Source organism: Arvicanthis niloticus, chromosome 1 (assembly GCF_011762505.2).
Source record: "Arvicanthis niloticus isolate mArvNil1 chromosome 1, mArvNil1.pat.X, whole genome shotgun sequence".
NCBI lineage: Eukaryota > Metazoa > Chordata > Mammalia > Rodentia > Muridae > Arvicanthis > Arvicanthis niloticus.
In genome coordinates this window covers 104,127,402-104,255,949 of record NC_047658.1, presented here as the reverse complement: position 1 = coordinate 104,255,949, position 128,548 = coordinate 104,127,402, and the positions used below count along the sequence as shown (strand labels likewise).

The 128,548-nt window shown below is 46.0% G+C and overlaps 2 protein-coding genes and 2 pseudogenes across 16 annotated transcripts in view; 2 read left to right on the top strand and 2 right to left on the bottom strand.

Moving 5' to 3' along the window:
• The first annotated feature begins 16,310 nt into the window (after positions 1-16,310).
• On the top strand, positions 16,311-51,285 carry C1H10orf143 (chromosome 1 C10orf143 homolog). Of its 2 annotated transcripts, XM_076912343.1 has the most exons (5): positions 16,311-16,682; positions 39,181-39,243; positions 42,056-42,217; positions 42,322-42,384; positions 50,729-51,285. In XM_076912343.1, exons 1-5 carry the CDS (start codon positions 16,614-16,616, stop codon positions 50,756-50,758), a joined length of 387 nt encoding a protein of 128 aa, XP_076768458.1. In that variant the 5' UTR covers positions 16,311-16,613; the 3' UTR covers positions 50,759-51,285. The 2 variants fall into 2 exon arrangements, with proteins under 2 accessions (XP_076768458.1, XP_034374364.1); XM_034518473.2 differs by lacking the exon at positions 39,181-39,243 and having other exon boundaries at positions 16,326-16,682.
• Positions 51,286-53,613: 2,328 nt separating this feature from the next.
• Positions 53,614-55,205, bottom strand: LOC117719280 (nucleolin pseudogene; annotated as a pseudogene).
• Positions 55,206-56,365: 1,160 nt separating this feature from the next.
• LOC143433722 (uncharacterized) lies at positions 56,366-85,627 on the bottom strand (annotated as a pseudogene).
• A 36,245-nt stretch (positions 85,628-121,872) lies between these two features.
• Ebf3 (EBF transcription factor 3) overlaps positions 121,873-128,548 on the top strand; it is a 118,741-nt gene continuing 112,065 nt past the window's right edge. For 5 of the 14 annotated variants that reach the window (XM_076912331.1, XM_076912320.1, XM_076912317.1 and 2 more), the window contains exons 1-6: positions 121,877-122,113; positions 122,219-122,375; positions 122,737-122,800; positions 123,485-123,540; positions 126,489-126,562; positions 128,217-128,285. In XM_076912331.1, the coding sequence (XP_076768446.1) occupies positions 121,980-122,113; positions 122,219-122,375; positions 122,737-122,800; positions 123,485-123,540; positions 126,489-126,562; positions 128,217-128,285 (554 nt within the window). In that variant the 5' untranslated portion in view covers positions 121,877-121,979. Of the gene's footprint in view, positions 122,114-122,218; positions 122,376-122,736; positions 122,801-123,484; positions 123,541-126,488; positions 126,563-128,216; positions 128,286-128,548 lie in introns of all 14 variants that reach the window. The other 9 variants (XM_076912323.1, XM_076912319.1, XM_034522203.2 and 6 more) reach the window with 5 other exon arrangements.

Genomic DNA, 128,548 nt, shown 5'->3' with positions numbered 1-128,548 from the left:
AACAAAAAAAAGAGTTGCCTTGGTCATGGTGTCTGTTCACAGCAGTAAAACCCTAACTGAGACACAAGGTTTTATCACTGGGAGACAGTACACACATTATCTTTGTATCTTGATACACACACCCCTCTATATTTTGAAACAAGTTTTCATGTAGCTCATGATGGCCTAGAGTTGACTATGAAGCCAAGGCTGGCCTTGAACTCATGACCTGCTTGCTTCTACCTCCCAAACGTTGGAATTATATGTATGTACCACCTAGTTGATAATAAACTTACTTACTACGTGTGCCTAGTTGATAATAAATTTATTATTGTTTCTATTGAAATACATTCTTAAGGGGCACAGGCTGGCCTCCAATTTGCTGTGTAGCTGAAGTTTGTTGTGCTATGCTGTTCCTCCTGCCACCTTAGTACTGGGGTTACAGATATGTGCCCTGAGACCCAGCAGTTTACTTTTCATATTAAGTATATATGAACCTACACTTTTGAATATAGAGTAGGTTGACTGAAAACAAAAGCTGTAGAACTCTTTGGAGGTAAAATGCATGAGAAAGGAGAAAACCATGTTGCAAAATTAGGATGGGGGGTGGGGCAGGACAGGAATCCCAGCTCCCAGAAGGCTAAGGCAAGAGAATCAAGAGTCTGAGCTTCCCTTGTGCTACATGGTAAGTCCCAGCGGCTCTGGGCTTCAATATGAAACCTTGCCCTAATAAAAGAATAAGAAATAAAATAAAGACAGGACACCACTCTGATTACTATATTTAAGCAAATAAACCATATAGCTGAATGTGGCATAGAGAAAGGTCTCCAGAAAGTTCCCCAGAGTTCCAGAGCTTGCTATCCAAGAACAAGAGCTGGGGTGCAATGGGAGGCCCTTCATTCTCCAACCCAGCAGTTCCCGACCTGTGAGTTTCGACTCCTTTGGGATCACATATTGAAGAATGAAAAATTATAAAAATCATTTTTATAGAATATATACATATATAGATGCCTTTCAAGTTCTTTTAGGGACATGGAAAATTTTCTCTGAAACAAGCCAGGCCAGTTCCAGGAACTGGCTGTAAGGAGTGAAAGTCATTCAGGTGGTAAAAACACAATGACAGGACTGTGGCTTTACAGCTGGAGCTAGTGAGAATAAATAGTTGATAAATGACAAGGTAGGGCAGTGACTTGGTGAAATCACATTTTTGAGAAAATGATTGTACTGGGTAATTTCCATGGCCATTAACCTTTTAGGGTGGGTTTCTTTGGAATGTATTACTATTCTCATGTTATGTATCCTTGGCAACCTCTTACCCCCTCCCCACTCCCCTGGTTTGTGGTTTTGCTCTTTAAAAGACCCTGGTACCCATCACTCAGGGCCAAAAACCCTGCTCTTGGAGCTAAAGAGCTTGTCGTTTTTGACCGCCGGCTCCTCCCCTAATAAACCTCTGCTGATTGCATCCAGGTATGGTTTCTTGTGATTTTTGGGTGGTCGCGATTCTGGAGGCTTGAGGAAGGGTCTCCCGAGTATGGGGGTCTTCAATATCAAATATCCTACATATCAGATACTCACACTATAATTTACAACAGTAGCAGATTTACAGTTATGATGTAGCAATGAAATCATTTTATGGTTGGGGGTCACCACAACATGAGGAACTGTAAAAGAGGGTCACAGCGTTAGGAAGTTTGAGGAGCACTGCTCTGTACCTGCTTCTGCCTATCTTCAAAGATCTCAGACTGCCTCTGTCACATGAAATTAGTAAAATTGTAATTTAGCAAGATGTGTTATAGAATTCTTTCTTTAAAGGGGTGTCACCCCGCTTCTCATCTGGCAGATACTAGCTGCAGAGGAGCTCCCACTTTGGGAAAACTGCAGGAAATTATAGCCACCTGTGGCCACGGACCAACTGGGTTTACCTGAAAGTGGAGTTGGAAATGAAGAAAGGGACGGAGGGTGAGAAAAGATGGAGCCAAGACAACTTATTTTGATCAAGGCTCGAAGTTTAATGTTCAGCTCTCAATTAAAAGGGAAAGCCCCACCACTGAACCCCTTCTTGCTTCAGCCAAAGATGGGTGAGGGCACCCATGCTTGGTCACTGCTGGAGATGGGCAAGGGAACCCATCCTTTGTCACAGCAGGAGGTGTCTCAAGGCAAACTCAGCGGGCAGTTATTCTTCTAAGCTGCAGGTACAGCCAAGGGTAACTTCACCTAGATCCTATAATTTTTGGTCTATTATGGTAAATGAGGTCTTTCGGGCCTGCTCAAGGCTGGGGGGAGGACACAGGAAATCTCCTGGGGAACTCTCCAACCACCCTTTCTGCAGTGACCTCTGCTAATATTGATAACCCAGAAGGCCAAAGGTGACTTCATGCCTAGAAAATTCTCTGACTTCAGCGTCTAAGACTAACAAGCTCCAAGCTGCGTTTTAGAAAGCTGTTACAGCTCTCTATAGATCCATGCTGGGGAAGGAGGTAGAGGTTTTCTACCTCTCAAAGCGGTTAGACGGAGTGCATATTCAGACTCCCACAAGCTGCTAGACCACTGCTCTCACCCCATTTATAGCCAAGGAAACTGACCACCCACAGCAGCAAGGACAGTATCAGGATCTCCCCTCTAACCACTGCAAACTCTCCTCATCTCACCGATCTGAGAAGTCAAGCCCTTCTGACATTGGGGAAACACCAGCCACTTTTAGGTTCAGTGGTTTGGGCCTGTTCAGAACAACCCACATTTATAGTGTGCTGGCTAATTTTATGTCAGATTGACACAGGCTAAAATTATTTGAGAGGTGGAAATACCAATTTTTAAAATGCTCCCATAAAATCAGGCTCTGTCTGGGCAGTGGTGATACATGCCTTTAATCCCAGCACTTGGGAGGCAGAGGCAGGCAGATTTCTGAGTTTGAGGCCAAACTGGTCTACAGAGTGAGTTTCAGGACAGCCAGGGCTACACAGAGAAAAAAGAAAGAAAGAAAGAAAGAAAGAAAGAAAGAAAGAAAGAAAGAAAGACAAAGAAACAAAGAAAAGAAAAAGGAAACCCCCAAAAATAAAATAAAAAATAAATAAATAAAATAAAATCCGGCTCTGGGCAAGCCTGTAGAGCATTTTCTTAGTGATTAATGGGGGAACGCTCAGTCCATTGTGGGTGGTGCCATCCCTAGGCTGGGGGTTCAAGGTTCTATAGGAAAACACACTGAACAAGTCATGTTGAGCAAGCCAATAGTAGCATCCTTCCATGGTCTCTGCATTAGATCCTACCTCCAGGATCCTGTCCTCTTTGAGTTCCTGTTCTGGCTTCCTTCAGGGATGAGCAGTGACATAGAGCTGAGTTAAACAAACCCTTTCTTCCTAACTTGCTTTGGTCATGGTGTTTTATCACAGCAATAGTAACCCTAACTAGTTGTTACTATTGTAAAGGACACTTGGCTTTTCTCTATGCAGGTGGAAAAAAAAAATAGGAAAGCAAGAGATTGGAGCTGATCTGGGCCTGTGTCCCTGGAGAGTCATTCTGGGTACAACACTCACTGGTGTCTGATGCTTTTTTAGGAGCTGGGATTCCTACCTGAACCTCCAACTTCCTCTGGTAAGATGTTATCCTGTGCTATTGGATTGGTCTGGCCAGAAACAGCCCTCCCAGCACAGCAGCTGGTTCTAACCTTGCAGATTAAGACAATGAAGCTGCCCCAGGAGCACTCTGAGATACTTCTGGAGCTTGGAAACAAGACCTGGGATTCTGGCCAGGGAGCTAAAGTCCTTACCTAGGAGGGAGAATGCATCAATGAGGAGGCAGCCAAGGAGCTCCATCTTGTGTTTGCAGTCAACTGTGGGACATATGCGTGTGTGTGTGTGTGTGTGTGTGTGTGTGTGTGTGTGTGTGTGTCTGTGTGTGTGTCTGTGTATGCACATGCACATGCAAATGTTCTCGTGGAGACTAGGGGACAACCTTGTCTGTAGGTCCTCAGGAGCTGTCCACCTTAGTTTCTGAGACAAAGCCTCACTGACCTGAATGAAACTCTCCAAGTAGGCTAGGCTGGCAAGACAGCGAGCCCCAAGAATCTAGATGTCTATTTCCTCATCTCTAGCCCCAGCACTGGGATTACAAGCGGGCCCCCACAGCCAGCATTTTTCAAGTGGGTTCTTGGCATAGAATGTAGGCCCTCAAGCTTACAAGGCAAGCTCTGAGCACCTGACCACTGAGCTGTCACCCAGCCTTCAACTGTGTTGGAAACTTGCAGGGGGGCAGTGAGTCGCTGGGCTGGACAATGACAGCTGATATTACTGCTCCTAAACAGTCAAGCGTCTTTATAATTACTGTCGTTAGTACAGTGTTTTAACCAGCAGCTGTTAATGGTTTGTCATGCATTCCTATGGCCAAATCTTACCCAGCATGCACAGTGCCAGGACTGTGAGGCCACAAACAAACCGTTCTGCCGAGGACCATACCTGGTCAGCCGAAATGAAGCCTCAAAGTCCAGCTCCCTTCAGTGGGTAGAAATCTGTAAACCCTACCTAGAGAATGGAGAATCATAAAGGGATATTGGGGGAATTGAGGGAGGAGAAACTGTGGCACTGAAAAGGGCTGCCACTCAAGTAAAATGGCCAAGGTTTCCCTTCTTTTAAGAGAGACTCTTAAATTCCAATTACTCCGCCCCCAAAGACCAGTTGAGAATAACCCCAACTGGAGGGAATTAATTTCCTTAGGAATTTCACTGGTGCGAGATTAATGGAGCCCCCCGCTGAGCAGCGGTAAAGCTGTTAGTGCAGGATTTGCACCTGAAGGATACATATTTTAATTTCAGTTCTCAAGCTGCGATAACATCTTGTGAGCTACCATAAAAGCATAAATGAGCCCCAATGAGCCCTGCAAGTCTGCTGGGGACTTGCAACACACAGCTCCCCAGGAGGAGCCTGGAGCCCACTTGGCCCAGCAGGGTTTTGTCTCACCCACTCCCCGCTTCAAACCCCATGCTGCCCACCAATTTGGGCACAGGGAGAGGCAGCCTGAGCTCTTAGGTGGGAAAGACCTGAACGAATCTCCCTCTTCCAGAGTCACTGGAAAGGTGAAGATCAGGTTGACCCAGCCAGCCATGAACAGAATCCTGAGGTGGGAGTCTCCTGGAGAGGCTATTCTTGTTCCATGCACAGGTATAGCTGTCCACACAGTGTGTGACATCTGGCCTGAACTAGCAGTGAGGGTGGCCAAAGGCTGAGGTCCTCACATGGCCCCTCCAGAGTCCTATGGGGAATTTTACCCCACAATGGACCTGGGAAGGCAGGTTTTTACCAAACCATGTAGATACACTGTACATTGGCCCAACCATGAGGCCAGACTCCTTCTCCTTAACCCACAGCTATTCTGACAATCGGACAGACTGCCTGCCTGCCGCTCCAATAGACATTTCTGTAGCACAGAAGTGGAAAGTACCTATGAGCAGTCTCTGGATCCTCAGGAGGAGGAGCCCCGTCTGGGGACAAGACAGCCAATTTTGTGGCTCCCTTCTTAGCATAGGTGCTTTTATTGGAGCGCTCGATGTATGGGCTTGCTATAAAGGTTGTTTATGCTGTCATAGCTAGATGTTTATTGGTTATATTTCTGCTGCACTTGCTTGAAAAATAATTATTTCCAAAGAAAAGAAGAATTACATATCCAGTAAACTAAATAAGAATCCGTGTTTATTAGGGACCTCTGACAGCTCCTCAAATGTGAACAGCAACAACAACAAAAAAGCAGGTTTCCAAGCCGAGAATGGACAATTTATGTGCGAGTTTATTTGTAAAACAGATTTCAAGACATACTTCATCTTGGCTGCGCCAATAAAATGTGTTCCATTTCTTTTCAGGAGCAGGTGCTGTCTGATGGCCCCACAATAATCTGGTTTCCCCGAAGAAGGGAAGATGTGCTGGATGAGCGGGCGTATCCTCCACTAGGAGCCTGTGTTGAACACTGGGGCTGTTATGGGCAGGGTTGAATGCTCAGATCCCGAAAGGCCAACTCAGAAAGAATCTTATTAGTGAGAATGCAGCTCAGCAAACTTAACCCAGCTGCTTCAGTTTCCCCTCCCCCAAAGTCTTCAGTTAAACCCATTTCATGGGCCTACAAGCCTTCCATCCCCAGCATGAAACCCCCACCCCCCATATCCTCTCTCTACCCTGGCCCAGAAGGAGCTATGTGGTGTAGAGCCGGTTTCCAAGCTGCAGGTGACATCAGCCTCCACCCTAGACTGGAGAGTGTCTTTGTTGAGCAGATTCTCCAGTCAACCTAGGAAGCTCAGCAAGAGTTGACTTGAACAGCTCCAAGTCTCTGTTGATGCTTGTGGTACTTACCGCTTTTTCTTGACCTATGAAGTTTTAATATCTTCATCAACCCTTCTCATTCTAATCAGCTAAGTACTTGAGATCTTACGAAGCCACCACATCTGGACTGTATATTTGAAAGCATTGCCAGCACAGCGATGGGAGAGATGAGAAAAGGAAGAACTCGCACAGTCGCTGACACACGCATTTCCACACACATAGCTACTTTCCAGGGGTCCATGCCCAAGAGACCACTCCAGACATAACACTGCATTGGCCTGAGCATACAGATGTGCATCCTGTCTTTTCTGAGTCAAAATGTTTTACAGTGTACACAGATGTATTTATTCTCCAAGTCTGTTGAGAGTTAATGTTCTCTTCTTATTTGTAAGTAAGGCTTCTTTCTTTGATTGTTTGTTTTGTTTTTGACAGGATCTCACTGTCTAGCCCTGACTGTCTTAGAACTCACTATGTAGACTGGGCTGGCCTCGAACTCACAGAGATCTGCTCACCTCTGCCTGCCTCATCCTCCCAAGTTCTGGAATTAAAGGTGTGTGTGGCAGCTGAAATTTTTGTTCCTTATCTAAGAAACAAGGACACAGGTAAACTAAACCCACCCTTGTCACAGGCAATATAGCATCTGTAGTAGCTTGAATCAGGAGTTTCCCAAAAGCTCCATTGTTGGAGACTTGCTGCCCACTGATGGGCTTTAAAAATTGGCTAAAATAACCCTGTCATGGATTCCAAATATGATGCATGGAGAGGTAGGTCCCAGAAGTGGAAGTGTTCAATGGGGATGTGCCCTGAAAAGACATCCCCTATTCCTAGTCCTTCTTTGCCTCTCTCTGCTTCCTGGCTGCTACAAAGTGAGCTGCTATGCTCTGCCATGACCCCAGCCCCACCATGACGCACTCTACCTCACCAAAGGCCTCATAGCCATGGCCCCAGTGGACCACAAACTCCAACCTCTGAAACCAAGAAAAAATAATAAATCTTTCCTGTTTGGATTTTTCCCCACTCAGGTATTTATCATAACAACAAAAGACAAACTAACACCGCCTGTGGAGCTAGAAGTAATTCCTTACAAAGCTGAGAAGCTCGAGCCAGCCAGACTCAGGCTAGTAGCTCAAAGAGTTCATGTTTTTGCCAGAACCTTCCAGATGTAGGGTCCTTGCCAGCTACTTGAATACACAAGTGTGATGGTTTGTATATGCTCACCCAGGGACTGGCACTATTAGAAGGTGTGGCCTTGTTGGAGGAGTAGGCGTGTCACTGTGGGTGTGGGCTTTAAGACTGGAAGCCAGTCTTTTCCTAGGGACCTTCAGATGAAGATGTAGAACTCTCAGCTCCTCCTGCACCATATCTTCCTGGATGCTATCATGTTCCCACCTTGGTGATAATGGACTGAACCTCTGAACCTGTAAGGCAGCTCCAATTCAATGTTGTCCTTTATAAGACTTGCCTTGGTCATGGTGTCTGTTCACAGCAGTAAAACCCTAACTAAGGGGCGGGAGAGATGGCTCTGTGGTTAAGAGCACTGACTGTTCTTCCAGAAGTCCTGAATTCAATTCCCAGCAACCACATGGTGGCTCACAACTGTCAGTAATAGGATCTGACACCTTCTTCTGGTATGTCTGAAGACAGCAACAGTGTACCCACATGCATTAAATAGATTTTAAACAAAACAAAACAAAACAAAACAAAAACCCTAAGATAACAGGCTCCTTGTCCAAAACTCTCACTTGCTGTGTGTGTGCTCAGAGATGCCATCTCCCTCAGTAGATCTCCGAAGCAGCCAGAGGAGACCCAACTTCTGCCCCCCTCCTGATAGCAGAAGTATTCAAAGTAGATATTTATGCTCGCTCGCACACACACACAAGCATGAGCATGCACAGACCTTTACAGTACGGGAATCATGTAGACAGAGGCCAACCAATCAGTCATTGATGCAGACACCGTCCTAGCGTGGAAATCAGATCACTGAGACTGAACTAAGTCCATGACCTCAGTCATCATTGTCATATTCCTCAAACACCCACTACACTCACAAGAGCTTCCTCCGTAATAAACAAGAGATATTTCTCCTGGGTGCAAGAAAAGAAACAATGACTTCTTGGTTTTCGTTGTTTATTTGTTTTCTCCCCCAATCCTCGGGCTGGAATCAGGGCTTCAGCATCCTAGGTAAACACGCCATCACAGAGCTAAACTCCAGCTATTTTACCCTGTGAGAGAGGCCTTCCCAAATAACCCAGGATGTCACTGGACCCTCAATCCTTCTGCCTCTGCCTCCTAGGTACCTAGTATTTCAGGTTTGTACCAGGCCCAAGGAATGCTGATCATTTGCTACTATTAATTACTGTCATCTGAATTTTTGTCCATCCTGAGCTCCCTAGGAGTCCGGTGGGCAGAGCAGGCAGGAATGTGTGGTCCTTAGCCCTCATGCGACATCATGGCCTCTGCAGCAGGGCAGCATTGACTGAAGAAAGTTTGGAAACTCAGGGAGGGAGGCAGTGTCATCAGATGACCTGGGCAAGCAGGAGGTGTTTGGACTTGCTTTACCCACAAGGCATTCCCATGGGAAGCTCTCCAGACTGGAGCCCCACCCTGGACTTAAAAAACAGCTAGGATGTTTTCTGTGGTTTTGTTTTATAAAACCACACTGACAGAATTTCTTACTCAAAGACACAAAAAACAAGCCTCAGGCAAGAAAACCCAAGCCCGTGATGGCCACTGTCGGGTTGGGGGCCTGAGGATCAGCAGTTTGAGGCCAGAGTGGGTAGCATGAGGTCATTTCTCAAAACAAACAAACAAACAAACAAACCAGGCTCCAGGCTGGTTAAGACCTCCTGCTGCTCTTTTAGAGGCTCTGCATTCATTTCCCAGCATTTACAAGGCCCCTTACAACTGTCTATAAGCCCAGTTCCAGGATATTTGGTGCCTTCTGGCCTCATCAGGTGCCAGTCTCTCACACACTGCCTGTATATACTTCCATGCTGGCAAAACACTCATACACGTGAAAATACAGATCAGTTTTCTTTTTAATGAGAAGAAAAAGTTGTGTGTGGTGTCAAACCCTTATAATCCCACTCATGAGGAAGAGGCAGGAGGATCAGAAGTTCAAGGGCAACCTCCATTACTTAGTGAATTTGAAACCAGCCTAGACTACCAAAAAAAAAAAGGGGGGGGGGGAACTCACAGAGCTTAGCAAGAGAGGAAGGAAGGAGATTGGAGTTTTAAGAAGGCAGAGTCCCTAGAGAGATGACTCAGCAGTTAAAGAGCACTGGCTGCTTTTCCAAAGGATCTGGGTTCAATTCTCAATACCCACCTGACAGCTCACAACTGTCTATAGCTCCAATTCCAGGAGGTCTGGCATGTTCATAGATATACATGAAGGCAAACAAGCAATGGGGCTGGGGAGATGGTTCAGTGGTTAAGAGCGCATAGTGTTCCTCCTGAGGACCTGGGTTCAATTCCTAGAACCCACAGCAGGAGACTTAGGACAACCTGTAACTCCAGCTCCAGGGGAATTTAACACATCTGGCCTCTGGACACTTGCATTCATGTGCATACACCTCCCCCCCCCCCCCAACACACACATAATTAAGATAATAAAAATAAATCTTTTGAAAAAAGAATGTACAGCCTCCAATAGCCTGCAGTATGTCTAAATAAATAAATTGCTATGTCATTTTCTCACACTCTCAAGGTGAAGTTGTTACTTCCTAATAATTACACTCTCAGAGGGGCTCTGAGAGGCATCTGAGTGGGAGACAGGGCCCATTACTTGCTTGGGAACAGGTTTTTGTTTAGCCAAAGAAATGTTTCAATCAAACAAGGCACCATCACTATTTACCTTTCTAGGCTTAGAGACAGATGGGGAGGGTCCCCAGATGGGTAGTCTTTTCCTTCATGAAACTGAGGGAAAGAGCAGTGCCCAGCCCACTCTGCTAGGTCTGGTTGACTGTACAGAGCCAGGACAGTGAGTATTCCTCTGGTTATCAAGTTCGCCAGAAGTCTGGCTTTGAACAAGCAGCAGTTGTCTTAGTAGTGAATAACAAGGTCCAGAGTTGCCCTAAAGCCTTGAGGGGTTTCAGGAGCCGGCTACTCAACTCCTCTCTTCCACACCAAAGCAGTACCTGGCCCCATATTCTAAGCTAATTTTTGTTTGGTTTTATTTTTTAATGTTTATGTTGGGGGTTGAACCCAGGGCCTTGTGTGTGCAAAAGCAAGCATTCTACCACCAAGCTATACCCTCAGTCTTGCAACTTTGTATCTAAATTTGAATAGTAACTAGTTTGGGGGGGGGGAGTGTAATTTTATTTTGTATATGGGTGTTTTTCTTGTATGTACTCCCTGTGCTTCATATGTCTGCCTGGTGCCCTCAGAAGAGTCAAATCATCTGGGATTGGAGTTACAGAGGAGTGTGAGCCTCTATGTGGATGCTGGGAATCAAAACTAGATCCCCTGGAAGAGTAGCCTGTGCTCTTAACCACTGAGCCAACTCTCTAGCACAATTTTTTAAAAAATTATGTGTATGTGTGTGGGTGCACATATGTGTGGGTATGTGCACATGTGTGCCGTGCCCTCAGAGGCCAGATTTCCCTGGAGCTGGAGTTATAGTTGTAACCCATTTGAAGTAGATGCTAGAGACTGAACTCAGGTCCTCTGCCAGAGCAGTATAGGTTCTTAGCACTGAGCCAGCTCTCCAGCCCCCAGTTTTATTCCTATTGTCCCAGATTCTTTGACCATCTTCTTAGACAAGTGGAGATCAAAAGAAGTCCTCTCATCAATTTGACGGAAGTCTTTATTTTCTGAATTCTCCATCTTGTAAATCATTGTACAAGTGATATTACAAATGACCAGACCCCTCCCCCCCTTGGGGTAATGAGTCGCAGATGTGTCCCTCGTCACCCAGTTTTCTCTCCTTGAGAATTGGGTTATTATACCATCACTCCTTATCCAGAGCCATTATTATTGGGTATAACTGTATTTACCCTACAGAAATATGTTCTTTTATGATGGGATATAAATATTAACTAACAATGTCTGGCATACCTGGTCACCAGCACAGCTGGGAGAGGTGGGAGTCCCAGACAATCTTGAGGCCCAGCCTTCTACTAAAATGAATGCTCTGTTTTGAAAGATGTGTGTGATCTTTAACATTATTTAACAATCTCTCCAGGAAAGGTTGATCTCTTAGTTACCAGAGATGTGGAATGTGGCCTTGCATGTCTTTGATTTTGTTTTATAATTTTAAACAGTCAGGAAATATTGCATTCTCCAGCAATCAATTTATTTTGATTGATAAAAAGGGGTTAATAAAAACTCCCTTAGAAATAAAAGGAAGGTGAATAGCAATATATCTTTCATGGTGCCTTCTCTCAGCTGTGCATAAAGAGAGCAAGCTCTTTACTTCTCCTCAATAAGTCTTCCCCCCTTATTTTCTATACCTAGTGAGTCATTTATAATCCTTATTATTTCCAACCCACATGCGAACACAGCATCAGTCATATTCCCACATGCTGGAGATTTTCCTTTCCTATGTTGAGAGAGCCGAAAGGCAAAAATACCCCATAATTTACATGAAAATGCATGCCCAAAATGTATTATCCGACATAACTAATGTGACTGCGTATCCTTGCAAGTGAAAAAAAATTTAGGACAAAATATAAAACTCTGCGGTAAGGTTCCCATCTATTCCCGAAACAAAGTGTAACCCAGAAAGTGCAGGGACATGCAGCATTTGACAAATGTCACCCAGTGATTAAAGGAAAGGTTAGGTCAAAGTGGAATATAATTAATGCATTCCACTCAAATATGAAGCAATTGTTTTGGAAGGCACATCTGTGACTGATTAATATTCTTATGTATTGACAGCACCTGTGAAGATGACAGGCTGTGGAAGGCTTGCCTTCTGTGTGCAGTCGGTGTCTACTGTGATGCTGTGGAATGACACAGGAACACACCTAACACATCTTGTACACTCTTATACATCTCCAGTCCACCTCCGTCTTGCATCTTCTCAAATGTTAAATCTGATCTGTTTGGGGTCGCTTTGCCAAGCATGTTTACAAAGACAGAGAATGTTTTAGGAAGTAGCTAAACTCACAAAGGTCTTCAGGAAAGCAGAAACACCACAGGCTGTTGGTTATCCTGAGGTTTGCCATAATGACGTGTTCCTGGGCATAAGGAGTGCGTTTAGAATTTGTAGGAAGTCTCACCAGAAGTGAGACAATGGCATAGGAAGAAAGCCATGTCTTTCCTCAGCACAAGTTTAGGAAGAAGGGCAGCTTCAGATCTAACACTCTTGGATGGAATGACTATCCTGTTTGAGGAGAGAGAACAGAGCCAAAGATTAAGGTAGAAGTGAGCACAAAGTGTGAGGTGACCAGTGTGCATCCCAGCCATTTAAGATGTAGTGATGAAGACCAGCTCAGGTATGCCAGGTCTTCTCATTTAATACTCTAGCAGTATCTGTGCCACGTGGATGCTTATGGCACAAACAGCAGGCCACATTGATAGGACCAATAGAGTAAAGTGGAGCCTGACACACAAAGGGCTCCTGGTCACTGAAGCAATGGCCAGCTCCAGGCTTGTGAGCGAGGGACAGGGAGCAGAGCAGCAAGGACCCACCAGAGAGGAAAGCTCTCAGTAAATTAGCCACTCCTACCCTGGGATCCCAGCTGTACTTCAGGGACAAAGGATGAAAGTGAAGTTGTTTTAAGTTTTCTCCGATCCACTTGTTTTCAGAAAGACCTGCAGCTCAGTAAAAAAGTTTCACATCAGACCAGGAGTCCACAGAAAAGCAGAGAGTAAAAAGGGTATAGTTTACAATCAGGTGTTGTTGCAGCCCAAGTTGCCCCACATTTGGGGGCCAAAATGTCTCAGGCCGCTCTATCAATGTTGGAACCCGCACTGCCAAAAGCTTTGGGGGCTAAATTGTTAGAGCCCGCACTGCCCCAAGCTGCTCTGGTTTGCGTCAGGGTTCAGCAAGAGAGAGAGTGAGGACGTACACGAGGAATGGAGACCAGACAGAGTGTGATTCAATCCTGTTTATTCTTCAGTCTCTCTTCCTAGTCCAAGTCCCAAGTTTTGAGTTCCTAGTCCCTAGTGCCTCCAAGTTCCAAGTTCTTTCTTCCAAGTGCTAAGTGCCTAATGTCTAATTCCTACTTGTTTCTTCTGTCTGCCTCTCACCTTTCATATGTCTCACTTCTAAGCCACGCCTCTAAGTCACACCTTTAAGTCATGCCCTTAGGCCTTGTCTCTAAATCTGATCTCTAAGTCACGCCCTTAAGTCACACACCTTTAAGTCTCACACACCCAAGGGAAAATCCTGGGTATCTAAAACAAGATGTTAACAGAGTGTGCTCAGCTGTTGTAGGCTAATGTAATCAAATCTCTTGTCAGGGTATATGGCTCAAGATGGCTGCAAGGATGATAGCTGCCTTCTGTCGGCTCCCCACAAGGTGTGTTCCTTGATCCTTTTGCAGGCTTGCCTCAATCTCTTGTTTTTCTTCCTACTCCTTCTTTCTTCGTTAGCAAAGAATCCTTCATCACATGTCCTTTCATGTGCTTGCTTTAGCAGAACATCCTCTCTCCTATATCTGCTTCAGCTAAACATTCCTTTGAATTTGCCCCAGCAAAACAGCACCCAGCCAACTTTCCACAGAACCCTTAAATTTCCACTTCAGGGTACTGGTCAGCAAGAGTACCAAGCATCAGATGATAAATGAAGAAATGAAACTTTTGTGCTTTGTTGGTGGGAACGTTACAGTCACAACTGACTTGTGTCTCCAACAGACAGACAGACAGACAGACAGACAGACAGACAGAGCGAGCAGTTACCTGCTAGCCAGCAATTCTTTTTCTAGAAACATACATCAGGTACCTGAAAGCAGAGCTCATCTATGTTTCTAGCAGCACTTTCCCACAATACGGAAAAAAAAATGGAAGCAAGCCAGGTACTAGTGCAGATGAATGCATCCACATCATGTGATTGACCCATAGAATGAATGTGATTCTGCCTCAGGAAGGAGGAAACGTTGATAGGTGCTACAGTGCTGATGAACTTGAAGGCACTTGTACTCAGCACAGCCACTACAAAAATCCAGGTACTCTAACTTAACTCATATTGGGTGTAAACGCTGGTCAGCTTTACAGTTTGGCACGGTGTGGTACACAACTAATTTCTATACTCAATGAGGTAGAGGCAAGAGAATCACTCTGAGTTTGAGGCTAGCCAGGGCTACATAGTCAGGCTTCTCTCTCTCTCTCTCTCTCTCTCTCTTTCTCTCTCTCTCTCTCTCTGTCTCTCTCTCTCTCTCTTTCACTTACAGACTACAAGAAAGGGATCTTGATCAATTTGGTACTTTCTCATTGCTGCTTTTCTTATTTTTTATAGAAAAATTTATTTTTAGCTCTAAATTTTTTGAGAGGCATGTATGTGAGTGCCAGCCCAAGATGTTGGATCCCCAGGAGCTGGAGTTATAGGCAATTGTGAGTCAGGTGGCGTAAGTGTGGGAAACTGAGCACATGCACTCTGCAAGAGCAATAGAGGCTCTTAACTAATAAGCCATCTCTCCAGGCCATGGTTTTTCTCTTATGATTTTTGTTTGTTTGTTTGAAATAGTGTCTCTCTATGTAAACCTGATTGGCTAGAACTCTTTATGCAGATCAAACTGGCCCAGAGCTCACAGAGATCTACTTGTCTCTGCCTCTCAAATGCTGGGATTAAAGGTGTACACCAACAAGCCCAGCCCTGTTTTTTTTTTTAAAGACAGTTTCTAGTAGCCCAGACTAACCTCCACCTCACTATGATGATGACCTTTGATGACCTGATCCTCCTTCTTCCATCTGCCTTCCTGTTTTTAAAATCCCTTCGGTTTCATTCCTCTAGGCAACGCTGATTAATACACTAGGCAAGTACTCCAACACCAAGATACACTGCCCAGCCTTTTTAGAAAATTCAATAGATTCATAAATCCAAAGACTATACCATACCAGGTAGGGAGGGTGTGTAACACAAGATTGTGACAATTCGTCTAGTGAGTACTTGGCTTAAAATAGAGTACTTTACTTTTTTTTTTTTTTTTTTTTTTTTAATTTTTGAGGCAGAGATGCAGACCTGGAACTCTCTACATAGACCATACTGGCCTCAAACTCAAGAGATCCTCCTGCCTCTGCCTCTCAAATTCTGAGATTAAGGTATATGCCACTACTTCCAGCCTGAGAAGTTCTTTAAAATAGGTAAATATCTCCTGGTCTTCTATCAGTAGCCAAAGTTATTTCTTATAGGAACTGAGGTAGAATAGCCACTTGGAGATCCAAGCAACCTAAGGACAGCTTCAAGAACTTCACCACAATGGTTTCCTGTGGTAAGCTCAGAGCATCTCAAAAGAGAACTGTGGAGTGTAGCCAGCTGCCACGTGGTTTAGAACTAGCTGTCCTCTTGATGTGAAGGCTGCCATCGTCTCAGGAAGCTAACACTGCACTAGAACTGGGAAAGGGGATCTTATGGTCTCTGCTCCAAGCAACCTTCTCCACTTCCCACTGGTTCAAACCAGTTCACATGCCCACTGCTAAACAATCACTGCCAAAGAACTGGTTTTATTTTAATTGGTCAGTAAAGCATGGGGGTCTGGGAGCTTTGGCACAGAACAGTTCAGAGATTTGCGGTGGGCCCTGGAGGGAGGGAGGACCTGCACAAGCCCCCGCAGGAACCCTGGCATGCCTTTGGAGAAGTCAAGTGTGTAGTTTCCCTCAAAGCCAGGCCGAGATCACCAATCCCCGACGCCTGTGGCTGTCCCTGCCCCAGGTGGTGTTCCTGTGACCCTCCAGCAAAACCGCGGCAGGGCTTTGCCCATTAGGCCAGATTGAGTATCTGAGTCCTCTTGTACCACAGAGCAAAACTAATAGCTGTCAGACTGGGACGCCCAAAGACAACGCCCAGCGCAGCTTCAGGCGTACCGATTGGTCCGTGAACCCATCTATCAAGAATCAGTAACCAATCACAAGGAAGGAGAGGAGGGCGCGCCTCTCGCGGACCAAGGGTTGCAGAAGCGTGGCAAATCCTAAACAAACGACCTTTGGGACTGACTTTGTGAACCGAGAAGCGACAAGCCAGTCACGGCTTGCGAGGCGTCGACCTGTGGGGGGTGGAAGAATTCTCCCACTTCAGGTCGTAGGAGACTCGGGTTTCGGCTACTCCTGCCTGCAGCCCCTCTGTGAGGCGCAGTGGAGTTCAGGCTACGCCCCACGCCCTCTCATTGGCTTCTCCAGACACGTGGTCGTGTGTTCCCGCCTTCGGGTGGCCTGAGAGGCGGTACGCGAAGCCGCATGGACAGCCTGGCGCCGGGCCGATGGAGACGGCGGAGGATGGAGGAGCTGCCAGCGGCAGGGGACGCGGTAAGCTCCGGGTAGGGCGTGGGCAGAGGGAGGCGGCGCCCTAGCTGGCGCGCGGACGCCTGAGGCGTGGCCCTTCCGGATGACCGGCAGGCTGGGCAGCGGAAGCCTGCTGCCGAGGCGGGGCCGGGGGCGGGGTCTGGGCGGGGCCAGCAGAGGACAGTCCGGACCCTCCCGTTGCGCTTGCGCAAAGATGAGCAGCCTTGTGCTCCCTTGATTTGAATTGTGGTATCCTGAGTGTTATGGAATCTGGTCACCTCTTCTCATAAACAAACTGAAATTCAGAGCCAGGCTAAAAGTGGAAAGCAGAAAAAAATTTAATGCTGAGGAAATCACTCCAAGTCTGACTTAGGAGTCCTGACGTGAGACTAAAGTTGAAATAGTCAAGATTAGCTTAAGCAGTCCGTGTCAAAAGTGTGGTCTGACCAACACTGGCTCAGCATTGTCTAGGCTTCAGTGTTATCTTGTAAAGTGGTCTGGCAGGTTAGAACTGTGTAAAATCTCTGTCCCTGAGACAAGTTTCCCCTTCTGCTGGGATGGTTTCTTTCTTCCAGCGTGATATTCCTAGGGGAAATTACCATTTCTTTGGAATTACCATTGTTTGAATAGCCTGATAGTGGATTAAGGGACTGGTCTCTGTAGAATATCTTCATTTCTGCCAAGCCTATAAATGGAGGAACACTATAAAAGCCCAAGTACTCAGTCTGCCCCACACCTTTGGAGAAGGCAAGGGCAAGTTAAGCATTCCTTGAAGTGGAGGTGGATCTTTGGGTAGGCTAAGCTGGCTGTGCCAGGTGCTGCCCAGGAACTGAGCCTGTAAAGTATCTGACATTGCAACAACCTTTAGAGTTAAAACTAGGTACTTGCACAGTTGAGTTACAAAAAAATATTACCAACAAAACAAAACAAAACACAAGAACACTCAATTGTTGCAGGATATTTGATCACACTCTAAGCTCCCAGGCTGTGTTATTTCCTAGAAAAACAGCCCTAGCACACACCTTTAATCCAAGAGCTTTCAGCTTGAATATTGTAAACAGGATTAAATAAAGTCGGCCATGTTCAATAGGTGGAGCAAGCCACCAGCTGACAGGAAGTGAACATAAAAGTATTAAAACGTCATAGAGAGTAAGAGGAAGTCAGGAAGATGGACAGAGATACACAGGAAGTAGTCGAGAAGGGCACACAGTTTGAGGGGGTCTTTGATGAAGGTGTGGGAAAAAGGGCATGGCCTCTGGGACATCCACTGAGGAGAAAGGTCAGCTGAGTGTTTTCTCTGCTTCTCTGAACAAGGAGACTTTTTTTTGTTCCAGCATCTGGCTCCCCAGTCTTCATTGGTAAAATCTAAGGATTGATTTCCTTACTTAAACTTTCTTAAACTAGAAATTTATTTCAAACAACACTCACTATTTTAAGTAAGTTTATGGTTTTGTGTTGACACTTGTCTTAACAGAATGGTGCTACTCTTCTCAGTGCACATTCCTATTCGGTTTTCACTTTCATTTACTACCTCTTAGTTATAGTTGAGGCTGTCCTCAGATTCTGTTGCATAGATCAGAATGACCTTTCCTGAACCTGCTGCCTTCTCCCAGAGCTGGGACTACAGGTATGCAGCATTTAATTTTCCTTGCTGCTACAAGGCTGTAGACATAATGCATACTGATGTGTCTTTCCAGTCAGCACAACAATGTTACTTTTACTCTTTTAGCTAGGACCTGTCTACCTATATGCCACAGTGGCCTGGAACTTCCTTTGTAGCCCGGGCTGGTTTTGAACTCTCTCTCTCTCTCTCTCTTTTTTTTGTTTTGTTTTGTTTTGTTTTTTCGAGACAGGGTTTCTCTGTGTAGTCCTGGCTGTCATCGAACTCACTCTGTAGACCAGGCTAGCCTCGAACTCAGAAATCCACCTGCCTCTGCCTCCCGAGTGCTGGGATTATAGGCGTGCGCCACCACTGCCCAGCGGTTTTGAACTCTCAATGTTTCTATCTTAGTCTCCCCAGTGCTGGGATTACAGACATTGCCACCTTTCCACCAGCTGGCAATTTTGAGGTTTTGGTTTTGTTTCCTTTTGTTTTGTTTTTACCATAAGAAAGACTAGGGTAGGTGTGGCTCAGTGGTAAAGCTGGTACTTAGTATGCACTAGGCCTTGGGTTCAACCTCCAGCAGCACACAAAAGAGAAAAGGTGGGGCTGGGGAGATTAGCCAATGAAATTCTTGTGGTGCAAGTGTGAGGACCCAAGTTCAATCCCCAGAGGTCAAATGAAAACCACATTTATAACCACAAATGCCTCTGGTCGAGACAGGTAGATCCCTGGGGCTAGTTGATGAGCCAGTCTAGTTCATGGTTAGCTACAGGCCATGAGAGACTTTGTCTCAAAAAACAAGATGGATGGTGCCTGAGAAATGATACTCAAGGTCATGCCCTGGCTGCTTCTTAGCCTTTGATCTAGTAATCCAGAGTGACTTTGGTCAAGTAGCTTCTTGTGCAAAGGCTTTCTGTCCTCTCCCTCACTCACCCCTGATGCCTGCATGCAAATACGTTTGTTTGGTTCCTGTAGAGCTGAGAATAGTTTCCAGCTTCTGCCCACAGCCCAGTGGCTCTGTATACTTAGTACCTCTGCATTTTGTGTACAGCTGTACTGGCTAGTATTATGTCAACTTGACACAAGCTAAAGTCATTAGAAAGGAGGGAATCTCAACTGAGAAAATGCCTCCATAAGACTAGGCTGTAGGCAAGCCTGTAGGGTGTTTTCTTAATTAGTCATTGATGGAGAAGGTCCTGGCCCATTGTAGGTAGTACCATTCCTGTGCTGGTGGTCCTAGAATTTATAAGAAAGTAGACTGAGCAAGTCATGGGGAGCAAGTCAGTAGGCAGCACTCCTTCATGGCCTCTGCATCAGCTCCCGCCTCTAGTTTCCTGCCCTGAGTTCTTATCCTGACATCCTTTGATGATGAACTGTGATGTAGAAATGTAAGCTGAATAAATCCATTTCTTCCCAACTTGCTTTGGTTGTGGTATTTTATCATAGCAATGGTAACCCTAAGATGATAGCCACCAGCAGAACTGAGAAAACACTTTGGGCAGAATCAGCATGTGACAAGTGGTTCTTAGACAGAGCCAGTTAGATACCAACTTCTCGTAGTGCTCAGTATCCTGGCCTAGATAACAGAAGTTTCTAGCACTGAGAATAGCTACTGTGGTGGCAAGTGTGATAAATAGATATCTACAGTGTCCCTCTTGGGCACCTACTGTATTCCACACACTGCTGTGGGCATTGGTGATGGGACAGCTTTAGTTAGGTGCACCCTAGGTTAAGTTAGGTTTTCTCTACGGAAACCCTGTGCCTACCATTTGCACAGGATCATAGTTAACTTTTCTATTGCTGTGAAGAGACACCATGACCAACGCAACTTATAAAAGAAAGCATTTAATTGGAGGCTTGCTTACCGCTTTAAAGCCCCCATGACTGTCGTAGTAGGGAGCACAGCAGCAGATAGGCATGGCACTGGAGCAGTAGCTGAGAACATACATTGATGAGATGACAACCATCAGGCAGAGAGAGACAGATACTGTAAAGTGGTATGGGCTTTTAAAACCTCAAAGCCTGCCCCCAGTGACACACCTCCTCCTCCAAGAAGGCCACACCTCCTAATCCTTCTCAAGCAGTTATAAAAAGTCATTAAAATCTATGAGTTTATGGGGGCCATTCTCATTTAAACCACCACACACAGTCCCAGGAATTAAACTGATCTGGCTGTTCACCTGTTGAGGTAGGAAAGACAAATTTCAGGGAGAGACTGGCCCTATGGGGAGGAAGGAGTCACAGAGGTCCTTACTTGGGCCAGAGATGTGCAGGATTTCCATAGAGAGTAAATGGAGCAGTAGGGCAGGGAGGCACCAGGGGTGTCTCCTCTTTCTCTGGACTGAAGTTTTCTAAGGAGTGGTGTTGCAAAGGCCATGTTAAGTTCTGTGTGTGCGACTCTGAAAAGATTTAACAGTTCACACTAGACCATTTGGGGTTGAGTGCAGAGGAAGAGTTACAGGAATGACAGCAACTTTGCAGAGTTCTGTTAAAGACAACTCCCTTGAAGAGCTGCTGTGTGACAGACATCACGACACGGGTTTACGAGTCACATTGCTTGCCCACAGCATTTGAATGTGCTTGCCACCCAGTCTTCCATCCCTGACTCCTCTTAAGACAGTTCCGTTCCAGGCAAGACAGTGGGACAGAGCCAAACTTGTGATGCCCTGATGAGCCAACACATGGTTTCTAGTTCATGAGTTCTAGGGAGAAATGACTGCTTCCTCTTGTAATTTTTCCATTTGTTCTTTAGAAACAGCACTCTAAGAATGTGTTGACTTCATGGTCTTCTGCTTCTCACTTTTACTCTTTGTTAAATTTAGTTTTAAATATCATGATTGAAGTAGTTATCAGCATATAACCAACCACTCACATAAGGAGGGCACAGTTGGGTTTTGTGGCCTCCACAAATGTTATGTACAAGTATGTATGCACTTGTTTTCCTTCCTTCTGGGTGCTATGGTAAATATTTGCTTAGTCATCTAAAGAGCGTCTAGATTCCAATACCAAACGGTTGTACCACTGTACATCCCTCCCCTGGGAACTAGCTCACACATCCTCCTTGCCCTAATCTTTTTGAGGAGATACTCCTAACTTGGTATGAAGTGTGATCTCATTGCTTTTAATATGCATTTCCTGGGCAGTGACAAGCTGTCTTCATGTACTTCCTGGTCATTTGTCTTTTCTTTCTTTCTTTCTTTCTCTCTCTTTCTCTCTTTCTTTTTTTAAAAGATTTATTTATTATATTTCCATGAGTACACTGTAGCTGTTTTCAGACACACCAGAAGATGGCATCAGATTCCATTACAGATGGTTGTGAGCCACCATGTGGTTGTTGGGAATTGAACTCAGGACCTCTGGAAGAGCAGTCAGTGCTCTTAACTGCTGAGCCATCTCTCCAGCCTACTTGTCTGTCTTTTTAAGGACATCCTCTGCCCAAACCTGGGTCCTCTGCAAGAGCAGCAGATGCTCTTAACCACTGGTCCATCTCTTCACCACCATTCCCCTTTTTATATATGCTTACAGAAGTTCTTTACCAGATTCATGGTTTGCAGAAATCCTTTTCCACTTTGAACGTTTGTGTTTTCTTATAAGAAAGCTAGTTGTAACTCCTTCATTTAGATCTAAATTCTATATCCATTAGCATGGCACAGAGCAGGTTCAAAACAACTGGGTTGTTTTGCACTCAGTACTAAGTTCTCAGCACCCTTTGTAGAACAGCTTATTTTCCTCCCAGGAATCACCTTTGCAGCCCTGTTGGAAATCAGTTCTTTGTAAATGGGAGAGTTTTTCTTGGACTTTGAATTGATGAGTATATTCATCTTTATGTTAGGTTTATGTACAGGTTTAAATAGTGTGGTCTGTCATAGCCATTTATCTCCTACCTCTATATCTGATGTAACACTCTTTGGCTATTAGATTAAAGCCTTTGAAATTCATTAATTTAGGAGACCATTAGCTTCCATGAGCCCTCAAAACTCTAGAGCCTTATAAGATAGACTTATTTACCTGACTGTAACATGTCTACCTGATACACTAGCGTGTTCGGTAAATGCCTTGAGTTATAACTGTCTCTGCTTCCAGGATGGACATATCATTCAGAGTCCACGAAGTCACTCAGAATAAACCATTTTTTTTCTTTTAAAGTTGTGTTTTGAAGATCCTTTGCTTGAAGTCAGTGTTGAGATCTGTAAATTGCAATTTTCTTTTCAGTTCGTTCTTTTTGTAGGTTTTGTCTGCTATTCTGGGCCCCTTGAATTCCCATATGAATTTTAGGATCAGCCCTTTAATTCCTGCAGACAAGGCAGCCAGAGCTCTGCCGTGCTGAGGATTGCACTCAGGGCCTTGGTATGCTAGGCAGGTGTTCTACAAGTGAGTGACACCCCTAGGTCATTCTCCCCTTTATAAAATTTTAGTTTGACACAGGTTGGCCTTGAATCTGTGGTTCCAATTTAATTCCACTGGGGTCTGAGAGCGTAGTATGACTTGAATCCTTTCAAATTTATGAAAATGGCCTTTTCCGTGGCCTCAAATGTGGTTGGCTTTTGGGAATGTGTGCTCTGCTGGTTTCGGCTTTTTGTTTATGGTTGTTTTATTTTTGAGACAGGGTCTATAGCCCTAGCTGTCCTAGAACTCATTACATAGGCCACTTTGGCCTTGAATTCACAGAGATCCACCTGCCTCCGCCTCCAGAGTGCTGGGATTACAGGTGTGTGTTGCCACAATTGGTTAGAGTGAGCTTCTTGCATATTATAATTGTTTTTTTTTTCTAATTGAATCTGACTGTGGATGTCTTGTCCCATAACTGTTGATACAGTTAAAATCTTATTTATTTATTTATTTATTTATTTAATAGTCATGGTCTTACCATGTAGCCTGGTTTGCTTGGAATTCACTATGGAGAACAGGTTGGCCTCTAACCTCTAACAGGTTTTTCTTCCTGGCTTTGCCTCCCAAGGGATTTTTGTTGTGGTGGTTTGCTTTTTGAGGCAGGATCTCATATAGCTTAGGCTGACCTTGAATTCAAGGTATCCTGATGTAGTCAAGGAGGACCTTGGTTTTCTAATGCCACCTCTCTGCTTCTGCTGAGCTGGGATTACAGACATGTGTTCTACAAATTGTTTTCTATTTAACCATTCTTTGATCATTTTTTCTGTTTTCCTCCCTGTCTTTGTTTACTGGGCCATTTTTGTTTGATTGTGTGCTATTTCCCTCACTGGTTAGTTAGTTGTGGTTTTCCTGGTTGCTTGTGATCTAGTGTGTATCTTCAGTTTACACAACCATTGTAGGCTTCAGTGAATCACTTCATGGTTGAAGAAGTTTCCTTATCTTTGCTCTTCCATCTGTTCTCCTCTGTTGCAGTACTACATTTTACACTGACCTACACTCTCTGTGCTGTTCCTATTTTACACACCCTGGTTTTAATCTGACGGGACCCTGTTTAGCCATCTGGATTAAAAGAGATCTGCTTGTTGAAGGTGTCAGTTCATAGACTTCTGTTTAAGCAACTATACTTTAAAGAGGTTCCCATGGCAAGAACCAAGACACCATAGATTTACTCACAAAGTTCCATCATAGATGGATTTTTTTTTTTTTAGTCCGTATTTCCTTTTGGAATGTTGAGGGTCAGGGATTTGTTTGCATGTGTGTGTTGGTGATTGGACCCTCGCATCCTTGCTGATTGCATACTTGGTACTCTGATATTGAGCAGAAATATCCTTTGTCTATAATCTACTTTAATATTTCCTCCTGATTTTTTTTTTTTTTGTCAGTGTTAGGAAGTCAAACACAAGGTCTTGTACATGTTAGACAAGAACTCTGAGTTGCATTCCTAGATTACATTGAAAACCTTTAGAGGACAGTTGCTGGAGATAATTATATTCAACTCTTGTTTGTCAAAATATTTCACTCTGTGTGTGTGTGTGTGTATGTGTGTGTGTGCAAGAGAGAAAGAGAGAGAGAGAGAGAGAGAGAGAGAGAGAGAGAGAGAGAGAGAGAGAGAGAGAGAATTCATGCCATGGTACTAGGGACCATATATAGGACCTCACATGGATAGACAAAAGTTCTATTGCTAAACTATATCACCAGCTTCCTTTTTGAGACAGGGTCTCACTACTTTGCCCAGACTGACTTTTAATCTGTTCTGTAACCAAAGCAGGCTTTGAACTTGTGATGTTCCTGCATTAGTCTTCCAAGTAGCTAGGATTACAGTTCCATACCACCAGGTATAGTAGGTCAAATTTGATGGCATCTATAATCCTAGGGGTCAGTGAATCTCAATAGTTCCAAGCATGATATCATGAAGAAAATGTTGACAGAGACAGTTAGTGGGAAAATTGCTCAAAAGTCCTAATAGAAAAATGTAAAAGTAGCCAGAGAAAAAAAAGACACACTGTGTCCTGAGACACAAACATAGGGGCTGTAATTTCACACTGGAAATGGTCCTGCAGAACAGTAGAGTTTTGTCAATGGCAGAAAAAAATCCTATTTGGAATTCTATAGCCAGTGAAAGTTATCTGAACTTCTATTGCTTTTTTTTTTTTTAAGCTCACCAGCCTTTTCTTTAAAAGTGTTTAATTTGCAACTAATTGCATCTAGTGCATTTTTTCATCTCAGGAATCATAACCTTTGATTTGGATCGTGCACACACACATAACTCATGTCTAATATTTTGAGCATATGCAGCTATAGGAACCCTTTGAGTGTTCTCTATGGATAGAGGGGAGGCAGCTGAGGACAAGATGTAGGCTTTAAAGGCACACCCCATGACTTACTGTCAGGCCATGCCTCCTATTAACTCATGAGACTGTAATTCCATTAATGAGGTTAATACCCTCACTGACAATCTCTTGGCACATAGTCCAGGAACATAGTTGTGTGAGGAGAATTCTTAGTGCTTGTGAGAAAATTCTAAGAAAAGAAGACAAGAGTCTTGTGACTTTAGTTTCTTCAAAATGTGGACTTATTCTTGGAATGTATTTTTGGGCTCCTCCCGTGTATAGCAAATAGGAGTGAGTTTACTTCAGATTACTCATTAATGCTTACTGCTATTAATCCTTTTATGCCTTTATGGAGAAACATGTTTTTGCCATGTGTAGATCGTCTTTGTGATTATATACCCCTGGAACTCATGAGAACTTATGTTATTTTTAACCTCCAGAGTATAAATTGTCTGGTGCTCTGGATAAAGTTGGTTATTGCATGAGACTTTAGTTTGCCTCATTTATAGGCTCTGTTCTTCCAGGTCCCACCACTGCTACAATGGTAAATACCTATCACTCCTGTTCCTATCACAACACTGCTGCACTGGGATCAAGCCTCCAGTTCATGAGACTCCGGGGGACATTTAATATCCAAACCATTACAAATCATTATACCTAGCAATTTTTTATTAGTCATATATTGCCAATTAGAGATGTGGTGGTTTGAATAAGAGTAGTCCCTTTTAGGCTCATATGAGCCTAAGTTACCTGGAAGTGGCACTATTTGAAAGGATTAGAAGGTTTAGGAGGTGGTGTGGCCTTGTTGAAGGAAGTTTGTTACTGGGGGAGGGGAAGTTTGATATTTTAAAAGCCCATGCTAAGCCCAGTGTCTTTTGCTCTCTCAGCTGTGGATTAGGATATAGCTTTCAGGTACTGGACTAACCCTCTGAAACTGGAAATAAGCCCCCAATTAATGCTTTTTTAAAATGAGTTGTCTTGGTCCTGGTGTCTCTTTATGGCAATATAACAGTGACTAGGACAAGAAGCATGGATGACATCTACATTAGAAAAAGCTCACCCCAGCCTGGTAGTGACTCCTGAAAGCTGCATTCCTGGAGCTCCCTGAACAGCAAGCAGGGGGTCTACAACAGAGTCTTCTGTTCCCAGCAATTGTTTACTGCTTATATAAACTTGGGGAGGGGCCTTGTATGTCTTGTAACTTTCTGAGCTTTCCAAGTCTTATAAAATTAAGCCTATTTTCTTAGGTTTCTAAAAAGAGCTTCTCTCCAGGAGATATATTTCAATTCATAGGAAATGGCTACACAACATAGGTATACCCAATAAAGTTTAGTCTGAAGGACTTTTTAAAAGTTCGAGCTGGGCTGGAGAGAGATGGCACACAGTGGTTAGGTTAGCATTGGCTGGTCTTCCAGAAGATTCCCAGCACCCACGTGTCAGTTCATGACTGTAACTTCAGTTCTGGCCTCAGTGGCCAGCAGGGGCAACCAAGTGGCACATAGATATGTATGTGAAAAATAAATAAATAAGTAAATAAATAAATAAATAAAATTTAAGAGCTCTTAGTTCTAGAGCTTGCTTCTTCAGAACCCTTGAGCCATGGGGTCCAGGTGGATGAAGAAGTCAATGAAATGCAAAGATGAAAGATAACGTGTAGGTCTGAGTCTGCTATATGTATCCATGGAGGCTGAGGGAGCAGATATAAGGGATGCTGGGGCCAGGGACTGTGTTGTGAGTTGTTGGGTTACATGCTGCTGTCAACAGCTAGTCATCAGTAAATCTGGAACTTCTGTCACCATTTGGTCACCAAGACCACCAGTGAAACACCTGCCTTGTTCATGACCAGAGCAGCCCCTGGCCACCTTTGCTCAGAATCTGTAGCATTCTGACTGACTCTGTTCTCAGGTGTGCTCAAATGTAATGTCGATATAAGAAATCGCCTCTTCTGCCAAAAGCACAAAAGGTTGGAGACTGCCAATTTTAGATGTTTTCTACCTTTTTTGACTAGAATATTTTAAAGATTATCTTAGAAAGAAGTTCAGCTGCAAATACTTCACAGCTAGCTGAAAGCACCGCCTGACTTGCTCCCCAATCTGGCCAGGTCAGCCTTAGTGACCCTTTACCCTTGTTGCAGTCTCCTTAATTCTGTGGGCAAGGGCAGCAGTGTGGAGAGCAGACTAGCCTCTCCTTTCATCTACATCCCTAGGCAGGCCAGGCTCTTGGTCCAGAAATACTAGACTTTAGGATCTTGAGAGGACAGATAATTTTCAGTTCCAACCTGGAGTATTTTTAATGCAGGTTCACAGACTTTGATGTGAATGAACTGGGAGGCTTCAGTGTGCCACATTTACCAATTCTTACTATTATGAACTGGTTTAAAAAGTGTGTGTGTGTGGGGGGGGGAGTAGGTGGGTGAGAAGATGGGACTGGTTTTTGTATCCATTCATTCAATCTGTCGGTAACTTCAGGACCTACCTTTGCTAACACTTGGGAAATTATCCAATAAAGCCAGTAGTCCTTGTCAGCAAAACCACTTAAATGTATTGATGGCTTTAGCACCATCCGAGAAACCCTAAGGGGTCTAACTTAAAAGTGCGAAGATGGAGAGCTGAATCTGCCTGTTTCCCTCCGTAGGATGCAGATTTGATAGCTTATCTGCTGAGTGCCATCCCCAGTGAAAGCCTAATGAGCACTCGCTGATGAGGCAGAGCCCCTCCGACAAAGCCCTTTGCTTTGCCCTTCGGTGGTTATTAAGATTTTCTTTCTCAGTCATTATAGCCCACTCCTCAATAAACAAGCTACTGAGCCATCACCCTGCTCTTTTCTCCTAGAAAGAATCTGCTGAGCTGAGTACCATGCCTTACTTGGATTCGTTTTGTTTGACCATGCTCCTTTTTGGTACAAGAAAATGGTCAGTGGTTCATCTTTGGTTGTGACCTAAGTTAACACTTAACTGACCTAAGTTACACATTTTCCTACAGAGAACAGAGTTCTCTACAGTTACAGAATGCCAGTCCTTTCCAGCTGGGGTCAGATCTATTTTATTATAGATTTGCAGAAAAGCGGAGGGGAGCCAAGGGCCCACAGGAAGACAGCTTTCGCCTGCTGGGGGACCTCCTGCATGGGCGCTGTGTTCAGCAGCCACCCTGGAAGGAGTGTGGGTTGGCTTCTTTATCAGGTACTCAGCACCAAGAGACGTATGTAGTAGGTGTTCAGGGAACACCACTTGTCTGCATGACTTGGGACATGTATTTGACAGAAAAGAAGCAGAGGAGGTCTAGGTGTATGTGTCAAGTTGCTGATATTTTCAAAATGTCGTCTATTTAGGGAAAAACTAGAATTCTGTTGTGTTGTAATGGAATGCAGTATCTTGTACAATTAATACACACTAGAGAAAAGAGGAAAAAAAAAAAAGCAGCCTGGGATTCCAGTAGACCAAGGCAGAAGGATCACAATGAGTTCAAGGCTAGCCTGTGCTACATAGGGAGTTCAGGTAAGTCTGGGCTATGTCTCAAAAAATGAAACCAAATACAAACAAAAAACTATCATCATTAAGTATGTGTTTTCCTATCTGGACTGTAGATTGCTTTTTAGAGTTCTGCTCTTCCTGGACCTTTGACTTTTACAATGGATCTGCCTTTTCCCACAGTGACACTTAAGCCTTGGTGAGAGGGTGTGTCCTGTCTTTGGCTGAGCTTTGACCAGATGTGAGTTAACCAGAATCCACTGCATAAAGACCTTTCTCTGCTGAAGTTTGAGAGTATACAGATGTAGGAGTGTTAGGAATAAGAATTTAGAGAGATTGGATATTATGTCCTTGGGTCTTTTTTTTTCCCCCTGTAACAGCCTATTTAAGTCTTTTGCCAATTAAAAAAAATAACTTCACAATTTTTTCAAAAATTTTATATTCATGATTGTTTACCCACATGTATGTCTGTGTATCATGTATATGCCTGGTATCTGCTGAGGTCGGAAGAAGGCATTGGGTCCCCTGAAACTGGAGTTAACAGGTAGTTGTGAGCCTCTCTGTAGGTGCTGGGAATCAAACCTGGTGTCTTAGTCAGTGTTCTGTTGCTGTGAAGAGACACCATGACCTCGGCAGTACCTTTTTTTTTTTTCCCATTTTGTTTGAGATAGGGTTTCTCTGTGTAGCTCTATTCATCCTGGTACTTGTATTGTAGACCAGGGTAGACTCTGAACTCACAGAGATTCACCTGCCCCTGCCTCCTGAGTGCTGAGATTAAGGTTACATGCCTACCTCACAGCAACTCTTATAAAAGAAAGCATCAACTGGGGCTGGCTTACAGCTTCAGAGGTTTAGTTCACTATCGCCAAGGTGGGTAGCATGGTGGCACGCAGACAGATCAGCCACAAGGCCTGGATTGGGCCCTTGAAACCTCAAAGCTCATCCCCAATGAACAGTGACATACTTTCTATAACAAGGCTACACCTACTCCGACAAGATAGTACTCCCTGATGATTCATCATTCATTGAGTCAATGAGAGCCATTCTTATTTAAACCACCACACCCAGATACTCTAGAGCATTCTAGAAGAGTCTTTTGAGTAATGCTCATGACAAGTGCTTTTAACTCCTGATATATAGTCAATGTAGTTCAGGCTGGCCTTGAACTCAGTATCTTCCTCCTCAGCCTTCTGGTTGCTGGGGTTACCAGGGCATGCCACACATACCTGGCTTTACTATTAACTCTTATATGTAGGGTCTGATCTATATTGGGTTGGTTTCTGTGTGTAACAGGTGCCCAATCCCCAGTCTGTCTTTTCACATTTGAGAGTGAATCCTCTTAGAACCCTTTTCTCCTAAAGACTGTCACACCCATGAATTTTCCTGACTCCATTGTCAAACATCACTTGACTGTAATGGTTTTAATGTAATGTGATAAATGGGAAAGCTTATTTTCCAGCTGTCAGTACCCTTCCATCGATTGTATGTTTGCCCTTAGACCAGTAGTGTACTCTCTTGACAGGGATAATTGTATATTAAGGTTCTCTTAGGCTTTGCCGTCTCCTCCATACAATGTTTTGTATTTTAGGGCTCTGTATTTTCCAGTTCTGTCTCCAGCTAGTTTAAAAAGCACAGGAACAGCCTAGGTCTGTCTGTTCAGACCTTCAGGCTTCAGGCAAGTCAGCCAAGGCCTTTGTGCTTCATTTTCCTCATTCCGAGTTACAGGTGAACTCCTTACCCTCTTCATTGGTGTGAGGATGAAGTGAAGTCTCTCTCTCTCTCTCTCTCTCTCTCTCTCTCTCTCTCTCTCTGTCTCTCTGTCTCTCTAAATACAGGGGCATTTATTAGGTTCTGCTTGCTGTCAGGAGTCGTGTATTATTGCTTTCTCTAAGATCTTCAGAGTTGGGCTGGAGATGTACTCAGTGGTAGAGTGTTCTAGCCCTAACACTGGGAAATGATCTTTAATGTCTTAATCCAAAGTGACTTAGGCTTCTTGTGTGCTGGGTAAACTCATAAAAGCCTAAATCCAATCATCAGCAAGTCCATGGGGTACACCTGTCCTTCCTGCTCCTACCCCCAACTTCAGTTTTTTACACACGTGTGACAAAAGAGGGCTGAGCTGTGCCTGAGTCATCCTGACTTCAGGCCCTTCATTTGTTTCTGATGTCCTTTCAGCCTGGGGCAGCAGTGACAGGGTTGCAGGATCTCCCTCCAGTGGTGCACAGCTGTTGGGCCAGGCCACTAGTCCTTGACTGAAGGCCAAGCTCTGTGTCTGCAGTGGCCCAGGTCTTTGCCAACAAGCCAGATCTCAAAGATCCAAATTTATAAGAGCACCTTAATGAGACTCCAATGTTGCTCTTGGTGATAGTCCCCTCATTACCCATGCAGCTAAAGGCAGAATAATTTAGGCAAGCTCAGAGATGCCTGCCAAGCATGGGAATAGTCATTGCAAGAAAGAAGGGCCTCTTCTGAGTATATTCTTAGTCCCTGCAAGGATGGAGCACCTTGGCAGCTGAGGGAAGGCCTGTGTCCTTCCTTTCCATGAAAGGCCATAAACTTACAGTGATCCTCCTGTCTCTGTCTATCCTCTTTTTGAAAAACAATATTTATATTTATTATTTTTAATTATGTGTAGGTGTGTGTGTCTACATGTGGGTATGTGCATGTGTGTGTAGGTGCCTGAGGAGGTCAGAGGCTTTGGATCTCTTGGACTGAAGTTGTGAGTAGCTGACATGGGTCCTCTGAAGAGCAGCACGTGCTCTTAATTGCTGGGCCATCTCTCCAGTCCCCTCTCCACACCTTTTTATTAGAAACGAAGGAATGAATTTTTCTCTTACTCTTCTCCATTACTTCCTCAAGGTAACCATGTATCCTAGTGTTAGTTGGTCTGCTATTTTGACCATGGTTTGCTAATGCTGTAACTCACCTTCTCTTTGGCAAGCTGGTTGGGAAGTACTGGAAGATCTTACCTATTCAGCTGAGAATCTTTCGAATAATGCTCATGGCTGAATGGGGCTGCAGCGTTAAGATGTCACAGTCTATTTGGCAAGAGCCCTTAAGTTCTTGTAAGGCCAAGAGTGAGAGTTTGAGGCCTAACCTCCAGCCCCTTTCTGCTTGACATTCAGCCAGATTCAATGTGCTGGAGGAAGCAAACCTCTCAAGAGTGCAAGGTCATTTTCCAAATGAAAATGTCATCATGAAGGAGTCTTTGCTTGATGGAAGCCATGCTTTTGCTCTAAATGGCAATCTGTGGGGCCTTATTAATCTCCATTCCCCAGCAGTCCCTGCTCCCTGTGCAGACTGATGGCCATCCAACTGCAGCACAAAGAAACTTCTTTCTTGTAGCAGATAGAACGGAGTGAAGCTGGGGAAATCTTCAGCTACGTTTCCTGTAGCAGAACGTGAGCAGTGGTGTATGTGCAGAGTGTGTACCGACTTCAGGATAAGGCCTTTAGTAAAGCTTCTCACAATACCTTCATAATGAAGAATTAGATCAGCATTACTGCTGTTTTTATGATCATTATTATTTTGGTGACACGTCACTGTGTAGCTCAGGTTGGTCTCAGACTTGCAATCTTCCCGCCTTCTCTTCCCAAGTGCTGGGATCATATGTGTACACCCCTGTGCCTGGAAAATTAGTTTATTTCTTTTATGTTCATTTTTATATAAAATATGTTTTCTTGTGGACTTGGCATCTGTGCATTACTGATCTCTAATGACTCTTCCTGGTTTTTTAATTTTCTAATTTTAATTTTAATTATTTTTTTGAGACTGCTTCGCTTATGTAGACCAAGCTGGTCTTGATCAAACTCATAGAGGCCCACCTGCCTCTCTCTGTCTCTGTCTCTGAGGTGCCAGGATTAAAGGTGTGTACTACCATGCCTGGCTTGGTTTTCTGATTTCTTATGCCCACTGAGCCACATTAACACATGCACTATAAGGGCTTCACTTGGGGCAGGGTTGATACTCCATCTCCTTGCTCTGCTGACTGTGGAGACTGCGCAGTGCTTTCCTGTTGGAGAATTCGAAGGTCAGTTCTCAGTTTTTATTTACTCCAATCTTATAAGCCATGGTTCTCAACAGTGCTGTGACCCTTTAGTACGGTTCCTCATGTTGTGGTGACCCCAACCATACAATTATTTTCATTGCTACTTCATAACTGTAATTTTGCTACTGTTGTGAATCATAATGTCACTATCTGACATGCAGGATGGTCTTGGTGACCCCTGTGAAAGGGGTCATGACCCACCAATTGAGAACCTCTGCTCTAGAGTTTAGAGTAGTAGGAAGGTGGACTTTAGAAGGTGTCTTGGAATCCAGAGCCATCCCCACAGCGGAGCTGCTGTTTGGTCTCCTGGATCCCCAGTCCCTTGTGTATTTCCAGGAGCGCCAGGGTCATGCATGTCCTTTCTGGTTTCTGAAAGGGTTCATCTTGTCAGCCAAGAAGCTATGTCTTTGAATCTCATTTCTGGCAAATTGCTGAGTCTTAACCCCCTCCTCCCTCTGGACTCTTCATTCATTAAGGTCATTTGGGTCCATCACTTTCAATAAAGATAGCATCCACATCAACCAAGTGGTGACCTTCTTCCTCCTCAGGGAGGGCAGCCAGACATTGTGAAGCTCTTCCCAACTCTGGCCCATCACTGCCGAAGTGATCGCCTGCTCAGCTCGCCCCCCCCCCCCCCCCCATCCAGCTGTGCTGCCATGAGGCTGCTGCTTACCTGGTCTGCTTCAATTACTGTTAAGTAATGGGCTCTTTGTGTCTACTTGGGATTTTAATTTTGTTTATATAGCGAAGTGTCTTTTTAGTTTGATGGTAAATATCCATTGGCCTTCATGAAGGCCAGTGGATCCTCCCTGGAAGGGAGCAGAGAGAAGGAAGCTTTCAGCACGGGCAGTCCCAGCACCTGTGCTCCATCAGTTCCCTAAGGCCCAGGGCAGGCCTTCATAACTGCACTACTGGCCACACGAACATGTGTATCAATGTCACTTGTGATCAGCTGTCCATAAACAGCAGAAACGAGAGTCATCTGATCTGCCCTGATGCCTGAGGGCAGAGACTACCTGCCTACCGTGATATCACGGTAAGCTTTTCCTTTTCCTTTACATCAAGGATTAAGGACCCAGACCACCACCTAAGCCACCTAAAGAGTGTTGGATCATCACCATGAGGGAATCCCAAGCCTGCTGGCCTTCCTGTGACAGATGCTTCCCTGCATACAAACTGTTGTGAATAGTTCTAGAAGCATCTTGAATTTTACTGGTAAAACATAAATTCTAGTTTGTGCATGCTTCTGCTTCCCTTTCTAGTGAATCCAGTTATTGAGAGAACAAGGGACTTGCTGTTGCCACTGACTATGTTTCTAATGGGGAAATGAAAACGTGTCAAATGGTGTGGGGAACAGTAATGTTAGCCCAGACTCCTGAGAATTGACAGCAGCCCTTGCTGTGATAAAATACCATGACTGAGGAAACTTAAGGAAGAGAGAGTTTTTTTTTTTTTTTTTTTTTTTAAACTCATAGTTCCAGCTAGGCCTTGTGGCACATACATGCACTCCCAATACTCTAAGAGATGAGGCAGGAGGATCACTGTTTGAGCCAGTCTAACTGGGCTACTTGCTGAGATCTGCCCCACCCCCCATAATACAGGTTTTAGCATCTATTGACAAATCTTGTCTAATTGTCGCTGTGGTGTTCACTTATTGTTAATTTTGTGTTTCCATTTATTAAGTTTGTTCCCTCTTTGCATTTATCAGATTATTTTCAATATGGGCAGGTGCATAGGTGTTTAGTACTCTGAATTGTAACGCAGTGCTGTCCTTAACTTTATTGCTTAAATTGCTCCCACCATGAGGAGTCCTTCATGGGCACATGTGCCCTGTTGACGTGCCCACATCCTTTCACAAGGACTTCCTATGTATTTTGGTTCACAGAATGTGTCAGGATCAGGCTGATGGGACAACTCAGTGTGCCAAGTGTCTTGTCACTAAAGCTTGATTCCTGGAACCTACATGGAGAAAGTTCAGAAGCCTTCTTCCTACAGTTGTCCTCTGACAGCTCATTGTCCTGAGACTGGAAACAGTCTGTAAACAACTACAGGTGCATCCACATGCACACTCATCTGTGTGTCTGTTCCCTCCACTGGCATACCATGTACATGCATGCATGCACACCTGTGTGTCTCATTACCTCCACTGTCATACTGTATGAATACTCATCTGTGTGTCTGCTACCTCTGCTGTCATACCCAGGAGAAGTAGGTAGCAGTAGTTAGTTCCAGTGCCTCCCTTCTCTTTGGTAGCTACTAGTTTACCATGATAATGTTAGCTTTGGTCATTTCAATGTATTTCCTTACCAATTCACCACCAGTGACATAATTTGCATCCCCCCTCCCACTGCCTCCAGTGCTGTCACTATGAATCAGTTGATTTTAGATCAGGATCCAGTTAGCCCTTCAAGTCCTTTAGCTGGAAACCTGTGTAGATCCTGTTGTAGGCATTTCCTATTTAAACTGTAACTGTGCTTCTTTTTTAAAAGAATTATTTATTTATTTTATGTATATGAGTACACTGTCACTGTCTTCAGGCACACCAGAAGAGGGCATCAGATCCCATCATCAGATCCCATTACAGGTGGTTGTGAACCACCATGTGGTTGCTGAGAATTGAACTCAGGACCTCTGGAAGAGCAGTCAGTGCTCTTAACTGCTGAGCCATCTCTCCAGCCCAACTTTGCTTCTTTTTACACAAATGGGCAAGTGCATGTTTTCCTTTTTTTTTTTCTTTTCAAAATGTTTAGAGTCCAGCTAGGACCTCACACATAGCAAGCTCTCTATAAAAGCGTTATCCCAATCTAAGGTATTTATTTTACTTGTGATCTCTTTACAGGAGAGACAGCTGAGTGTATTCTTTTCTCTTGCATTTAGCAGTATATTCTAGAAATCACTATAGATTCCTCTGTAGAAATAGTCCTCCTTTTTTTTTCTTGATTATTGTTGTGGTTTGGGGTTTTGCTGTTGTTTGTTTTGAGATAGCATCTAGCCCAGGCTAGTCCCTAATCAATGATTCCCATTTTCTCAGCTTCTCACTGCTGTGATTACAGGGCCATAAGTTCAGCACCTCTCCTGTCTGCTCAGCATAGGGCCCCAGACCTGTCCACACCCAGGTTATCCAGTGGCTCTTCCCTGTTGCAGGACTGTGCAGACTGTTGCAGGTGTTCTGCAGTTTAAGCAGAGCAGCAGTGAGTAGCTGCTTGCAGGTGTCACTTCCATTGTGGGTGGCATGCCCTTGTATAGATTGCTAGAGGGAAAGGTACTGGGTTCTCCTGCCTTCACCATAGGGACCTCTTCCCTGACAGCTCTGTAGATGTTTGTTTTCTATAGGCTGTGTCACATTTGCTTTGCCACGCTGATGGCACAGATGACATTTTGATATTAGCTTTATTTGCATTTTTCTAAATATGAATGTATTAGTAGCTGTTCTTGCTATGTTCACAGGAACAGAGAGATTAATCCTGGTGTTCAGCCACTTTTTTCTGTTCTTTTTTCTTTAGTCCAGGACCCCAGCCTTAGAATGGTGCCACCCACCTTCTGGGCCCAGCTCACCCCCTCAACCAGTCTTCTCTGGGAGCACCATCACATATACCTCCAAAGACAGGCCCACTAATACCCAGGACTTTTGTCATCTAATCAGCCTGACAAAGAAATCAGTGAAAGGATGTGTTTATTTGAGCATGCTGTCATTGACGGCTTCTTAATAGCTTGCTTGTAAATTGTTTGTTTATGGAGGTGGTGCCACTAATTTTTGTTTTGTTTTGTATTTTTGAGACTGTCCAGGTTGGCCTTGACACCTGATCCTCTTGTCTCTCCTCCCAATATCTGGGACTACAAGTATGCACCACTACACACACACACACACACACACACACACACACACACCTTGATTCTCAGCCTTTGAGTTTGCCAAGTGAAGTCATCAGCCTTCTGTAGCATATGCTTCAAATAGTTTCTTCTTTTTTTTTTAAATATCTTTAACTTATTGAAATATTTTAGTTTTTCTCTTAGTTTTATTAATTTTTATCTTATGCATATGGGTGTTTTGCCTGTGTGTATGTCTGTATACCACATGTATGCAGTACCCGCAGAAGTCAGAAAGGGGCATTGGATCCACTGGAATGGAAGTTATGGATCTGAACCCAGGTTCTCTGGCAGAGCAGACAGTACCCTTAACTGCTGAGCCGTCTCTCCAGCAGTTGTTTTAATTTTTTGAAACAGAGTCTTGCTGTGTACTCTAAGTTGAACTTCCTTTGGTTCTCCTGCCTCAGTCTCCTACTGCTGGCATTACTGGGCTTTGTGACCTAACTGCTCGTTTTCTTTGTTCTAAAGAGCTTGTTGTTTATATCTAGTTAGATGAATCAGTATTGTGTTTGTTTCCTTCTGGTTTTGAATCAGTTAGAAAATCTTTGCCTATACTGTGGTTAAGGAGTAAGCCACTCTGACTTTTTTTTTCTTTTTTCCTAGCTACTGTACAATTCTGTATTTAAAAGTCAACCAGATATGATGGCATGTATCTCTCTAGTCCAGCACTTGAGAGGCTAAGGCAGAAAGATTGCTATGAGTTAAGGCTAGCCTAGGATGCATAGCAAAACTTTGTCCGTAAGAAGAAGGAGTGGCTGGAGAGGTAGCACAGTGGTTGAGGCATTTGTTTTTGCAGAGGACCCAGATTCAGTTCTCATCATCTACACGGCTGCTCAAAAGTACTGTAAGTCTAGTTCCAGGGGTCTGAAGATCCTTCTGAACTTTACAGGCACTAAGGACACAGATAGTGCATATATAGACATGTAGGCAAGACGCTCATTTTCATAAAATAAATGAATTTTTAAAAAGCCCCCCCCCTTTTTGCCACAAGTCCCCATCTGATATAATTATGCAGTCATGACGTGTTTTAGTGTCCAGAGTGGTTTTCTCCCGGTGCTTCTAGCTTTGCTCTTCTTCCCTTCTGGCTGTGTGCTTCTTCCCGTGCCCTTTACTGTCTATTTGTGTTACTCATGAAATATTTATAGCTTGTTGGTACTTTGGCTGGGATTATGCAGAATTTTCGAGTTAACTTAGGGAGAATTTTCATTTTTGTAGTCGCAGGTCATTCTAAGAATAGGAGACTTTCAACATTAGTTCTTATGTGCTCTGTGCCTTGAAGAGTGTTTTAAGCTGGGATGGGGCACTGCTGAGGCAGGAGCAGGAAGATGAGTTCAAAGGGATCCTTGGCCACATAGCAAGTTCAAGGCTAACCATGTAAGACTTTATTTGAAAAAAACAAACAAACAACTTCTCCCCTCCTCCCACCCCCTCACCTCTCAAGAATGTTAAATTTTCTAAGCCAGGTTTGATACTGGATGCCTATAACCACACCCCTCAGGAGCTTCAGCTCCCTGTGACTCTAGCTTCAGGGGATCTCCTGGCACCCGCGTGCTTGTGGTGGACATAAACTCACATAGGCACACATATACAGACACATAAGTAAGAAATAAATTAAGATTGACAGAAGACCTCAAAGCATTTATATCCTTGCTTCCTGTTTTAGCTTAGGTTTTTCTTTGCTTCTTTATTTTAATTTTTTTATTTATTCATCTCTCATATATTACATCCTGACTGCAGTTTCCCCTCCTTCCTCTCCTCCCATCCTTCCCTCTCCCCACCAACCATTTCTCTTCCCTTTCTCTTCAGAAAAGGGCAGGCCTCCATGGATATCAACAAAACATGGCATATTCAAGTGTCAGTAAAGCTAGGCACCTCCCTTTGTATTAAGGCTGGAGGAGGCAACCCAATAGGAGGAAAAGGATCTCAAAAGCAGACAAAAGAGTCAGACAGCTCTGGCTCCTACTTTTAAGATTCCCAGAAGGCCAAGCTACACAACTCTTAACCATATGGGTTGTCATCTGCTGACCCACCTGCTTCCCTCAGGTGTCAGAAGTCTCAGTGCCAAACCAGACCAAGGAGAGCAAGATGGAGCCAGAGACAAATAAGTTTCACGGGGCACTGCTCTGGCTGGGAATGCTGGGAGTGTTACAGCTCTTAGAAGAGAAAAGAGGAGGTTTGGGTGGCCTGCATGGGCCAGGCAGCCAATGTACTAGGTCTCTTGTCAGTTACCACAGACATGGCAGCCAGGTGGGTCCAAGATCCAGCAATGAATGTTTTGGAGAGAGAACTCTTTCCCAAGTGTTACAGCGCAGTAACAATTGCCACTTGTAGACGGTCTTTGGTGAAATGACTTGTGTGCTTTTTATTCAGTGTGGACAGGGACTATATAACCCTTGAGGAGTAGGGTGGGATTTAGGGGTAGATATTTCTCATTGGCCGAGTTTGAGATGTTACTGTTGCTCTATTTGCATTGGGAAGGACTCTAGGTGCTACTTTACAGTGACTGTCTGCCCATGGACCTCTCAGTGGGATATTGTGGTTACATGTTCCAGAGCAGGTACAGGGCCAGGTAGGGAGCAACTCCACTCCTGCCAGTCTCAGATCTCTGAGATTCCTGGGATCTGCGATCACTCAACCTTGCCAGTTCTTACGTCTGTCTGGTGGCATGACCCACTTGCCTTACAGAGGGCAGTCCCATATAGATTCCCTGGTTGTTGGTTCAGTTTCTGAACCCCCATGAGCCCAGGTTATTGATTCTGTGGGTTTTCTTATGGTGTCCTTTATATCTCTGGCTCCACAAGCCTTCCTCTCTTCCACAGGATTCCCTGGCTCTGCCTCATGTTTGGCTATGGTTCTCTGCATCTGTTTCTATCAGTTGCTGGGTAAGTCTCTCTGATGACAGCTGGGCTAGGCACCAATCCATGAACATAGCAAAATATCATTAGGAATCATTTCATTGACTTTTTTTTTTGCCAGTTGTGTTTGGTTCTATCCTAGGTCTCTGGGCTATCTTGCCTCTGAATCCTGGCCCTCCAGGCAGTGTCAAGAGTGGGATCCCTCTCGTGGCATGGGTCTCAAGCTGGACCTGTCATTGGTTGAGCACCCCCACAGTTTCTATGCCACCTTTACCCTAGCAGGCAGGACAAATTGTGGGTTGAAGGTTTTGTGGCTGGGTTGGTGTATGATCCAGGGTTTCAACAAGAATGTGTTGTTGTTTTGTCATAAATGGGCTTAGTTTCAAATGATGTTTAGAATCTCTGGAGATAATTGTGCCATTGTTTTTTTGCACAAGGATTAACATATGAATGGTGTTCATGGATCTCCTAGTATTGAGCCTATCTTTTCATTTCTAGAAGTCCTTCCTGGTCATAGTGTGTGTCTCTCTTAATGTGATGGTAGAGGTCCTGTCTCTTCAGACTTTACTTTTTGTCTTAGTATTTGTGATGGTTAGTGTTGATTGTCAACTTGACAGGGTCTGGAATCAGACACACCTTTAGGTACACCCATAAGGGATTATTTAGATTAGGTTAGCTTCTGGGTATGCCTGTGGTAAATCAAGTAGTCAATCCCATGCACCCATGGTGAAATGTTTCCTCCAACTCTGATAGGACGATTGGCAGTTGATGGTGGCTGTTGGGGTAGAGGGAGAAGTGCTACTTTCGTTGGTGGTGTGCCCACTGACAAGGCGCAGGAAGGACCTCTAGAAACGAAAGGCAGGCTCATTATTAGGAGATCCATGAGCACCATTCATATGTTAGTACTGTGCACCAGTAATAACTTCCTTCTCATTCTCATGCACACAACTGTAATTAAACCCAATCAAAATGTGCACAATACGCACCCTCAAAGACATGGAAGTTGGAAGGGAACTTCTTCCCAAAGAACAGTGATATCAATGGAAGAAGTGGTGTGGGGTGAGAGATGGAGCTGCACACAGCAAAGCTGGAGGGGCCAAGCCATCTAAGCCCTATGACATCATACACAAAACTGCAGCCTTTGGAGTTTACTCTGCTGGATTTCCATCCTGCTTTCATCCAGGAGTTCTTCACTGTGCCCATAGCCCTCATTTTTGGAATGGTAATGTATATTCTGCATCATTGTATGTTAGAAGTATGTAATTTGCTTTTTACTTTTACAGGGAGTTGTGGTTAAGAGATTGCTTTGAGTCTCAGAAGAAACACTGGACGTTTAAACAGTGTTTGAACTGAAAGGCTATGGGGCTTTTGACGTTGCATTAAATGAGTTTTACATTATCATGTGGCCACAGCCCATGGTGGCCATGAATTGGAATGGGGTGGTTTGAATGAGAACTGTTCCCCATAGGCTTATAAGTTTGAATACCTGGTCCCCAGCTGGTGGAACTCTCTGGGAAGGATTGGAAGTTGTGGCCTTGGAGGAGGAGGTGTGGCACTGGGCTCAGGCTTTGAGAGTTTAAAGACTTACACCATTCCAAGTTTCATGCTTGTGGTAAAGATTATGAAAGCTGGGTGTGGTAGCACACACCTTTAATTCCAGTATTTGAGAGCCAGAGGCAGGTGGATCACTGTGAGTTTGATCCACCTAGACCCTGTCTTGAAAAAACAAACCAAAAAGGAATTTACCCTCTCAGCTTTCTGCTCCCACCACCATCCATTTGCTGCGCTGTTATGACCTCTAAACCTCTGGAACTTTCTTCTCTGAGTTGCCTTAGCCATGGCATTTTATCATAGCAAAAATAGAAATATAGAAAATATATTATTTTATTATTTTATGATAGCAAAAATAACTAATATATAGATGGTCACAACTAAAACTCAGTATATATTTGAAACTTTCAATGAATAAATAAAATTCAAAAGCCACTAGGAATTATTAAATAAATAATACCATAGATTATAAACACAGTTGAGGAAACTCATTCTTGGCAAGGACAGTGGTTTACAACTGAGTATAGATGTTGGAGAGCAGCAGACCATAGTAGGAAATGTTTTCTGACTTGGGAGGTGTCCAGAAATAGGCCTTTCTGGGTGGCTACAAGAGGGGCATGCTGACCCTGGGCTGAGATTGGTGAGTGTTTCCAGGGGTCCTCCTGACTGTCGCCCAGAGCATGATGGCTCTAGGAATGTGTCTTGGGGTGTTAGGACATGATACTTTCTTCTGGAGTGTTGAAGGACTGACTACCCTTGTAATTAACCTTCTTTATTTCATGTGGATGCAAATCCAAATGTTACCTTTCCCCCAGATTACCTGGTTACAGGCTGCGTGTGCAGTCTCTGAGATCAATAAAAGTAATTTGTTCTTCCCTGCCAGTAAGAGAATTATTCACAAGTGAGCCATGTGTACTGCGTTAAGAGTGAACGCAGCTCGATGCTAAGCAAGATGTGCTGAAGCATATAAGTAGTCTCTTGGACAAAATTTATAGGTTTGGTACATTTTCAATAAACTAGTGACAATAGTTTATTACCAGAATTTCAGCCAAAATTGTTTAAAATGACTATTTTAAATCTATCAAGGCAAGTAACTACAGACAGTGCTTGAACTAACAAGGTTAAATGTAAGTGATGGCTGTTAGTCCTGAAAAGCATCTCCATTCATGGTCTATAAAGTTTTCCACCTTCACAGGGCTCTGGTTTTGGAGCTGAAGTTTTCCAAAAATAAATTCAGTCAGTGCTATATGTAGCCTGAGGTCATCTGAAGTGAAATTTTGTTTTTCAGAAACGGGCATGCAGGAGGTCAGAAGCAGGTGGACATGAGTGCAGTGGCCACATGCTAACCACCTGTGCCCTGCTGTCTTGGAGCACAGAGGACCAGGAGCCAAGGCCACGAGGACTGCCTGCACCACAACCAGAGTGTAGCCAGGAGAGGCTGAGCTCAATGGTATGTCCCTCTTGCCAGCAAACCTACTGTGAGCCCATAGAATTTATTTAATAAAACTGACTCTCCTTGGGCTGATGCACGTATGCCTGTGATTCCTTTAATAGATTCTGCAGAACGGTGGAAGGAGTTCAGCCCAGCCTTGCCTGAGATGTATCGCGGGGGAATCTGTAAGTGTGACCTCACTGAGACATAAGCCATAGAGTTCTTAAACATCAGATCTGTAAAGCAGTCAATAAAATCTGTAATTACATACATAAGGAATGAGAGATGTAAATAAAACTAAAGGTTGCTTTGAGCTAATCTTAGCTATTCTTACTCTGTTGAGGTTAAAAAACTGTTCCGGCTTCATATTCAGAAATAGAAATTATAAATATTTTTAAAATTCCTACTATAAAGCAACATTCATGTAGTGTACATGTGTACGGGTACTAGATGACTAGAAAGCAACCTTGAGGAAAAGAAGTTGATCCTCTGCTAGGCTAAAATACAGACCCTGAAGGTCATCTTGGAGAAGAGATATGACCTTATTTAAATTACCAATTAACTCAATGGCAATCAGCATTGAGTTTTCCCTCTTCTGCTTAAACTTTTCTAGTGTGTCTCCATAAACTTTGCATAAGCTGTAGATTTCTGAAGGAAGCATAGTGTTCACACCATCAGTTCAAAGTAAAGGGAGGTCAAAGACCGCCAGTCAGTTCTCAGCCTCTGCTGTAGGGCGGAATATCATAAAGTATATATTAGCATAATAATGCCTTTGTTATTAATATTGAACTCACTCTAAGAACAAGTTAATATGTTTTTGATAACCTCTGTAATTCTTGGGTTTTTTATTTTAAATTTGAAATCTCAATATTGCAATAAAATAGAACTGTATTTAAATTCCACATAGAAACCAGGAGAGTGAGCTTGTGTCTGAGTCTGAGTTTCAGAGATTGCCCCCTAAAGATCTTCAGAGAAGTGAATTGCTGTTCCTGATGAGCAAAAGATTGTGTCCGTAACTTACAAGCATCTTCAGCTGACTGGCTGCTGGGTTTTACAATGACAGGCACTGATTTTTGCACTAGACAGACCTGGCACCCTGGTAGCTGCCATTCACGGGAATCTGAGTAGCTGAAGTCATCAGAACAATGCAGAACTTCAGTGCTGTGCTTCCTCCGTGGAGGTGCTTTGCTGCTGTCTGTGGTCTGTCGGTAGAGCACCGTGTTGCACGTGTGCTGCAGTGATGATCGAGATGCAGTCATTTGAATTCATTTTATTTAGGTTGGTTCCCGTGGCTGCCAGATATACCCTAGGATGCAAATAGGTCATACTTTTCTTGAGAATTGCCCCCACCCTCCAACCCACTGTGGTTAAATCACCTCTCTAGTTCTCTTTCTTGCCCCCAACCTCATTTACATGAGATATAGCTTTCAACTCCTCCTGTCTGTCAGAAGCACATTTGGAATTCGTGTGAATTCCTCGCACTCGTAGAGCTTGTGTTCTGGAATGAATGGCTTAAAGGAGAAAAAAAATTAGCTCGAGCACCTGATTGGATCATTTTGGCTATTCTGTTTGAACAACAGTACCTGTTTGCTTAGGGTTTTCTGTTCCTTTCTAATTCCCCAAGCTTGCCTCCTTTAGTTTCGTAGGAAATGAATCTATGAGCAGAAAACCTACATTGATATGTAAATATCATTTTTTTTTTGGTTAATGCTCAATATTCTTTTCATCTAAATTTCAGAAACTGACTTTAAAAAATCAGTTTCCTTTTATTTGTAGTTACTCTCAATAAAATTTGACTCAGGCTCAGGCGGTTTAATATTTACACCCACTGTTTCTAAAAGTCTTATGTAAATAAAGACTGAAATGTGAATTTGGAAAGTCACACCTCCTGCTATTTGAACAGACTGCTCTGCCTATATCTTCTTTCTCTCATAATACGGCTAGTTGCTCTCCTAAGCTTTTAAAATAATAAGACACTTACTATTCTTATATTCTAAAACACCAAAAGGTTCAGTGTTAAATAAAAAGCAAATAGTATTTTTAGAGATGCAGGGTCCCAGGGAGCGGTACTTAGGAGCAAATCACTGGTGGGCAGCAACTGCAAACTTCAGAGGACTTCATTAAACTCAGGCTCATTCATAGCCACTTGCCATTCCTGTGCTTCCCTGCCAGCTCACCATTCCCAGCCTGACTCAGGATGGCTCCCCTGTCTCTGGTGGAAGCAGAGGCTATACCAGTTTAATTCATGTGGAATCCCTAACAGCAGTCTCATATGTACCTCTCATCTTGTTTGGTGACTTTCCCCTAAAGCCACTGTGTGACCTGAGCCTCTTTATGTGTTTCTGTAGTGTGCCGATCCAAGTGATTCTTCCTGCCCTGAATCCTAGGCAAAGCAGAGCTGTCTCCATAGGACATGAGCTCCTTGTTCCTCAGCTGCCTTTTATCTGTTTATTTGCATATATATATATGATATATATATATATGATATATATATATATATATATATATATATATATATGAGATTTATGTTTGTGCTTTCATAAGTATGGACATAAATATGTGTTTGAACATGTGTGGAAGCTCAACCTTGACATTGAGTGTTTTCTATGATCACTTTCCACTTATTTATTGAGGCCAGGCCTCCCACTGAAACTGGAGCTCACTAACTCTGGCTAGTCCTGCTGGCCAGTTTGCCCCAGGGATCCCCTATCTCTGCTTCCATGTACTAGGATCATCGGTAGGCTTCCATGACTGCTTGTCTTTTTTATGGATTCCTGGGATTAGAATTGAAGTCCTCATGCATGCTGACCTGGCAAGTGTTTTTTTATGTCAGGTCATCCATCTTTTAGTCATCTGTCATGGTTTTTTGTTTTCTGGGACAGGGTTTTTTGGTATACCCTTGGCTGTTCTGGAACTAACTCTATAGACCAAGCTGGCCTCAAACTCACGGAGATCCACCAGCCTCTGCCTCCCGAGCACTGGGATCAAAGGTGTGCGCCACCACTGGCCAGCCCTCTGTCAGGTTTTAATCACTGAGTTGTTTCTCATGAAGGCGTGGACCTTTTCTCAATGTATCTTCAGTCTCACTCTCTATGTTTGCACTTAATCTTTTCATCTATCCTAATGAATTTGTGGAATGATGAATGATCAAGGAGACAGGTTTAACTGATCTTGGTAAGAGCAGTGTCCAGGCCCTAAATATCTGGCTGGGGAGAAACCTATGGTGAACATTTTCTGCACACACTATCAACATCCATACATGGACCAAAAGGGAAGGCTTTGCCATCTTCCCTCTGAGCCTCACTCCCTGGGAGATTTTGCCGTTTTTTCCATGGGTCTAAGGTTCAAGGATCCTTGACATTCCTGTGCCTGTGTCAATAATACTTATTCGCTCAGGACTTCGCTCCCTTCAGACTCTCTTGAACACACAGGTGCTTACTGTTAACTCTCCTTTGTGGATTTCAGGATTTCTGGAGGCCCACCGCTGGGCTACTATGTTTGTTTGTCTAAGAATGTCTTAATTTCTAAATCACTTCTGAAAGATAGTTTTGTTGGAAATAGAATTCTTGATTGATAGGTTTGGTCCTGAGGAAGCAATAGGAAGCAGTGAGCACAGCTGGAAACCACTGGACATGAGTCCATTTCCATCCCAATAGTAGAAGCAAATAAGAAACTGAGGCCCATGAGATGGTTCTGTAGAGAAAGGTGTTTGCTGTTGGTCCTGAGGACCTGAATTCCACTCCCAAGATTCCTAAAGGTTGTCCTCTGATTTCCACATATATGTTGTGGCTTGCACATACATACATACAAAGTAACTAAATATCATCTTGCTTAGTGAGAAAAGACTGGACTTTTGCCATATTTTCTACCATTGCTTTATCTTCCCTATGTAAGTTTTACCAACAGAAGCAGGCTTTCTATTTGTCTGTAGTGAGATATACTGACAAGACACAGCAAGCCTTGATCTTCGCCCTTAACTTCATCAAAGCGTAGCTCTGGTGAGCAGACCATCCCTATCAGACATGCTTCTGGTGTTGAGTGTATGTTATCTTTGAGTCCCAGCACCCTAGACTGTCCTGTGTAGATCAGGGTTCTCTGTGTATCACTGTGGGCTTAGTGACCTGAAAGGCACTGACAAACTGGGACAAGTGTGGAAGACTCAGGAGCCAAAACTGGACATGGTAACACATACCTGTAATTGTAGCCTGTAGAATATGGAGGCAGAAGGACAGGAGTTTAATACTAGCTTCGGCTACATGTGGAGTTGGATCCCCAGACTGGTTTACATGAAACCCTATTTCAAAAAACAAAAAATTTAAAAGAGGGAAAAGGAAATCAGGAGTAAGTTGGTGGTGAGTGGGGATTTATGGAAGGCGTGAGGGAAGTCTAAATGGTCAGCTTCTGAGGACTGTAGGTCACTGTGTTCATGTTGATGTGACCTATCGTGGAGCTTGAGTACGTATGTTCTGCTTTCCATCTATCTTCTAAGTCTAAGTAGGTGCAGAAGTGAAATGTCTCAGTGAATACCTTTTTAATAAAAGAAAAACAAGCTTTGTGGAAGTGTGGCATGATTAGAATGGAATTGATTAAGAAGTGTTCGCCCAATCTCACTCCCAGATCCTGGACTTTCCTGTAGGGGAGGCCCCCACACTCTCCAATAACTTCCCAAACTTTCCTGACCTAGTCCCATAGCACACAGAGCCCCAAGGAAGAAGAGTTCTCAGGAGAAATTGTGGACATACCTCATTTTTTTTCTGGAGAACTGTTGTCCTGGACCCTGAAAGACCGTAAGAACTACAGTAGGGACTTTATTTCTAAAGGAATACCTGCCTGTATGTCATTCTTCCAGCATGTGGGCACATGGCCTGTGTGTTCTTTATAATGTTTTATGTTCTTATATAATAATCTTCTATGATCCTATAAGTTCTTATAGGATATTCTTTTATGATCTTGTATGCGTTTATATGTTCTTAGATATTCTTCCATGATCTTGTATGTTTTTATATGACATCCTTAGATTCTATGATTTCATGTTTTGTGTATGTTCTTAAATGTTTATCTGTGATTTTGTATGTGCTTATACGATCATGTACGTTCTTATATGATGTTCTTTTATGATCTTATATTCTGTGCTTTTCTAGACTTTTATATGATCCTTATATTGTGTGATGTTCTGAGATGTTTTTCTGTGATCTTGTGTGTTCTTGTGTGTGCTTATATGGATATTTTCTATGATGATGTATGTTCTTATATAATATTCTTAGATAGATATTCTTGTGTGCTTTTTGGATTTATTTATGATCTATGTATGTTCTTATATGATATTCTTAGATATTCTTCTATGATCCTTTATGTTGTATGTCCTTAAATGATGATCTTCTGTGATCTTGTATGTTATATGTTTATATATATTCTTTGTTTGTTTGTTTGTTTGTTTGGTTTTTGTTGTGGTTGTTGCTTTTTGAGACAAGGATTCTCTGTGTAGCCATGGCTGTCCCAGAACTTGCTTTGTAGACCAGGCTGGCCTTGAACTCAGAGAACCACCTGCCTCTGCCTTCCAAGTACTGGGATTAAAGGCATATAGCACTCTGCCTGGCTGTATATGTTCTTTAGATCATGTGCATAAGTTTTCACATGTCCTCAACACATGCTCTCACATGTTCTTGAGAAACACCCCACCATTCTCTATTATGATATGTAGTGTCCTTTTGACCTCAATGAGCTTGAGCTTCCAGACAGATACTCTAATCCTGCCTGTGTGCCACATGCATTCTATTGTCCCTGGTTCTAGAACATTCTGACCTTAACATCATCGTTCTCATTTCCCAAAATGCTCCTGCCTTATAAGGTAGACACACATGTGCCTATCCTGGCTTTTATAGCATTTTTTCCCTCATGTTCCAGGTATGAAATGGGTTTGGCCTAATGTTGTTTGTGTTATAAATAATGTTAATTTTAGTCTCTAAAACTGTTCACATGAGTGCATTGGTACAGAATTTATAGATTGATACAGATTTAAGTTTTTCTTTGGCATAAATTTCTATATTGATACAAAATTTAAAATTAATATTGTTACTCTTAAATAGATATTGTGCCTATACAACTCATTTAAAAATACAAGGCTTAGACCCAGTCTTTCTAATAGATACCTAACATTGATAGTCTTCAAAAACATCAAAAATCCACAAAATCTGACATTTAATTATTTAATTATTATATGAAATGTTGACTAGAGACATATCTGTTCCTGACAATACTGCCTTCATGGTTCAGAGAAGAAATTAAACATCAACACCTCCACATAGAGTTACTCCAATAATGGCAAGGTAGCCACTAAACAAAAATTGCCCTATTCATCTATAGACAAAATACTGTCCAAAGAGGACAAACAGATGTGGGGTAGTCAAATACTGAGCTCTGCTAAGGCAAGGTAAGCTAGTCCTTCATAGTCCTGCTTCACTTAAGGTCTGTCAGATGGTTCTGGGACAGAAGGCTGACGATAGATGCTCCAACACTGTAAGAAATTAGGGGCTGTCCAGGTAGTCAGCTGTCTCTGATGTTTTTAAGTTTTAGAAGCTGTGTTTTTGTGCTTCCTATATATTCAGGTTATAATTTGTTTCATTTTCAGATTTCTGACTGGATTGAAAACTAGTTATAGTCTCATAATCAAACTCAAGTTGTTTAGCATTGAGAGAGATGATATAGATTTAAAAGAATGGTTTTCGGATGATAATGCAAGCTAAAATCAAAACATAATTCAAATATAAAATTATAAGCTCTTTAAGTTAAAACAGGTAATAAAATACTTTATCTAATTGATAAATATAATAAACTAGATGTTAATTATATATCATTCTTTATAATTTACATAATCATTACAGTTGTACTCAATTTATGTCTGAGAGAAAAAACCATTTTTAATTGGACAAAAAGGGGGAAATGAAGTGGGTTGGGCCTAATGCTGCTTGTGTTATAATGTTAATTGTGGTCCCCAAACTGCTTACACGAGTGTCTGCATGTAAGACACTGAGGAACCCTGCCCTCAGTTGTCTCTAATTGGTAAATAAAGATGCCAACAGCTATTGGCTAGGCAGGCAGACAGAGGTAGGACTTTTAGGATTCTCAGGCTTGGGAGAGAGAAGAGAGGAAGAAGGGAATGGCCATGAGAGGGGTGTAGGACAGACCAGCCATATAAAAGTTTAGGTAAACAGCTCTAATGGCCACTTCCCCTATTGGGTCTGGGGTAACATAGATGAAATATAGATTTTTCAAGATGATAACTCTGGAATACGAGAGGGGAGAGTTTACTAGCCACAGGAAGAATTACAAGTGCCCAGCGTTTGAGCTAGCCAAGACATATCTAAACTGACTGCTGACTGACATATATGTATGTCTTTCATTCACAAATCCAAATAACTCTTGGGCGGGTGTGTGCATGTGACCTGTCAGGAACAGAGTGGGCTACCCAAATACCACTAAACAGGTGAGCCACAGAGCCATTTGTACAAAATGGGTATATGGCTACCTGCCAGTCTTCTCCAGGCAAGGCATGAGTCTCCCCCCTTGGCAGCACCTGCTTTCTGGAGAATGGACGAGACCCTTGGTTGGATGGTCATCTTCTTATTTTCTGGCCACCCAAACATTTCTGGATCTTAGCCCCTTCAGGGGATCTATTAGTGTCTTAAGGTAAGCCTCGTAGGCAGGGATGCCAATTGTCTTTTGCCTGAAGCCAAAAGTTCCTTTGATGGGACCTCTTGTTTCATAGTGGTGCAGTGCCTGGCCAGCTGTCATCCTCCATCATCTAGTTTTCCCATTTACTTCTGTGGGGCCATGAGAGGCTTGCTTCAGGAGAATGGTGAAGTGCCCTGGTGGGGACCATTATGATCCTGGGGCACATCCAGATATCCACATGAGTATCAAGCCACCACACTGCCATTGTTTTGAATCCTGATTCAGTATTCTGACAGCATGTTTTAAATTTTTATTTTATGACTAGCTGAATGATATTTTCATTCTTCTTCTTCAAGTAATAGAGGATGTAGCATTTGTTTAGACTGTTCTATGTGGTATGAGGAATACTTTAAGGATCTTAGTTACAGTGTAGTGAGCATTAATACACAAATAAGTTATGATTAGAAGCCATTATTTACAAATGCAAGCCAGGTCTGGTATCACTTCTGTAATCCCAGTACTCTAGAGATGGTACACAACAGCTAGCCTGTACATTCTGTGTGTGTGTGTATGTGTTTCTCTCTGTCTCTCCCTCCTCTGTTAATATATTATTACTATTATTTTATTTTTGAGACAGAGTCTCACTGTGAGGGCCAGGGTGGCCTATAACTTATTCTGTAGCACAGGCTGGCCATGCTCTTGTCATAGCTTCACATGTACTAAAATTATAAGCATATGTCATCACACCCAGGCTAGCCCAGTTATTATAGTGTTCTCTGTGTTGGTGAATATCTAACTGAAACCTGTTAATGAAATACAGTGAATTAATGCTCACAATGTGTTTTTTCACCATTGCAGGGCCATTTTAACCATACCGGCAATCATTAGAAGATGCAAACAGGACGGAGGAAGATTCCAGTTGAGTTTGAATTCTCATACGATGGCCAGTACACATCGCTTACAGCTTGCCTGGGTGCCCACCTGTTCAAATGACAGCCAGGGCTCTCTGCAGAGGTTGTCTGCCTCTTAGGTAATCCCACTGTCCTCTGCAGAAGGCCAGGAATATCCTGAGTGGGATGGTTGGTCACAGCCTCTTTTCTAATGTCTTCGGCTGGACAGGAAGTTATCTAGAAGTCAGAAACTTCTATATCAAACTGCCCAGAGCCTCATAGCTCATGAGGTCCTTAGGCTCAGCTGGAGTTCTCCCTGCCTATGGACTTTGGGTTGTTTCTGGACAGTACTGGGCTGCTCATATACTCTTTTTAATTAAAAGACTTATTTTTGTATTTTAAATGCTCTATAATCTTAAAGTGAATTTTACTAAATGCTGATGTCCAATCAAGCTATGTAATTCTTCAACTGAAGTTATCAGGGACAGAACCCCATTTATATTAAAATGGAAATTGTGGACAGCTGTCTGGCTTTGATGTGTTGTGTAACTCTGGAAACTGGCCTTGTTTTCCCCAGATCAGGAAACTTCCTGAGCAGAGGTCCTACAGAAATGACTGGATTATAGAACTGATTACATGCTGTTTAACTGGAAACTGGAGGTGGGCCCCAGCCCTGCCTTCCATGTGTCCATTATGTTCTTTGCAGGTCTTGTGTTCCCTGCCGGGAACACATGGAAGAACCAAGTCTATACTAACCCTGATATGTGGTCATGGTGAGGCCCACACTGCAGAACGGGGACAGGGGAAACCAGGCTGCCAGAACTAGTGTGATGCTGTTAGTGAGGGAGATGCCAGCATCATAGGACATAGCCATTAAAACAAGGAAGAAGCCAGCTCTGCAGCTGGCCTAGACATGGCAGCCCAATGCCCAAACAGCCAAGACTAAGAGACATGTTGTGGTTTGTGATCTTAAAGTATTGGAGGAAGGTTGTTGTTGTTTGTTTTGTTTTTCTCAAAAATGACACTAATTTTTATAAACAAATGCAAACCTCCTAAGCTCCCATTTATTTTCATCTGTAAACTGCCCCCAAATTTATTGAAAGAGATATCCATATTTTTGTGCTAGGCGTTTTTGTGCTTGCAGAAGCACACAGATCACCCAGCTGTTTATGTGTACCCAACAGTTCCTCTGACCCTCATCTGGCCCATGAGAAACTTTGCTGCTCCATGCTAGAACTGAGCAGACTCTGATTCTGGCTTCTGTCTACCTAAAAGTGTCATGAGTGACCTTAAGACTTTTAAAAAATTACATTCAATGTGTGTGTATGCATGAGTATGTATGTATGTAGTGTGTATATATGGTGTATGTGTCTGTGTGGGGTGTGTGTGTGTGTATACATACATATGTGTATGTGTGTGTATGTATGTGTCCAGACTATGTGTGGAAGTCAGAAGACAACTTTCTAGAGTCAGTTCTCTCCTTCTACCATGTTGGACCTGGAGATCAAACTTAGGTGTCAGGCTTGGCAGCACGCACCTTCACCCACTGAGCCATCTCTCCAGCCCAAGAAGTTCTTTAAGCCTTTCTCCTCATCTGTGTTGGATGGTGGTGACACACGGGATTTTCCATCAGCATTGAAAGCAGTACATTCAGAGGGCCTGGGGAGTCTCCTGTGACAACCATCTTTCCTTCCATGTCTCATTTCTTCTGTGAAGCCAAGCCAGGGGAGATTACCAAAGGAAACAAGCTAGAGGATGAGGTGATGTGGGCCAGCTGTAGAACCAGTCATTTCATCTGAGATACCTGGAATTCTAGACTGGAGCAAGAACACGGAGGAGGTGGCACTGGGCAGGACATGTGCTCTCTTGTCATCTTTCCTTTAGAAACAGGTAGAGCTCTGACATTCTAGACTTTTGGCATTCCCTGTTGATAGCTTCCTGTCCCAGCAGGAATCCAGCTATAGCTGTGCTAGCCTCGAGGAGTAGCATAGCCTGGCATTGCCTCTTACAGCTAACTCTGCCACCTTCACCATCCTCACCCTCACCTTGACCCCACCTGCCCAGCTCTATAATTCTCCCTCTTCATGACTGTGACATCTGTTCCTTTGACCCAACCTCTCTCCTATAGACCATGCAGCTGTGAGGGTGTAGGGACACGGAGCATTTGGGTAACATCTTGTTTAACATGGTTTGTGTATGAACATAAAACAATTCACAGCAGAGGAACTAGAATAACAAGCCCACCTGTGGGAGATCATGGGTGTCAGTGGCCTGAAGCAACTCTTTGTTTCTAACAAAATGTCACCTGAGAAGTGTCTTTCATATCATCTGAATCATTATCATTTTCTTGTAGGAAAAGATGGTTTTATACATGGGATGAAACTATAAATTTAGAACATACAGATAAGGCTTATCTCTATTACTCATCTTTAAAAAGTTATATGACTGGGCAGTGGTGGTTCATGCCTTTAATTCCAACATACAAGAGGTAGAGGCTGATTGGTCTCTGGGTTAGAGGCCAGCCTGATCTATAGATTGGGTTCCCACCTTGAACAAATTACAAAAACTTTTTATGAATATCCGGTCAAAACTGATAGGGTGTCTCTCCTGGGATGTTATCAATATAGATTCCAAGTTAGATTACACAGTTGTGTCCTTACTGTCCTGGAATATCCTCAGACAGCTTTGTTATTGAATAGGAAACAAGAATCATCCTGAGTTCTTTCTTTCAAAGGAAGAGGGGAAGGCAGGAATAGGAGAAAAAATTTAAACTTTGCCTTCTGTTTTTATGGCTTGAACTCTGCCTTCTGGCACCTCGGAAGCTTCTGCCCCCTCCAAAGCCTCCCTGGCCTCTGCCACCAAGTCTGCCTTTTCCTCCTCTGCCCCCCACCTCAGCCACTTTTACTTGTAGGCTTGGTCCAGTCCAAGGTAACTTTCTTTCCATCAATTTTGCCATCTTCTATGGCCTCATTGGCAACCTTAGCATCTTTCCCACTGTTGAAGTCTCTAGAAGACCTAGTCTCCTGATCGCTGACTATTCTTGCATGAATGGAGCCCTCTAATGATTCTTTTATGGTCTCTTCAGGGGTTTCCTTAGACAGACCTTTGACAGAGTTCTGGATGGCTGACTTCTTGTATTAGGTGATCCCCTAGGTCCTTGTAACTCCAGCCTGATTGTTCTGCCCTCAATCTCCATTTTCCTACAGAAGTTTAAAGCTTTAGTATCTTCAAATGAAGCAAATTCTATAAACGCGTGCCCTTTAGATTTGCCATTTGGATTCTGGGGCACTTTGATAAAAGTTGTTTTCTCAAATACTTCCTAAAGAGTTTCTTCTGTTGTACTGTAGGAAAGTTACTTTAAACCAGTTTTGTTTCCCCACTCCAAGTGCTTTTCCAGCTCTCTCTTGCCTTGTCTTTTCTCTGCCCATCAAGCTGTGCCCTGTTGCAGTAATTATTTAAAAAGCGGCCTCTGGTCAAGCCGACTGTCTAGGCTGAAGCATCTAGGCCTAGATCATGAGGCCACGTGTGCGCCACAGCTAGAAATGGCCAGCCAGAGACACCAGCCCTGCCACCCACGAGACACCAGCGTGGGAGATGGCTCTGCCAGTCTTCCACACTATCTCTGCAATGCTTAGATTATCCAAAGGCTTTATAAGTTTGGTAATGCTGAATAACAAGATGCCCTTACAGTCAGAAGTGTAACCCAATACCCAACCTAGATATACCAACTACCTTCAACTGGCGGAGACAGGTGAACATCTGCCTCCATGTTCGCCTCTCTCTCCTCTCCTCCCTTAGCTCTTCCTCTTCCTTTTTCTCTTCCTCCCTTCCTCCTCTTTCTCGCTTACTCCTTCCACCTTAGCTCCTCCTACACTGCTCCCTGCTTTTCTTAGACTTTTTCTCTCCATGGATTTCTGCCTTAAACTCATGAGCGATTGATCCCTTTACCTGTCCCACCCTTGCTGACCAATCTGACCTCTGTGGCATCCTCAACACTTCATTCATCCTCAGTGATGTTGAAAGATGATTTTGGCAAAAACTGTTCTTGCAGCTTATACTTTCTTACTGTCTCTTTCTTTTGTTTTTTCCTACTTTAATCTTATTGCCAAACATTTGTCAAACCAGTGAGTTTCAAGGCCTTTTCTTTAACAGACTTAAAATTCACATACCCAAAGTTTGTAACTGTCCTAATTATCTAATATTCATACCAATAAAGACATGGGAGGTATAAGCTGAGGTAAAACCCTGCTAGCTCAGGGAGGTAACTTTATTTTCTGAAGTATATATAAAATATTTACAAGCCTTATGCTACAATTAAACTGCTAGCTCTTGAGAAATCTCTTTCTATTTGTCATTTCACCTAGCTAGTCTACCTTTCTCTTGAGTATCTCCAAACCCATGAGGGCTCCTTAGCTCTCTTTACTAGAATACTGTTTTACCTGCATCCTGCCTGATGCTTCTCTATTGTTCCTGTAAGCCCAAAGAGAAAATCTCTCTGTCTTACCCAGAGCTCCTTCCATAAAGGCTCTTCCTAGCCAAAAGAGAGAGCTCTATCAAAGGTCGGACTGCTTATAAAAGAAGTCTCTAACTCCTTTCCTAACACTTGGCAGGCTGAACTGTAGGCTTACATTTTTCAAAATCTACTTTAATAAGGGTTTTTAAACTCTTCAATTTCCCTTCTAGTCCATCTACCAGAGGTAGGGGAAAAGAAAGGTTAATAGGAAATGGGATGTGGACCTGTTTAGAAGTAGCTCTTTGGGGCTATTCCAATCTTAATTGTCAGGGTACTGGCCGTCTAGTCTAAAACACCAAACATGAATCAGTAGCAGCAGCTCAGTCCAGAAGAAACCTGGAGGTTTCACCAAATTGGCATGAGTCCCAGGAAGTAGGAAGAAGCAGCCAGAATACCACAAAAAGTTCTCTGGCACTTTTCTCTGTACAAAGTTAAGACACGACAAGCAAAGATCAGCAAAGAAAGCAAGGCGAACCAATGCAAGAGTGTAATCTGCGAAGACTAGAGTCAGTGAAGACCATCAAAGACCAGCGAAGAGTTGCAAGGCAGACCAATGCAAGAGGATCATCCACTGTCTGTTGTGTTATACTTACACTCTTTCCAAAAATCACATGTCTTCTTAAAGTGTCTGATCCAGCAAAACATCACATGACCTGGCAGCTTCCAGATAAGCACCCCGTGTCTGTTCTCAGCAAAACATCCTCTCACAAGAGAGTTTTCAGAAAAAAAATCACATGACACAATTGAGTCTCCAACAAAACTAGAAAATCCCACTTCACTGAACCATGTCACTATCATGGTGGGCAGAGGGCTACAAGCCAGGTCAGTAGGGGCTGAACCATTTTACCTTTATGGTGGGGTAGTTCACAGCTGCCCAGCTGACTTTACCTCAGGTCAAAGAACACAAAACCTTTTCTAAGGAACTTGCCTTAAAATAGGCAGGAACTTTCCATTTTCAACATTCTTATTTATGGAAGATTGTAGAGGCACAACCAAACTGCATCTCTTCAGGATACGTTCAAGTGCATCTGACAAATAGAATATCTAAGCTTGTATATTTTGCTAACAATTATGTTTTCTATGTACAACCATCAAATATTCTGTAACAAAATTTTCTATTTGCAGCAGTTCTGACAGCAAGATCAGTTTTAGTAAAAAAAATCTTTGGACAGTTTTTAACTCAGCAGCAGCAGATTTTCTGGGATTAAGGCTCCCAGTGAACAGGGGTTGTTTTGAGCTTTCTGTTTCTTGGCATCAGGAGCTTCTTTCTATTTGGTCATTTCCTTCATTCATTTTTTCAAGTGCTGCTATAACAGGATCCTCTCCTTTCTCCTCCTCCTCCTCCTCCTCTTCCTCCTCCTCCTCCTCCTCCTCCTCCTCCTCCTCCTCCTCCTCCTCCTCCTCCTCTTCTTCTTCTTCTTCTTCTTTGTCATCTTCCTCATGGCCACATTCTTGGCTTTCATAGGAACAACTTTTACAGGAGCTCTTTCCCATTTGCCCAATATGATCTTTGTAGCATCTTCTTCAGAGTCATCTTCCTCCTCATCTCCCTCCTCCTCCTCATCCTACATCCTCTGAGGCAGGAGCAGCAACTGCTTCTTTCTCTGGTTTCACTGCTTTCACAAGTGGCAGCTCAAATGAATCCTCTTCCTCATCTTCATCCTCATCCTCATCCTTGTCACTGTCTTTCTCCTTGGCATCCTTACTGTACTTAGCCCCCTCAGCGGGAGTGACAGCTTTCCTTTTTAACAGGGGTTGCTTGTTGGGAACCGACTCTAGCAGAAATCGGCTATCAGCTTTGCAGCCATCTCAAGCCATACACCCTGACATGAGACTTGTTTTTCAACAGTCTACAACAGCTGAAGCACACTCTGATAAATATTTTGTTTATCCCACATATCTTGTTTTGCTGTTTAGTGCCCCCAGCTGCAAGGCACACGTGGTATCCACGCCTGCAAGGCGCACGGTGCACGTGCTATCCACGCTATACACGCCTGTAAGGCTTATGTCATATCCACACCTGCAAGGCATGTGGTATCCACATGCCTACAAGGCACTTGACAAAGTGTATAAATACCCGGGACTTCCCTTCAAAGAGAGACACATGAGAAAGACAATAGGAGAGATAATAAAGGAGAGACAATAAGAGAGACATGAAGAGAGACAATAAATGAGAAACTGGACTTGATCACACACCCTGTCTTGTCTCCATTCTTGTCTCTTGCTAGGCCCTGACCCACGGACCAGAGCAACAGAGCAGGCCGCAACATTTTGGCCCCAATGCGTGGGGCAGAACGGTCTGCAACACAGTAGCTCCAAAGCGTGGTCAAAGAGCTTGGGCCTCGACAGTTGCTACCAATGCTTTTGCATGTATGGCAACTCTAACCTTTCTTGTTTGTGAAATGATTACCTTCCCTTACTGTTATTTTTTTTTCCTATTTTCTGAGGGATGACTACCTCTTCTCCACTGCTGTCATCTTCACTATCTTCCACCCCCTTTCGGGGAAGAGCCATTTTCTTGGAGTCACTGTGATTTTTACTGACCTTTGTGAGTTTCACAATGACGGCAGGTCACAACTACAGCATGTATGGTGAGTGAGCAGCACAGAGGAGCCTAGGGAAGCTCAGGCAACTCCTATGGCAAGCAGCTGAGGACAGTAAAGACACTGGAGCACATACACCAGAATGCCAGCTACAGCTAGCACCTGAGGCAGAAGATGCCAGTGTCATCTTAAAAGGCAGCAGAGCAGTCCTTAACCAGGCCTCACTTAGCCCCGGGTGTTCCCTGCTGCTTGTGGGTATATGTGGAGCCAACAAAGAGGTGTGCTGATAGATGCTTCTTCAGTTCCGGAAGTCCCTGGAGGTGGGGCATGCAGCCTGCTCGGGGTGTCCAGGTCAGCTGTCCTCACACAGCTTGCTCTCCCTGCCAGGCCCTTTGTCAGCACCACAGGTACTAAGCACAGCTCGTTAGCCAATAGGCAGAACCTGCACAGATTTCACTAAACTGGCCTTCCAGCCACCCCATGAGGAGCGTGAAATGGGATTATCCCTTCCCAGTGCTCCATTGTTTCTCTGTCAAGAAGAGGAGAGAGATATTTCTTTCTACCCAAGGAAACACTGGGCAGTTGTGTGTGCGTCATTAGGTAAGTTCTTGTTTGTCCCTTTAACTTGCCACTGTTGGGTTTTACATTAGGGTAAAAGTATGAAAGTATACGAACCTTTAAGCATGTCTGAAAGTCAATTGATGGCAATTTCTAAACCAACAACTTGAAAACATTTGCCCCAGAAAGTTTGAGCATGTTAAATCCTTAACAGAGAAGGACACGTGAACGCCATTCAAGCTGCTTCACCTAAAACAGTATTGTTTCCACTTCTTCTCTGTGTGTGTGTGTACACCTGCTTGCCTGTGGCGACTGGAGGTCAAGCTCAGGCCTCCTCAGGAGGCCACTGAAACCTGGAGCTTGCTGTGTTAGCTAGCATGGCTGGACAGAGAGCCCCTGAGATCCATCTGTCCTCATTCCCTACACACTTAGGTTACGGACACCTGCTGCCAACCCACCTTTTACATGAAAGCTGGAGATAGGAACTTGGGTCTTCACGCTTGCTCAGTGTGGAGGTTTTAATAGTAATGGCCCTCGTAGATTCATGTATGAGTGCTTGGCTCATAGGGAATGGCACCATTAGGAGATGTGGCCTTGGAGGAGGAAGTGTGTCACTGTGGAGGAGGGCTTTGAGGTCTTATAAGCTCAAGTCTGCCAGTGTGAAGCAGTCTCCTCCTGCTGCCTGCAGATCAAGATGGAGAACTCTCAGCTCCTTCTCCAGCACCATGTCAGCCTGGTCACTGCCATGCTTCCTACATGATGAGAATGGATTAACCTCTGAACCTGTAAGCCAGCCCCAATAAAGCATTATTTTTATAAAAGTTGCCTTGGTTATGGTGTCTCTTCACAGCAATGAAACCCTAAGAGAGCTGGCCTTTCTACACTTTTTATAATATGTCCTCTTCATTGAAGTTTGTCTTGCCATTTCAACGATGTGGGTAAACCTGGGTAACATTATTTTAAGTGAAAGAAGCCATTCACAGGCAAATACTACATGTTGTCAGGCACATGGAGACTCTATAAAGGTTGAGTTCAGAGAGGCAGGCTGTAGAATGATGACTGCCGAGGACTGGGGCTGTGTGGGATGGTGGTTAAGGATGGTTTCCATTGTGGAAGATGAGTTAAGTCTAATGTTCTGGTGTGCAGCATCATGGCCGTAGGTAACAAATCACATCACATGGGGAGCAATCTGAGAAGAGGGTAGATGTCCAGGCAAGTGCACTCATAGTGGAGTAAGTAATACCTGGCAAGCACAAGGACCTTGCTTCCATCCTGAATGTGGAAAAGCAAGGGAAGGAGGGAGTACTTCAACAAGGGATCCTCAGATGCAGGAGGTCTGGCCTTCCCAGGGGCACCCTGGCCTGCAGCACACCAAGCTGGCCTCACTCTGGCTGGCAGGACCCTCCAGACACTACCCTGGCTGGCATGCTTGTTCTGAGACGAGTAAGGAAGTTGCATTGGTTTCAGCAAGCCTCGTGGCCTGGGCTACATCATCCACTTCTACCCATTGTATACACCACTACTGTTTCCCCCGGGATCACAGAGGGGCTGCCACACAGCCCTCGGTTCAAAGTGCCTGTCTCTCCAGACCTCCTCACGGGGAAATGTAACTGTGGGTTGGGACTAGATATATGACATCCACTACTTAGCTCCAGGTACATACACCTGACATTGCAAAGTGAAGCTGTAGGCACAGGTTGGAGTTTGATCCATCCTGGCCTTCTCTCTCCCCTCCCCACCTCCCCGAGTGATACCTTTGGGACATCCATTGCTTGGAACCCAGAAGTCTCAGAGGCCATCTGTGGCCTTGCACATTCCTTCTCAGAAATGGGGTATGTTAAGGTAATGTCTTCAGAGCTGTGTCTTCCTCTCAGGAGCTTTAAAACCAGGCTTGGACCATAGAGTTATAGAATGGCCCTTGGAGACTGAAAATAGCCAAAATCTCTATGAAGTTTTTGCTTCCCTAGGCCCTCATGAGTCTGAACTTTGTCTGATTTAAGGATTTGTATTGCTGTTTGGCTGCTCTGACCAGAGCAACTGAGAGGGGCCATGTGTTCCCAACTAGAGACCAAGATAATAACAGGGGTGTTAGGATGACCAAAGGTGCTGGATCTGGGAGCAGGGTCATCTGTTTTCATGCCATTTGCCTACCCTGCCAGTAGGGGGAGACAGGAGGTGCTGAGACCATGCTGAAGGTATAGACAACTACAAGACTTAGGCTGACAGACTGAATACTCCATTTGTCTCCGTGTAGCTTTGACAGAGCCACTCTGCCAGCTCTGGCCTGCAGAAAAGAAGCACACCTGTTCTCTGGGAAGTACCATGTGATTTTCCTGGTACTGAGTTGTGGTGGTGGTGCTCATAGCAGATATATATATATATATATATATTGACATGGATGGGGAGGCATGCCATCCTTGGCATCCTATTAAGTGTTCAGTCCTCCCCTATAGTCTCTCCGATGCCCCTACACAGATGCCAGGATGAGAGGGTGAGAGCATGGACTGCTTTTTTTTCTTCTTAGCAGCAACATAAATTAAAGGGTACATGCTAACCCTTGTCACCTGAAGCCAGCGCTTCCACCGTCTCCCCCCCATGGACTTTCTTCCTCCTCATCACAGTGCCATGGGGGACCCTGCCAGTCCCAACTGCTTCGTTGATGATAGCAGGAAGGCCCAAGAAGCTGAAGGATGCATGTCTTGCCCTCCAAGATCACATTTGTGTAATATGGGTGTCAGCCTCCGGGATCCACATGCATATCAGAAGGAGATTAGGTGAAGCTCAGAGCCGTGACATGACAGCCAGGTGACATGGTTGATAGAAGACATCAGTTCTGTGCAGACACCTGGATGAAATGTGCACGCCTTTCCTTGAAATGATTAGAACATATGATAACAAAAGTGACTGTCTGCTAGTGTACACATATACCTGAGAGGGATTCAGACATCCCCCTGGCTAGTAAGGTAAGGTGTCCTCTCTGGGGCATGTGACAGGCACTTTGTAGGTAGACCGCTCTGCACAGGTGCATTGATCTATGTGAAACAGTTGAGGGACTGCAGCAGGTGCAGCCTGGGGTGTGGGGGTGTCACTCAGCTCAGCTGCAGTGTGGGTGGCTGGCAGAGGCATCCTCGCCCTCGTGACTCACAGGGAGATGACAGCTTTACATATTTAAGAGGAACATGGCCGGTTTCTTATCTGAAGTATGCCTCCCCGGAGAGACCACCACCATTTGATCTATTTTTGATTAAAATGTAAAAATTAAAAATTAAATCAAATGGTGGTATAACTCCTCGGGGAGAACACACTTCAGTTATGAAGTATTCCCCGTAGCAACCTTGGGACTCTTACGGCAGCATTGTCTCATCTGTAGGTGGTCTTTTTATGTCACACGTAATTAAAATGAATTGCAATGAGATCCACCGACGATTGCCTTCTGTGTGACGACCTGCGGCTGGTGCTTCCCAAGCAGTTCCCCAGGGGCATAGCCTCAGAGGTGAGCTTTGTGGTAGTGATGGGGAATCTAAGGGTGCCAGGCTTGAGGGAGGAAGGGACACCCTCAGCACACTCCAGTACTTTCACTTGTAACTGGTTCTGCCAGAGATGGTGTGGTCAGATCTAGGAAATGTGCCATCAGAACCTAATCTGTAGCCACTCTGTGTCTAAACACTTGGCCGCCTCAGTATAGGGAAAGGGTGAGTGACAGGCTTGGGGGCAGGACTACAGCTCCACCCCAGGACAGCATTTGGGTTGGTTTCACACCTAGTGGACAAGGCAGGTCTAGATATGGTTCCTGAGTCACATGGGCAGTTGTGCGGTTGGTCACGCTGCGGCCACCTGACACCTTCTTGGCTGCATTTGTGTTTTGAAATCAGCTTTGCATGTGCTGCTAGAGAATCAAACCCTTCTGGGACACAAAACCCTCGCTCCAATTCTACATGCTGGTACATATCACTAAGGCATTCTTGGAAAAAAAAAAGTGTGTGTGTTTGTGTGTGTATGTGTGTGTCACAGCAAGTGTGTTGAGATCAGAGGACAACTTTGAGGAGTTGCTTCTCTCCTTCCATCTATGTAAGATCTGGAGTTGAACTCAGGCCACGAGGCATCCATAGCAAGCACTTTTATGCCCTGATCCCTCTTGCTAGGACTGCTAAGGCATTTCTGCTGGCAACATTTGCACATAGAATCCATCCCTGGATTGTGAAACTGGCCAAGACACACCTCCAGAAGAGCCTGTGATTTTTGAGGCAGATTTGTTGGCAGAAGGGCTAGATCTGACCTGGTTGTCTGCTTTAGGACCCTGTGCTCTGTCTGGCAACAAGGACGTGTCCTTCCATTCAGAGCCAGTTTGGATTTTTAGGAGCCAAAGAATTCACATCCCTGCATTTGTGATTCTGCAGCTGGGTACAATTTGAAGCTCTGAGCAAGGCTTTGCCCAGAATTAGCAGGAGCCCAACATGCAGCTGAGCTCAGAGAAGCCCCTCCCTACCTCTGTGCTGATCTCCTTCTTCTGGACCTGGCCCATCTACCTGGCAGGTAGAAGGGAAAGGGAGAAAACAGGAGAGGGGGAGGAATTGGGGATCCCTCAGCATCAGATGGAGGTGTCATTGCAGGCTCCAACCTTCTTTCCAGCTCTGGAAATCACTGTGCCATTTCTCCAGTCTCTGTGGCAATCTTGCCCTCCTGTAGTGGGTGGCCTGGCTTCCAGCCCATGACAGCTCAGTCACTCCACCTGGGACGGCCCACCTGCTCTCTCAGCTTCTTCTCCGCCTGCTGTAATCACTGTGGCTAATTCTCAGTCATGTCCTCTGTCAAGGTGCCATGCAGGCCAGATGTTGGCTCCGTCTCAGGCTGGAGTTCTTCCTGTTTCTCAGTCTCCCCCTGATCCCAGATTTTCTATCTCTCCTGTCTCCACATTGCTTCCCCTCTGCTTTTTCCTCCCTCTGCCTCTCATTGCCACAGACTGCCAAAACCTGTGGGTTCTGTCAAGGTCACATAGGAATTAGAAAGTCATCAAGCTCTCCCCTAGATTTGTTCTGCAAAGATGAGTTATGTAATGGGTAGGACATATGTGTGGAGACATGGTGTCTTCTGGAAGACTAAGACACGTTCAAGTTTTGGGCTTCAGGGGCCTGCCCAATGCATGGTGTGTAGGAATGCTACTGTGGGAACATCCCATCTTTTTTCTTGGTCTATGTATGTGCTGGGTTTGGGGTGAAAGAATGGAGCCCTAAGTCAGTAGGACTGTTTGGAGAGACCTTCTGATTGTTGTCTTAGTGTAACACTGAGGAGCCTCAAAGCAAAGCAGTATAGGTGACAGGGTGCCCCGTGTCTCATAGGAGGCAGGAATGCCAGTCTTAGTAGAAGGGGTATTAGAAAGGTCTCAATTTTGGTGCCTTATGGAAGGCCTTGGGAGGAGTCTTAGGGTTGATATGTTTCCTATCGGATAACTCCTTCAATTTAGCTTTAAGATTTTAATAATTTTCTTAGAATTTTTAAAACTATCACTATATTATAAATGTTGATAATCTGCTTTAAGTAGCTCCACTCCTAAACATCACTATTTTGAAAGAAAAAATATTCACAATCAGTAGATGCTTTGAAAATCCAAACACACTCAAAAACAGGGGCCAGGGAGATGGCTCAGTAAGCAAAGGCACTTACAGCTAAGGCTGAGCTTCATTCTCAGAATGCGCATGGTAGAAGGAGAGAGAATCCACTCCCGCCAGTTGCCCAGTTGCCCTTCGACCTCCATATGCACACTGTGGTGTGCAAATGTCTGCCTTCTCACTCTTCATTCCCTCCATAAAAAAATAAAGTGTGTGTGTGTGTGTGTGTGTGTGTGTGTGTGTGTTGCATTAAGCAACTAAGACAATGAGCTATGGCTACCTTGCCAGGGCTCATATGAGCCTTTTGCTGGTCTGTTCCCTCTCCTTTCTAGATTTTTTTTTTCCTGGACTGTGTCAAGACAAAATTGTTTTGACCCCTTCTAAACGTCTTTAGTATACATCTCCAACAGATATGGATATTTGACATAAATTACCCATTATCACTTGTAACAGAGCAAAAATTACTTGTAACAAAACAAAACAAAAACCCACCACCACCATCAACTGATGTCTGCTTAGCATAATCCCATACCCGGTTCATTTCCATTCTCAAGCTGTCCACCCATCCTTTCATTGCTCTCCTGCTCCTGTTGGCAGCAGGTGGACTTTCAGAAGAGTTTAGCATGTGCCGAAGACAGTGTTGAGCAGCTGTGGGTTTCAGAATGAGAGATAGACACTTGAGTGGCTCAGGTTTCTACTGTGAGGAGCAGCTACAGAAGGAAGACTGAGGGAGGGGGCTTGGGGATGGGCTTGAGGTTTGAGCAGCACAGAGGGTTTCCAGGGTTCTGCTCCAATGCTGCCTAGCTGTGAAGAATTAAGGGTATTTTAGAAAAATCCCCTGCATTTCGAGCAAGCTGAAGGAACTTGTACAGATCTACCCATGAACTTTTCTAGGAATGTGAATGTAATCAAATTAGCAGGGTTTTTGTTATCTAATGTATTTTTTAAAATCAGGTAATTTAGCTATGTCTATACTGTGCCAAAACACTTAACATTTATAAAATTATCTTTCCTTCTACATGATAACATACACATACTGATTGGCTATGGTGGCTTGAAAGAAAATGGCCCCCATAGGCCAATAGAGAGTGGCAGTATTAGCAAGTGCTAATTCTTGTTGAAATAGTGTGGCCTTGTTGGAGGAAGTGGTTACTGGGGGCAGGCTTTGAGGTCTCAGATGCTCAAGCCACACCCAGTGTGATTTAGTCATTTCCTGCTGCCTGTGGATCAAGACGTAGAACTCTTAGCTCCTTCTCCAGCACCATGTCTGTCTGCACACTGCCAGACTTCCCACCATGACAATAATGAACCTCTGAACTGTGTAAGCCAGCCCCAATTAAATATTTTCCTTTATAAGAGTTGTTGTGGTCATGGCGTCTATTCACAGCAATAAATTTAACTAAGACACTGTCTTATTACTGACTGTAATCCAGTCCTGAAAGTCAGAAGGCACAAGCCACATTCATCCAGAGAGGCACAGCCCACATCTTCCCACTGTATACCTGTGGTACTCAGCTACAGGTGTGTGCATGTGTGTATGAGTATGTGCATGTGTGTGTATACACATGTATACATGTATATGTCTGTCTTTATATGCATTTATGTTTGTGTGCATTTATAAGTGTTATATGTCTGTGATGTGTGTGTACATCTATGACTATAGAAGTGAATGCATGGATGTTTATGCATGTGTATGCACACAGCCTGTTAAAATTATAAACAATATCCCACATTTTTTCTACTTCTATCCTAGAAGTAGTGGGTTATCATGAGCCATGTTTGATTACACTGAACAAATGCACTGTAGTCCATGTACCTGGCATCTGGCTGAGAGGTCCTTACATTGCTCTCAGGTTAGTTTTTTGTTGTTTGTTTGTTTGTTTGTTTGTTTTCTAAATCAAAAGATGTTAAACCTCTTAGGCTAAAATTCGAATCAAATCTACAGGATTTGAAACCTTACTGTTAAGGTGGCCAATTTTGGAAACACATAGTACTGGGTGAAGATATTAGCAAACAGATTCTCTGCTGCCATTCATCAACATGAAACAGACAGATCGGCAAAATCCCCACTAAAATAGTGTCTTTTTTCTTTTTTGAGACACGGTCTCATCATGTAGCCCCACAAGCTGTTATATAAATCAAACTAACCTCAAACTCACAGCACTCTGCCTTTTGAATACTGGAATTCAAAATGTGTGCTATCATGCATGGTGAAATCCCTGCCCTTGAAATATCCTGCTGTCTGGTCCATCTGCTGCCCTACTAAGCAGTGATTCTGAGCTTAACCTCAGGCTTAAACTCAGAGCTACCTCCTGAGACTTATTCCCAAGACTTTCCCAAGACCTACCCACTGACTTCTTTTTAGGGGACATATCAGTGGTCGCTATCAGTGTCCTTGAAACTGATATTTGCAGAAGGTGCCTAGATTCAGATCCAGAGTGTCGGAAGTGAGCAGCTTACCACTTTGTAGTTTATCTTTGGAGAAAAGTCAACCTGACATCTATAAAAGTAAAGCTAATCTCATGGAACCTTGGGTAGAAGGACAGTGGTCCTGATGTGATATACCCCATCAAGGTTTGCAGGAGTTCAGGGGTGGGAGCCTCTGCACAACCCAAGCTTCCCATTGTAGACTAGCTCGTGTCCAGGACCGGCCCTGAACAAGAAGGCCAATACAGTTTCTGAACTGGTCCATGGCTGTTGGTACCACTCTCTCCTGGGCCTGTGGCCCACCTCCCTGCTCACTCCATTCTAGTCTGCTGAGCTAGGTGCTTGCCATCGAGAGACAGGCAAATGTCTCAGTTTCTTTTCTATTGATGTGCTAAAACACTATGGCCAAAGCAACTTATAAAAGAAAGAGTTCAATTGGGCTTACATAACCAAAGTGTTAGAGTCCATGATGGCAGTGAAGGCATGGTGGCAGGCAGCTGGAGCAGTAGCTGAGGGCTCATATCTCAATCCATGAGCAAGAGGCAGAAAGGACTAAATCAAAATGGCAAGAGTATTTTGAAAGCTCAAAGCCTGTCCCCAGGGATGCATCTCCAACAAGGCCACACCCCCTAGCCCTTCCCAAACAGTTCTACCAACTAGAGACCAAGTATTCAAATACATGAGCCTGTGGAGGTCATTCTCATCCAAACCATCTCACAGGATATGGCAGAACAGGGACAGCCACTGAGTATTTATTCAAACTGAAGGAAGGAATTAATGCTAAAACCCAAATGACCCTCTTCCTAGGCTCTTCTTCAAGAGAAGCCTCACTTGGAACTTTCCCTTGGAAAGATCCATATAGCACCAATGTAGTAGGAGCTAAGGGGGGAGGAGTAAAGAGAGGAAGAGGAGGAGGAAGGAGAGGAAGAGGAAAAGGAAGAGGAAGAGTTTGGAGAGAGGAGAATGAGAGAGAGGAACATGGAGGCTGATATTCGCTTGTCTGTAGCAGTCAAAGGGAGTTGGTATATCTAGGTTGGGTATTGGGTTATACCTCTGATTGTATGGGCATATTCTTATTGATCATTACCAAATATATAAAGCCTTTGGATAATCTAAGCTTTATAGTCTCATCTGTGGCAAGCCCGCATGGTTGGCGGGGTGGTCCGGGCATTGCCCAGCCTTGCAGAGACAGCATGGAAGATTGGCAGAGTCATCTCCCCACGCTGGCATCTTGTGGGTGTCAGGGCTGGTGTCTCTGGCTAGCTGTTTCTAGCTGCGGTGCTCATGTGGTCTCTGGCCATGTGGTTGAGCTATGCAGAGCCACTGCAGCCTAGACAGTCGGCTTGACCAGTGGCTGTTTTTAAAATATCTCTTCAACACACCAACCCATTTTTCCTACAACCCAGCTTTCAGTTGCAAGGCTGGGAAATGGGATATTCTGTCTTTGTACAGAGATTAGCAAGTTTAATAGCATAATCCTAGGGCTATTTCTGGATTGTTTATCCACAGACCCTCTAGGACAGAGTCCAAAAAGGTCCCCAATAGAGTCTGAGGATTGGAGCTACAGCCTTAGGCTGCATCATGCTGTGTTCTCTTGAGGCAGTAGCACTAAATCCTACTTGCCCTGTCCAGCTCCTGATGTTCCTCTTATGGTTACCCCATGAGAGGGAGCATGCCGGCACTGAGGACTATATCCTGGCTCCTCACAGACTAAAAAGCAAGAGACTGGAGTTTCCCAGGCAAAGCAGCTTCTCATCCTCAATTTTGTGATATAGTGTGCAGTCTCCAAATGTAGCACCTTTGACTCCTAGGCAACAGGACATCTTTGGTCACCCACCATGCTTTCTTTAGAGGTCTCTAAAAATCTCAGGGGGAGGACAAAGGTTTCCAGGAGTGGGGATCCATCCTCATCATTTGTGGCATACAGAAGAGGAGACAGAGCCAGGGACCAAGATGGTGAACTTTCTGCCAACTAGACTGGGCTAAGTGCTGTCCAGGTAGCTAGGGAAATGTTATGGGGTGAGGATATGAGAGTGCATAGCAATGTTTCTTGAAGAGATATTTGAATCAGTAATCTAAGTGGATCCACCTTCCAATGAAGACAGGCACCATTCAGATTGCTAAGGCCCAGATTAGTACAGAACGGTGGGAAGGGAAACTTTGCTCTCTGCCTAAGCTGGGATGTTTGTCTCTCTGGCCTCACTCACTGATGCTTCTGTACTTTCCACCTCTGATTCAGACTGAGACCTCCACACTGGCTCGCTGAGTCTCAGGCCTTACAACTGGAGCAGAGTTAACCTCATACCTGTGCTAGGGCCTGTAGCTCAGAGACCCAGGGTGGGGGGAGCTTCTCAGCCTGCATAATCTCAGAAGAACCTCTTGTGATAAGCCTCTGGGTTGGGGTCTGTACAGCTCTGCTTGCTTCAGTTTCTTTGGGCCCAGGCACCCAGAGCATTGTGATGCTGGGCCCATGCTAACTTTTGGCTTCTGAAGAGTCAGTTACCTGTCTCAGTTTGTCTGTAATGGAGAGTTTCTGAGGATGTAGGGAGTTGAGTTAGTCACATTACACAGCATCTCCATGGCCCTGTTTCCTTGCAGCTGGGACCCAACCCAGCACCCTGTGCCCCTGCTTGAGGTTCAGAGCCCACCACGTCTTTATTCATGCCTAGTTGCCCTTTCTTCTTTATCCCCTTCTAGAATATCAAGGAAGAGTGCATACAGTCAGCACTTATTAGGTATGTGTCCTCTATTACCCTGAAGTGGCTGTAGGTGAGGCCCACAGATAATAATCGTGAGGGCTGTCACAGCCCTAAATGTTTTAGCTGAATAGTCCAAAGCCAAGGCTGGTGCCATACATTCCTTGGCTAAGATGGGGATCAGAAAGACTTTGGCACAACTGGACACAACTGGACACCCTCCAGGAAGCCTGGCCCACACCTCTCCATCAATCCTGCTGGTGCCTCTGCAGCCCATCGTTTAAAATCAACAAACACCAATTAAGAAAGTGATCTCCAAAATCATTCCCTTCAAAGCAGGGCTATGAGCCTGGAGTCAATGTCAGCCCAGGCTTGTAAAGCCCATAATGTAAAGTCAATGCTATCCTGGCCCAGGGCACCACCACACGGGTGTAGGTTGATCACTGAGAAAGATACCCCTGGATCAAATGAAGCAGGAAGTGGTCACAACAGAAACCAGGCAGGCAAAGGTCTTTCTGGAGGAGAGAACTAAGCCCCAGGTACCCCATTACTCTTCTAGGAGATGAATATGACCAAAGAGTTATTCCTCAGGAGCAAGTGGAAAGTTCTGAATTTTCATTCAGAAACTTGCAGGCCCACCCGCCACCCTCTGGCCCAGCCACAGTGAGATCCACAGTGTTCTGGGCACCTGAACCCGCTGGAAGCAGCCTACGCACGTTTCTTCCTGTCGTGAGAGAATTAAAGGCAACATCTTGGGTGGGAAAGCAATCGCGGAGGGTGGAAGTTTCTGGCCAGGCAAATAAATTGGATTTAAGTATATTACAGTCATAATCTTTCCTGCCCCTCTCCAGACGGTCTCTGTACATGGAAAAATGAGAATATATTCGCAGACAAAGCTTGACCTGAGGGAGAAGCCTGCCGGAATCTGGATTTCCAATAACATAAGACAATAAAGCTTAGACTTCTAACCTGCTGCAATATAGTAAAAGTATAAAGAGCTTAGCTGCTAATAAAAGGGAAGGGTCTCCCCTCGTATTTGAAGATCCGGACCCCCCAGAAGGACACTTCATAAAGATCATGACGGGTTAGCTGGGATCATGCAGACACGAGGACCCTTGTTGACCGATTGTCTGACAGTTGTCACCTATGGGTCCTATATTAATAAGTCCCGTGTTGATTTCCTTTGGGTATTTTTGTCCCTGTAATTGCACATCTTCCTGTTGTGACTGTACCCTATGCTACATACTGAGCTACAGTTCCCTGATGCCAAGAGGCTCACCTGTCTCTCTGTTCTTCCAGGGTGCACACCTATCGATGGCACCTCTTTTGGTGGTAAGGTGACAGGACCAAGGGTCAGCCATTTCTCCCAGGAGGGGTGGAGTGGGCTTCAATCCAATCCCCTTACAACATGGGGATGCAGTGACGGATGGAGTGGTAAGGGGAGCCATGGCTGATGCAGTTGGGGGAGGAAGCAGTGCTCAGCTCAAATGTCCCTTAGCGTGTAACTGCCACCAAATCACCTCTCACATGGGTGAACTTGAATGAAATGAATCCTCTTTGCTTACCCACCTGCCCATGTGCAGAGGTTATGGCTCTGGCCTCATGGCTCTACCTTTGGGTCTGGTGATGACAGAGGTTCTCTTTGACACCATCTGCACCCTAACACAGAAGTCAAACTTTCTAGAATGTTCCAGTTTGGCCTCTTGCAAGTATCCCCTGGTCTCCGTGTTTGTACTTCGGAAGATCCAGTCCTGTTCCACATGGGACACTGTTCCGTGGAGGATTTTATTTCAGCAAGCTGGGATGGGGGTTGTGAGTAGGAGGTGCTGCAGCTCCAGTCCAGGCCAAGACACGGTCTGCAGACCCTGCTGAAGAGAAAGCAGAATTGGCCATGAACTAACTGGTCAATGTCCTGCTCACATATCCCAGTGAGGACCCTGTGCAAAAGACTGCCACAGGGCCACATGGGCTTCTGCCTTTCATTGTCAGTATAGACAGACAGACCCACAGTCTCAGGACATACAGAAAACATGCAGCTATTCAGCAGTCCATGAAGGGTGATTTTCTCAGAGTGATATGGTGACCGTCAGCCAGCCGTCAAGCCTGAGGAGCTGCCACCTGACTTCTACAACACAAATCATGGGGCAGCTCTTTTGTCTACAGCCTGTGGGTTGAATTGTGAACCCCTGAATTTCCTATAAAAGTCCCAATCCTAAATTAACCAGGTTGTGGCCATTTTGAGATGAGGTCTTCAGAAGTTAAATGAGATTGGTGGTGAGGGCCCTGATTCAGTATGAATGATAACATTATTTTTAGAAAAGGTGTTATGTCAGAAAACAGAACCAGGAGGCGACATTTCTAGGGCACAGCAGGAAAATGGTTACCTGCAAACCAAATCAATGTTTCACCTTCAGAGCCCTGTGAGTTAGTTCAGATGGTTAACCATCTAGTAAGTGTGTGTTACTATAGCTTCTCTGGCAGCCTCATGGGGCAAGTTTCCCCACAGCTATCTCTACTCTCCGCATAGAGTTGGCTCTGTATTCTTCAATATCTTCCAAAGTCTTTCCTCTCTCACAGTCCATATTTCTACTCGAAGCCCTCCCAGCTCTGTAACAATTGAGAAGACATCAGCATATCAGAAGCAAGCATGTGGTGGACACAGCCAGACCAGCTCCTACTGCAAAAGAGAGCTACAAATCCTGGACAAAGACCAAACTCTACCCAAGCTCTGACTGACCTTCAACTATACATACCTCACTTCAGCCAAGGAAAAGCATCCTGAACTGGGATGCAGGCTGGTGCTTACGGTATTTGCAGTGAAGAGTGGGAGAACCCCGTAAAGCACTCAGAGAAACAGACACATTCCATACTGCTGACAAGGACAGTGGGTACAAACTTCTCATCAAGACTGTGGGAGTCACAAGGCAGTGAGTCCTTAAATCCTGAAAGAACACCTGCTGACTTCAAAGTCTGGAGTCTGGAATAACATCCTTCTGGAATTGGAGGCAAAATTGAGATGAGAAAAAGCTGAGCCAATGTGTTGCTACTTATGAAAAACACTGAGGGAGGGAAGCCCTTGGGAGGGGAGTTTTTCCTGTTGGAAAATTTAAGTAAAAGAAGTAATGGAGGCTGTCAGTGCAGGGAAGATGTGTGCAAATTAGAGAGCTTTGAAAGTCCTTTGAAATTTAGAAGACTTTTTATGTAAAAAACATTATCTTCTGAGCTTTATTATAGATTAGACTCCTTATGGACTGTGGCACGCAAAATGGGCGGGACACAGTCAGGTATAAACTTGCTATCACTAACTGATATGAAATATATGTTGTATGTATTTTAACTCCTAAGCAGCCACCAGGATAGTGTCATATAAAGAGGAATGGCGGAAACACAATAGACTAATAAGATGAAAAAAATTTTAAGTATCAGAACAATCCAAAATATGGCAGACCATGAAGAACAAAAGGAAGGAAAGAAGTAGAAAATTAATAAATTAGCACAGTGTGTTCAACTGATTAAAATTATGCTAAATATTAGTGGTCAAAGCCCAATAACTCAATGACAGGTTAGCAGAATTGATTAAAAGACAGGCCAATAATAAACCCATTTTTACATAGTTAACATGTGTTAATAAAAAGGGGGTGGTGGTTTGAATGACAGTGGACCCAGTAAGCTCATATGCTTGAATAATTGATCCCTAAATGTGTCCCTAAGGTCAGGCTTTGAGGTTTCTAAAGGCTCATGCAATTCCCAGTGTGATCTCTCTCTTTGCCTCCTGCTTGTGTATCAAGATATGAGCTCTCATATCAGCTGTTCCTGCTGCCCTGCCTTTGCTCCATCACCATGGACTCTAGCTCTCTGAAACCATAAGCCCAGTTAAATGCTTTCTCTTATAAACTGCTTTAGACGTGATGTTTTACCACAGCAATAGAAAAAAAAAAAAAAAAACAGACGGAGTGGGGCAAGAACTCTCTCACAACCATGGAAGTGGCTATTGGAAAGAAATGGAGGTGGGGAGAGGCAAAGGAAAGAGTGATTGTGTAATATAGGGAGGGGGAGGGATGAAAGAGAAGCCTTGGGTAAGGATTTGGAGACACTGGAAGCATTAGACATTGTCAGTAGAAATGTAAACTCTATGGAAGATAGCATCATCGTTCATTAAAAATTAAACATGGAAATACTATACAATCCAGCAACTCTGGGTAGTTTTATGAGAGACCCAAAAGCAGCATTGCTCACAGTGGCCACTTGCCCACTGACAGTGGAAGCGGTGAGATGCAACAGACATACAGTGCTGTACTCGTTACTGTTCTGCTGCTGTGAGCAAACACCCGGACCAAGGCAGCTTCTATCAGAAGGAATTTACATTGGCTTATGGTTTCAGAGGGATAAGAGGCCACCATGGGCAGGGAGGCATAGAGCAAGCAACAGGCAGGGTGGAGAAGCAGGAAACTGAGAACTCACACGCAAAGACACAAGCATGGAGCAGAGACAGACAACTGTAGTAGTCTGAGGATTTAAAATCTCAAGGCCTTCTCCTCTGAGAGGCTTCACCCAGCAGCAGTGACCCACAGACAAATATGAGGCAGAGCTCGAGGAATCTTGTGGAAGAGTGAGAGGAAGACCTGAAAAAGTCAGAGGGGTCAAGGGTACCTACTGCAAGAAAACCCACAGAATCGAGTAACATGGGCCCACAGGGGCTCACAGAGACTGACCCGACAACCAGAGAGCATGTATGGTATAGACCAAGGCATCTAATAGTTATGTAGCTTGGTCTTCATGTGGGATTACTAACAACTGGAACAGGGGCTGTCTGTGACTCTGTTTTCTGCCTTTGGATCTCTTTCCTCTAACTGTCTAGCCTCAATAGAAAATGTGCCTAGACATATTGCAATCCATGGGAGACCTCCCCTTCTCTGAGGAGAAAGGGAGAGGGAAGAGGGGAGAGGAGAGGAGAGGGAGGGACTGGAAAGAGAGGAGGGAAAGCTGCAATCAAAATGCAAAGTAAATAAATACATTAATATAATATATATTATACATATACACATATGTGAATATATATACATACATACATATATATATATTTTCAAAACCTGCCCCTAGTGACATCCTTCCTCTAACAAGAGCGAATCTCCTAAGTCTCCCCAAACAGCACCACCAACTGAGGACCAAATATGCAAATACCAGGTAGTTCTATGGTTAATCTATGGGGGAGGAAAGCATTTCTCATTTAAACCACCACAAATGGAGTAGTGTTGAGCCTTTGTAAGGAAGGTGATCCTGACACATGCTATAATGCAGGTGAAGCTGGAGGCTGTTATACTGAGTGGGATAATCCACGGAAGGACTGATGCCAAGTGCTACCACTTTCCCAAGGCAGCTGCTGCACTTGGATTGCTGCAGACAGAACGCAGGATCCTGGCTGCCAAGGCTAGGAGAGGGGAGAAATCCGCTGTGAGTTTATTTCTAGTTACTTTTTGAGCCAGAGCCTTGCTACGCAGCCCTGGCTGCATTGGAACTGGCAACAGCCCTCCCACTTTTGCCTTCTGAGTGCTGGGACTGTGGGCATCAGCTATACTGAGCTCAGGGGTTATTCTCTGCTGTGTGTGTGTAGAATCTCAGCTCTGTAAGATGAACTCATTTTTGAGATTCCTTGCACAACCATGTAAGCGAAGTTAGACTTGCTGGTCTGTGCCATTGGAAATGGTGAGGCCGGCTGTGTGAGGTCATCTACACATGCAATCCCATCACTCAGGAGGTGTAGGAGCATCAGGAGATGAAGATAGCCTTGGCTATAGAGTGAGTCAGGGCCTACCTGAGCTACATGAGACCTTGCCTCAACACAACCCGTGTCCCCAAATGGCCAAGGAAGTAAATCCTGTATCGTATGTGTTTCACCTCAAATAGAAGTAAAAGCTTGGAAATTCGAGAGCTGCCTGGGATCATGGCTCTAAGTGTTCTGCTTTGCATGTGAAGATTGAGACAGATGAAACAGAAATGGTTGGACTCAGGTATTTGGAATGGTTACGTGAATATCAGACAGCACACATCTCAAGACATAGGCATCAAAAGAGATTAAGAAAGACACTTCATAAGGACAAAAGGGTCCATTTATCGAGAAGGCATAATAATAAATATGAATGTCCCTGATAAAAGAAGAGCTGGGTGGTCAGAAATCTTCCAGCTCAAGATCTTAAAAGCATTTCAGTGCCGTGACTGTGCACAGGGGATGTGACACAGGACCACTGCGACCTAGCTGGTGCTTACACTGTGTGCTGCACTTTCCCTCCAAGGGCGTGGAGGGGTTTCCTTGAGGCATAGCCCCACATGCTAGGCTACACAGAGAATGGTAATGAATGTATGGGCCTGGGATAATGCACGAGGCATCGTCTAATAAAAGTGGAATTAAGTGAGAGAGCAATAACAAGATGATAGCCAGGAAGCCCGCGTAGTAGACAGAATAAGCACCCCGCCCCCCAAGTTAGCCGCATCCTAATCCCTGGGCCTGTATGTTACTTTATATAGCAGAGGGACTTAAGATTGTAGACAGAATTAAAGAGGCTAACCGTCCGACTTTAGGACGAAGCACCACCTTGGATCATGTTAATGTTAAGGTGAAAGAGAGAGGAGAGAAGGTGGCTGGAGGACCATAATATGAAAGGGTCTCCACTGGCCATCACTAGCCTGCAGGACAGGGGAAGAGGCCACAAGCCAAGAAGAGAGGTAGCCAGAAGAGGCGAATGATGGTATTCTCAAAAGTACATTCTTGCTTATACATTAATGTGTATCTGACAAGACCTAGCTTAGAATGTTGAGCTACAGGGCTGTAAAAATAAGACATTTATTTTCCATACAATCTAAAGTTTTCCTCCAATTTCAATTCATAAGAGTTGTTATAATACTTATAATTAAAAGTTAATACTAGGGACCTAGGGGAGTCAGCTTGGTTGGTAAAGTACTTGCCATGCAAGTGTTAAGATCTGAATTTAACCCCTAGATACCTATGTGGTGGCATGTGCTTGTAATTCTCAGCACTAGGGAGGCAGAGACGGGCAGCTCTCTGGGGCTCAATGAATTCTATGTCAATGAGAGACCATGTCTCAAACAAACAGACACTCTCTAAAACAAAACAAACAGACCAAAACATGTGCATGCACAGGTATACACACACACACACACACACACACACACACACACACACACACAGAGTCAATGGTCAATGTTAGGGATAGTTGCATATGCCTATAATCCCAAGATTTGGGAGGAGAGGCAGAGATAGAAGAGTCAATGAAGTCAGGGCCAGCCTGTACTACGTGATATTCATTGTAGGTTGTGAGACACATGCCTGTAGTGGGAGCCAGTACCACTGGGGTGAGAACTTCACACCAGAGCTTAAACCTTCACTATATTGGCCCTAGACATGGACTCTTGTCCTGCACATTGGGTTACCTGATCTGGAGGTATCACTGTTTCTGCCTTTCCTTCTGTGGTCCTTTCTCAGGCCAGGTAGTTACTTGAAGCAGACCCTGTCATCCTCAGCTTCACTCTCACTAGTAGGCAGGGATGCCAGGAACTACTCAGCTTGTCCAAGAGGTGCTCTGGAGGGTGAAAGATGATGCTGCAAACCCGCTGCCCACCCTTGCCCAAGCAAGGCTGGTTGTGACCCTCTCTCTGGGAGGCAAATGAAGTCTCTAACCAAAGTCTCCATCCGCAGCCTGGGTCTTCAAGCGGACAGTGCCTGGCGTGTGACACCTATGTAAGACAGCTGCTCCTGTGTTAGTTACTTTTCTATTGCCTATTTATATGATAAAACAACAGGACCAAGGCAACTGATAGAAGAAAGAATTTATTCACCCTTTGCTTTCTGAGAGTTAAAGTTCATGATGGCAGAGTAGAAGCAGCAGGCAGCCAAAGTCGGAAGCTGAGAGCTCATCTTAACAGCAAGCAGGAAGCAGAGATGGTGAAGTGAGCTCTTTAAACTGTCAAAGCCTGCCCCCAGTGACATACTTCCTCCAACAAAGCCACGCCTCCTAAGCCTCCCCTACAACACCATCAACTGGGGACCAGGTATTCAAATATCCAAGACTATGGAGGACCTCTCATTCAAACCATCATGTCCACTAAGATTTAGGTGTCCTGCAGGCAGTTCCCTTCCTCAGGCAGCTGGAGCAGAAGGCCTGGAGCTCCATGTTGAGGATCACCCACACCAGGGCCTCCTGCTGAGGCATCTGAAAGCAAGTGTATATGTTGAGCTTTGTATGTGGCACCCCCAGGTCCCTCAGTGTCCAGGTAAATGTCCCTGAGAAATACATAGTAATGGAAGTCTTTGAAGAACATTCCAGTTACTTTATTCAAGTACCATACGTTTTAGGGGCTGCTGTTGCCAGGATATGCATGGCTCCTGCCCATACTGGGATCCCAGCCATCTCAGAATTTAAAGCTGAATCTAATGAAATCGTGACTTTAACTGTGACCCCCAACTTTGTTTTTAAGATTTATTTTATGTGTATGAGTGTTTCACCTGCATGTATATTTGTGTATCACATGTGGATCTGGTGTTAAAGGTCATTAGATCCCCTAGAACTAGAGTTTTAGATCGTTGTGAACCCCATGTTGTTTCTGGGGACTGAACTAGATTCTCTGAAAGAGCACCAAGTGCTCTTAACCACCGAGCCACTTCTCCAGCCCCCAATCCCTAACTCCAACTTGGATCTCATCTCAAGCCCTGTCTATTGCTGGATTCCAACCAATTTTATGTTTATCCCCAAGAAGAACAGACTGTGGGTGGAAAGGCAGTGTGCCCTGCTCATCATGATGTCACGAGCTGTACATGTGGCCCTATAACCAGCTGGCTTGGGGCATACAGATACATGGTAGGGGTTCCGTCATGAGGGGAGATTCATGGCCTTCTCCTGAAACTATAGATTCTGCCATCCAGTTTGGCCTCCTTAATGGAGCTGCAGAATGGGGAAGAAGCAGGGGAGACATGATTAAAGAACCCCAAGGGCAGGCCAGGTAGCAGGCTGTTCCCTCTCTCCAGCCTGGAACACTGAGTGTGCTGTATAATACACCAGTGAACATTTGTCATCATTCAGGTAGGCTTACCCAGGCTGTAGCTCCTGCCTAACTCAGCCTACCATAGGTTGATGCTCCCTAGAGCACATCAGATATTATGCTCTGCTAGTGAGCATTGTGATTCTGGTCATTTGGACTTCCCAAACGACCAAAGGACCACAAACTCAGAGAACGTTTCACATCTTCAATGTCAGGGAACTGGAAGGATAAGAAGCCCAGTGGGCATGGCTATAGGGTTGCTCACTGATCTAGGTCAGTCTCTGCTCCATGGTACCTCTATTTGACTATCAGGGCCTAGTTCTCATTAAGCCCACAAGAAAATGACTTCATGCTGTTGTCCCCCTGTCCCCTATTCCTTCATACATTTTATGCAGAGGTTCTTCTGGTCCTGGTACAGTGCCCAAATTACCTTCTCTACTTCTCCTGACACGTCAGAGAGCTCTGAGCCAAAGCTGAACAGTAGCATCATCTGAACAGAGCTTTGGTGGGTTTTAGGGGAAAGATGAGGAGTTTTTTAGAGACTTGGAGCATTTGCCATCCCAGGTCACCAGGGCAACCATTTCTAAGTGCATTTCAGAGAGGCCAAAAAAAAAAAAAAATCACTCCCTGGGACTATCCTTTGTAATGGTGACAACGAGTCAAACACACTGTTTCCATCACAAATTAAATGTCCCAGTGAGCAACCAACAAGGAGGATACTGGCCTCAGATGAGACCAGGTCCTCTTGCATCTTGGACTCTCCTTCTTCGTTCTTTCTCATTTTACCCGCACTCCATGTAGGCATTCATGAATACACATGAAATAAAACCAAATATTCTTATAGAAGACTTTGGAGATCTAGCTGAGCTCCAGCCTGCATGCACGAACGAAGCTTGTTGCTTATGACTGTGGCAGTGATGGGACCAGCTGTTTGAACACACTACTGTCTCGCCTTCCCCACAGTGATGGACTATAACCTGGAGTTCTGTGCTAAAATAAACTCTCCCATAGGTTGGGGTGTTTTTTTTTTTTTCAGCATATTTTATCACAGTGACAGAAACGAAACTATGACAAATACATAGTAGAACGCAGCAAAGGCGTGTGTAGGGAAATCAGGAAATCCTGTCCTAATCCCAAGCCAAAATTATTTCTAATAAAATTCTGATTCTTTTATCAAGCTCCAGTCAGTGAGTCAAATGGCTGTTCTAAACATCGAATATTCTGACATACAATTCGAATGCAGACTGGCTTGATACCACACGCTGAGCAATGACAGCAAACAATAAGAGACCTTGTTTTCCTTTGATCAAATTGTTCTGCTCTATAATAGCAGAGCACATTGCATGTGCAGCAACAATATATTACATGGGCGAGCACTGCCAGAAATACCTCAGCGGCACCCCATGCTTAGTTTTGAACTTGGTTTGGGTCATTGCCTGAAAGTTTTGGCAGCTGCCAAAGCTTTGCAACTTCCACATTCAGTTACATGACCCCAGTGTGGGTTATGACCCACAGTCTAAGAAGCTGGGTGCTATACGTGACACTGTGGCCAGGGAATGGAATTTGGAAGCCCTGAGCTAATGTCATTTGAGGCCGACTCCCTTTGCAGGACTGGGCAAAGGCCTCGTCTGGAGCTAAGCCAGAACGGGAGCCATTAGACTTACACCTGCTGGGTTCCAAGGGCTCTCCTGCTGCTTCCTCCCAAAACTGCCACGGGTCTGAGGGTCCTAGTGACCAGGGAGGACAGCACAAAGCCTTTCTTTGGACCCAGGAAGTCATATAGTGCCTTTCCACCTTTTTCCAGCTTGCCCCCAGCCATCTGACAATTGCCTCTATGCCCTCACCGAGGGTTCTGAGAATAGACAGTGTGAGCCCCTGTGGAAGGTAAGCTCATGTTCCACATGCTTTGTGATCCTGCTAAACAAGTAGAAACACAGATAAGAAAAATATAGGGAAAGGGAGAGTACACGCAGAGAAACCAGAAGTCAACAAGAAGAATGGAGAAAACTGCCTACCACCCTAAACTAGACTTGAGAGCAAAACAGTAACTGTCCTAATGGCGTCGGGGCTTCATCGCTGAAGTAAAGGCATGGGGAGGATTTATTGGCTTAAACTAGTTGTGAAACAATACTTATTTCAGACATAGAAAGACAGGAGGGCCTGGCAAATGCTAGCCTACTGGTATGGCCTGTCCCTGCTGGGAGATGACCATTAGCATGTACTTACGGTGTCTGTGTCTGTCCTCTCCCCAAAGGGCAGAACTGTGTTATTGTTGCAAAGACCTATGCCCTATACACACAAAGTCCGCTGACCTCTGTCCCGGAGTTGGCTGGCCATGTGTCCTGTAGCATGGCTGCCAGCTGCAGGCAGGTCTTCTGGGAAGTCTTCTTGGAAGCTTCGGCATTTTGATTATGTAATAGGATTAACTTTGCCCCCCTCCCAGTTGCAGCTGTGTATTGATAGGCTTCGTGCTCAGATCCAACACAGATGCTGCCGCTCTCATTTTCTAGTGCTGTTGAGAGCACACTTAATAAAGCAACTGCTTAGATATGGATGTGCACTTGACGTCCACAACAGTGATGAGAGTTCCCAAGCAGGGAAGTCTTCTTGAAGCACTGATTTGGAATTCAGCGAAACGTCCATAATAAGGACTCAAGGCAGAACCTGGAGGAGATTTGATTCTGTGCCCCAGCTCCGTTCTTGAGTATCAGGCTCCTTCACCCAGCTGCGAAACCCAGGTTACCTTTCATTGGAGCCCCAGCTCCTGCAGAGGCAGAGCTGGATGGATTCTCTCTGGCTGAGACTATTCTAGAAAGGCACTTTATTCTTTGAAGACTTGATCAGGAAGTTATAGCCAAGTTAATGAATGTCTGTCTCAGTCACTGTTGTGTTGCTGTGAAGTGACATCATGACTAAGGTAACTCTTAGGAAAGAAAGCATTCATTTGGGGGGCTGGCTTACAGTTTCAGACTTAGTCCATTATCATCATGGCAGGAAGCATGCCAGCAGGCAGCCAGGCAGAGAGAGAGAGAGAGAGAGTGAGAGAGAGAGAGAGAGAGAGACTGGATCTGGTATGGGCTTTTGAAATCTCAACCCCCCCCCCCCCAGTGACACACTTCCTTCAGTGACAAGGCCACACCTACTCCAACAAGGCCACACCTTCTAATCCTTGTAATCCTTTCAAACAGCTACACTCCTTAGTGACTTGCAAATCACCACAATGTTCAATGGGTTTCTACACATTATGGTGCATATGATGCTCCATGGGACACCATGGTATGCTTATTGTGCTTTATTTTGTAAGTAGGTGCACCTTAAGATCAATTTATTCAAATATTAATATCCCTTAAGGGAGTCATCATCAGCCTGACTAGGAAACATTATTGTCGTGCAGTCCTGGGGAATCTTGCTCAGCAAGGTAACAGAATCAATAAAACACAGACATGTGGGATGTGTGATGAAGGACCTAAAGATTCTCCTGGTTGAGTCTTCCTGGGTTCAAGGGATGTGTGCAGGCAGGCCGATCCTTTTCTCCTTAGTACCACCATGATGCCAAGATTTCTGCCTGGGAGGCCATTGGTAATCCTGATGGTACCCCATGAAGGGCAGGAAGCCCTGTATCAGTATAAACCACCTAGAGGTACAGAAAGAGTCAGCAGACAGCCTTTCCTTACAGTGGATTGGGCGTAGATGATCTGACCATCCTTGAGGTCCTGGGAGAACTTCTCAGCCTTTTGTCTGTGTGCCTCACTGTCTCCTTTTATAAGTGTGTGTGTGTGTGTGTGTGTGTGTGTGAGAGAGAGAGAGAGAGAGAGAGAGAGAGAGAGAGAGAGAGAGAGAGAGAGAAAGTTAATAGGAGAGATGTTCATAACAGTCTCTGGTACAGACAAGGTCCCAGGGGTTCTTGCTGCCAATGCTGCTACTGCTATGACGTGTTTGACAGCTCACTTTCTTGCTCCAGGTCTCATAGCTTTTTTTTTTTCTGAAAGGGGATGTTTAAATTATTATAAAAAATTAAATCTACAGATGATTCCAAGCCTAGTACCAATCCTAGACAGTTTTGAGAGCAGCTTCCCTGTTAAGAACGCTTCAATCTGGCCACTCCTACCTCCTGTGGCTGCCCAGGGGCTTAGCATACAGACCAGTCAGCCTAGCTGGAGAGCTTATGTGGACAGCATGGATGATGTGCCTCTAACCCCGTTTGCTATGTGACAGACAGCCACACAGTGTGGTCTGAAGGAGAGATTTAGATGTAGCCAGGGAAAATTAGTTAAAATCGGCAGATCCATTAGGAGATTTTTAAACTGGAAGCATGCTCCCATGGACCATCTAGAGCCCTCTCAGGTAAAGCTAAATCAATACCTCACAATTTGGTTGGATTCATTATTCTGGTCCATGAAACAGCTCTGTTTCTAAATTCTTTCCTGTTTTGCTCTGAAAACTACCCCTGGGGTTCTCTTAGATGAGTGTCTTAGATATCCATGTGGCCCCACTCAAAACCCTTCTATGATGATGGATAACAGATCTGAGGGGAAGGAACTGAGGATGGATTGCTTGCACTGTAGGTTCTCCTATGAACCATGCTGCCCCACATGCCATGGCAGGCCCTGTCAGCCCACAGTCTCCTTTTCTTCCAAGTTCCTAGATGGCTGTCATCAAGTTTGAGAGACTTTGGCTGGACCCCCTCCAAGAAGTATAATTTGCTCCCAAGGAGAGGAGTGGGGACACCTAACACCAACCAACATATTTTCAATAGCTTTCCAGACACTTGGGAGACTTAAGGGTCAGCAGAGACCAAGGGACAGAGGCATGGGCCAATGTTGGGACATGGTAGGACACCGTAGCTCTCACCCCACACTCGGTACCTCCTCCTCCCTGCCCCATCTCTACAGCCCCTTAGACTCAGGGTGGCTGGGGTCATGACCTGAACATGGGAGCAGTGCACAATTGAAGCTCCCAAGGGTAAAGCAGAGTTTGTCCACAGGATCTTTGCTTTTGAAGCAATGCTTCCACTCTCATCTGAGAACACACCACATAATAGGAAAAACCTGAAATTGGGTATAAAATAAGAGCCTTCTAGTGAACCACTTATTTTGATAAGCATAAAGTAATTATGTTCCAGGAAACAGCTCGGGCTTGTGGCTGGCTGTGTGGCTTCTGCAGTCCAACCCCCCAGTTGAGCTGTGGCCCAAGTGTTCTCTAGCTCTGTGCTTTATGTCTGGTTTTTGAGGTGGGTTCAGGATCCTACCTATGAGCGTGTCTCAGTATCACTGGATGGGGTATATTATTACTACTTTTTCTCTCCCGCAGATGGGGAGAGAAGACTCTTTGGATGCTTGGTGCCCAGCTGTTTATGGCAGCTGACTGATAGGGCAGAAGCACAAATGTCTCTGGACCAGAACCTTCCCTTTTAATATTTCAGGTCTGTGGTCACCGAGCATCACTGCTCTGAGCCCTCTATTCTACCAGAAAGGCCAAGAAGCCCCGCTGTCACCATCTCCTCACTTTAGAAATTTCCATGACTGCCTAGCTCCTCTGTGTGCTCGGGATCTCCAACAGAGCAGCTGCTCTGAGTGACAGACCCAGTCCCATCTCAGGAGTGTTGGTGGCTCATGCCAGTCACATCAGAGAGTTGAAACGGTACCACTACCATCCTCATTTTCAGCCCCAGATGCTCCAGTTCTTGCCTGCCCGGCCCTGCTCTGGGACCTATCCTCACTGACGTCCTTGGCTGGTCTGTACAACAGCTTGTTGGTTTCAGAGGTCTTCCAAAGGAGAACTTGGGGATCCTTCCTTTACTTTGGGTCTAGGTGTGGCCCTAAATATGCCAGGAAGGTGTTATTCATCCCAAACTCCAGATCAACAGTGAAAGCAGTAGAGAGGAACCTAGCTGCAGACAGAGTGTGTTCAGAGTGGCCTTAGGTCACCAGACGTCCCCTCTCATCTGTGAGGCTGGTTTCTCATTGCACTCTGCCCAGATGCTGAATGTTTTCCTCTGAGCCCACTGCAGAGACTGGCAGGAACAAGGCTGAGACCCCAGAGGTCTGACACTCATCCCAATCTCACACCTTGAAACTCAAAGTGCTTGGTACACACATGTTAATTTCCCATGATGCTCCCTTGGTTATTTTTCTATTGCTGTGACAAAACACCATGGCCAAGACAACTTATAGAAAAGTTTAGAGGGCTGACAATTTTACAAGATGATTCCATGGCTGTCATAGTGGGTAGTATGGCAACAGGCAGGCAGGCAGGCAGGCAGGCAGGCATGGGGCTGAAACAGTAACTGAGAACTTACATTGGATCCACAAGCATAAGGCAGAGAGAGCTAACTGGGAATAGCATGAGCCTTGAAACCTTAAAGCCCACTTCCAGTGTCACACTCTTCTAATGAGGTCACACCTAATCCTTGCCAAACACTTCCACCGACTGGGGACCAAACATTCAAAGATATGAGCCCATAGGTGACATTCTCATTCAAACCACCATACTCCCCCTCCAGTCATGAAAATGCTGACCCAGTGCCACAGAGCTGGTGCCTGAAGGAGAAGGAGAAGAAGGAGAGGGAAGGGGAAGGGGAAAGGAAAGGTGAAGGAAGGTAAAGAAAGGGAAGGGAGAAGGAGAAGGAGGTGGGGAGGAGAGTGAGAAAGAAGGGGAAGGGGGAAGGAAAGGGAAAGAAAGGGAAGGGAGAAGGAAAAGAAGAAGAAGGAGGGGAAGGGGAAGGGGAAAGGGAAGGAGAAGGTGCTTTGTATATTCCATCTTCCAATGATCCAAGATCTTGAGGTTTATTCCATACCCTTTCAGAACAATGTGATTGATACATAGCTCAAGAATCGTTTTTAAATTCTAGCTGCAATGCCATCCAGACTGTACACATATGTATGTGTACAAATGTTCACATTTATACCTGCTGTCAAGTACAAGACTGAGCTATTGCAGTTAGATCACAGGCACTGAGGAGCTATCTCATGTGGTCCTGTGTGTGTGTGTGTGTGTGTGTGTGTGTGTGTGTTGAATACACACTTTTGTGTGTAGGTGTGCAAGCCTGTGCATACCTGTATAGAGGCCAGAGGATGATGCTGAGTCTCTCGCTCTGTAGTTCTCCACTTTATTCCCTTGAGACAGCATCTTTCACTGTACCTGAAGCTGGATTTCTGATATCTGGCAGATTGCCTGCAGGATTCCTCCACTTTGTCACATGGATCAGTCCTTTATTTCTTTTTATGACTGAGTAGTTTTCTGTTAACTGGACACACCACATGGTTATTGTAGTAATGTGTGCATGAATGAACAATTTTTTCCCCCTGCATTTTCTAATTCTGTATTGTGGTTTGTTGAGATCATATGTTGCTGTGGCTTGGGGTACCCACATTGCCAGGAAACACAGATGGAACCTGTTTCTCCAGGCCTCCTGGTAGCCCCTCTATGCACTCCATTACCTTTCCCATACTGAGCTTCCTCCTCGTGTGTCATTCTGCCAGCTCAGTGGTTGGACAGCATCTACCTGTCTGGCATCTCTGGGACTCTGGGAGGTGATGACTACCCAGCATCCTTCTCCACACAGCATAGCGGCTATGCAACAGCTCTGAAGGGCCATCTCTGCCTGTCAGCATAGTAGTGATGCACCTGCTTAGCTTTGATGCATGGGTATGTAATTTGGCCTTAAATTCTCCCCTACTGGCAAGAGCTGGGTTGCTTCTATTGCCCATATGGGCTAAGTGGTAATACAGTTTCCAAACTGTAGCTAAGAACAACCCAGTTATTCTCGACCATTTTTCTAAGTGGAGTGGACAGCAAAGGGGCTGAATGGTGGTACTGAGTCCCCTCATGCTCTACCAGGGAGTGACAGGTGGCTCTCCTATGGCCTGACAAAGGTCAAAGGGACATGTCATGTCAAAGAGACATATCATGGCAAAGTACAAAGGGTCATGGACACACCTAAACCTGGAAGGTTGCTGGGCATCTTCTAGATTCTCTGGGTACCAGATGCCATTGCAGCAACAGCTCACTTGATGACTTTGAACATGAACTAACTTTCATGCTATGCTCAGCATGTTGTTACCTTCTCTGGTATAAAATCCCTAGATAGAAGCCACTGTGGCATGCATTGTGCTGCCTCTGCTCACTTCAGCAGCTGAATCAGAGGATAGGCTTCTTCCTGTGTCCCAACCCCTTTCACCAGCTAAGCCTCGGGAGACTTGGGTCCTGTTGTGGCCCCCAAAGAATGGCCCCCAAGAATGGCACCCAAAGGTTCATATATTTAAATGCTTAGGGAGTGGCACTGTTTGTTAGAACTGGGAGGTGTGACTTTTCTGGAGGAACTGTGTCACTGGGTGTGGGCTTTGAGGTTTCAAAAGCCTAAGCCAGGCCCAGCCGTTCTCTCTCTTTCTGCTGCCTGTGGATCTGAATGTAGAACTCCCAGCTACTTTCTCCAACCCTGTGTCTGCCTACATGCCGCCATGCTCCCCACAGTGGTGACAATTCCCTAAACCCCTGAAACCATAAGCAAACCCCAATTAAAAGCCTTCCTTTATAAGTGTTGCCATGGTTGTGGTGTCTCTTCACAGCAACATATTATTGACTAAGACAGGGCCTCACCTAATCCATCTGCCAGGCTGTACACACCTATATGCAGGAGGGCAGAGCAATTAGAATGGGTCTTCTCCCATCTCACAGCAGAAACTTCTTTGTTCCAGCTGGGACCATAGCTTATAGCAGACTCAGTCTCCTGAAGTTCTCTAATAGCTGGGATAACCAGGATCATGTCAGTAGTCCTATGCAGAGGTGACAGTGCCACTCCTAAGCAGGCTCCTTAAAGACTAGTTGATGGTCCTGACTTCCCCTTTCATCTGAAGACAAAGGGACAGACACATTAGTTGGAGCTGTCAGCCCATCCTAGGCTTGCTGGAAAAGTAGATTCATTTTCTGAGTTTCCTGACAAAAGACAATACATGAGTGGTTTTAACAGAGCCATGTCCCTTATTCAAGCTCCACTGAGGATGCATAGTTATACCAAGTTATACATGCATCTTGTTATTTCTTGTACATATGTACCTATAATCTTTAACTTAAAGATTAGGCACAGCAAGGGATTAAAAATAAGAAATAATGAAATTGAGTAATTATACAAATATATTATAGTACTTTTTTTTTTTAAAGATGAAAGTCATAATAAAATCTATGTCCCTAGAACAGTAGATCTGGTAACCTTGACAGAGTGGATACTTGAGACAGAGAAATGATTTGTATGCCAGGTCAGAGAGAGTGGGAAACTGAAGAGATTTTATCATACTTAGTGTAAGTTAAAACCCAGAAATGGTTTGTTTTCTCAATTTCCCACATAATGTCTTCAAAGCAAAGTTGATCACGTGTAAGCAAAACCACACAAGTGAAACCGCATGTAAGGGAGTACCTCTAAATAAAGACTTAGTCCTCGCTTCTGGGAGCCAGAGGTCAAAGCTCAATGGGAGACTTTGTTCTCTGTGAAGCCTCTTATGTTGGAATCCTTCCTAGCCGATCTAGACTTTGCTGGAGTTCTAGACTTTGCTGGAGTTTTCCCAGCATTCCTTGCTTGAGCTCTCATCCTCTAGTCTTTCTCTTGATTGTCGTATGATGTTTTCCCAAAATGTGTCTATGTGTCCTGTTTTCTTAGAAGGGGAATCATTAGATCAGGGTGCTTTCCAAGCAAGAATAAAGCCATGGTGATTCTAAGATCCTGTCTGAAGTAAGGTCACACTCAGGTTCCAGGTAGGCACAGATTTGAAGGACACAATATCTATCCAGTACAAGGAGAGGAACACAAATGTTCCTTTCCTTAAAATGGTTGAGCCTTTTCATTCCAGTCAGACACCCACACCCCATCTGTCACCCTATGGGATCAGATCAGAAGTCTCTTGGAGACCAGGGAGCTGTTGTCATAACCTCAGAAGGAGAAGTCTCAGGAAATGAGGCGTCCCCATGAACGTCCCCACTCAAGAACCTCTGGTCCCTGACATGTCGCATACACAGGCCCTTGATCTGAAGTCCCTCGGTGCCAGCCCTTCCTTGCTGGTGTGCTGTGGAGTCAGAAGGGCTGCCCGATGCACTGGCCTCTCTGCCTTGGAGACTTATCAATTGGGTTTGTCTTCCTGTTCTGGGGATTTCTGAAGCTCAGTACACATTCTGGGCCAATGAGATTCAGATTCCCTCTCAATCCTCCTCAACACTCCACTCACCCCTGGAATCTTGTTCAGATTGGTGAGGTCAGAATGCCATCTCCCAGCCTGTAGGCCACATCCTGCCTACAAGCCAAGGGCCTATTCATACTTCTTGTCCCCTAAGGACCTGTCACCAAGTAAAGTCCAATGGTCGCATCTAGCAGTCCTAACCCACTCATGTTATAAGTTAAATTAGTTTGCAAAGTTTTAAAAATGCCTGGACTCTGAATCTTGAACCCACTGGCCTGCTAAAACAACAACAACAACAAAACCAAAACAAAAAAACGAAACAAACAAACAAAAACAAAACCACACAGATAGGCCATGCATGGTATAGCACACGCCTTTATCACAGAACTTGGCGGGAGGGGGAGGGTGGTGGCAGAAGCAGGTGGATACCTATGATTTTGAAGCTAGTCTGTCTACACAGCAAGCTCCAGATCAACCAGGACTACATAGTGAGCCCTGTCTCAAAAGCAAAATGAACCACACGAGTATCACAGCCCAGATATGAACTTCTGCTTAGCAAGATGACATTCAGACTCATGCTGTGACCACGGAGACAAGTGTACACCTAACACTTCACAGGCATCTTTGGAAAACAGTTTTTGAGGGATTAGAGAGATGAGATAAGAAAGAGCATTTGCTAGGAAACTCAGAGGAACTGAGTTCAAATTTCTGGCATCCATTTTAAAGCCACCCTTGACTATGCATGCCTGTGTTGGGGGACAGAGACAGGCTGATCCCAGGAGCTCATTAGTCAGCCAATCAAGCTGAAATGGAGCGTTTCAGGGTCTGTGACAAAGACTCTGGCTTAAAAAATAATGTGGAAAACGACAAAAAATGACACCTAATGTCCTCTTCTGGTCTCTGCATGGACATGCACAGGTGTACACAAAGACACACATAAAGATACACACGCATACAGATAAATACACACACACAGAGACAGATAGACAAATACACACACACACACACACACACACACACACACACACAGAGACACAGACACACACACACACACACACACACACACACACACACACACACACACAAACCAAACATTTTGGTCATGTTATCTAGTAGGCCAGCAAAAGGTTGCACCTCTGTCACTGGGTCCAGGTCTTTATCATCATGATTGTCTATCTGTCTTCCTTGCTCTGCAGTTTTTGTCCCTTCCTTCCTTCCTTCCTTCCTTCCTTCCTTCCTTCCTTCCTTTCTTCCTTCCTTCCTTCCTTCCACTAGGAAAGGCTGTTTTAATTTTCCTTTCTGGTAAGAGATCCCCTACCCGCTTTGTCCATTGGAATATTTAGAAGTTTTTCTTACTAGCTTGATGAAGTCTGTAGGAAGAAACATCCTGTGCCCTTCTTCTGTCTCCTTGGTAGGTATTTTTCCCCTGTTGAGGCAAACTTTCTTCAGGTGTGAAGTTCTGGAAGTTTGCAGCATGAATCCTCATTTGAGGGACATTAGGGGACATAATGGGCACGAATGTCTTTTATTGCAGTTCTCAAACAATACAAATGTTCTCTTCGGATGGCCATGTTTTATATGGACCCTCTATAAAGTCCAGCGGCGTAACACTAAATCATAAATAAGTGAAGGCGTTTGTACAGGAAGCAAAGATATTGAAGTCGGTACACGTAGCTTCCCTCCACATTTTTAAAATTATAAAGTAATAAACACACAAAGTAAAAATATTAAGGCAACGTAGTCTGATATTAAATGAAAAAGAACCATTGCCCGCCTCGTCCCCGGCTCTCAGGAGAAACCATTTTAACGGTTTATGTTTTCAGAACTTGTTGTTGCTGCCATATTTCTAAATAAAATGCTTTTACTGCTGCCTCAGGATTGACCAATTTTAGACAATATCTACTCGGTGTCCCAGGATGAAAGAGAAGTCAAGTCATTTCCACTTCCTCCATCACCCCTTTAATTGTGTTAGTTGTATTATTTTTAGCTCTTCCAGCTTTTCTTAATAGCTTGGAATCGTGTGCAGACACCTCCATTTCTGCTTGGCCAGTGGTGGGTCAGCTCAGGGCTCCTGGGGGTCAGGGGACAGGATGAGACTGAGCTCAGAGCTGTGCCTCCTGGGGAGGCCTGCCTCTGCTTGGCCCAGAGCTCATTCTCTCAAGGCATGCTGGGCAGCCATGAGGTGCAAAGCCCTGCACAGCAGGAAGTAAATCACAACACCCAGGGCTCACAGGGCTTGCTCTCTTGTTTGGAGAAGACAAAAAACCGGACAAAAATCATCAGCTGAAAGATGCAATCTATCAAGCAGTGACAGAACCTAATGAGGAAACAGGAAGTGGATGAAGAGTGAGAGGGGTTACAGATTAATAAGGAACCAGGGAAGGTGTGTCTGACTCTCCCTTCTGAACCTGTAACTTTGTCACCCCTGAAATTACCTGTAGTCCTACAGCCAGCAAACTCTTACTATGATTTTATAAATGCAGATCTTACTATTTGCAGTGGGGTTATATAGATAAGCCCTCATGGTAGATTAAAAATATCACAAGTCAAGAATGCATTTGAGACTGTGAGCCTAACAGGAAATTAGTTACACGTGTCATTGCTGTGATAAGATATAATGAAAGAAACATCTTAAAGGAAGAGTGCTTATTTTGGTTCCCAGCTCAAAGGTACAACCGTGGCAGGGAAGGCCTGGATGCAGAGGCATCTGAGTCAGGGAGCAGAGAGTAACAAAGGCTTTACTTTCTTTTTATGCTGCACTTGGGACCAGAGCTCAGGAAGTAATTTTGCCCTCATTTATTTATTTCTTTGTTTGTTTTGTTTGTTTGTTTAATTTACATGAGTACACTGTAGTTGTCTTCAGACATACCAGAAGAGGGCATCAGATCCCATTACAAATGGTTGTGAGCCACCATGTGGTTGCTGGAAATTGAACTCAGGACCTCTGGAAGAGCAGTCAGTGCTCTTAACTGCTGAGCCATCTCTCCAGCTCAATTTCGGCCTCTTATAGCACGAATCTTTTTACATTAATTAACCTAAGCACAAAAATACCTCATAGACATAACCCAGAGGCAAATCTCATCTAAAGTAGATGCAACAGGTGTACTTGAAGGCTTGTGTCCTAACTAATTCCGGGTCCTGTGAGGTTGACAGTCCACACTAATCATCACAAACACCAAATATCACAGCTGGGCCTGCCTTAAATTTACAGTACCCACATTACCTTATAGTTAGGCAGGCATCATATATCATAAAGACCTTTTTTGCAAATAAAGTGCAGGATAGTTCATGTATTTGTATGTGTTAGGGTGTAAAACCACAAAACACAGTATCAAAACCAAATTGCTAGCTCTTTCTTCTTTGGGAAAACAGCAAATGGCGGATGAACAGGTGCAGGGGGACAGCCTAGAGGATTGCAAGGGCCCAGGTTTGGGATCTGTAGTGGCTTCCAGGGAGGAGTGAGCAGCAGTTTTAAAGGCTGCAGCGTGGTGGTCTAGGCAGTGACCATGGCTGAGGTTGTGGGGCTCATGGAGATAAAGCAGAGGACAAGACCTGGATCCCTGTCACCAAGTTAGTCTGCCTCCTCAAGGACACGAAGATGGATTGAGTCCTTGAAGGAAATTTACCTGTTCTCCTTGTCCACCAAAAAAAATCTGAAACTACTGACTTTTTCTTGGGTGCATCCCTTAAGGATATGGTTCTAAAGATCACAGACACAAACTCTGGCTGGGCCAATGGTCCAGGCTTAAGGTTTGTGTTGCTTTTGGGGACTACAGCAGTCATGTTGCTCTTGGTAGTAAGTCTTCCAAGGAGGTGGCCACAGACATCTGAGGGGTCATCATCTTGGCCACCTTTCCATTATCTCTGTGTGAAGAGGCTACTGGGAAAACAAGATTGACAAGCTCCACACCATCCTAAACAAGTTAATTTGGCCCTATGGCTCTGGGCTGGTGACCACCCCCTGGGCCCCACCCCTCCATCCCCAGAGGAGCTGGAATCATCTCTGTCCCTGTGTCCAAGAAGCTGTTGCTACTTCTTGGTACTGATGACCACTCTACATCATCCAGGGGCTGCACTGCTACCCTGGGCAGCTTTGTCATGGCCACCTTTGATGCCATCTCTAAGAGCTAAAACTCCTCGATCCCAGCCTCTGGAAAAAGACCATATTCTCTATTTATTCCTCTCAGTAATCCACAGACTACCTTATGAAAAAAAATCACACCGGAGTTTCTGTTTAGTGGATCTAGGCTCTAGCCATGGCTACCATATGAGGTTTTTATGAAAAATAAAGTTCCTTACATTTGGGGTAAAAATGCTGTTCATACAATAAACTGTAAAGTGACAGTGGCTTCCCTGCATGATCAAAGTGGTTGGCTAGGCACTAGGCAGCGATCAGCTACTGGCTGGCATCATAGGTAAGTATCTGTCTTAGATTTCAAATCCAGAAAGATACCAAATTGAAAGCACAGTTTCTGCCAAAAGCAACGAGGCTGAGAAATTGTAAGTTAAACCATCATACATCAGGGACCATCAGCATTATCCCTTTCCATGTCCAGGAAGGGGATGGAATCTTATACCATTAAGATGTATACCATGGCAGCTGTCAGGGTACCATCCAGGAGCAGCCCTGAACACGGATTTTTTTATTTTACACTCTTTCAGTTGCTCAGAATGTCAGGATGTTTTGTGAAGGTGCTGGGCACTCTTCTATTGCTCTCTGCTTCTCTTATCCTTAGCAGCCTTAACTTTTTCACATTGATGGGAGGCAGGAAGCGAGCTTCTTCACTGTGTACTCTATCTAAGTCCTGGTGGGTACAGACACTACAGGCCCTCAGACTACAGTCACTTCTCATAGTGAGCTCAGTGGGGGCATGGCTGATTTCTGGACCCTGTCCCTCTTTTCCTCATCCTTCTGAATTTATAGAAGTAGGTCTTCAAGAAAGATGTCAAAGAGCCAGGCACGTTGACGCTTGCCTTTAATCCCAGAGTTCAAGGCTAGCCTTATCTATATATCAAGCTCCAGGCCAGCCAGAGCTATATAGTATGACCTTGTCTCACACACACACAAAAAGTTGTTAGAAAGACACAAAAGAAACTTTCTTCCAAGGCTGGGGAAATACACAGTCAGTGAAGCTTGAGTACCTGAGTTTAATCCCAGGCACCCACATACAAAGCCAGGCTTGGTGGTCCAAGCTATGCCAGAAATGGGGAACAGGAGGATTTCTGTTGTTGCGGCCCGAGCTGCCCCACGTTTGGGGGCCAGAAATGTTGAGAGCCACTCTGCCCCACACTTGGGGGCCAAAATGTCTCTAACCACTCTGTCAGTGTTGGGACCCACACTGCCAAAAGCTTTGGGGGCTAAATTGTTAGAGCCTGCTCTGCCCCAAGCTGCTCAGGTCTGCAGGTCAGGGTTCAGCAAGAGAGAGAGTGAGGATGGATGCCCTGAGGAATGGAGACCAGACAGAGTGTGATTCAATCCCGTTTATTCTTCAGTCTCTCTTCTTAGTCCAAGTCCCAAGTCTTGAGTTCCTAGTCCCTAGTTCCTAGTGCCTCCAAGTTCCAAGTTCCTTCTTCCAAGTGCTAAGTGCCTAGTGTCTAATTCCAAGTTCTTCCTCCAAGTGCCAAGTGCCTAATACCTAATAATAATTTCTTCTGAGTTCTCTAGTCCAAGTGTCTTCTTCCTCAATGCCTAATTCCTACTCCAAGTTGTACTCTAAGTTGTACTGTAAGTTGACCTGAACTCTTCTGTCTGCCTCTCGCCTTTTATATGTCTCACTTCTCAGCCACACCTTTAGGTCACGCCTTTAAGTCATGCCCTTAGGTCTTGTCTCTAAATCTGATCTCTAAGCCACGCCCTTAAGTCGCACACTTTTAAGTTACACACCTTTAAATCTCACACACCCAAGGGAAAATCCTGGGTAACTAAAGCAAGATGTTATCAGAGTGTGCTCAGCTGCTGTAGGCTAATGTAATCAAATCTCTTGTCAGGCTCAAGATGGCTGCAAGGATGATAGCCGCCTTCTGTCGGCTTCCCACATTCTGTGACCCACTAGTAAGTGTAGGTGCCAGTGATAGACCCTATTGCAAAAAAAAAACAAAAAACAAACAAACAAACAAAAAACAAACAAACAAACAAACAAACAAACAAAAAAACAAACAAAAAAAACCCAAAAAACAAAAAACAAAACAAAACAACAAAAATAGAGCTTCTAAGGGATGGCACTTGAGATTGACCTCTAGCCTCTACATACATATACATACATATGTACACCAGCACACAAATAAATATACACATAGAGAAACTTAGATCTCTGAGCACAACCAATTCTTTGGGTGGACATACATCTCAAATTATTGCCCTAGGATACTATACGTTGGTCCCCTTGTGTTCTTACCTTTGCTGTGGCACAGGAACGCCTCTTGTCTGTTAAGTTCTATTTCAATGACATCAACCTGATTTGGGATAGCTTTTTTTTTTTCTTTCTAGAAAGTTTCCAGAGGTTTTGCCTAAATTATTGATGCCTTGAAATTTTACAAGGCTGATGCCAGGAAAGCTTCATTTCAGAAGGAGGAAAAATCAATAGCCTTGCAAAACCAATAGGTTTGGTGGCTCTGACAGATGAGTAGGGTCATGTTGTAAGGGGGACTATTCAGGACAAATATATTCACACTGAGTGGTTGACAAGATGGCTGCCCCCAGGTATGGTGTAGAAGAGCTACTATAGTTCATGGTGAGCAGAGTGTACTCAGGTCCAAGGAGCTCTATCTTGGTATCTGCACGGGCATCTTCTGTCACAGAGAGCCTGTCCTACCATATCAGCACTCTCCATCCATGTGCAAGTACACTCACCCACAGATAACAGTCAGCAGTTTGTTCTAAAAACATTGCAGCTCTGCATGAGCAGCTAACAAAGCCCACACCACTGGAAGAATTCAGAGCAGGGACAACCAGGTTTACAATACATCACATGCCCAGTTGAGGCATTGGGAGGGTCTCCACAGGGAGGCAAGCTCTACAGTTGTTAGGCATCAAGCCAACACCACTCTGTTTGGCCCAGCCATGTTATCCTTAGCTTTGTTGGCTTGACACATACTATAGTCATATGGCAGGGAAACTTTAACTAAGGAATTGCTTAGGTCAGGTTGGTCTGCTGGCGTGCCTTGATTGCTAGTTGATGCATGAGAAAGCAGCCCACTGTGGGTAGCACCATCCCTATGAAGATAGTCCTGGGCTTTGTAAGAAAACCAGCTAAGCACAGATCTGGAAGTGTCTGAACCACCAGGCAGCATTACTGCTTCAGTTTCCTGTCTTGTGTTCCTGCCCTGACTCCCCACAATGCTGAACTGTGACCTGGAAGTGTAAGCCAGTTAGACTCTTCCCCCTCTAGGTTGCTTTTGGTTAGGGTCTTTTACATAGCAACAAAGTGAAACTAGAACAAGAGGGGAAGCCATGGCTCATACCAGCTAGGCTTCTGTCATTGGCCAGCACCCAGAGCTGAATGCTGGGACAGTTGGGATCACCTCATGTGTCATGTGTCATGTGTCCTTGCCAGTTTCTATGGACTCTTATTTCAGAACAGACCTTCAATATTACCTCTAACAATTTTCACCAAGCCACTGGGCCTGAGCTCCTGAGGTCTTCTCTGAGACATGGAGACTGACAGCACAGAGGGAGCTCTCATTGGAATGGTTTGCAGAAGTGTCTGATAGTCTTATGCTTGACCACTGTCCTTTGCACAGAACCTGGGAGAGATGGATGCAGAGTTACTACTATATGCGACATTGTCACTTAGCTACTTGGTACTTGCCCTATCTCTACTGGGGCCTTCCAGTAGCTCTTGGGGCTGTACTGCTAGGACCCAAAGGGACTATCATTTCCCTTCGCCTCTTTCCTGGCAGGACTCCCTCTGTGGAGTCTGCCCAATGCTTGGCTGGATCAATGCTGAGACTGGATGTGGGTTGGATACCTTACTCACAGCTTCCCAGCCCAGCCACAGGGCAGCCAGGAAGAGATTCCTCTACACGTCTGCAGAGGTTAAGCCCCAAATGCTGTTTCTGCAGATAGTTGAAGTGCCTGGCTCTGACTGTCTGCACAGGTGCCTGGAGGCCAGCCTCAGCCTCGGAACCCAGCCTTAGTGAGAGATCCTGAGCCAGGGAGATAGCAGTGCCAGCACAAAAGCAGAGCAGACTCCATAGCTGGCCTCTTTCCTTGCCCTGGCTTCCCCTCCACAGAAAGGTTGAGGCTGATCAGACAGGCTCAGCACTCTCAAAATCCCAGCCCAGATCCATGGCTACTAACTTGGGATAAGCATGTTTTTAGTTCACATGCACATGTGGTGGCCACTAGTTCACTGGCTTGGTTGGTATAAGGTGACTCTCTGGCCTTGATCCTTGATCATGCTGGATTTGTCCTTTCTGGGAGCTGGTTCATCTTGGTGAAGGATGAGAACCTCTGCATTCTACCCTGGTGGACCTAGTCAGTTTTCACAGTATGGCTTCAGGATACCTGGCCCAGCATTCCTTGTGGTCATGTTTCCAGGCCTAGCTCTGACAATAAGGTCTGGGTTTCTAGTGTGGTTCCTGGGATGAGACAATGGCTCTGGATGCTCAGGGCTGTCCTAGGGGCTGAAAGACGCAGAGCTTTTGGCTGCCTCGGTCTCCCCCACAAGCTGCTAGTTCTCTTCCTGCTGCTGCTCCATGTGTAGCAGTCGGGAGGCCATGTTGTCTTGAACACAAGACTAGACTATTTTTGTTGTTGTTCCAATGAAATAATATAAAATTGACTACTTTTACCATTTAAGACACACACTCACGTAGCAGTTAGCTCACAAAGCTGGACATAGGCCACCATTTGAATTCTGATGGGTTCCTCATTGCCAAGTGAACCTTAGCATTGCTCAGTACTTGCCAGCCTCTGCCATGACTGGTCCAGGCTGTCACCAACTGACTCTCCATCTCCCTAGATAAATCTACTCTGGGCATTTATATAAATGGGGTCATATGGTGCTGTGTGACGCCTTCTACGACTGTCTTCTTCACCTCACACCTTGACAACTCATCTCAGGCAGCAGATGCTTCCAGGAACATACTGTCTGTAGCTGGATCCTGTCCCAGGAGGTAAGCTGGCACTGTACAAATGCTGAGATATGTGGTGTAGGATGAACAGAGAAAGTTCTGAGGCCACTGAGCGCAGGAGATGCTGTTCTTCATGCAGAGATGAAGAAAACTTGCAGAAAGGTCCAGCGGATGGCCATGGAAGGAGGCTCCCCTCCACTGAAGATCAGCAAGGCTGAGTGAGGCTTAGAGTTACAATTTCCATATTAAAATCTCAGTTCAATGGCAAGGGTTGTGACCCTGAGAAAGCTATGTGTCTTCACGAGGCCTCACTCTCTTCCTCTGTAATGGGATGACCCAAAAATGATTGTAATGAAAGGTTTTGGAAGGAATAACATCTGTCATCAAGCACTTTTTAATCTAACTTAGGTTTTTGTATGCATATATGTGTGTATGTGGTATGTATGCATATATGTTGCCTGTACTTATGTGTGGGTGTGGTGGTTTGAATATGCTTGATCTAGGGAGTGGCACTGTTAGGGGGTGTGGTCTTGTTGGAGTAGGTGTGGCCTTGTTGGAGGAAATTTGTCATTGTGGGGGTGGGCAATGAGACCCTTATCCTAACCATGTGGTAGCCAGTCTTCTTCTAATGACCTTCAGATGAAGATACAGAACTCTCAGCTTCTCCTGCACTATGCCTGTTTGGATGCTGCCATGCTCTGGCCTTGATGATAATGGACTGAACCTCCGAATCTGTAAGCCAGTACCAATTAAATGTTGTCCTTCTTAGAGTTGCCTTGGTCATGGTGTCTGTTCACAGCCATATACTCTAACTAAGACAATGGGGGGCCATGGTGTCTGTTCACAGCAGTAAACTCTAAGACAGTGAGGATATGTGTATGTGTGCGTGAGCACACACACACAAGCTCATGCACAGATTCACATGTATATGTGTGCATGTGCATGCAGAGGTCGGAAGTTGACATCAGGTTCCTTTCTCAATTGCTCTCCAATTTATTGGGATAGAGTTTCTCCCCGAACCTGTACATCGGCAATTCTACCTGGCTTAGATAGCCAGATTATCCCAAAGATCCTCTGTCTCTGCCTCCCAAGTGTCGGGATTACAGGTAGCTACCATGCCTCACTGGCTGTGCATGCTGCAGATTTGAACTCTGCTACTCACACTTTTGTGCCAAATGCTTTATCCACTGAACCAGCTCCTCATATCTCAATCTCTCTCTTGTTCCTGCAGGTTCATATATGGGTGTGGGAAGTAATGCAGAGCCGCCCATCTTCTTCAACCAGACTCCCTTTGTACAAAGCTAGTGTGCAGCCACTGATAAGCAAGCCTTAAAAGTAGGTCAAAGGGGAAGTGCCCCCTTACTATATTTGTCCCTCTCCTGTCTGCATCCTTCCTTAATCCAGGAGACTAAGGTATTACTGTGGTGGTTTGAATAGGATATCCCTCATAATCTCAGACACTATGGCTCTCTTCATCATCATAGACCCTTTATTTATCTAGAACCATACCCCAGAAAAACCTTCCCTTCCAAAAGCTGCTTTGATCACAGTATTTTATCACAGCAATACAAAACTAACTAGCACACTTACACACTCCTGTAACTCAGTCACTTCAGGAGTTCTACAAATCATATATATAACAAATATGATGTATTATGTATATTTATAGCAGTGGGTGTGGTGGGCCATGACTGGAATAGCATTTTGATGGTGGAGGCAGGAGGATCTTGGGTTGGAGGCCAGCCCAGGCTACCAACTGAGATTTTGTCTTAAAAAACCAAGGGCTAAGGATGGATCTCAATAGTTCAGTGCTTCCTCAGTATGTGCAAGTTCAGGAACCCTAAGCCCTGCCTATGTCTCTTCTACACAGCTATTGGCTGTCAGCATCTTTATTCACCAATCAGAGATACTGTGGGGGACAAGGTCATATAACTTTACCTGGGTCTACATAAGGAGTCTGGGACCAACTAGTATTTAGTATAACAAAAGACCAAACCTCAATAGTGACAAACTTCCCCCAACAAGGCCACACCTCCTAACAGTGCCATTCTCTGTGGGTCAAGCATTCAAACATATGAGTCTGTGGGGTCTGAACCTATTCAGGCCACCACAAGGGAGTATGGCACTGAGGGAGGGATTTGAGAATTTAGAGCCTCACTCCCTTCCTGATTTGCCCTCTTGCACTTTCTTACTCTTTCAGCTTCCTGTGTGCTGATGAAACACAACCAGTCAGCGTTCTGCTCTGGCTTGTGTGTCATTATGGACTTTAGCCCTAGACCTGTAAGGCAAAATAAACTCTTCCTTAAGCTCATCACAGCAAGAGAAAAGTAACTAATACACCGAATTTGATATATTTTTTGTTTATTCTTTCTGCTGCTGGTTTCTCTCATTTGCTCTGCTTTCCTAAGGTTATTTGAATACTTTCTTAGAATTCCACCCTAACTATTGGGTTCTTTGATTTTTCCAAGATTCCTTCCTTCACTCTTTCTTTTGTGTTTATAGAACTCCCTTACAGTGTCTCTTTGGGCAGGAGGAGTTCAGGTAGCAGTTTCTCTCAGCGTCCACCACAGAATGTCTCCATTGCTCCCGTAATGCCAAGGAACAATTTTTAACCTGTGCATAAGACTTGGTGGGCAGTTCTTTTTCCCAGCACCTGAAGTGTTTGGGGCCAGTTCCTTGAGGATCCTGTGGTTTCTGATGAGGATCAGTCATAAATCTCCATTCTAACACAAGGAAGGTATCTTCTCTGCTCCTATTTCCCTTGTTCCTTAGTTTTCATGTGTTGAGTTGAATGTACATTGGTGTGGGTTTTTGAAGTCTGGGTGCTCAGTCCCTTGAATCTGTAAGTTTACTCATTTTACCAGTTGGATAGTTTTTCTTCATCAGGTCTGAGTACTTTTTAGCCTTTTTTTTTTTTTTTTTTTTTGTCTCTCTGTCCTCCACCCCCACCTCACACTCTTAGCTGATCAGCAAGACATGTTCTTTGTAAAATCCCACATGTTCCTCAGATTCTCACTTTTTGTTTGTTGGCTTGTTTTCTTTTGAGACAAGGTCTTGCTGTGTATTCTTGACTGGCTTAGAACTTGCTATATGGACCAGAGTGGTCTTGAGTGTGCAAAGATCCACCTGCCTCTGCCTCCCAAATACTGAGATTAAAGGCATGCATCACCAGGTTCACTTTTAAAACTATTTTTTTCTACTTTAGATTGAGTAATGTCTCCTCCTCTTCCTCTTCCTCTTCCTCCTCCTCTTCTTCTTCCTCTTCTTCCTCCTCCTCTTCTTGTTTTTAATTATTTCTTCTGGCTACTTTGGATTTTTTAAATTTAAATTATGGTATTTACTTCTAAAACTTTCCTGTGGGTCTTCCTTATGTCTGTCTTCTCTTTCTTTTCTTAGTCTTTTTGTTGCTTTTCATTAGTTTCAATTGCTGATTCGATTGCCGATTGACATTTGGCTTAAAAGCTGCCAGGTGATGTTCACATCCCTACCTGGTTGCTGATACATGTTTATTGTAATGTTATATTCCATTTGAAATTATTTTGGTTCTTAGGGTGAATAGCTTTTGATTGAAGCCTAGATGTTTTCCATATTATGTTTAGGACTCATTCTTATTTGAATTTTCAGTTATAGTTGATGCTACTCTGCCAAGGAAGGAGAGTCAATGTCTTGCTTCTGTTGACCCCACTATAGGAGTCATTGCTGCTGGGTGGCATGGGATATCTGTCCCATGGGATAGCTGTTCCCTTGGTTTTACTTGCTGGCAAGGGTAGAATAGTAACCTCTTTGACACTAGTGGGTGAAACATCACCAAGTTTCTGCTGAGTATAGCACAATGCCTAGGTTTTCTTGGCTCCTAGCCATCACACATAGGTGGGACTACAGTGATATTCAGCCGTATTATTCAACAACTCCTTGTATTAGAGCAGGCTTTTAGTTTTTTCCATTTATTTTAATTTACCGAGTCTGACTGCATGGTGTAACTGCTGGTATAAGCATGCCATGGCAAGCAGAGTTCAGAGGACAACTTTCAGAAGATGGTTCTCTCCTTTAACATGTAGGCTCTGGGGATCAAATATGGATTGACAGATATAATGGCAAGTGTCCTTACCTATCATGCCGTCTCATTGGCCTGGATTGTCTTTCAATGTACTGTGTTGGCCTTGAGCTGTATGTCCACGTTAAAAGAAGACCCATAGAATCAATGAATTTGCTATTATCCCCGTACTTTTCTGCAATCCCCACAACATTTTAAAGATTTTAAAAAATGTATAAGATGGTTTTGCCTGCATATACATCTGTGCACGTGTGTTTGCCTGATGCCCTGCAGAAGTCAGAAGAGCACAGTGGAACCCCTGGAACAGGAGTTATGGATTGCTGTGAACTAGTGTATGGGCGCTAGGAACTGAACCTTGGTCTTCTACAGGAGCATCAAGTGTTCTTAACCGCTGAGCCATTTTCAGCCCTACATATTTTTCTCATTTATTAAAAAAAAGTATAATTTAGAAAAACATGAATCCCCCCCCCCCACCCAGACCCTGATACATTCCTCAGGAGCTTTTTCCTTAAACAGGATGGATCATCACATCATAGGTAGAGAGTCCTTCCCAATGCCAATGGCCCACTGAAGTCTTTTGAGGCAGAATTTTATGGCCCAAGGAAGCCCTCAGTTTCAGGCCATTTCAGGTGAGCTGGTCACCATGAGCATCATGAGTTGCTATAGACAAATGTCCTCAAAAAATTCATCAGCTAAACACAGGAGCTTCCTGTTCACTCAGATAGAAGTCCAGTGAGCAGTTGCTTCTACGGTCCACCTTGTATGTGGCAGGCATGGTCCAGCTGGAGACCTTACTCTTGCCTGGGATTTGGCCCTCAGAGACCTTGTTAGGGCAGGAGAAATATATGTAGAAAAGCAATGTTCCATCATAACAGATCACTCACATGTTCCCATTCCATGGGCAGACCCGTGCACAGATCACAGGGGAGTATCTCTCCTATGAGGAGACTAAACACATCCTGCAGAAGCTCCCATGTAGAAATTAAATAGCTGAATTTCAATATTGGAAGAAGCCTGAGACTTATTAAGCACTTGGGCCTCCTATTTTATGATCTTACCCCCTTGGTAGGGTGACATAGATTTATCTTGTCATCTCAAATCATTTTCTTTGGGTACGATTCCCCCAATAGGCCAGTTCTCCACAGGAGCTGCCATGTTCAACCCCCTCCAAACCCCAAAAACCCCCAAACTAAAACAAAAAACAAAACAAAACCCAACCAACCAACCAACCAACCTCCCCCCCCCAAATACCTCTATCCTCTGAAGAGAACCATTTCATGTATCTTTCTCAAGAGCAACAAGCAGAAACCCTGGAGATGGGGACCACACAGTCCTTACTAGATGGATCTTCTGCAACAAACCCGACTATTCCATTCCCGGGTGAAGCCACATTCTCTCTTCACCCCTGTGGGTTGAAGAGTTAGTGGCACCCCCAGGTCTTGGTTGCTTCTTGTAGGGGTTCATAGCTGTCTGAGGCTCAGAGTTAAGCACTTCTGGGTGAGAGGAAAATGTCCTCTTCCTTCTCCGTTACAGGGCAACCTCCAGAGGCGCCCTGCCCAGCTTTTCTTGTGCAGTAAGGAGTCAGAGTCTGTGCTTTGATGCTATAGCAGCCACTTGGGTACCATAAGGGATTGTTTAGAGCTCCTAGGCCACTTGGTTAAACATGAGGATAAGACAGATACCCCAAAGGATGCAGGCAGGCCGTTGATGCAATTGTTTAAACTCCTCCCGGCTATAGCCTTTCTAATATCAGCCTTCTATGCATGAATCTTAAAAAAAATTTCCCATCTTTGCCTAAGCCAGTTTAAGTTGGTTTTCTGTTGCTTACAACCTAGACAAAAGTAGTGTCCCTGGGGGCCAGAGTCAGGAAGGGGACAGCTGCAAAGAGGGATCTAACAAAAGAAAAACATGTAGATAGAAACTATTCCATTATGTAGCTTTGGAGACCAAGGTAACCATGACAACAAAATACGGATGGACAGCAGGATGCCAACAAGTACTGAGCATGCTCTGAGCCTCTGATATGGAAGAACCTGATGTGGTAGATACTATCAGCCCATTTTATAGATGAGGAAACTAAAGTCCCAAGGGGGTCAGCTTTAGTAAAAGACACTATTGTGAAAGGTTGGGCTGCCCAGGGAAAGAGCATATCTCAGTGGGGACATGGCTAGAGGAAGGAACTCAATCAAAAGCTCAGGTGTGAATTCTAGAACCTCCCTCTATAGCTGTCCCTGCACAGGCCTAGCAGACTTCCCTCCAGCTTCCTGATGCAAGAGGGCAGATTCCATGTAAGCTCGAGGAATCTTTAGGTGGAGAGAGTGTAGGTGCTTCCCTAAGTTTTCTGCAGGGCAGTGTAGGGAGGAGATTCAAGATAAAATCCAAGGGCCATGGCTGTGCAGTTCCCAGGAGTCCCACCTGGGTAGCAGCTTTTACTGGGGCTTCCTCATGGAGGCATGGCTGGTAAATGGAATCACTGTCAAGGCTACACTTAAGATCCAGGTCCACATTTTCCCCTATGAGCAGGACTAACTGTTTTTTCTAATCCTGTGTCCAGTCTTTCTCATCAGTGTGGATTCAAGTACGATTGTCCCTGGTGCTCCGTAGCAAAGAAAATTGTCCTGGAAAGTTCCTAGAACTAGTGGTAACTTTCCAGGAGTTGGGACAGAGGGCTAGATGTCCATTGGGAAGCCCAGTCCCTAACCCACAGCTGCCAATCCTGACCTGAAATTCAAATTCACTCATGGGTCCTTTGATACACCTCTCTCTGTCTCTGTCTATGTATGTCTCTCTGTCTCTGTCTCTCTCTTCCTCTCTCTCTCTCTGTGTCTCTTTGTCTCTGCCTCTCTGTCTCTCTCTGTCTCTGTCTCTCTCTTTCTCTCTCTCCTTCTCTCTCTTTCTCTGTCTGTCTGTCTCCTCCTCCTCCCTTCCCTGGCCCATCTCAGGCAAGAGGCAGGATTACAGTCCAGCAGGGCTGCCATGCCTTGTAGGAGAGGAGCAGCCCCAGTGGGAGGATTGGACCTTCTTGAAACCTGTGCTGGCTCCAGGGATACAGAAGGAGCTTAATGGACCCCCTCCCCAAGGCTCACAGAAACCCAAGCAGCTATCTAGGCTCTTCTCTCAGCTTCCGTTACAAGTAGCACTGCTCCATTGTGCTCCTTGCTATGATCTTCCCTTGGCTACCTGCCTTGCTTGGGCCAGTGGATACAGCAGAGCCCTGAATGTTCTTCTGCTGTCAGGCTCACCCCTCAGCTCTGCCGCTGCCAAAAGAAGCAGGCACTCTGCTGGGCTCAAGAAATGAGATACACATAGACCTCAGCAGAACCTCAGCCAGGTGGACCTCCAACCAATCCCACCCAATCAGCAGAGCTGTCTGGATGAGGGTGATGGACCAGGGCCTGCAATTTGGGGAGGTTTACACAAGTGACAACTGATGGACGTGGTGCAAATTGACATGGTGCACTGGCCTCTGCCCTTCAAAGGGGCGTGGGGTGCTACTCATGGTCTGCTTGAACCCCACCTACTGGTTGTCCCATCTATCCATGGTTCACAGTGCAGAGGGTGAATCTGTGTTCCCAAGGCTAAAATCAAGCTGGACTGATCCTCATCTGGACCTTGGTGTCTTAACCAGAAAGTTCAGTCGACAGCAGCAATATTCAACTCCTTGATCTAATGGCACTAGAATCCTGTCTCCTACTGTCTGTGAGCCAGCTGCTCCCTGTGGCTGCTCCAGAGCAGACTCCTGGATTCAGTCTCATATTCAACCTGCAGCCCCTTTGGCAATGGCAGGAGAATCCCTCTCATGCTATGGGACTTTCTGACCCCTATCTGGCCACAGCTCTCCACTCACTCATATTCCCTAGGAATCCTGAAATTATACCAACACAACTGGAAAGCCTAGGACTACATCTCTACTTTTAAGGTCAGCTGTTAAGTCCATTCTTAATGGCACCTGGATTTAGGCTGGAGTAAGCAAATGGGGACTGGGGTATTGGGGACATCTTCAGAATCTAGACTGCCTGACAGGCTGACACCACATAGAGCCTTCAGAGACAAGCATCTATCATCTTTCAGATGAAGCTTGGACCAGCCATGTAAACACATAAAGTGAGAAAGGATACCAAGTTTTTCATCATCTGAACATAGCTCAGCAGGTAAAGGCATTTGCTGCCCAAGCCTGATGATCTGAGTTTGATTCTCCTATGGAAGGAGAGAACCAACTTCTGCAAATTATCCTTGTGACCTTCACATGCCTGCTATGGTCCTGAAGTCCTCCCTATTCAGATAAATTAATATGATTTTAAAAACAAATGCAAGCCTATGGTTTATGCTTTTCAGTATGACTTCTTTTCTTCTTGCTGGTAGAATTCACCTACGAAAATGTATTGTTTAGAACATGCTTCATAGAGCTGCCAAGCTCAACTTTGCGTGTCACTCCTGGTGGCCTCTGTGTTCTTCCATGTCTGTCCTGGACAGGGTTCTGTGTTTGGTTTTTTTTTTTTTTTTTTTTTTTTTTCAGTCTCCAGGACCGTGGCGGCTATATCTCTTCTCTGACATCTGTTGCATATTCTCTCCTCTTCTTACCCTGTTGCCCCAGGGACCAGAGGCTGGAAAAGCAGCAGTGTAGACAGCAGTGAGGAGGGTCTCTGTTCCTGAGTACAACCCGTGTGTGCATTTCACTGAGAGGTTGTCTTCCTTACCCAGAGAACTAGCCACATCCATCAGGTCGGGGGTGATAAAATCTTTATTTTTGGTAGACATGCAGGGGTGAAGGGGGAGAGCATATTTAACTCTTCCACGCCAGTGAGCACATGATCACTCAAGATTAGAAATCTGGCTTGCGTCCCCAGTCTCGGGGATCTGAGCATCTTTGCCAAGTTGAAGTAGACTTGCCAAAATTCCAGATTATAAAAGCACCAGGAAACCTTCTTTGAGTACTTGGCATACTGGGCATGAAAGTGTGCCCTTGTAACCCCCCAAGCACCCACACTTAAGGGCAGGGAGAGGCAGGAGAATCAGAAGTCCAACGTCATCCTTGACTACATAACAAGTTTGAGGCCTGTCTAAAACAAATTAAAGAAATAAAGGACAATACAAATTGGTTGTGCACACAGCTTCATTCTTAGACGTACTACATTCTCAATCCTGCCCACCCTCCTGACTCACTCTCTATGGGTCGTATCAGTTGAGACTTCTAGTGGTCAGTTAGTTCTGCAAGCTTCCTAAGTCTCTTTACATTGGGCTGCCCTGCCCTGACATCAGTGTGCTTGTGACTCTTACAGTCAGCATCTGTGTTCTCCAGAGGTTAGCTCTGCCCAGGTGGGGCTACCTTGCCACAGGCAGTGGGTTTTGCAAGTACCTAGGTAGCTAGTTGTCTTGCAGGGTAGTAGTACTCACCCAAACGACACTGAGCTTGGAGTTGAAGCCCATACACTTGGTTCAGCTAGGTCATTTACACATCAGGCTCCCCAGAAATCTTGCTGAAGTTGTCTGTGTTAGCTGTCTATGCCAAGGTGATACTTCCTAATATGGCTGTTACCCTAGCCAAGGAGATGGGAGGCTTTTTTTTTTTTTTTTTTTTTTTTTCTAGATGGGCTCACTTACTTACACATAGGCTGGGAGGCTCTAGAGAGCTTGGTTGATCCCATCTCTGTCCTGGACAGGCTGTTCTTGGTGTAACTGCAGGAGTAAGGTGTGTGTGTGGGGGGGCACATTTAAATCTTCCACTCCAGTTAGAACTCCTGGCTTGAACAGGCGACAGTGCAATGGGTCCCAGGTTGTTGCACTCTGGCCTATACCCTCTGCTCAGGCCTCTGCTCAGGTTTCCTATGGTGCTCACTTCCCTAGGACTAGGAACTTGAAGCAGTGTTCCCAGTTTGCAGAGGTGTGCCAAAGTTAGGGTCTCAGTGGTTGGCTGGTTGGCTGGAGATCTTTCCTGTGTTCCAGTCTGGGCAGGAAGGCACTAGGCTGGAAACCCAGCTTTTATTCTCTCATTGCCTCTGGCTTTATCTCCCAGGAGGCCCCAGACAGACCCAGCAAACAGAAAAGTACCCAGAGCTGGGGCTGACAGAGCCCCACCAAACTACCATCAAACCTCTTGGTCAGGTGTGACAATGGCTCGGATCTACACAGAGGAATGGGATGCCTTGCTTGAGTCTGCTTTGCTCCTTCCCAGGACAATTACCTGAAACAGAAGGGGCCACTAAGGACTGTGGACAAGGACCACGGGTCACACAGATCCATAGAGCCAACAGCTTAGAAGGTGCCTGTTTTTTCCCTAGCTTAAGGTCCTCCCTATCATTTCCTCCCCTCCCTCTCATTTTCCTTCCCTCCTTCCCTCCATCCCTTCTTCCTTTCCTCTCCTCTCTTGCTTCTAAAAGGAGGGAGACAGTCTCATTTTTTCTCTTCCTTGATTATGTAGGTAGTCAGGCACAGTATACAATTTGTGTAATGTCCTATAAGAGGAAAACAAGTGATGGCCAGTTCCAATTCTCAAAAGAGCTCTGAGCCTTTGCCTTTTCCCCCGGGTGCTCACATATGGACCCACTCTGTTCCCACAAGACACCTTTGCAACCTTCTGTCTACTCAATGCATGACGTCACTGAGTGTCAAGTGAACATAAGCAGAGAGGAGAGGAGTTGTGCTCAGCTGCATGTCACCAGCAGCTGAGAGGAGACTCTCCAAGACTGTCCTGTAGTCTGCTATGCAGAAGTACTTGGATGAGAAGTCAGAGGAGGACATGTTCAGTCTTGGTTAATGGGTACCATGCTGGTCCTATGATATCTTCCATTAAGCCAGACCGATGAAACCAGCTGAGAGCCAGGCCCAAGAAATTGACCTGGGATCTTAGATCCCCAGTCTTGAGGGGATATGTGCACCTTCCCCACCTGTAGACCTGTTCTTGGAGACTCACCTCATTCCTGCTTTCATTTCCATGACCTTCAAACACAGAGACTTCCATAGAGGTCTGTCTCTCAACCCATCTGCCATGGTCAGCTGTCCTTTCTTCTTCCCAGGGACATCTTGCTTCAGAGTTCTCATCCTGCCATCTTCCAGGGGACACTTCTGAATTTCTACCTTCTTTGCAGCCAAGGCCACTGTTGGGGAGTCTGGGTATAGAGAGTGTGACTAAAGTCTACTGTCCCTTCTGGTATCCTGCCCAAGGGACTTTCTCCATAACACACACCCTCCCACTGATGTTGTAGAAGAACGTAGAGAATGTGGTGCTCCACAAGCAGAATATATGGGAACTATGCATTGGATTGCCACCAGTGATCCCACCAGATCCATGAATGCATGGGCAGGGGCAGGTAGCCAACTGAGCAGGTGCCAGAGTCAGGTGAGGCATAATTTCTTTTTTCTTTTTCTTTTCTTTTCTTTCTTTCTTTTTTTTTTTTTTTGTTTTGTTTTGTTTTGTTTTTTGTTTTGTTTTTCAAGACAGGGTTTCTCTGTGTAGCCCTGGCTGTCCTGGAACTCACTCTGTAGACCAGGCTGGCCTCAAACTCAGAAATTCATCTGCCTCTGCCTCCCAAGTGCTGGGATTAAAGGTGTGAGCCACCACTGCCTGGCGAGGCATAGTTTCTAACCTTCAGGCCCGGAGGAGATCTTTAGGAATTAAGAGACTATATGGTCAAGGTAGACAGGTTCTTCTCTAGACCAAGATCTCCAGGAACCAAGAGAATCACTCTCTTAAGGGCTTCCTCCTTGCCTAGGAAATAATGTACTAGTCGAAGTGGAAAGATAATCTAGGGCTGATGGCTGCATACAAGAAATGGGCATCTCAGGATGAAGACATAGCTCCGTTGGGAGAGCCCTTGCTTAGGAAGCAGGAAGCTGAGCTTGGTCCCAGCACCGTATAAACAGAGCGTGGTGGTGCATGCCTGTAACTGTATCTCTCCAAGGGTGGAAGTAGGAGGATTATAATGTTTAATCTCATCTCCGGCTGTGTGCATTCTCTAACCCAGACTAGCGACAGGAAACCCTGTCACAAACAGACAGACAAAACCAGATGTGACACTTACATCACTCCTCCCAGGGCTTGGGGACCTTAGGAAAAACGAGAGCTGAAAGACTGCAAGAATCAGAGGTCACGGAGGACCAGAGTGAAGCGATGCCTTCTGGACGTGATAGGACCACAGCCATGAACTCATCTGTGGTTGCCCATGTAAGACCTGCACAAGATCAATCCAGTTGATATTCCAGCATGAATAGGGAAGGGTCTCATGAGTCCTTAAGCCTAACAGTCTAACTACTGACAGTTGGTAGCCTCTAGGGGAGGGAGAGTCAATTGTCTTTAAGAGTGTGGGCTCCTGGTAGGTCAAGCACACTTCAGTGAATGGGTCTACACTCATGAACTCATGAATACAAATTGGATACATACATATACACATACACACACACACATACACATACATATACATATATAATGCGTGTGGGGGGATGAGGTAGGGGATGGATCTAAAAGAAGTTATGGGAAATATAATCACAATAAATTGTATGAAAAATTTAAAAATTCAATAAAAGTACAGTTTCTAATGGAATTGCGTGTGTTGGGGGTTGCAAGACGGCAAAACAATGCGCATAGCTGAGGGTGGAGGCAAGAACAAAGTTCGTGATGTGCTCTCTTTAATTTTTTTATTGGATATTTTATTTACATTTCAGATGACCTCTCTTTAATTTTACCTGTGTTCAAAAATGTCTGTAAGTACATTGAAAACTGAACTCCAGATTTTAATAAAAACAAGCAGAAGCCCACATGCGAGAGACTCTGTGCTGCATGCTGAAAGAGCCAGAAGGGGCCAACTAGGGCAGATCTCCCGGAGCTAGGCTTCCAAAGGAGACAAACTGCAGACACCATAAATATTTCCCCAAGTATTGTATTGTCCCTTAAAAGTCCCAGAGATGGAGTTCTTATTTCTGGACTGAGAGCCAGTGTTTTCTCTAGCCCTTGGTATCCTGTGTGAGCTGTTGCTGGGGACAGAGTCCCTCCCTCCTCTCATTCATCACATGCTTGATAGTTAGAAGGTGGCTACATGGCAGACTCGCTTCTCATGGGTAAGTAGTTCTAAGCAAATATTGAAGCAAGTTTGAATATTGACATCTGAGGTACAGTGGCCAATGACAAAGCATACACATGCGGACAATGACAGATGACAGGGACATTGATTTTGACATGCCTGAGAGAATTAGGCTTAACCTGCCAGCTCTTTTGAAGTCCTTCCTAATACAAAACCACTTTTCTTCTATCTGTATGTAGTAACAAGGATTCCTCTAAATTGCAAACTCCTTGAGGGCACAGCTGTGCTCAACACTGCTGCAGCTCACAGGGCTTGTGGCATAATTGAATATTCATGATAAAGGAGGACGGGCAATAATTACTGTGTCCAATTTACAGGAATTGGCTATTTTTGGTTAGATAAACTGAAACCTTGGTGCTATTGCTTGCAGTGAAGAGGGATCTGTGGTCTCCCTGGTGTGCCCAAGTAAGCAACACTTTCTCTCTCTCTCTCTCTCTCTCTCTCTCTCTCTCTCTCTCTCTCTCTCTCTGTGTAGTTCATTGTCCACATGGCTTTAGACAACAATATTCCTTGAGGACCAGCCAAGAGTATAGCTGTAGCTTCATTTTCTAGGATCCACAGTTAATAGAAGAGTCCAGAGACTACAGACTCTAAGAGAGGGGGAAAGGCTAAACAGAGGGGTGGCCTGAGGCCAGGTGTGGAGAAGCAAGAAGAAGGAGGATTGGAGAAGAAATGTCCCCAATTCACCACGAGGAGGGCTGGTTATTCTGTACTATCTTATCAAACTCCTGGAGAGAAGAAGTTTGCAGAGGACAGCAAGATGCCTCAGAGATAGTCACTTACCATCCAATCATGACTGAAGACCTGAGTTCTGTACTTAGGACCCACAGGCAAACTGTTTTCTATGCCCACTGTGACACACATATGTCAACACATACATGTGTGTACACACACACACACACAGAGAGAGAGAGAGAGAGAGAGAGAGAGAGAGAGAGAGAGAGAGAGACAGAGAGAGAGAGAGAGAGAGAGAGAGAGACAGAGAGAGAGAGAGAGAGAGAGAGAGAGAGAGAGAGAGAGAGGAGAGAGAGAGAGGAGAGAGAGAGAGATGAGAAAATAAATGTAAAAAAAAAAAAAATCCAGGCAACCCTAAAACTTGGATACAGTACAAGCACACCCCTGCCCCGTGGTTCCTGAAGCCACAGTCAATGGGCTTGGAGCTTCAACCTCTTGAGAATGTGATAGGCCATGCCCCTTACCTTTCCTAAGAGCTTGATTCTGTCTATGGTTGCTTGGCCCATACTACTCAATACATGTTAGCTGCTATTAAAAACATGGGTAATTTTATGTCTTAAAATATTGTATATTGCCTAAACGGCTTCATGCTGGTTTGCATTAAAAATGATTCCCAAGTGAAGATGACAAAGGGGAAATATTCGTTATTTAGCTCTCTTACATTAAGCTACCATAAGAAAGCACATTTCTGGGCTGCATTCTCCAGAGTGCTTTTTACTAAATAAATGGCCCAAAATAACTTTTCTTTTTCTAGTAGGATTTCATGATTCAGCACAATCAACTTTCATTATAAAAGGTTGAAATAGGGAGTAGAGAACAAGTCTGGGATTCAGAACCAGGGGTTAAAGCAACAGGGGTGGGGGCGGGGAGACCGGCAAGTGTGCGTTCCCATTAAGGACCAACCTGAGTGCCCCAATCTGTTTATTCAGAGATTTGTATTATAGTTTGGGTTGAAAGGAGCAGACAGAATATATTAAATATATGAGAGAGGAAGAGGAGCCAGTTCCCTAAGCCATCTCAATACAACCTCAGGGCAGGTTCACAGGTCAGGGATGGTAGACCCCTTTTCTTGGAGATGTGGCTGCAGATGTCTAATGAAGTTTTCACCTTTTGTCATTTGCTGTATGACATCATCAAAGGCGGATGGAGGAGGGAATGGTCGGGTTGTCTGGCCCCCCAGAGGGTAGCTGAAGCGCAGGCCAGCAGAAACTGCCCTGGAAAAAAAGCAGGGCTACATTAGAGCTGGCCAGGTAGTTTTCTTCCCCTGTGGCTTTCCAAGAAATTTTGCTTTCTCTATGGACAACCTCTTGACTCTCTAACAGCTCAGCAGAGTGCCTCTCATTAAATTAGCAGTAGTCAGCTGGGAGCTGTCTTCACCTACACTACCTAAAAGAGCAGAAGTGAGCTGGCATAGCAACCCGGGTCCTGAGATCCACTTCTAGACTCCTGTGAAGAGGTGTCCACCCACTTGGTGTTCGCCTGGGGGCCCAGTGCACTCTGGGTCAAGGCAGGTTACTGCTGCCCTTAGGCCCCCGCAGGAAGGAACCTCTCCAGTCTTTGCAAAGAGTACTCCAGGCAGAGGGGGCTCCCAGTGCGTGGTCCTCGGGGTTCCCCCGAGGCCTGTCCCCCAGGCGGCTAGCTCGGACGCAGCTGCGGCCCCGGGGCACCGCGGCGGGCGGGCTGCAGGGTCGCCTCGGGCACCTCCTAGCGCCCTGCTAGGCGCCCCCGCCCGCCGCGTCGCCGCCACCGCCGGCGGTGGAAGGCAGCGCGGCGCGTGCGCACTGGCGCGCTCGCGGCCCGGCCCGTGGGCTCTCCCCGGAGGGTGGGAGGTGGGAACGTGGGGAGGCGCGGAGCAGCACACCTCCAGCCTGCCGCAGGCGACGCTGGCACCTCGCGGCCCCGGCGTCCGCCACGCCCGTCGGAGGAGAGGCTCGGCGGCTCAGGTAAGCGCTCGGGCCCTCGCGATCCCGTCGGGGGCTCCCGCCCCAGCGCGGCCCCAAAGCGGCCACAGAACCAGCAAAGTTGAACTTCGCGCATCGCGGGCGGAGGGACCTAGGTGTCAGGGAGGGCCGCAGGGTGCAGGGGCCCGCTGTGCTGTGTGGCGGGGCGAGGGACACTGCATGCGGAGCCATATCCCTGGTGCCCGATGGTCTGGCCTCGCGGGGAACTTTTGCGGGGCCTGGAGGCACGGTGGCATCGGGCGAAGACTGCGGGAGACTTGGCGACTCGTGTGGCTTGTCCATTCGGCCTTCTCTGGTAGGGTCCCGGGAAGGTGAGAGAGGATCCCCTTGGAGGGCAGAACAAGGTTTCGGGGCTTTAGTTAAAGTACCAGGATTTTTCGATTCCTGTTCCACCCCCAACCCCAGCAAAAGTGAGACCCTTGAGGAGAAGGCGGGGAGAAAGAAGGGGGCGTGTCGGTGCCTGGAAGAGAGCGCGGGAAGCAATTAAAACTCCTGCTTTCGGATTAACAACCCCAAATTGATCGATGTGTCAGGAATACCATTGATTTATGAAAGGTGCTTATTTCTCGGGTATGGAGAATTTTATGTTCTCCAGGTGAAACCGAGTTCACCCAGCTCCAGCGCAGATTGATGTTTTAATAAAAATAAATAAAGGGGAAAAGCTTGCCTGGTCTTTGGGGACATCAAGTCTCAAATCGCGGAGTTAGACTAACAAATCAAATTGTGTTATCCTTATGTTTCGTGTCTTTTATTAATCTCGCGCCTAAGAATCGCAGGCAGGAAAGCGCCTTCACTTGGCAAGTTTTAATCTACTGCCTAAAACTTGGCATCACTCTCAAGCAATGTTTGATAAGCAAAAAGGCAAGGGAACTACGGGTAATTGTGATAAGTGGCAGGCCTCGTGGTGCAGGCGCGGGCGAGCGCGGGCCCCGCCGGCGGCGGGAGGTGGAGTGGGCTTTGAGGCGAGGGCGTCGGCGGCCTGAGCCGCGCGGCGCCCGTAGATGGCGCCCTGGCCCCACGCTAGACTCGCCAGTCGCCGCTCCACCGGGCGGCGCGCGGGCGGGGCAGTGGCGGGGGTGGGCGACATAAGCTCCACTCTCGTAGTTCACTTGAATCATAGAAGCAGCTTGGCCAAGCAGGAAAACCAAAATGACCCTTATTATTGTCACTCTAGTTTAAGGTCTGGGCTGTAGTTGTAGGGGATAAGGGGTCCTCAAGTCCAGGGGTCTCTGAGCAAAGTGGCATTCCCCAGGGACCTCTTCACCCATTACTCGCTGCGGCCTCAGTTGGGGGTAGGGCTGGCACAGCCCCAGTCCCCTCTTTCCGCAAACGCAGCGCCTGCTGACACTGGCATAAAGACACCCTGTGTGTTGGGCTAGGGTCTTCGGATCGGCCGGCCGCAAGGACACCAACTTCAAAGTCGCGCTTAGACCGCTGGGGAGGGCGGGCCGGACGCCCAAAGGCTGCCCCCGCCAGTGCAGTGGAGTTCCCTGCCCGGGCCTGTGCCGGCCCCGCCGCTGCGGCTGCCAGCGCTCTACTCTTTGCAATGTAAATTTCAGCGGGACAAATTGCTTATTAATAGTCTAGAAGAGAAGTCGGTTTCTTTCTTTCTTCTTTTCTTTATCTGTTTTTATTTCTGCATGGCCCCTAGCTATGCCCTGGGCAGCCTCGCCGCCCAGCAGTTTTCTCTTTATTTCAATATCCTAAAGAAAATGCAAATTACATCAGTGTGGCCTTTTTAAAAAGTTAAATTAGCAACAGCTTTAAGTGACTCCATTAGTATGGAAAACATACACACGTTTAATGTGGGAATAGCTTCCTTTTAGTAGGACTCATTCTAGTCTGTAAAATTTAGCAGACCCTCGGAGTTGATAAAGAATCTAGTCGCATACACAGACATACCGGGTCGCACGGACAACGTCTGGCTTCCCTGGGAGGAGGAGTCCTGTTGCTGCCGCCACCCAATACTTTTCCATAGAAGCCCTCTGACCGTGAGCCAAAGGGTTTGGTCTTGCTAGGTGGAAGGCTTGACTATATCTGCCCAGGGGTAGTGAGCTTTCTTTTTCTTTCCAGCTTAGTCGTCGAAGTTCTAGCACCTGAGTAGGTCGTTTGGTTAACTCAAACCCCAGTTCACCCATCTGCGTACAGGGATGGCAGTGTAGCGTCTGGGTTAATGCGCACGGGGCTAGGAGTAGGAGGAGTGCGGGGAAGAGCAGGCCCTCAACGGTTGTCAAAGGTCACCCGTCTGGGTCCACCTTCATCCCGTTCTCAACTCCTCTAACCAGCGTTTCAATACGGAATTCTATGGGCAAACTTTTGAAGGCTAGAGCGTGGCACCCGTCAACGTCCAGGAAAGAGTTAAGATTTATGGCTTGCTAGAGAAGTCTTGTTAAGATGTAATCTGCATTTTTAAACTACTGCGTAATAAAAGTGAGAAGTTTTGAGACACCTTTCTTGATTATACCTTTGGCGATACTTTAGGTTTTACATTTAATTTGCATTTTGTTCTTAGAGAGTATTGAAGTCTTGAGTGGAGGATTGAATTTTATTAGGACATCTGGACTGACAATATCAAATCAGACACCAGTGTCCCAAAGCATGCTAAAATTTCAGAGTTAATTAGAACGCAGTGTGTTTAATTAAAGCCAATTATAATATCTGAAATTATCTGATCGATCCGTGTTTGTACAGTTTGGTTCTGTTTAAGTGTTGATTGGCGCACTTTGCGCGCTGTTCGATCCAAAAACTTCTCTGGGGAAAGTTTGCTTTGTAAATTGGCGCGGGCGGGCAGCGTGGACTCCGTGTCCCAAGCGCTGGTTCTGGGGCATCCTACAGGACCGCCTTCAGAGCGCCGCTGAGCACAGCTAGGGAAATCCCAGCTTGTTGCTAAACCGCTGCTCCTTTTCGAGTCTGAGAGACCCCGCCACGCACCAGCTGTCTTTCAGAGCTCTGTTGCTCCTCCAGAGCAATTTTTTTTTTTTTTTTTTTTCCGGAGAGACGACCTTTAAGGTTGTAAGGTGCGATGGGAGACACCCAAGCTTCCGCGAGTTTGAGTTGGGATTCTCGGTGTGGCTGAAGAGCCCCCAGGACTCACTCCCAACTGTAGGGTCAGCCAAAGTGACCGAAGGAGCCAGGGAAAAAGTAAAGATAGAGAGAAAATAATTAACTGTTTGCCTTCTCATTCTGCACACTATTGGAGCCCAGACACACACAGGCTCTTTTTGGCTCCATTTGAAGTCTTGGGGCTTTCCAGGGATGTAGTTGAGCGAGTTCATGCTCCTGTCTGCTGCTTCCGCGGGATCACTTGACTGGCACCTTTCTCTCCAACTAGGGAGTTTGCGTGGAGCTCCCAGCACGGGCTAGGTGTGCCGTATCCTGCTCCGGATACGGCTCCAGAAAGCAGGCGCACGTGGGCAGCAATTAGGACTAGCCGGGGACGAGTGGTGCTTTCTACAGGCCCCTGAGGTTATCAGTTCAGCAAGGCCTAGGTGCGTTGGCTATCCAGGAGCCAGATGCTGGGATCCAGTAAGAACAGAAGGGGCCACCAGTCCCGAGGCCGGTGGGCGCCCTGGCTCTCCTCTCTGCTGTGCCGCACTCCGCTCTCCCCACCCCAGGAGGCGCTGTTTGTCAAACTTGGTCGCCTCCGCAGGAGGCGCCTACACGTTTTTCACTTAGAAAATTCTTCTGTACCCGGGGTCGGGATTCAGGAGCCTTAACTGTGCAAAATAAATATTGTGGGAGGAGGCGGCACAGAAAACCAAAGCCTACGACCCTTGAGTTTTCGCGTTTTTCTCTTGAACCTCACCGAGCTTCCTGCCCTTTTAAGCAGGGGAGAGGTGCGGGTTGGTGCTTCGCATGTGCCAGGTACTAGGTGCTCAGTTATTTGTCTTCAAGGGCACGGGAATGCCCAGCTTGGCCTTGGTTCCTGTTGCCAAAGGCCCACTGGCTTGCATTTTCTCTTGAAGAGAGGTGAAGGTCTCTGGTCCCAAAGAACCGAATCTGGGCCAGCTTCCCTTGCCGCTCAGTTAAACAGGTTGCAATTGCCCATGTGCGGTGGGGGGGGGGGGGTTGGTGTGAGGGGGGGGGACTTACATTTCTTCTGCTCACCCGCTAAAGTGATCCTATGTCATAAGGTAGAACTCTGGCCTCGGCCCCTGGCCAAGACAGTCAGGCAATTCCACCCATTCATAGTGGGAGAAATCTTATTGCTCCTCTCCCAGCTTTTCTGGCCTCCCACGTAGGGACGCAGAACAAGCCCCGCTCTCCCTTTTGGAGTTCTTTGCAAAACCCCTGTCAACGATGAGCTCCTGATCCCCGGGCTGGAGAAAGGCTGGAGGCCCAGCGACCCCTGGAGCACCGAGGAGAGGAGAGTGCGCAGTTCTCCTCGGCCCTGGTGGTGTGGACACAAAACCGCGGGACTTTGCCTCATTGCCTCTCACCCCTTCAAAATACCGAAGGGTTCAGTGACGATGACAGTAACTAGGAAGCCTGGGCCTGTGGCCCTGTGCCCCTTGAAGGTGCAGTTCTCACTGGCGCCTGTGTACCCATTGATACTGTATATGTCTGCTTCCAGGAATTTCTGGCTAGAGCTTCTCAGCGCTGGAAATAGAGCTTATTACTTTTGGAAGGATGATTGTGGGGTTGGCTATCGAGCAAGAAAGGATACATATAGGGTGCCCTGGACATTGGATAGGTGCTGCCTCTGTGGCACATGGTGCCCTGTATCCCTAGTATCCTGGTATACAATTTGGTGAAAAATTCAAGGGAGTGGATCAGAGGCCAGAACCAGGCCACCCTCCCCCCTTTCCAGGGCCGTCCCCACACCGAAGTGGGGAAGTGTCTTCCTGGCGCATACTGATCTGGAGGGTGGGCAGGGAGGATAACCTAGTGGCGTGCGGCCAGGACACATAGAACCTTGTGAGTCTAAAGGCAGGTCCTGGAGTTTGGACCCTCCGCCAGATTTCAGGTGATGCCCACAAACAGCGGCTGAAGAGTTGCCTCTCATGCGGGACTCAGAGTCGGGCTCCAGGGGCGGCGAGCGCTGTCTCTTTAAGGTCACTGCCTGCTCCGGCACGACGTAGGGAGGACAGCTGGGCACTGGCCATCTGACTGACTCCGGCTTGACATCTGGGAGCCCACTGGTGTGTGGCACGCGAAGCGCTTGATGCTGCTATTTAAATGCAAATGTGAGGGGGCTCATTGAAGCCTCTCCCGTAAATCCGCACAAAAGGAATACTTCCCACCCTCCAAGGAGGCGGCGGCGGCGGCAGCTCTAGGGCCACCCGTGCAAATCGCGTTGGGCGCGGGGCCCGGAGTGATCGCTGCCGCAGTCGCGGCCCGCAGGGCCCACGGTAAAGGTCGGGTCCTTCCCAACCAGGTCCCTGGACGCCCATCTGACCCTTAGGAGCCGTCTGGGAGAATGGTTAGGTCACCGGCCAGAGCGCGTCCGCGCAACTTCCAAAGTACTAGCCAGCTCTTCCGTACTCCCCTTTTGGATTCTGGCTGCCTAGTCGTCCAAGGAACAGTGAGGGGTGGAGCCGGCTCCTGAGGGAGGTGCTCTCGGCATCTTGGAAGGCTCTAGGGATTTTGATCGGCAGCCCCTCCCCCACCCTCTGGCCTAGGTGCTCTGTCCCTTGCTGCCTATCAAATCGAAAATCAGGGTGGCATGAGGTGGGGGCTGCCCACCCAGGCTCCTCTGCAGCAGGCTAGGGTGGAGACCCTTCCTGGACGGCTAGACCTTGTGCTCTCAGCTCAGAGCCAGCCGTAGAGTGACAAAAAAGATAAAGTTGGTGAATGATAAAGACCGTATTTTCCACGCTTTGGGTGCGCGACCAGATGATGTAGAAAATGAGCTGAAATGGATTCAGCCTCCGAGCCTGTTGTGAGACAGCTGATTCCCCCATTTCGGGCCAGATGGCTGCCGAACACAGATTTGCATTCATTTTCGCTTAATATCGTCCAAAATAGCGGGGCAGCTGCATTTGTTGTCAAAAAGGTTTAAAACCCCCTTTCTTTCTGGGGCAGGATCGTTACCTTATGTGATGGGCTTATGGAACTTTTTTCTCCCCCTCTTTAGTCAACAGTATCAGATTTAGAAGGATTTGTTTTTAAACCTTCTAATTTGGTAATCAGATTTAAATCGCCTTGGCGCGTGTAATCTGAATTAAAGATACTGTAAATGATTTTAAGCATGACACTTGCCTTAGCGCAAGGATGGGCACCTACAGACCAGGCTGGACATTTTAGGAAGTGTGCTACAAAGCAAGCATTGTATCCCTTTCCCAACTTCATCTCTGCCTAAAAAGACATTTAGCATATTCTGTCATTGATGCTGGCCCTGTCGCTCACCCAGTGTGAGCTCCCAAGCTTTGGAACACACAGAGACAAAGCATCTCTCAACCTTACCCTCCACCCATGGCCAACTTTATTCTGTGTTGTCTTTCCAGGAGAAAAGTGTTGCCTCTTGCATGGGGGTCTGCTGTAAGTGGAAAATGCTGGGCTTATTAGGAATACAGAAATTTTCTTTTAATTTATCGTGAGGAGTTTCCATACACTTTGATTTAAGGTTATTAACATTCTATAGACAGTGGCATTTTTAATATGTGGCGATCGCTTCTAAAGACTAATCTCATTACCCTCAAATAGTCATAAAATATGATTTTATTATACTTACGTATTTAATTAGACGGCCGGCCCCGTAATGGATTTTGAGATGGGACTGGCGCAACAGCTTTGATAATTCACTTATCTTTGGCAATAGTCATTAACCCCCAACACCAGCAAAATAGATTGCTTTCCAGCACATCTTTTCTCTCACCCCTTCCAAGTAGCGTGTGGGGGGTCCCCAGATAACGTAAATCGGACTTCGATTTTCCCGATTAATTAAAATATTAACGCACACACACCACCAATTCACACACACAAAAAGGAAGAGCTACCCCAGGCCCGGCGGGAAGAGGCTGCCCTGCGACACTTGCGCCCAGAAACCTTTCCTTTTTCTTCTTCTTTTAAAACCAGAAAGGCCTTATTTCTCATGGCAGGAAAGAGCCTGGGACATCTCCAGGTCGTCCCTTGGGCCACTGTCCCGCGTCGCACTGATCTCCTTTGGGCGGGCCGAACTCCTGGGAACCGAATCCGGGCCTCCCGAGCTGGGCCTCCGGGCCCACGCGCTGCCGACTCCCAGCTGCCCTCCCGGTTCCTCGAAACCAGGTCGGGAAGCCGCAGGGCGCGCGCTTACCCAGGCTGGGCGGCACAGAGGGCAGGGTCCCTGGCGCCCTCAGTGTCTGCTCTGCTTTTCAGGCGGTTGGAGCTGGGGAGATCTGGCTACCTCACGGACCGTGTAACGGGCTGGACACCAGCTCCGGGTCGCCGGAGAGGCTGAGCGCTCTTTCCGTCGGCCCAGAGAGGGCCCAGCCTTCTTTGTCACTGCCGCACCCAAGAACAGGCCAGGGACTCGAAACTCCAGTGGCCACCGGAGGGAAAGGGGGCATCTGGAGGAACCTGTCTCCGACGTGGACCCCGGCCCCGCACTCAGCAGGCTTTGTCGGGGTAGAAAGCATGGGACACCCAGCGGGGCTCAGATGTGGGTACACTAGCCCTTCAGGAGCCTTAGGTCTGCCTAGAAATCAGACTGAGCTGCGCCTCTTGCCCTGGTGGCGGCAGGGTGTGTGCAGCGCTAGGAGGGGGACTAGGTACCCTCTTCTCCCAGTCCCTTGTTGTCCCTCCCTCCCCTGGAATCTCCTCCCGCGCGCCCTTCCAGCCTCTTCCTGCAGTTCTCTTTGGGACACCCCAGAGCCAGTGCTGCCCTGGTATTTATTGCATGCGTGTGGGCGACTTGGGGCGCTCCTCCTCCGACCCACGGTGTTTTGACTGTGTGGCAGGTCTTGTGGGCAGGTATAACGGGCCAAGCAGCACTTGTGCACTGGCTGCGCTCGCTTCTTTGCGAGATTTATTTGGGCGGGTGGTAACTTCCTCGGCCGCGGCTGGGCTCGTGGAGCCGTGGCGCGTGGCCGGGGGCGGTGGTGGCGCTCGGTGGCGCTCGGCGGCGGCGGGGCTCGCGGGGCTCGCGGGGCTCGGGCCGGCTCGCGGCGCCGTCAGGCAGTCAGTCGGCGAGCGCGGCGGCGGCGGCGAGGGGCGCGGCGAGGGGCGGCCGCTCCCATATATGGCACAGGCGCCGCCCCCCGACGTCACCCTCTGACAGCGCCGCTCCCGGGGGCTTCGAGTTTTGGCTCCCGGGAAAGGGTCCATTCCTCGGGGAGAGAGGGCTGAGTTTTGTGCGCCTCCGTCCGCTGCGCGCGCCGCTCCAGGCCCCGCCGCGCCCCGCCTGCGCCCGGGACTGCGCCGCGGCACTCACTGCCCCGTTTATTTGTCTTTGGAGCAGGCGGGCCGCGCCAGAAGCGGGCGATCCCGCAGTGTCCTGCAGCCGCGGACGCCGCCTGGCTAGGATGACACCACGTTGAGCGCGCCTGCAAACAACAACAACAACAAGCGCCGCCGCGGTCACCGCGTCCACCGCGCCCTGCTCCTCCGAAGCGTCGCGCCGCCGCCGGTGCAGCCCGCCCGCGTCCCCGGCCGTCCGCAGCGCCCGGCCGCCGGTGTATGCCGCGCCTGCCCGGGACGGGCTGAAGCCGGCGGCGGGCCGCACCGCAGGCGCCGAGCAGGGCCAGGGCGGCCAGGGCAGCCTCCTGCCGCCGAGCCCCGAGCGCCGCCGACCGCGGACGCGCTTTCGGCTGGGAGTCGCGGCCGCCGCCAGCAGTGTTCATGTTTGGGATTCAGGAGAATATTCCGCGCGGGGGGACGACCATGAAGGAGGAGCCGCTGGGCAGCGGCATGAACCCGGTGCGCTCGTGGATGCACACGGCAGGCGTGGTGGACGCCAACACGGCCGCCCAGAGGTACGTACCGGCCGCCCCCGCGCGCCTTGGCCCCGGCCCGGCCCGGCCCCCTCCTCCGGCCAGCGCCGCGCTGCTCACCGGGCCGCTGTCCCTTTCCTCCTGCAGCGGCGTGGGGCTGGCGCGGGCGCACTTCGAGAAGCAGCCTCCTTCCAACCTCCGGAAATCCAATTTCTTCCACTTCGTGCTGGCGCTCTACGACAGGCAGGGGCAGCCAGTGGAGATCGAAAGGACCGCTTTTGTGGACTTTGTGGAGAAAGAGAAAGTAAGTGTACACTGACGATCGCACCCTCCCTCTCCAGGAGTAGGGGGCAGTCGGTGCCCGCGCATGGGGTCCGAGTGCCCCCCTTCAGCGGCGGGAGCGCTCCGCCGGGCGACCCCGCTGCCACGTGCGGTCGCACAGGCCCCGCCAAGGGCCGAGCAACTTCTCTGTGCCCTCGGACTCACTGGGGGCGAGGGGAACGCTGGGCTTGCGGCAGGAAAAGTGACATCACCGCGTAGCTGCGAGCCAGGAATCCTGCCTGCAGCGTGTGAGGCCGAGGGGCCTCGGTCCTGGAGGGGGACCGAGCGCGGTGACCGCGCCAGACGCGGCCACGCTAAATGCAATTATTTATCGTTGCTTTCAGGAGCCGAACAACGAGAAAACCAACAACGGCATTCACTACAAGCTGCAGCTACTGTACAGCAATGGTGAGTACCGTTGCCTGCTGACTGCCCTTTCGCCCTGAGAGCTGGCTCTCTCTTCCCTCGATGGTTCCAGGACATAAAGATTTTGAGATTAAAATGACATGGGTGTAAACACGAAATCTTCTCATGGCATAGAAGGAAAACAAAACATAAACGATCGATAAGTCGATGGCACTTCACATGATTAACCGGTGGGGCTTGAAGTAGAAAGTAAGAGGATCGATAAGGGCTCCTGCAGAACATCACTTTTAAGTGACTTTTTTCAGTTTTGCAAATTAATGTTAATTATTGGGATGGGGGTAGCTCCATAAGCCGAGCATAACTTACTTCCTGTGTACGGTTTAGAAAGGAAAGGACCCAGGAGAGTGCTGGAAGGAGTTCCGACTCTGTTTCTGTAGGTGCATTCTCTTTTCGAAAAATAAATGACCATATGGGCCCAGAGCTGCACTCTGGCCTGGTCTCTGCTAGGCAGACTTCTTACACCCTTAAATGCGAACCTTAAGAGTCCCGAGACTTTTAATTAAGAAAAGAAAACAGTGAGAGGCAACTGGGGTTTTCTGTCTCCCTCCCAATATTGTTGGGATTGCCTTAAAGTGGTCCCAGGCACTGGCTTGCCCAGGCCCGGGCGTCCCTCTTGAGGTTCAGGCTAAAAGCTTGTTGAGAATTTGTTTTTTTTTCCCCCCACAGGCGTCAGAACAGAGCAAGATCTGTATGTCCGCCTCATAGATTCAATGACCAAACAGGTGAGAAAGTTCCCGCCTCTCTACTCATTGTGTTTTCCTTTCTGCTGAGCTGAGGTTGTCCTGGGGCTGAGAGAGCAGACTGACAAATGGATCTCCTGTATTTGTTTTTCATTTCGCTTCCTTGACATGCTAATGAGAATTCCATATTTATTGGAATAAATGGAGCGGTTGCTACAGTAGTTTATGCTGTCATTAAAACAGGACATATATGCTTTATTAAATGACTTGTGATCGGAATCAAACTCTGTCTTAATTAATTATGGTAATTAATATTTGACAGAAAAATTTCAAGACCCCCTTGTTTAATTTTTAAACGTTTCTTTCTCTGCTTGAAATCATTTCATGGGTTCCGACCCCTCCCCTCAACAAAGACAACTAACTGTCCCAAAGCTCATCGAGTCAGGCTCTCACTTAGTTATTTTCCCTCCTCCTCTCTAGTGTCATGGTCTGGTAACACGAGCCCTGTATGTGGATTTAAAAGTTAAATGTGCTGAGGTGAAAAGTCACCTTGTTCCCCTCTAGTCCATCCTCACCTCTCAGCCCCCCATCTCCATAATTCAAAGTCTGAGCTCCAGGGGTCACTCAAACCCATCCACTGCTCTGCTCTCTCTCACCCTCTGTCATACCTTGTAAATAACATAATTACAAGCAGTTCCTTATTAAATTATTTAACCTGTCTTGGTCAACTTTTCGGATGATAACTATTGGCGATCAGTAATGTGATTAGCTGCAGAAAGGCACCTCATTGCTTTTTGAGGGTGTCCAGTCTCTGGCTGCTAATGTTGTACTGGGTGATGGGTTACTGTTTTAAGGACATTGTTTCCACTTTCTTAAAATAGTGTTGGGTGTATGCATATAGAATTCCTAAATTAAGCACACCCTGCACTGATTGCTTCAGAATGGAGAATATACTTGTAAGCTGCAGGGTCACACTTGAAATGAAAGTAGTCTCTTCATTTTTGATGCTAACTTTCAGTATTATGAACCCAGTGGGAAAGAGCTTCCTGCAGCCCGGCACGCATGCCTCCCATTCTCTAAGCACAGTTTGCACATTTTATTTCTCTTTGAAAAAGTTTGTCCTTACCTAGGCAGCCAGAGCATGAGGTTTTAATGTCTGCAGCCACAGAGCTGTGTGGTTTTCTCCTGGAGCAAGGATCTGGCATGTAAACGTGTTTTTCTGACACAGACCGTGGTGTGCCCTTTTGCCAGCCTCGCACCGATTCACAGAAGCTCGGGAACTCGGCTGCTGTTTGTCTGGCGGCTTTTATTTCCTTTGTATGTGGGGCAGAAGGTTTTTGCGAATCGCCATAGTCTAATTAGGAGGTTTTTTGCAGGCGCTGCTAAGTTTCTGTGCCTCACATACGGGAGGAGCAGGAGGCTTCGTTTAAAGTACACTTTTATTGTTCATTTAGCCTAGTACCTTTGCAGTCTACACGGTGCAGAAAATAAAGGCATTTAATCTCCTCACTGACGGGGATGGAGGGGGGGAAGTAAAGAAATAGCCCAGTAACTGATCAAAGAGTCAATGGCGCTGAACCGACAGTTTATGGATTTCTGTTTGTGCTACAAAATAAAAAATAAATCAAATATAAATACGGGGATCATCGGAGGACAAGCCATTCTTTCAGAAGTACTGGTGTCGCCAAGGCCGCTAGCCCAGCAGCCCCAGGCGGCTCGTTGGCCTGTGGTGACTTCCACCATTTCTGTGGTTCCGAGCGGGCCGAGCTCCAGGCTGCGGACCGAGGCTTGCGGAGACTCTTCCCTCTTCCCAGGAAGCCAGTCCCCGTCCGCCTAGCAGAAAGGGCTTTGTCCGCCTGGAAGTGCAGGAAAGTGCCGGAGGAGGTTGGAAGTAATTTCCAGAGAATTTCCAGGGTGTGTGTGTGTGGGGGGGGGCGGGAACTGCGGAGAGGGCAGCCCTCCCCTTGGAGGAATTTTTGCCCGGAACCTGCGGCTGGCGGCCCCCGCCTCCCGCCCCTCCCCCAGTGGCCTTTTCTCCTCTTCTTTGGGCGAGGCGGGCGGCGGCGAGGGCGGCGGAGCCGGGGCTCACGGCGGCGGAGCCGGGCTGGGCGCCGGCGTGAGCGCACCTAGGGCTTCGCACCATCTGGCGGAGCCTCTGCTCAAAACCCACCCGAGCGTGCGCGCAGACACTGCCTTTTTACCCGAGGAAAAAAAAAAATCATTGTTAGCACTTTGAAAATAAACACCAGATTGGCCATTAGCACTTTTCTTTCCAAATATCATCGGGCGAGAAGCACGTGGCCACGCGGGCAGGGGCGCCCTCCGGGCCCGGGCCCTCCCGCGGGCCACCAGCTCCCTGGCGTGGCGCGAGCACGTGCGGCCGCTGTGCACGGCTTCCTGCTGCCCGGGGACGCCGAACCACGCAGCCCAAGTCGCCGGCCTCGGCTCGGGCTCCGGGGAGCTGGGGGTTGTGTGTGCGCGGCAGGCAGGGCGCAGGTTTGGCGCCTGGGGAGCCCGGCCTGGGCAGCGCCTCGTGGCGCAAGGAGGGCTGCTCCTGCTCCCGGCGTCTTCCCGGTGTCTGTAGCCGCAGCGCACTCTGATCGACTTCTTCCGACAGAGCGATTGGTCTTCGTATAAGAAAATGGCTAGTGGACGCCGCCAGGTTGCGGTGGCCCAGGCGCCAGGAGCCGGCTGGAAGGCTGCGCTCCCTCGCCGGCTGTGCCCGGGTCTCTGCAGGCCCTGCCTCGTCCTCCCCGCAGCCCTCTGGAGCTCAGGCCCGGCGTGCGCCCTTGGGAAGAGCTGGGCAGGCGGGCAGTGCGAAGCAACCCCACGACTGAAGTGGCGGAGTAGGAGAATGGCCGGGTGTGCTTGTCACCTCCCTTCGAGGGGCTGGACACCTGCCACCCCCGGAGGCCTGCGGCGCCCAAGGCAGGGTGGCACCGAAACGGTAGGCGCTGCGTGACCCCCCTCTCTGCTTGTCCCCTACGCAGGCCATCGTGTATGAAGGCCAGGACAAGAACCCGGAGATGTGCCGCGTGCTGCTGACCCACGAGATCATGTGCAGGTGAGCCCCCAGGAGGCGGGCGGCCGCGGCGCCAGCCAGCCAAGGGGCCTTGGGCCGCGCTCGCCGGCGCCGGCCACCCCGCCCAACTGCGGGTGAGAGGGAGTCCATTGAAACCTAGCAGGCCAGAGGAGGCCCCAGGCCGGCCCAGAGCAGCGTCCGGCCTCATTTCCCCATCAGTGATGATGGTCAGTACAACCCGCTGCTCAGCAGAGCGGATTAATATGTTGACCGTGTCGTGGCAGTATAGTTTAAAAAAGAAAGAAAAGGAAAGGAAAGAGAGAGAGAAAAAGAAAGAAAACAGACCAAGGGATGCATCTGTCCTCACGCAGGAGTCAGAGTTCACTGGGACTCATTTGACTACTTCCTTCTCCGACGCTCCATCCTGAGACGTACAATTGTCTGTTATTGATAAAAAAGGAAAGCCTTTTGTACTTATTACAGAGCTCGTGTATGTGAGAATTGGATTGTGATTCTGTCAGTTAACCTCTTCCCTAGAGCAGCGATGCATCGTTCATATTGTTGTTAGATAGCGTGCCGTTACTTGAGATCTCTGTCAGAAGAGCAATTTCCCACCTGTTTTTTTTCTAACTACCACAAGAGTTTCGCCCCTACATGGCGAATAAAAACGCATCATTGACTTTGTATGTGTGGCATGTGAAATATAGTTGCAAGGAATAATAAGGAAAGGTTGTGCAGGCTTGCAGCCTACAGTAGCAGGCCCCATACTCTGAGGGGCATACTCTCCTCGGCTATGGGCCCTGTTGCCTGAATGCCACTTCTGAGCAGAGGTATTGTTACAGCACCAATATACAAAAGCTGACTTTTTCTCATATCAGGTAATAAATATAAATTACAACCAATAAAGTGGAATTTCTTTATTATCCACTTCTCCATGTACAGCAATTAACATAGAAAGCGCACAGATGTGATTTAAGCTCTAAGTGGAAGACTGTAGACTTTCTTTAATCACTTTAGCTGTCAGCTTTAAAAGGCTTTATATACTTTCCCTACCATATGGTGTTAATTTAGCTAATTTAGACATGTAACCATTATACAAGTATGCTTTTTTAAAATGCGAGAAGCATAACATTTTTGTTTCGTTTCTGCTTTAATTAAAGTTTCAATAACAGAGTTAAGGTAGGCTTAAAGAAGCGACAATAGGACTTTGTGATAGATTGATGCACGCCTTTGTGCTTATAATTAATAAATGCCCTCCAAAGAAATATTGGTTAGAGGTGGCATCTTGCATCTTTTCCAGAAATAACAGCTTGACAATTGGAGGTAAACAAAGGCTGAGGCTGTGAAAAGTTATTCCCCAGCCTCCAGCCTTTTCTCCTCAGCTCATTGCAAAGACAAACACCAACAGCATGTTTTCTGCATTTTAGCATTATAATTTGTATAGGAGCTCTGGCTACCCTGCTAGTAATAATAGATGAGTTTAACTCTGCTCCTTCTGGCAGAAAGTTCCAACAGAAGTTTAACTGAAGAGCATGTGAACTCACTCACTAGGTTGAAATGTGTCAAGCTGCCTGAGTAGGAAAACTAATTTTTTTTTGACTCCTACCGCTTCATTGTAAGATTTTGAAAAAAATTGTAAGTTGGACAGAGAAAGCTGAGCTGAGTACTGAAACCCATGTTTACAATTGCCCCACAGCCGGTGCTGTGACAAGAAGAGTTGTGGCAATAGAAACGAGACACCCTCAGACCCTGTAATCATTGACAGGTAAGGATGACTTCTTTATTTTCAAAACAAAACGGTAGCAACAAGCAAAACTCCCTTGCTTGCTTGGTTTCCAGTGGCTCCTTAGCTTTGAGGCTGGTGTTGGGCTCATCTTGTGCACTGCACCATTTGTCCGCGTGTGTTATCATGCACAGGTGGGTTGACGTGGAAACCCGGTGGCTCGCTCTGTGGGGATTCAGTAATTGCTTGCGAGTTGTCAAGGGAAGCGGTTTCATCTGCCACTGCTCTCACTGTGAGGAGCACTT

Bases quoted from the DNA above. Each gene is read 5' to 3' on its own strand.
- C1H10orf143 (XM_076912343.1), top strand. From the start codon at position 16,614: ATGGACAGCCTGGCGCCGGGCCGATGGAGACGGCGGAGGATGGAGGAG. The intron at 16,683-39,180 runs GTAAGCTCCGGG...TCTCTTCCACAG, and splicing joins TGCCAGCGGCAGGGGACGCG to GATTCCCTGGCTCTGCCTCA. The intron at 42,218-42,321 runs GTATGTCCCTCT...TTCCTTTAATAG, and splicing joins AGGAGAGGCTGAGCTCAATG to ATTCTGCAGAACGGTGGAAG.